General features: G+C 47.7%; 2 protein-coding genes and 1 long non-coding RNA gene across 3 annotated transcripts; 2 read left to right on the top strand and 1 right to left on the bottom strand.

The window, feature by feature from the left end:
- Nucleotides 1-322: 322 nt before the first annotated feature.
- On the top strand, nucleotides 323-36,328 carry SNTA1 (syntrophin alpha 1). The gene is made up of 8 exons (XM_033186117.1): nucleotides 323-910; nucleotides 4,850-5,035; nucleotides 25,299-25,503; nucleotides 31,637-31,844; nucleotides 31,992-32,122; nucleotides 34,083-34,279; nucleotides 35,394-35,581; nucleotides 35,683-36,328. Exons 1-8 carry the CDS (start codon nucleotides 601-603, stop codon nucleotides 35,773-35,775), a joined length of 1,518 nt encoding a protein of 505 aa, XP_033042008.1. The 5' UTR covers nucleotides 323-600; the 3' UTR covers nucleotides 35,776-36,328.
- LOC117068655 lies at nucleotides 32,820-45,705 on the bottom strand. The gene is made up of 2 exons (XR_004431199.1): nucleotides 45,614-45,705; nucleotides 32,820-34,361 (listed from the first exon to the last, which is right to left on the bottom strand). It is a non-coding gene; the product is annotated as an uncharacterized LOC117068655 (long non-coding RNA).
- Nucleotides 45,706-45,715: 10 nt separating this feature from the next.
- CDK5RAP1 (CDK5 regulatory subunit associated protein 1) lies at nucleotides 45,716-94,912 on the top strand. The gene is made up of 15 exons (XM_033186118.1): nucleotides 45,716-45,861; nucleotides 51,330-51,505; nucleotides 53,132-53,235; nucleotides 54,187-54,221; nucleotides 56,319-56,419; nucleotides 57,589-57,796; nucleotides 58,978-58,980; nucleotides 59,247-59,367; nucleotides 71,812-72,042; nucleotides 78,891-78,988; nucleotides 80,462-80,517; nucleotides 83,332-83,462; nucleotides 86,917-87,066; nucleotides 93,245-93,385; nucleotides 94,626-94,912. Exons 1-15 carry the CDS (start codon nucleotides 45,731-45,733, stop codon nucleotides 94,704-94,706), a joined length of 1,767 nt encoding a protein of 588 aa, XP_033042009.1. The 5' UTR covers nucleotides 45,716-45,730; the 3' UTR covers nucleotides 94,707-94,912.
- The last annotated feature ends 19,625 nt before the right edge of the window (nucleotides 94,913-114,537 follow it).

Genomic DNA, 114,537 nt, shown 5'->3' with positions numbered 1-114,537 from the left:
TTACAGGCGTGAGCAACCACGCCTGGCCGGTGTCTACCTCTTAAACTCAAGCCCTGGAGCCCAGACCACCATACGCAGCCCAGTCCTCCGCCATATGCAGCCCAGCCCGACGCCCAGTGCTTCGCACCAGGATACATGGTTCTGTCTCTTTTTCATGCGCTCCCACGTCCGGGAGCTACAGTCCCGGCCCTCGATGGACATTCCGAGCGCAGAGCCCACTGCGCGGTATCATTGGGTTCCGCCCACGACGCGAAGCCCCGCCCCCCGACGCCCCGCCCAGCACCGCGCCTCCCGGGCTTTTCGCCTTGCCTAGTGGCCCCGCCCCGCCTCCCTTCTGACCCACCCCCTAGGTAGTCTCACACGGCGGCCCTCGGCTCCCGGGGCCCGCCCCGGCCTCCCGCATTTGCCGGAGGCCCAGTCCCCAGCACTGGTCACACCCCCGGGTAGCCCCGCCCCTAGATTTACTCCCCCAGCGGCCGGGCTAGGGTGGCGGCTGGCCCAGCTGGGCCCCCGCTGCCCTCTGCCCTGGGAGCTTGGTCGGAGCGGGCTGGGCACAGCCGGACAGGGCAAGCGCGGCGTCCTGGGGTCTCGGAGGCGAAGATGGCGTCCGGCAGGCGCGCCCCGCGCACCGGGCTGCTGGAGCTGCGCGCCGGGGCGGGCTCGGGGACCGGCGGCGAGCGGTGGCAGCGGGTGCTGCTGAGTCTGGCGGAGGACGTGCTGACCGTGAGCCCCGCCGACGGCGACCCTGGTCCCGAGTCCGGTGCTCCGCGGGAGCCGGAGCCCGCGCAGCTCAACGGCGCCGCGGAGCCGGGCGCGGGGCCCCCGCAGCTGCCAGAGGCGCTACTGCTCCAGCGGCGCCGCGTGACGGTGCGCAAGGCCGACGCCGGTGGGCTGGGCATCAGCATCAAAGGTGGGCGCGGGACACCGAGGGCGCGGGGTCGTGGTGTCTGTCTGGGGGCCGCCGAGGGCGCAGGGGACTGGCAGCGCGCCCAGGACATGGAGCTGGAGGCCTCGTGTCCGGGGGTAAGGGAGGTCTGAGGAAACAGGTAACGGAGGGCACTGGGCCCACCAAGGTCGGAGTGGGTTTCGGTAGTTGGTGGCCTTAGGGGGCACGGAAGACACAGGTGTGGAGGAGATTGTGGGAGTACCAAGGACCTGTGGGTGGGAGTTCTGTGTGGAGGCGTGGGGGTCTGAGAGGCAACCAGCATGAACATCAAGGACAAGAGGGATCCCCCGGAAAGCAGAGGGTGGAGAAAGGGGGTTGAGGCCGGGATACCAGTGGGACAGGGAGGAGGGAGTCCCTGAGAAGCAACCAAGGTGGATACAGAGAGGAGGCCTGGAGTCTGCGAAGCACAGGGGTGGATAGGAGGCCTGGGTGCAAGCACAGACTGGGGTCACAGGCAGAAGGCCAGCAAGGACCTAGGAATCTAAGGACCCAGGAAGGCTGCGGGGAGCCCTGACAGCTGGATTTGGGTCTCCTGATCTGACCATCTCCACCTTGCACAGGATGGAGCTTTCAGTCCCCAGGACTGACTGCTAGTGGGGTGCAGTTAGGGTGCAACCAGACTGTGTTTGAATCCAGGATCAGCTGTGTGAGTTTGCACAAGTCCCGTCCCGTCTCTGAATCTCAGTTGCCTCAACTGTATAAGAGGATGATAGAGTTGTGATGTTTCTGAGAGCAGGGCTTACCACACCAGCACATTGTAGGTGCCTAGTTAATTACTGCTGTTAGCGGAGAGGAAAAATGGAGGCCAGGAGATACTCCCAAAGCAACGAAACACAGTTCTTAAAATCCTAGCACACCCCCAGCTGCTGGGTTCACTATGCTTACCCATAGGCTTCTCAGGATCCCAGCCCCCAGCAGGGTGCTCTGGGAAAGGGTGTCAGCCTTTGTTTCCACCTTGAATATGTACCGTACCCTCTGGGGTCTCCCTGGTACTGGTTCTGTTGACGAGTGCCTCCAGACTGTTTGGCTTGGCTGAAGCGGTGCAGATAGTGGTGAATGCCACCACTATGTGCCAGGTGCTGTGCCCAGGACACTAGTCTCATGATCCACTTCATCCTGGCAACAAGTGGTGAAAGGGAGGGAGTATAATCCCTATATTGCAGATGAAGAAACTGAGACTCAGAAAGGTAAAATGATTTTCCCACCATTACACAGTGAGTGTCAGCGCTGGGATTTGAACCTTAGTTATCAGCTACTGTCCCCCAGAGAGTGCTCAGGGAAGTTGATTCTTTTCCTGTAGAAGGGCAGATCCCCAGGCACCCAACCAAGAGGGGCTAAAAAGGGGAAATGGGAAAATGAGGGTGTGGGCACCAGTCTTACCCTCAATCTCCAGCATGGGATAGGGCAACAGACCAATCCAAAAATTATACACTCAGTGTGTCAGAGCAGGAAGGAACTTATTCATACAGAGTTCCATTCTGCAGATGGACGCACTGAGACTCAGAAAGGAGCAGGGACTTTCCAGGGTCACACAAAGTTACTCCCCAGCTCCATACTTCTAGGTGGAGGGGAGGGTACTTTTAGGAGACTTCAGGTATTTCCACTGGATCCAAATCTGGGCTCTTGTTGCCATGGTAACCCCTCCTATAGAGTCTAGCTTAGTCTGAGGCAGCAATGAGTGATCATAGCTTCAAACTGAACTGAAGACCCTAGTTTCAGGTGGGGGAGGGCAGATAGAAATAGAAACCCCTTCCTCTCCTAGACTTCAAGCTCTGTGCAGATAAGCAAACGGTGGGGCCTGTGTGGGTGTCAAGAGAGGTGTTCCAGTCCCAGCTCTGCCAGCAGCTTGTGTGACCTTGGAACAATGACCTCCCACTCTGGGACACTAATTCTTCATCTTCAGTATTCTGAGGATGAGCCAGGAGTGTGATATCTGAGGGCCTGACTTGCCGTCTGTGGTAAGGTTAATAGTGTTGGTTCTTGAGCCTGGAGGCCTAGGTGCAAATACTGGCTTTGCTACTTACTAGTTGAGTGACCTTGGACAAGGGGCTTCCCTCCACACTTCAGTTTCCCTAATAGGAAACTGAGCATGCCTACGTGATGGGATATTGTAAAGACGCAATGTTGGCATTTGGTACATGCAACTAAGGTGACCTGTTATTACTATTTCTTATTTTAAAAGGGCATTTAAGAGTTTGGTAATAAAGCCGTTTAGTAAAATGTATTAGCTTCTTTTGTATCCAAGATGCCATTCAGGCAGGTTTTTAGAATCTCTAGACTCTAAGACTTTGGTTTCCAACCTGGATTTTGGATTGTAAAACATTATGATTGCTAAAGCAGTCTTTTGAGGCCATAGGAATAGCTGACTTCTCTCTTGATTCCGGTTTGGGGGGTATCAGTGGGTTCCCACATTGTTGCCTTCTTTTGTGTGTGTGTGTGAGACGGTCTTGCTCTGTTGTCCAGGGTGGAGTGCAGTGGCGCAATCTTGGCTCACTGCAACCTCCACCTCCTGGATTCAAGCAGTTCTCGTGCCTCAGCCTCCTGAGTAGCTGGGATTACAGGCACACCCACCATGCCTGGCTAATTTTTGTATTTTTATTTTATTTTGAGATGGAGTCTTGTTCTGTCGCCCATGCTGGAGTGCAGTGGTGTGATCTTGGTTCACTGCAACCTCCACCTCCCAGGTTCAAGCAATTCTGCTGCCCCAGCCTTCTGAGTAGCTGCGACTACAGGCATGCGCCACCAGGCCCAGCTAATTTTTTGTGTTTTTATTTATTTATTTATTTTTTTGAGATGGAATTTCACTTTTATTGCCCAGGCTGGAGTGCAATGGTGCAATCTTGGCTCACCGCAACCTCAGCCTCCCAGTTCAAGCGATTCCTCTGCCTCAGTTTCCGGAGTAGCTGGGATTACAGGCATCCACCACCACTCCCAGCTAATGTTTTGTATTTTTGGTAGGGACAGGGTTTCACTATGTTGTCCAGGCTGGTGTCGAACTCCTGACCTCAGGTGATCCACCCGGCTGCCTTGGCCTCCCAAAGTGCTGGATTACAGGCATAAGCCACTGCACCTGGCCCTTTTTTGTGTTTTTAGTAGAGGCAGGGTTTTGCTATGTTGGCCAGGCTGGTCTCAAACTACTGGCCTCAAGTGATCTGCCTGCCTTGGCCTCCCAAAGTGCTGGGATTACAAGCATGAGCCACTTTATCTGGTTATTTTCATTTTTAATTTTTGTGGATACATAGTAGGTGTATATATTTATGGGGTACATGAGAAAATCCAAAACATTTAAGAAAAAGTGATTGAAGCACTTTGTAAGTTGCACAAACATTGGTGAACACCCAAAGCACTTAATCAAAAGATCCAGGGATCAAACTATAGCATTATTAATTTTGAAAATGATTCATTTAATTAATTAATTTGTTTATTGAGACAGGGTCTCCTTCTGCCACCCAAGCTGGAGTGCAGTGGCACAATCTCAGCTCACTGCAGCCTCGACCTCCTGGGCTCAAGTAATCCTCCTATTTCAGCCTCCCTAGTAGCTGAGACCACAGGTGCCCGCCACCACGCCTGGCTAATTTTTGTATTTTTAGTAGAGGCGGGGTTTTGCCATGTTGCCCAGGCTGATCTTGAACTCCTGAGCTCAGGTCATCTGCCAACCTCAGCCTTCTAAGGTGCTGGAATTATAGGCATGAGCGACCGAACCGGATCGAAAATGATGTATTATTAGTATTATTAGTGTCCCAAACTTCCAAGACTTTTCTCAGATTCCCTTTATTCTCCTATTCCGTTTTCTAGCACTGGGCTAGGCACCAAGGGAAGCCTTCAGAAATAATTGTGCCTTGATACGACTCCCAATTGTTGGAGTATCTGCCTCAGTCTTGTCCTCCTTCTGTGCCTGTGCAGGCGGCCGGGAGAACAAGATGCCTATTCTCATTTCCAAGATCTTCAAGGGATTGGCAGCTGACCAGACAGAGGCCCTTTATGTGGGGGATGCCATCCTGTCCGTGAATGGGGAAGACTTGTCCTCTGCTACCCATGATGAGGCGGTGCAGGCCCTCAAGAAGACAGGCAAGGAGGTGGTGCTGGAGGGTAAGCACTGACGTTCCAGGGTCCAGACGGGCTGGGTGGAGGTGTTCCACTGCTTCCCTACCTCCCCCAGGCCTCAAGAGGCCCCATCCCAGCACTGGGGGCTGGGAGATGGGCAGGATTGAAAACAGAAACAGAACTTGGGGACCTGCCTGAAGACAGCGTGGGGTGGTGGAGGGAGAGCTGGCACAGAGCTAAGCAGACCTGGTTTGCATTTTCTGTCTTCCAGTCACTAGCTGTGTGGCCCTGGACAAGTCACTTCATTTCCCTGAGCCTTAGTTTCCTCATCTGTAAAACGGGGATGTAGCTCCTGCCTTTCTGGGTTGTTGCGACTAGGGCAAAAAGGTACATGGCAGAGTGTGCCAGCCCCTGAGTGACACAGGGAGAGAGGGGTGCAGACTGGGGAAGGGGCAGCTCAGATTCTTTCCTTTGGGGCCTGGAGAGCTCTTGACTTCAGGTTCTTTTAGTGCCTGGGCCTTAAAACCCTAAGACCCATCTTCCTTTGGGAGAAGCCTCAGCTTTTATTTTACTTTATTTATTTTTGAGATGGAATCTTGCTCTGTTGTCCAGGCTGGAATACAGTGGCATGATCTTGGTTCATTGCAACCTCTGCCTTCTGGGTTCAAGTGATCCTCCTGCCTCAGCCTCTCAAGTAGCTGGGATTACAGGTGTGCGTCACCGTGCCCAGCTAATTTTTGTATTTTTGTAGAGACAGGGTTTTGCCATGTTGGCCAGGCTAGTCTTGAACTCCTGACCTAAGGTGATCCACCCGCCTCGGCCTCCCAAAGTGCTGGGATTACAGGCATGAGCTGCCACATCTGGAAGCCTTGGCTTTTATAGAGCAGGACATCAAATCCTTCCAGCGATGATTAGAGAGGAGTTTTGTGGGGGAATCTTGGTTGGATGACTTTCTCCATTCTTCCCTCACAGTGTGGTCTTAGGTGGGACACTTGCCCCCTGTGGGCCTCAGTTTCCCCATCAGTTGTTATAGGCTTCCTGCTGAGGTTGTCCCATGACCATCTTGTGCCATGTCTCTCAAGAGGTTTCTGCTTTGCTCAGCCCTTTCCTCAAACTCTGTCAGCTCTGGAAGCCAGTGGGGGCCTGAGGAATGTGTCTCTGGCTTGTGGCCCAGAACAGACACAGGGAGGTGGCGGGGGCTGATGGAGAATAACATGGCCAGAGAAGCTGCTGAGTTGAGTCCCAGGCCCAAATCCTGGTGGGTTGCCTTGGTTTCCCTAAAGGAGTGTCCAAGAGGCCACAGAAGCAAATAGGTTCTGGGTCCTTGGTTGATCTTTGGCCTTCTTGTGGCCCCAGACCTCAATTCCCATCCGTTTTTGTTTTATTTTATATTTTAGGTATATCTATTTAAATGTCACGGATACATTTTTCTTTTTCTTGTTTTTTTTTTTTTTTTTTTGAGGCAGAGTCACCTAGGCTGGAGTACTGTAGTATGATCTTGGCTCAATGCACCCTCCACCCCCGGGGCTCAAACAATCCTCCCACCTCAACCTCCCGAGTAGCTGGGACTACAGATGCATGCCACCATGTCTGGCGAATTTTTTTTTTTTTTTTTTTTTGAGATGGAGTCTTACTGTGTCACTCAGGCTGGAGTACAGTGGCATGATCTCGGCTCACTGCAACCTCTGTTTCCCGGATTCAAGCAATTCTGCATCAGCTTTCCGAGTAGCTGGGATTACAGGCGCCCATTACCATGCCCGGCTAATTTTTGTATTTTTAGTAGAGATGAAGTTTCACCATATAGGCCAGGCTGTTCTCAAACTCCTGAGCTTGTGATCCACCTGCCTTGGCTTCCCAAATGCTAGGATTACAGGCGTGAGCCATCATAATCCATGCCTGGCTTTTTTTTTTTTTTTTTTTTTTTTGAGATGGAGTCTCACACTCTGTTGCCCAGGTTGGAGTGCAGTGGCGAGATCTCGGCTCACTGCAACCTCCACCTCTCGGGTTCAAGTGATTCTTCTGCCTCAGCCTTTCGAGTAGCTGGGACTACAGGTGCATGCCACCATGCCCAGCTAATTTTTGTGTGGGTGTTTTTAGTAGAGACAGGGTTTCACCATACTGGCCAGGCTGGTCTCGAACTCCTGACCTCGTGATTTGCCTGCCTTGGCCTCCTAAAGTTCTGGGATTACAGGAGTGAGCCACTGCACCCAGCCAATTTCTTGTAGAGACAGGGTTTCACCATGTTGCCCGGGCTGGTCTCTAACTCCTGGGCTTAAGGGATCCTCCCACCTAAGTCTCCCAAAGTGCTGGGATTGCCGGCCACAGTGCCCAGTCTAGATGCATTTTTTTGATACTTAAAAAAAGCTGACTCTAGAGTGTTGGTCTTAAAAGCTTAAGTGTATCAGTCATATTTTAATGGCAAAGTTAAATAATAGAATCTCACATAAATGATATGGATATAGGAGACTTTCCCCACATGCCTCATTACTTTGATATTTATAGTCAGCAATGCGGTTTGAAACCACTGACATTCATTGAAATGTCATATTTTGGTTGACTTGAAAGCTCTTTTAGCTTCTATTGTTTGAAAGTTTAGTCTATGGTAAAATTTCTGCTATAGACACAATTCAAATCCACATCCACACGGAGGTCCCCTCACCTCCTTATCTTTATTTTTAATTTTTATTTATTTATTTATTTTTGAGACGGAGTCTCGCTCTGTCACCCAGGCAGGAGTGCAGTGGCAGGATCTCGGCTCACTGCAAGCTTCGCCTCCCAGGTTCACATCATTCTTCTGCCTCAGCCTCCCGAGTAGCTGGGACTACAGGCGCCCGCCATCATGCCTGGCTAATTTTTTGTATTTTTAGTAGAGATGGGGTTTCACTGTGTTAGCCAGGATGGTCTTGATCTCCTGACCTCGTGATCCACCCGCCTTGGCCTCCCAAAGTGCTGGGATTACAGGCGTGAGCCACCGCGCCCGGCCCACCTCCTCATCTTTAGATTAAGAATGTATCTATCTGGGTTCCCATGTATGTCGTTTTGAGAAGGTAGTATCCGTAAATGTGTGACCTTGAAGCATCTTCTGACTTTAGGAGCGAATACTCAAGCCTTCCCTCTAACTCATGTCATCCATTCCTCCTCAGTAAGCCAAGAAACTTTCATGGACACCTACTGTGTGCCTGGTGTGTACATTAGTCAGAAGCTAAACACACCCAGGGCCTCTCCTGAAGGAGCTCACCATGTGGTAGGGGAGACAAAACATAAACACTGTCTCCTCTATACAAACTGTTTTTTTCTTGAGACAGCGTCTCACTCTGTTGCCCAGGCTAGAGTGTAGTAGTGCAGTCTCAGCTTACTGCAACCTCCTTCTCCCAGGTTCAAGCGATTCTCTGCCTCAGTCCTGTAGCTGGGATTACAGGCGTGTGCCACCATGGCTCAGTTAATTTTTGTATTTTTAGTAGAGACAGGGTTTCACCATGTTGGCCAGGTTGGTCTCAAACTCCCGGCCTCCGGATCCGGCCGCCTGGGCCTCCCAAGGTGCTGGGATTATAGACATGAGCCACCATGCCTGGCCTAAAGAAACTCTTTAAAAGCCAGTGGCTAGGTGCGGTGACTCATGCCTGTAATCCCAGCACTTTGGGAGGCCGAGGCAGGCAGATCACCTGAGGCCAGGAGTTTGAGACCAGCTTGGCCAACATGTGAAACCTCGTCTCTACTAAAAATACAAAAATTAGCTGGACCATGGTGGCACACGCCTGTAATCCCAGCTACTTAGGAGGTTGAGGTAGGAAAATCACTTGAACATGGGAGGCGGAGGTTGCAGTGAACCGTGATTGTGCCACTGCATTCCAGGCTGGGCCACAACAGCAAGACTCCATCTCAAAAAAAAAAAAAAAAAGCTGGTACCTGAAATCCTGTCTGCTCTGCAATAAATCTCTGGCCTTGAGTAAGACCCTTGCCCTCTAGGGACCTCAGTTTTCCTACTGAAGTTAGGCTAGATCAGAGGTGATCAATAGCTTTTATTTAGAGTGTCAGCTTCAGGCAGGTGTGGTGGCTCACGCCTGTAATCCCAACACTTTGGGAGGCTCAGGTGGGCAGATCACTTGAGCCCAGGAGTTCCAGACCAGCTTGCGCAACACAGGGAGATTTCATCTCTGTAGGAAAAAAAAGAGTGTAAGTGTCAGCTCCACTGGTAGTTCTATAAGTTCCATATTTGGAAGGATTGGGAGGCTTTGTCTGGGCTCAGCAGAAAGGAGCTGGAATTGATTAGCAATGTCTACTACAGATGCAATAGAGAACTAACATGTGTATCACCCCAGGACTGAGGGGCCCCTGCTCTTATATTCTCTGAGATGTTTCACAGGACAAGATCATTTCTTGGTGAACCCTGCCTATGGCCTGGGTAAGAGGAAGAAGGGTGTGGCCTTCATGTTTTTCCCCACTTTTCCTTAGTTGAAGTCTTTTTCGACCTATTCTCCTGGCCCAAGTTCTCATGGAAGGAGGTCATTCCACTCAAGATAGCACAAAGAGGGGAAGAGGAGTGGTGGAAGGCACTGGAGTCAGGAATCTCTGCATGGCAAGAGTGATCAGAGAAGTCTGAAGGATAGGAGGATGCTGGGCTGTGGCTGGTCCTTGAGACTTTGGGGAGTGGAGAAGGTCTGGGCCTGGCAGTTGTACCAGTCTGGAGCAGCCAGGGTTCCTGGGACTCTCTCTGGGCCTAGGTTCCCCCAGAGCCAATCACTGGCCATATTGTTCAGCGTTTCCCTACTCACATTCCATTATTGAGGCCGCCTCCAAGGGGCCATGGAAGGATGGCCTTTGGATGTGAACTTGGCAAGGCAGCTGGATATTTTTCCAGCTCAGTGGGTAGTGAATCCCCTGAGAATGTCCTGGGAGAACAAGCATTACCAGCAAACTCCAGGTGTCAGCTAGAGAGCCTTACTTCCCTGGCCTAAGCTGGGGGCTCAGCTGAGCCTCAGCAACCCTAATCTGCCTCCTAGAACATTTCTTCTGCTAGATCAGGGGTTTGCAGGAATGTCCTGATCCTGTTCTCAGCCAGAGGGTTGTGTTTGTGACCACAGGCTGGGCCCAAGCTAGCAGCCAACATGTGTCGGTCTGCTGCTTAGAGAGGCCCATTGTGTGTGCAGACCTCAAGCCAGGGCCCACCTGGGCCCTTGGACACCAGGCCTGGGGGAAGAGGGAGGGACAGCCTCAAGGAAAACACCCTTCCCTCCTCCCATTCCAGTGTGGCTGGCAAGACTGTGACAACAGTGAGCCTGTCATGCATTAAAAATAATATTGGCTGGGCACAGTGGCTCATGCCTGTATCCTAGCACTTGGGAGGCCGAGGCAGGTGGATCACCTGAGGTCAGGAGTTCGAGACTAGCCTAGGCAACATGGTGAAACCCCGTCTCTACTAATAATATACAAAAATTAGCTGAGCATGGTGGCAGGCACCTGTAATCCCAGCTACTCGGGAGGCTGAGGTAGGAGAATTGCTTGAATCCGGGAGGCGGAGGTTGCAGTGAGCCAAGATCGAACTATTGCACTCCAGCCTGGGGTGACAAGAGCACAACTTTATCTCAAAAAAAAAAAAAAAACAAAAAACCCACAACCCCCCCTCAAAAAATACTAAGGCCAGGCCCGGTGGCTCACGCCTATAATCTCAGCACTTTGGGAGGCTGAGGCGGGTGGATCACCTGAGGTCAGGAGTTCAAGACTAGCCTGACCAACATGGTGAAACCCTATCTCTACTAAAAATATAAAAATTAGCTGAGCATGGTGGCGGGCACCTGTAATCCCAGCTACTCAGGAGGCTGAGACAGGAGAATCACTTGAACCCAGGAGGTACAGGTCACAGTGAGCCAAGATTGCACCACTGCATTCCAGCCTGGGTGACAGGGCAAGTGTCTATCTCAAAAACAAAACAAAACAAAAAAAACCTAATAAAGTGAATTTTAGTGCTTTATACAAAGTAAGGAAGGTATAGCCCTCATAGAGATCAGGCTTTTATTTATTTATTTAGGATCTCACTCTGTTGCCCAGCCTGTAGCACAGTGGTGTGATCGCAGCTCACTGCAGCCTCAACTCCTGGGCTCAAGAGATCCTCCTATCTCAGCCTCTCAAGTAGCTGGGACCACAGGCATGTGCTGCCACGCCTGCCTAATTAAAAAATATTAATAGAAACAGGGTCTCCCTGTGTTGCCCAGGCTGGTCTTGAACTCCTGGACTCCAGCAGTCCTCCCAAAGTACTGGGGTTACAGGCATGAGCCACTGTGCCTGATCCTGTTATTGTTTTCTTTCTCTTTTTTTTTTTTCTTTTTTGAGACGGAGTCTTGCTCTGTCGCCCAGGCTGGAGTGCAGTGGCCGGATCTCAGCTCACTGCAAACTCCGCCTCCCAGGTTTATGCCATTCTCCTGCCTCAGCCTCCCGAGTAGCTGGGACTACAGGCGCCCTCCACCTCACCCGGCTAGTTTTTTTTTTGTATTTTTTAGTAGAAACGAGGTTTCACCGTGTTAGCCAGGGTGGTCTTGATCTCCTGACCTCGTGATCCGCCCATCTCGGCCTCCCAAAATGCTGGGATTACAGGCTTGAGCCACCGCGCCCGGCTATTGTTTTCTTTAGTAAACTGGAAGCTGTTTGAGGGCAGGACCCATGTGTAGCTTGTCTCTGAGCCCCCAGGTCTGGCACTGAGTCCACCACACATTAGATCTTGGTGAATGTTTGGAGACTGATCAGTGAGGTCTATCTTGGACCCTTTCTGCTTTACCTTTCACCTTTTCAATTGCTGTTGACTTTCCTAAATATGTAAGATGGGACTTGAGAATCATGCTGAGCTTGACTGACTCTTGAGCTTTTCTGTTCTGAGTCCTCAGAACTCTGAGGCCAGCTCCCTACTGACTCTTCCCAGGAAGATGGCCACTGCCTTTGATTTGGCTTGATGAATCACCATTGTCAAAAGCGGGATGTCATTCATGGATGTAGCTAATTTGGGGCCACCCTGTTCAACTTAGCTGAGTCATGCTGTGTCCCAGAGATGCTGGAGGGACCCCTGTCCCAGAAAGAGGGCATGAATGGAGCTCCTGTTCAGTTCTCCCATGGCCGCAGAGACCTGTTGTTCTAACCATTGTTCTCAAGGAAAAGTTTACTTGGCTGTGCACACACATAGCTTTGGACCATGTGACTCCCCACAGACAAAACTTGGCTTAATCCAGCCCTGGCCTGTTCCCCGGACCTTGATTAAAATGCCTTATGGGCCTCTGGAGGCAAGTTCTGGCCCTGATGAGCTGTGTGACCCTGGCTGCTCCTGGTGGTGGAGGAAATAATAGTGATAATAATCAGGATGGTAGTGTCTGCTGCTTATTGAGCACCCACACTGTGCTCAACAACATGAACGCCTACTATGCTAAGTGCCTTCCCTATGTTTGTTTTTTTCTTTGAGATGGAGTCTCGCTCTGTTGCCCAGGCTAGAGTACAGTGGCACGATCTCAGCTCACTGCAACCTCCGCCTCCTGGGTTCAAGTGATTCTCGTATTTCAGCCTCCCGAGTAGCTGGGACTACAGGCGTGTGGCACCACGCCCGGTTAATTTTTTGTATTTTTAGTAGAGATGGGGTTTTACCATGTTGGCCAGGCTGGTCTCGATCTCTTGACCTCAGGTGATCCACCTGCCTTGGCCTCCCAAAGTGCTGGGATTACAGGTGTGAGCCACCGCGCCTGGCCCTTCCCTATGTTATTTCATTGAATCCTCAATGTCACCCCTGTGAATTAGGTACATTATTCATTGTATAGATGAGAACACTGAAGCTCAGGGAGGTGACATTACTTGCCCAAGGTCACACTGTGGCAGAGATGGAATATGAGCTCAGGTCTTTCAGATGCCAAAACTTATATATATATTTTTAAATTAAAAACAAAAATTTTGTAAGAGACAGGGTCTCCCTCTGTCATGCACGCTGGAATGCAGTGGCATGATCATGGCTCACTATAGTCTCGACTTCCTGGGCTCAAGCTATCCTCCTACCACAGCCTCTCCAGTAGCTGAGACTACAGGCGTGCGCCACCATACCCAGCTATTATTGTTTTGATTTTTTGTAGAGATAGGGTCTCACTATATTGTCCAGGTTGGTCTCAAACTCCTGGACTCAAGTGATTCTCCTGCCTCAGCCTCCCGAAGTGCTGGGATTACAGGTATGAGCCAGCACGCCTGGCTGAAAACCCATATTCTCTTTTTTTTTTGAGATGGAGTCTCGCTCTATTGCCCACGCTGGAATACAGTGGCACAATCTCAGCTCACTGCAAGCTCCGCCTCCCCGGTTCAAGTGATTCTTCTGCCTTAGCCTCCAAAGTAGCTAGGATTACAGGCATGTGCCACCACACCTGGCTAATTTTTGTATTTTTAGTAGAGACAAGGTCTCACCATGTTAACCAGGCTGGTCTCAAATTCCTGACCTCAGGTGATCCGCCCTCCTCGGCCTTTCAAAGTGCTGGGATTACAGGTGTGAGCCACTGCACCCAGTGAAAACTTATATTCTTAAATACTTATCTGCACTACAGGTTATGTCACCTCTCTGAGACTCAGTTTATTCACCCTTATTAAATAAAGATACTATGGCTGGGTGCAGTGGCTCACACCTGTAATCCCAGCACTTTGGGAGGCTGAGGTGGGTGGATCACCTGAGGTCAAGAGTTCAAGACCAGCCTGGTCAACATGGTGAAACCCCGTCTGTACTAAAAATACAAAATTTAGCATGTGCCTGTAGTCTCAGCTACTCAGGAGGCTGAGGCAGGAGAATCACCTGAGCCCAGGAGGTGGAGGTTGTGGTGAGCTGAGATCACTCCACAGCACTCCAGCCTGGGCGACAGAGTGAGACTCTGTCTCAAAAAAAAAAAAAAAGTAATAAAAATAAACATAAATGAGGACATTAATTCATCTCATCAAATTGGTGAAATTAGGTGAAGGTGTGTTTGAGAGAGTTGAGCTTGGCCCCAATATATAGTGGGTGCTCAATAAGTACTGCTTTCTCCCATTACTAAGATTCTGGAACCCTGAATCTAGGCTTCTGAGTTGATATGAGCATTATCTCTGAACCCTGGCTTGTATGGCTTGGTATGTGTGGTATATTTTTGAAAAATAAACTAGATTTTTTTAGAAAATTTAAAAAGTAGGCCAGTCGTGGTGGCTCACACCTGTAATCCCAGCACTTTGGGAGGCCGAGGCGGGCAGATCACGAGGTCAGGAGATCGAGACCATCTTGGCGAACACGGTGAAACCCTGTCTCTACTAAAAATACAAAAAAATTAGCCGGGCGTGGTGGCGGGCGCCCGTAGTCCCAGCTTCTAGGGAGGCTGAGGCAGGAGAATGGTGTGAACCCGGGAGGCGGAGCTTGCAGTGAGCCAAGATCGCACCACTACACTCCAGCCTGGGTGACAGAGCGAGACTCCGTCTCAAAAAAAAAAGAAAAGAAAATTTAGAAAGTAATACATACATGCTCATTCAAAAATATCCAGCTTAGCCTGAGCAACATAGTGAAACCCTGTCTCTCCAAAAAATAAGTTACAAAAATTTGCCAGGCATGGTGGCACATTCCTGCAGTTGCAGCTACTTGGGATGCTGAGGCTGAAGGATCATTTGAGCCCGGGATGTGGAGGATGGAGTGAGCTGGGATTGTGCCATTGCACTCCAAGTTGGGTGACAGAGTGAGACCCTGTCTTTTTTTTTTTTTTTTTTTTTTTGAGGCGGAGTCTCGCTCTGTCGCCCAGGCTGGAGTGCAGTGGCCGGATCTCAGCTCACTGCAAGCTCCGCCTCCCGGGTTTACGCCATTCTCCTGCCTCAGCCTCCCCAGTAGCTGGGACTACAGGCGCCCGCCATCTCGCCCGGCTAGTTTTTGTATTTTTAGTAGAGACGGGGTTTCACCGTGTTAGCCAGGATGGTCTCGATCTCCTGACCTCGTGATCCGCCCGTCTCGGCCTCCCAAAGTGCTGGGATTACAGGCTTGAGCCACCGCGCCCGGCCCGACCCTGTCTTGAAAAAAAAAAAAAAAAGTGGCTCATGCCTGTAATTACAGCACTTTGAGAGGCTGAGGTGGGAGGATCCCTTGAGACCAGGAGTTCGAGACTAGCCTAGGCAACATGGCAAGACCTCATCGCTACAATTTTGTTTTGTTTTGTTTTTTTGAGATGGAGTTTTGCTCTTGTTGGCCAGGCTGGAGTGCAATGGCGTGATCTCGGCTCACTGCAATCTCCACCTCCTGGGTTCAAACGATTCTCCTGCTTCAGCCTCCTGTGTAACTGGGATTACAGGCGCACACCAACACGTCTGGCTAATTTTTGTATAGTAGAGATGGGGTTTCACCACTCCTGACCTCAGGTGATTTACCCGCCTCGACCTCCCAACGTGCTAGGATTATAGGCATGAGCCACTGTGCCTGGCCCAATTTTTTTTTTTTTTTTAGGTGGAGTCTCACTCTGTTACCCAGGCTGGAGTGCAATGGTACTATCTCAGCTCACTGAAACCTCCACCTCCTGGGTTCAAGTGATTTTCCTGCCTCACCTTCCCAAGCAGCTGGGATCACAGGCATGTGCCACCATGCCTGGCTAATTTTTGTATATAGTATAGGTGGGGTTTCACCGTGTTGGCCAGGCTGGTCTCAAACTCCTGACCTCAGGTGATCTGCCTAAGGCCTCCCAAAGTGCTGGGATTACAGGCATAAGTCACTGTGCCCAGCCTACAAAAAATTTTTGTTTTTTTTTGAGATTGAGTCTTGCTTTGTTGTCCAGGTTGGAGTGCAGTGGCATGATCTTGGCTCATTGCAACCTTTGCCTCCCAGGTTCAAGCAATTTTCCTGCCTCAGCCTCCTAAGTAGCTGGGATTACAGGTGCCGGCCACCACACCTGGCTAATTTTTGTATTTTTAGTAGGGATGGGGTTTCATCGTCTTGATCAGGCTGGTTTCAAACTCCTGACCTCAAGCAATCCAGCTGCCTCGGCCTCCTAGAGTGCTGGGATTAAAGGCGTGAGCCACTGCGGCTGGCCAAACATTTTTTTAAAAATTAGCCGGGCATAGCGTTGTGCACCTGTAGTCCCAGCTCTCAGGAGGCTGGGTAGGAGGATTGCTTGAGCCCAGGAGTTCAAGGTTGTACCCAAACTATGATTATGCCACTGTACTGTAATCTGGGCGACAGAGCAAGGCACTGTCTTTAAAAAAAAAAATTACCAACAACAAGAGAGTGTAAAGGGATCATCTTATAGAGATAACCAGTGTTGATACTTTCACACATTTTCTTCCAGAAAGTTTCCATATTTGTTTTTATCACGTAATAAGTTGAGAACATGTAAGTCTTTTTCATTTTAAAAATCTTTTTAATATTTTTTATTTTATAATTTTTTTGAGACAGTGTCTCGTTCTGTTGCCCAGGTTGGAGTGCAGTGGCACAATCATTGCTCACTGCAGCCTCGACCTCCTGGATTCAAGTGATCCTCCCATCTCAGCCTCCTGAGTAGCTGGGACTACAGGTGGATACCACCACATCCAGCTAAATTTTTGTGCTTTTTGTGGAGACGGGATTTCACCGTGTTGCCCAGGCTGGTCTTGAACTACTGAGCTCAGTTGCTCTGCCACCATTGGTCTCCCAAAGTGCTGGGATTACATGTGTGAGCCATTGTGCCCGGCCCCTCATTCTTGTTAATGGTCATGTAATGTCCCATTACTGGGCTGGAGGACTACACATCTGTAGTCCTATTTACTCCTGAGGCTGAGGTTGGAGGATTGTTTGAGGCCAGGAATTCGAGAGTGGAGTGCACTATGATGCACCTGTGAACAGCTGCTGCACTCCAGCTTGGACAACATAGCAAGACCCCATGTCTACAAATTAAAAGAAAAAAAAATTCCTGCTGGGCACGGTGGCTAACGCCTGTAATCCCAGCACTTTGGGAGGCCGAGGTGGGCAGATCACGAGGCCGGGAGATTGAGACCATCCTGGCTAACATGGTAAAACCCTCTCTCTACTAAAAATTCAAAAAATTAGCCAGGCGTGGTGGCGGGCACCTGTGGTCCCAGCTACTTGGGAGTCTGAGGCAGAAGAATGGTGTGAACCCAGGAGGCGGAGCGTGCAGTGAGCCAAGATCGTGCCACTGCACTCCAGCCTGGGTGACAGCGAGACTCCATCTCAAAAAAAAAAAAAAAATCCCATGGATTTGTTCATTCATATAACACATATTTACTGAGCCCTTGCTCTGTGCCAGGACTGAATGCAGGCACCAGGGATATAGCCATGAACAAGACTGAGTAGTGTCTGCCAGTCGGGGAGTCCACATCTTGTTTTTAGCAGCCCCTACTCACGAATATTCAAGTTGTCCCTAGCCTCTTGCAGGATAGACAATAGTGTTAGGAGCCTTCTGTGCACCTGTGAGCACTTATCTGAAGGGTGGTTCCTGGAATGGTTGCTGTTAGGTCAAAAGGGTCACATGCTTTTGGGATCTTATATAGGTTGTAACCCCTGTAGTACTCAAGGGTGTGGTAAGGTGAGATTTTATCCCCCAAAGTGTGGCAACCCCTGGGCTCTGCTGGTCATCCCTGTTATAGGGCCTGCCAGAGTCTAGGAACTATTTATAGTTCAGCCTTGCTAGACCAGCAAGACCTTAAAGGCCATCCCTTCCGGAGCCTGCTGGAATCCCAAGTCCTCTTCACAGCATCCTGGGCGGACGGGTGGGCAGCCAGAACTTGAATCCTCCAGTTCAAGTTGAGGGCTGACATGTCAGTGCCCATTATATAGGCAAAGAAACTGAGGCCCAGAGAGACCTTGCCTCATGCAAGTGATAGTACGGGGCCTGGATTCAGATCCTCGTCTGTCTGTCACCACATTACATGCCTATCCCCTTATACTGTCACACTAGGAACAGCGGCAGAAATCATAACCACACTGCTGTTTCTGGACAGTCCTGTTCTATGCCAGGCAGGAGAAGGTGCTTTACAGGTATTGAATCTTTCACTTATTTATTTTTAAATTGGCTTTTTCTTTTTGAGACAGGGTTTCTCTCTGTCACCCAGGCTAGAGTGCAGTGGCACAATCACAGCTCACTTTAGCCTCAACCTCCTGGGCTCAAGTGATCCTCCCACCTCAGCCCCCTGAGTAGCTGGGATTACAGGTGTGCACCACTACACCTGGCTAATTTTGTGTATTTTTCGTAGAGACAGTGTTTTGCCATGTTGGCCAGGCTGCTCTTGAACTCCTGGGCTCAAGCAATCCTCCTGCCTTGGACTTCCAAAGTGCTCACAGGTGTGAGCCACTGAGCCCAGATGAATCTTTTTTTGTTTGTTTGTTTGTTTGAGATGTCTGTCACCCAGGCTGGAATGCAATGTCGTAATCCTGGCTCACTGCAAACTCTGCCTCCCGGGTTCAAGTGATTCTCCTGTCTCAGCCTCCCAAGTAGTTGGGATTACAGACGTCTGCCACCATGCCTAATTTTTGTATTTTTAGGAGAGACGAGGTTTCATCATGTTGGCCAGGCTGGTCTTGCACTCCTGGCCTCAAGTGATCCACCTGCCCCGGCCTCCCAAAATGCTGGGATTACAGGCAAGAGCCACTGCACCCAGCCTCCAGCTGGATCTTTTTTTTTTTTTTTTTTTTTTGAGATGGAGTCTTGCTCTGTCACCCAGGCTGGAGTGCAGTGGCGTGATCTTGGCTCACTGCAACCTCTGCCTCCTGAGTTCAAGAAATTCTCCTGCCTCAGCCTCCCAAGTAGCTGGGATTACAGGCGTGTGCCACCACACCTGGCTTTTTTTGTATTTTTCGTAGAGATGGGGTTTCGCCATGTTGGCCAGGCTGGTCTCAAACTTCTGACCTCAGGTGATCTGCTTGCCTTGGCCTCCCGAAGTGTTGGGAATACAGGCGTGAGCTACCGCACCCGGCCATCAGGTACTATTCTTGATGGTGAGGATACCCTAGTGAACTGGAAAACAGGGCAGCCCCTGCTATCAGGGAACTGACATTCTGGTTAGGGGAGAAAGGCTATGGGCTAGTAAACAATGGCTCTGTCATCTAATTTCAAGCAGGGGTAAGTAAATGACCACACACTGAACAGACAAGGAACAGCTTGAGCTTGGAGGACAGGCTTCCCTTCAGCCAGGACATTGAGTCACAGACATTTATTAAGCACTGGGATAAGTACTGGAGATCCTGTTGCCCAAACACGTGTTCCCTTCTCTCAGCAATGCATATGTGACCCCCAGTCCATTTATACTGGACTGAGTGAGTGATCCTCCCCTGTTTCTCTTCCGTGTATTTCCAGTGGAATCTATTCTTGGCTCTTTGGGGCCAGGGCCAGATCCTGGCTTCCCTCCTTGGCAGACCTGGAGGTCCCTGGAAATTGGGGTATCTCAGCTTCCCTGAGGAGGAAGGGCCCATGTGTCACTGCTTATCAGGTTCCCAGGCCAGAGGCTTGGCTGGGGAGGATGGGGGCACTGGCTAGGCCTATCTTTGGAGTCTCAAGAATGCTGGCCCCAGGGCTGTGGTTGTGCCCACAGCTCTCTAGGCCACAGGCTTTGGCAGCCCCACCCTGCCTTGTCGGGTGACTCAGGCAGAAATCAGAGAGGGGAGGAGGCCTCAGAGTTGGGCTATTTATGGCCACACTCTGGGGCCCCCAGGACCCCACCCCCACTCTGGGACAGGCCACTTGTTTTGTGAAATGCAAGCCCTGATTCTGGCATCAGCTGGTATGCTGTCCATTTATAGCATGTTCCTGTGGGAAAGGAGGGGGACCCAGGTCTGGGATGGCTGGGTGAGCAGAGGATCTGGCAGTTTCTCTGGCTTCAAAGTTGACAAATGTTCATTTGCTGAGCACGTAGTGTATGAGATCTCTGCTGGATTCTGGGGACACAGAGAAGAGTCAGACCAGGTCCCTGCCCTCAAAGTGCTCTCAGTCTAGTTGGGGACACAGACCCCACATAGACAATCACAGGGGAGTGAAGCGTAGGGGACTGCAGAGGTGATGGGTATGATGAATCCAGACTGGGCATCTGGGAAGGCTTCCTAGAGGAGGTGACCTGTGAGCTGGGCCTGGATCTCCTGGGCTATGGCACCTCTTACCTCTTGCTAAATTAGCCTGTCCTGCCCTGGCATTCATTTTTTCATTCACAGAACACTGACTCTGGGTTTGTTTGTTTGAAACAGGGTCTTGCTTTGTCATGCAGGCTGGAGTGCAGTGGTGTGATCAAGGCTGACTACAGCTTCAACCTGGGCTCAAGCAAGCCTCCCACCTCACCCTCCCAAGTACCTAGGACTACAGATGCACACCACCATGCCCAACAAGTTTTTTGTATTTTGGTAGAGACGGGGTTTTGCCATGTTGCCCAGGCTGCTCTCAAACTCCTAGGCTCAAGTGATCTGCCTGCCTCGGCCTCCCCAAGTGCTGGGATTACAGGCGTAAGCTACTACCTGGCCAACTCTGGGTTGGAAGAGCAAGCCCAGTTTCTTTCTTTCTTTTTTTTTTTGAGACGGAGTCTTGCTCTGTTGCCTAGGCTGGAGTGCAATGGCACGATCTCGGCTCACTGCAACCTCCACCTCCTGGGTTCAAGCGACTCTCCTGCCTCAGCCTCCTGAGTAGCTGGGACTATAGGCGCATGCCACCATGCCTGGCTAATTTTTGTATTTTTAGTAGAGATGGGGTTTCACCACTTTGGCCAAGATGGTCTCAATCTTCTGACCTCGTGATCCACCCGCCTCGGCCTTCCAAGTGCTAGGATTACAGGTGTGAGGCACTGCACCCAGCCATTTCTTTTAGGAGTTCCCAGTTTTGTGGAGGAGACAACCCCAACACACAGAATCAGAGACCTAGGAAGTGTGGACAAGGAAGGCTGATAAGTGAGAAACACCCATTTCTTGAGTCCTTAATACTTACCACATGCCTTACAACATTTTATTTAATCTTGACATCTCTCTGAGGTAGACTTTTTTTTTTTTTTGAAACAGGGTCTCGCTCTGTTGCCCAGGCTGGAGTGCAGTGGCGTAATCTTGGCTTACTGTGACCTCTGCCTCTTGGGCTCAAGCAATCCTCCCACCTCAGCTTCCTGAGTAGCTGAGACTACAGGTGCACACTACCATGCCTGGCTAATTTTTTGTATTTTTGGTAGAGACAAGGTTTTGCTATGTTGCCTAGGCTGGTCTTGAACTCCTGGGCTCGAGCAGTCTGCCTACCTCGGGCTCCCAAAGTGCTGGGATTACAGGCGTGGGCCACCATGTCTGGCTGTAGTTATTCATCTTTTATTTTTATTACTTTTTATTTTTATTATTTTTTTTTTGAGATAGAGTTTCGCTCTTATTGCCCAGGCTGGAGTGCAATGGCGCAATCTCGGCTCACTGCAGCCTCTGCCTCCTGGGTTCAAGCAATTATCTTGCCTCAGCCTCCTGAGTAGCTGGGACTACAGGTGCATGCCACCACGGCCCGGCTAATTTTTGAATTTTTAGTAGAGACAGGGTTTCGCCATGTTGGCCAGGCTGGTCTTGAACTCCCAGCCTCAGGTGATCCTCCCGCCTTGGCCTCCCAAAGTGCTGGGATTACAGGCTTGAGCCACTGTGCCCAGCCCTATTCATTTTTTATTGACTAGCAGATTGAGGCCCAGAGAGGTGAATGACCTTGTCAATGGTTACACAGCTAGACAGTGCTGGAGCTGGAATTCAAATCCAAGACCATCTGACTCCAGAAGGAATTGCATTTTCTTTCTTTTCTTTTCTTTTCTTTTCTCTCTCTCTCTCTTTTTTTTTTTTTTTTTTTTGTGAGACAGGATATCACTCTGTTACCCAGACTGAAGTGCAGTGGCATAATCATGGGTTGTTGCAGCCTCTGCCTCCTGGGCTCAAGCGATCCTCCTGCCACAGCCTCTTGAGTAGCTGGGATCACAGGTGTGTGTCACAACACCTGGCTAATTTTTTTTTTTTTTTAATTGTACTTACTTTCTTTTTTTTTCTTTTTTTTTGAGACGGAGTCTCGCTCTGTCACCCAGTCTGGAGTGCTGTGGCCGGATCTCAGCTCACTGCAAGCTCCGCCTCCCGGGTTCATGCCATTCTCCTGCCTCAGCCTCCTGAGTATCTGGGACTACAGGCGCCGCCACCTCGCCCAGCTAGTTTTTTGTAGTTTTTAGTAGAGACGGGGTTTCACCGTGTTAGCCAGGATGGTCTCGATCTCCTGACATTGTGATCCGCCCATCTTGGCCTCCCAAAGTGCTGGGATTACAGGCTTGAGCCACCGCGCCCGGCCTGTACTTTCTTTCTTTTTTTTTTTTGAGATGGGGTCTCGCTCTGTCCCTCAGGCTGGAGTGCAGTGGCGTGATCTTGGCTCACTGGAACCTCCGCCTCCTGTGTTCAAGCAATTCTCCTGCCTCAGCCTCCCAAGTAGCTGGGATTACAGGTGCCCGCCACCATGCCCAGCTAATTTTTTTCTGTATTTTTAATAAGGACGGCGTTTCCCCATGTTGGCCAGGTTCATCTCAAACTCCTGAACTCAAGCAATCCACCCACTGTGGCCTCCCAAAGTGCTGGGATTATAGACATGAGACACCGTGCAAGGCCGGGAACTGCATTCAATAGTGTGGAAGTTTGGAAGCTCATACAGCTTCTGAGTAGTTAGTATGATTGGACTAGAGGGTGAGATGAGGGATATGGCAAGAAGTGAAGCCAGGGAGGAGGACAGGACCTATGGGCAGGGCCCACATCCTAGAGGGCATTGAAGTTAGGCGAAGGGTGCACGGGAGCCAGAGCAGGGCTTTGAGCAGGGGAGGGATGTGGCCACTTGTAGCAAGGAGATGTAGCAGTTGCATCATTGGGGGCTGTATTTGTCAGGATGGTTTTGACTGCAAGTAACAGGAACCCAATTCAATGAGGTTTAAACATCGAAGAAAATGTGTTATCTTCCAGAACATCTTGAGGCAGCATGGCTCCAGGGAAGATTAATTTAGGGGCTCATGGTATCATCGAAAACTCAGGTCTCTCCATCTTTCTGCTTCACCATCTTCAATGTGTGGACCCCAACCTTTGTGGTCAAAAAGTAGGCCAGGCACAGTGGCTCACGCCTGTAATCCCAGCACTTTTGGAGGCCGAGGCTAGTGGAGCACCTGAGGTCAGGAGTTCAAGACCAGTCTGGCCAACATGGCGAAACCCCATCTCTACTAAAAATACAAAAATTAGCTGCGTGTGGTGGTACGCACCTATAAGCCCAGCTACTTGGGAGGTTGAGGCAGAATTGCTTGAACCTGGGAGGCAGAGGTTGCAGTGGGCCAATATTGCACCACTGCACTCCAGCCTGGGCGACAGAGCGAGACTCTGTCTCAAAAAAAAAAAAAAGAAAAAGAAAAAGAAAAAAAAAGAAAAAATAAGTAGCTGTTGTTGTGCTAGTAACAAGCTCCCTCCTAGCAACTTTGAAAGGTGAAAGGAGGAGAAAAGGAAGGCAGTGTTTTTTTCATCAAAACTCATTGGCCAGAACTGTATTGTTTGCCCCTTTCTAAACCAATCACAAGCAAGAAGGATGGAATGATCATGATTAGATTTGACCAATCAAGGTTCTCCCTCTAAGCTGGGGAGAAGCTGAGCCTCTAGGACTCAGGGTTCTCTTAGCAAAGGAAAAAGAGGGGAGATGGTTTTTGGCTGTCAAGTAGGCTGTGACATGTCCCACTTCCACTGCCCTTTGAGACATAATCCAATAATCAGTCGTGGGGTAAGTCGTTGCTGCAGTGATAAGTCATTTGAGTCCTAGTCCCCAAAAGTCAGATCTAGATTTGCTTCTTCCAAAAAAACCTGGCCCTGCTTTCTTTCAATGTTGCTTCTATTCCAACCCTAATAGGGTTTGTAACTCCCTCTCTTGCCCCCGTTTGCTTTGAATCCTATCTGAGCCTCAGAGGCATCTCCTGCGACAGAAATAGCTTCTTATCTGGTTCTTCCAGGAAGGTGGGCCAAGAATTCCTAACTCCTTCCTGGGCTGTCCACTCACAGGGCACGTTGACTGGGCTTTGACTGCAGACGTCAGATAGCTAGCAAGCCAGATGGCCCTGGGAGCAGGTGTGGTTGAGAGCAGAGGAAGAGAGGCTGCCCACAGGCTAGCAGGCATCAGGCACCCATAGAGGGTATATCGTTGTTGGGAGAAGAGAGACAAGGTCTTGGGAAAGTCATCTTTTTTTTTTTGGAGACAATCTCACTTCATTGTCCAGGCTGGAGTGCAGTGGTGCAATCCTGGCTTATTGCAACCTCTGCTTCCCATGTTCAAATGATTTTCATGCCTCAGCCTCTCAAGCAGCTGGGATTACAGACATGTAGCACCCCTCCCAGCTAACGTTTGTATTATTAGTAGAGACAGGGTTGCACCATGTCCTGACCTCAAGTGATCCACACTGCCTCAGCCTCCCAAAGTGCTGGAATTATAGGCGTGAGCCACCATGCCCAGCCTGGGAAAGTCTTTTTTTTTTTGAGACAGAATCTTGCTCTGTTGCCGAGGCTGGAGAACAGTGGTGCGATCTTGGCTCACTGCAACCTCCTCCTCCCGGTTTCAAGTGATTCTCCTGCCTCAGCCTCCCCAGTAGCTGGGATTACAGGTGCGAGCCACCACGCCCGGCTGATTTTTGTATTTTTAGTAGAGACGGGGTTTTACCATGTTGGTCAGGCTGGTCTCAAACTTTTGACCTCAAGTGATCTGCCTGCCTTGGCCTCCAAAAGTGCTAGGATTATAGGCGTGAGCCACCACGCCCAGCCTGGGAAAGTCTTTTAACCACCTTCTTGTATACACTGTCTAGGGGTTCAAGACCAGCAACATGGTGAGACCCCATCTCTACAACAAATCAATAGCTGGGTGTGGTGGTGCATACCTGTAGACCCAGCTACTTGGGGAGCTGAGGTGGGAGGACTGATTGATCTGGGAGACTGAGGCTGTAGTGAGCTGTGATAGCACCACGTCACTCTAGTCTGGGTGACAGAGAGAAACTGTCTCAAAAAAAAAAAAAAAAAGTCACATGGCCACACCTCACTGCAAAGGAGGCTGGGAAATAGTCTTTCTTCCAGGTGGCTGTGTGTCTATCAACCACAGGGAAAATGAGAGAAGGGATATAGGAGGGCCCTATCTCTATATAGGGATACAGAAAAGGGATATAGTATTATCTGCTCCACTGCCCCGTCAGAGACTTTAACCTAGAAGAATTTGTTAATATCACTATTGGACTCTTGCTTACTAAAGGTCTAATAGTGACACTGGACACTCTTAATTAGTGACAATTGTGATATGTGCTGGGAGCCCATGTCACAGTGGTGACTGCTGATGTCTCTCCCAACCAGTCAAGTATATGAAGGACGTCTCACCGTATTTCAAGAACTCTGCTAGTGGGACCTCGGTTGGCTGGGACTCACCTCCTGCCTCACCCCTTCAGCGGCAGCCTTCCTCCCCTGGCCCCACACCCCAGAACCTCAGCGAGGCCAAACACGTGTCCTTGAAGATGGCATATGTCTCAAAGAGGTGCACCCCCACTGACCCGGAGCCCAGGTAAGGCTGGGCTGGGGGGCAACTCAGACAGACAGATGCCCTGGTGTCAGGTGGTAGGACCAACGTAAAGACACCTCTGTTGTACGAATGACCAGCGTGATGCCAGAACATAGTAGGTGCTTAAAAGATAGATTGACTGGAAGCATGAGTGAAGCTATGGAGATGATGGTGTGCTTTGCTTTTCACTTCTTCCTCTGGGCAGCTCATATATGGGGATGAACTTGGTCTGGGGAAGAACCCTGTGTTCCAGTCCTGGTTCTCTTTGAACTAGGCCCTTTTCCTCACTGACCTTTAGATTATCCATTGTGAGATAAGGTTGTTAGACTCACTGATCCTCTCGTCTCTTCCCACTCTGCTTGAGCTCTGAGATGTCTGGTTTTATCAGGGCCATGGACGGTTACATCCTTCACATCTGAGCAGCCTTTAACAGTTCATTGATAATATTGATACCACCAAACATTTACTGAGTGTATACTGTGTGCCCAGCACTGTGCTGAGTGCTTTCCATGTGCAATATTATTTAGCTCTCACAGAGGCCCAATGGGCAAAGTCCTATTATTTCGCCTCCTTTTTATTTTATTTTATTTTATTTTATTTTTTTTTTTTTTATTTATTTTTTTTTTGAGACGGAGTCTTGCTCTGCTGCCCAGGCTGGAGTGCAGTGGCCAGATCTCAGCTCACTGCAAGCTCCGCCTCCCGGGTTTAGGCCATTCTCCTGCCTCAGCCTCCCGAGTAGCTGGGACTACAGGCGCCCGCCTCGTCGCCCGGCTAGTTTTTTTTGTATTTTTAGTAGAGACGGGGTTTCACCGTATTAGCCAGGATGGTCTCGATCTCCTGACCTCATGATCCGCCCGTCTCGGCCTCCCAAAGTGCTGGGATTACAGGCTTGAGCCACCGCGCCGGCCTTATTTTATTTTATTTTATTTTTGAGCCAGAGTTTTGCTGTGTCACCCAGGCTGGAGTGCAGTGGTGCAATGATCTTGGCTCACTGCAATCCTGCCTCCTGGGTTCAAATGATTCTCCTGCCTTAGCCTCCCAAGTAGCTGGGACTACAGGTGCCCGCCACCACACCTGGCTAACTTTTTTTTTTTTTTTTTGAGACAGAGTCTTGCTCTGTCGCCCAGGCTGGAGTGCAGTGGCCGGATCTCAGCTCACTGCAAGCTCTGCCTCCTGGATTCACGCCATTCTCCTGCCTCAGCCTCCCGAGTAGCTGGGACTACAGGCGCCCGCCACCTCGCCCAGCTAGGTTTTGTATTTTTTTAGTAGAGACGGGGGTTTCACCGTTTTGGCCAGGATGGTCTCGATCTCCTGACCTCGTGATCCGCCTGTCTCAGCCTCCCAAAGTGCTGGGATTACAGGCTTGAGCCACCGCGCCTGGCCTACTTTTTTTTTTTTTTTTTTTTACAGAGTCTCACTGTGTTGCCCAGGCTGGAGTGCAATGGTGTGATCTTGGCTCACTGCAATCTCCGCCTTCTGGGTTCAAGCAATTCTCCTCCCTCAGCCTCCCAAGTAGCTGGGATTACAGGTGCCCGCCACCATGCCTGGCTAATTTTTTGTATTTTTAGTAGAGATGGGGTTTCTCCATGTTGGTCAGGCTGGTCACGAACTCCTGACCTCAGGTGATCCGCCTGCCTCGACCTCCCGAAGTGCTGGGATTATAGGCGTGAGCCGCTGTGCCCTGCCTAACTTTTGTATTTTTTGTAGAGATGGGGTTTCACCATGTTGGCCAGGCTGGTCTCACACTCCTGACCTCAGGTGATCTGCCTGCCTCGGCCTCCCAAAGTGCTGGGATTACAGGCATGAGCCATCCTTCCCAGCTCACCTCCATTTTATAGATGAGGACAGAGAGGGGAAGTAACCTGCTTGAGATCACACAACCAGAAAGGGTGGCGCTTGCCTCATTCCTGGTAGTCCTTTCTGCTTTGGAAGCTGCAAGATGCCTGAGTGATGGTGGTGGCTGAATGGTGCATATTTGGTCAAGTGGGATATGCAGTGTTGGAGGTGATGCTTAAGTGGTATATGCATTACAAGCTTGGGCTGTGGGTCCTAGTGACAGCCAGGGTTCAATGCCAAGCAAATGCCCAACATTGGCTGGGAGGGCTGGTTAATGTCCAGTATCCAAATCTCTTGGTCTCACTTGATGCCACACCTCTTGCTTGCCCCCATGAGGCAAGCACTGGTGATTCACAGGTCCCTTGCAGATGCTCTACAGAAGAGCCTTTGTTTTTGTTTTTGTTTCTGAGATGGAGTCTCGCTCTGTTGCCCAGGCTGGAGTGCAGTGGTGCAATCTTGGCTCATTGTGGTCCCCTTCTCCTGGGTTCAAGCGATTCTCCTGCCTCAGACTTCCCAAGTAGCTGGGATTACAGGCACCTGTCAACATGCCCGGCTAATTTTTTTTTTGTATTTTAGCAGAGACAGGGGTTCATCATGTTGCCCAGGCTGGTCTTGAATTCCTGAGCTCAGGAATTCTGCCTGCCTTGGCCCCCCAAAGTGCTAGGATGACAGGCATGAGCCACCGCGCCCGGCTGTATTTTTACTAGAGATGGGGTTTCACCACATTGGCTAGGCTGGTCTCAAACTCCTGACCTCAAGATCCATTCACCTTTGGCTCCCAAAGTGCTGGGATTACAGAGGTGAGCCACCATGCCTGGCCCGGAAGGGCCTTTGGTGAGGGTGAAGGTGAGGTAGTATTAGTCCTTTCAGAGACTCATAGAACCTTAGACTCCCAGCCTGATCCCAGACATTACCTGAAACATGTGTATATGTTTCTAAGTGTGTGCACATGTAGATGACATGTAAATGCAAGTGTTTATATGTATATGTGAGAGCATTTGCATGTGAGTATAGATTTGTACGTGTGTTTATGTTATTTGTATGTGTGTATGCACATATGTGTCTGCATGTGTGTTTGAACATGTACATGCCTAAATATATATGTAATCTGAATATAACTGGGGTTCCATATGGCCCACTGTCAGTGCAGTATCCCAGTCATAGGGATACAGCCTGGCAACCAAAATGTAATGAAAACTACTTCAAACTTTTACTCAATGTTAGGATTGAACTGGGCTGCAAGTATAGAAACTCCAACAAGCAATTACTTAAATAAAGGGTTAATTTTCCCACGTTTAAAAAAAGTCCAGGGGTCCGCTATTCAGGCTGCTGTAGATGCTCAAGGATGCCAGGCTTCTAGCTTCCTGCTCTGCCATTTTAATTATGGGTGGTTTTCTTCTTTGTGGAGGCAGGATGGTGGCTGCATCCCAAGAACTGTGTTCATATTCCAGGCAGAAAGAAGACAAAAGCCAAAGAGTCTTTTCTCCTGGTATTTTGGCTATCTGTTGCTATATCACAAACCATTCCTAAAATTTAGTGGTTTAGAAAACAATAATTTATTATTTCTTTTTTTTTTTTGAGATGAGGGATCTCACTCTGTCACCCAGGCCGGAGTGCAGTGGTGCAAGCTCAGCTCACTGCAACCTCCACCTCCCGGGTTCAAGTGATTCTGGTGCCTCAGCCTCCCAAGTAGCTGGGACTACAGGTGCCCACCATGACATCTGGCTAATTTTTTTGTGTTTTTAGAAGAGATGGGGTTTGGCCCTGTTGGCTAGGCTGGTTTTGAATTCCAAGTGATCTGCCCCGCTCAGCCTCCCAAAGTGCTGGGATTATAGGTGTGAACCACCATGCCTGGCCTCAAACCTCTTTAGTTTAGTTTTGTTGTTGTTGTTTTGTTTTTGTTTTTGTTTTTAGATGGAGTTTCACGCTTGTTGCCCAGGCTGGAGTGCAATGGCACAATCTCAGCACACTACAACCTCCACCTCCCGGGTTCAAGCGATTCTCCTGCCTCAGCCTCCCTAGCACCTGGGATTACAGTCATGCGCCACCATGCCCGGCTAATTTTGTGTTTTTAGTAGAGACGGGGTTTCTCCATGTTGGTCAGGCTGGTCCTGAACTCCTGACCTCAGGTTATCTGCCTGCCTTGGCCTCCCAAAGTGGTGGGATTACAGGCGTGAGCCACTGCGCCTGGTCTGTTTTTCTTTTTTTTTTTTTTGAGATGGAGTTTCACACTTGTTGCCCAGGCTGGGGTGCAATGGTGTGATCTCGGCTCACCGCAACCTCCACCTCCCAGGTTCAAGCGATTCTCCTGCCTTAGCCTCCCTAGTAGCTGGGATCATAGGCATGCGCCACCACGCCCAGCTAATTTTGTATATTTAGTAGAGACGGGATTTCTCCATGTTGGTCAGGCTGGTCTTGAACTCCAAACTCAGGTGATCCACCCGCCTCAGCCTCCCAAAGCGCTGGGATTACAGGCATGAGCCACTGCGCCGGCCTGTTTTTTCTGTTTTTTTTTTTTTTTTTTTTTGAGACGGAGTCTCGCTCTGCCGCCCAGGCTGGAGTGCAGTGGCCGGATCTCAGCTCACTGCAAGCTCCGCCTCCCGGTTCACGCCATTCTCCTGCCTCAGCCTCCCGAGTAGCTGGGACTACAGGCGCCCGCCACGTCGCCCGGCTAGTTTTTTGTATTTTTAGTAGAGACGGGGTTTCACCATGTTAGCCAGGATGGTCTCGATCTCCTGACCTCGTGATCCGCCCGTCTCGGCCTCCCAAAGTGCTGGGATTACAGGCTTGAGCCACCGCGCCCGGCCGTTTTTCTGTTTTTTAAGATGAGGTCTTGTGCTGTCATCTAGGCTGGAGTGCAGTGGCACCCTTATAGCTCACTGCAGCCTCAAACTCCTGGGCTCAAGTGATTCTCCTGCCTCAGCCTCTAAGTAGCTGGGACTACAGGCACGTGTCACCATGCCTGGCTAACTAAAAAAAGTTTTTTTTTTGGGCTGGGCAGAGTGGTTCATGCCTGTAATCCCAGCACTTTGGGAAGCCGGGGCGGGCGGATCATGAGGTTAGGAGATCGAGACTATCCTGGCTAACACGGTGAAACCCTGTCTCTACTGAAAATGCCAAAAATTAGTCAGGCATGCTGGCAGGCGCCTGTAGTTCCAGCTACTCAGGAGGCTGAGGCAGGAGAATGGCATGAACCCGGGAGGCGGAGCTTGCAGTGAGCAGAGATCGTGCCACTGCACTCCAGCCTGGACGACAGGGCGAGACTACATCTCAAAGAAAAAAAAATTTTTTTTTTTCTTTTTTAGAGATGAGTGTCTCACTTTGTTGTCCAGGGTGGTCTTGAACTCCTGGGCTCAAGCCATCCTCCTGGCTTAGTCTCCCGAAGTTCTGGGATTACAGGCATGAGCCACCATGCCCAGCCTAGTTTTTTTTTTTTTTTTTTTTCCTGCTCTTATTAGTGAATTAGTTTGGTTCTACGCAACAAGGAGAACCTGAGAGCTGGCCCAGAAGAGGATGTTCCTTAGAAACCAGGAGAAAGGGGCAAGATTAGGAATGGTCACAAAGCAATAATTTAGGCCCCATCACACCATCGTGCATGTTTGAGTGTGTGTGTGTATTTGTGTGTATATGCATATGTGTAGGCCGGGCACGGTGGCTCATGCCTGTAATCCCAGCACTTTGCAGGGCAAGGCAGGCTGATCATTTGAGGTCAGGAGTTCGAGACCAGCCTGGCCAAGATGGTGAAACCCCATCTCTACTAAAAATAAAAAAAATAAGGCCGGGCATGGTGGCTCATGCCTGTAATCCCAGCACTTTGGGAAGCCGAGGCGGGTGGATCACGAGGTCAGGAGATCAAGACCATCCTGGCCAATATGGTGAAACCCCATCTCTATTAAAAATACAAAAATGATCTGGGTGTGGTGGCATGCACCTGTAATCCCAGCTTCTTGGGAGGCTGAGGCAGGAGAATCGCTTGAACCTGGGAGGCGGAGATTGCAGTGAGCCGAGATCGGGCCATTGCAGTGCAGCCTGGGTGACAGAGCAAGGCTCTGTTTCAAACACAACAACAAAAACCCCACAAAAGACATGAATATGTATGTGTGTCTCACACTCTCTTGTCCCTATGCCCCATAAGGCCCCAGCAACTGCGGCTGGAGCCCAGCAGTGAGGGTCGCTCCTGATTCTCAGGGATATCCCCCTGGTTTCTCCTGGTTTGGTGGTGGGTGGGGTTTCTTGAGCCAGGGTTGGGCAGCTGCAGCCTAGTGGTCAGGTCCTTGCCTCCACCCATTTGTGCCTGCAGGTATCTGGAGATCTGCTCGGCAGAAGGCCAAGACACCCTATTCCTGAGGGCCAAGGATGAGGCTAGCGCGAGGTCGTGGGCGAGTGCCATCCAAGCCCAGGTCAATGCTCTGATGCTGCGGGTCAAGGATGAGCTGCAGGCACTGCTGGCAGCCACCAGCACAGCTGCGAGCCAGGACATCAAGCAGATTGGCTGGCTGACTGAGCAGGTGCCTGCTGGGCCTGGGACCTATCCCTCCCTCTCTTCTGCTCCTTTGGAGCTGGCCCTGTTCCCAGTGCCCTGGCCACCTTGCCCCGCCCGGGTCCTCTGCCTTCTCTTCCCCTACCCATCCTCACTGCTGTTTTGTCACCTGCAGCTGCCCAGTGGGGGCACGGCCCCCACCCTGGCCCTGCTGACTGAAAAGGAACTGCTCCTCTACTCTTCTCTCCCTGAAACCCGCGAGGCCCTGAGCCGGCCAGTCCGTACTGCCCCACTCATCGCCACCAGGTACCCACGGGCAGGGGCAGTATGTCTCCCCCAGAACTTGCTGGGAGATGCTCCAGCAGGGCCCCAGAAGCTGGGAACTCCAGCCCTGTCCACCCTCAGCTATTCCCCAGGTGACCTGAAGCAAGTCTCTGCCCTGTCTGGGCCTCAGTTTCCTTATCTGTAAAATGGGTGCTTGGAACAAAAGGATATAAAGTCCCCACTAGCCACTCATTCATTGACACTTATGCCTTATGCTGCATGGGTCAGAGGGCACAGAGCTGACCCCAACAGTCGCTGCCTCCAGAGAGAACCTTGTCTGGTTGGGGAGACAGACCCAGGAACAGCCATCACAGTGCAGAGTTTGTAGGAGCCACTTAACTCTGTAGGGGTAGTTGAGGAAGGCTTCAGGGAGGAGGTGACGTCTGAGCTGGACTTTGATGGATGAGTAGAAGTTTTCTGTTTAAGAAAGGGTGAAAGAGCATCCCATGCAGAGAGAACATCATGGTCAAAGGTACAGAGGCATGAAGGGCCATAGCGTGTTCATGGAGCTATGAGTTTGTGATAACCAGAATTCATGCAGGAAATGGAGAGAAGGGAGTTGGCAGGGCCCGATCTTGCAGAGCTTCTTTTGCCTGATTAAGGAATGTTAGCTTTATCTTAAGAGTTTGGCAGTGTTGAAGGGTTTAAGCTGGGGAGCGAGGTGCTCTGGTTTCTTTAAGAGAATCCCTGTGGCTGCCACGTGGAAAATGCAGCGGAGAGTACAGGATGGAAGTGGGGAAGCGCTGCAGTCATGCAGGAGAGATGATGGTTGCTGGGGGAGGTGGAGGTGGGCGGCAGGAGCAGATGGAGAAGAAAGGCAGCATTGGCATTGGAAACCACATGGGTGTAAAATTAACAGGGCTCTGTGCTTGCCAGATGGGGCGGGTGAAGGAGGGGTCTGGAATGAACAGGAGGTTTGGAGCTGGTGTCTGGGTGAGCGTGGGACTGGGGGTGGGGGTGGAAAGGGAGGAGGCTGGAGCAAGATGCTGAGTCAAGTCCAGAGTGTGTGTGGGATGGAGAGGGAGATTGGATAGGAAGCTTGGGGACTCAAGGGTCTGCAGCTCAGGGCTGGAAAGTGGAAGGCTGGCGTCAGCAGCAGTCTGAGGGGGAACTGAGCTATAGGAGAAAGAGTGGGTGAAGGGAGGAACAAAGAGGGATATGGAGCAGAACTCTTAGGTCTGCCCCAGAGAGGGGCAGTTGGCTTACCAAGGCCACACAGCAAGTGACAAGCTGCAGGGGTCTGAAGTCCTTGTCACCCATGTCTCCTTACCTCAGGCTGGCTCTGGCCCGTGTGTCAGGAGCCTGCTGGCTACTAGGGATAATTAGGTCCTGGATTGTCTACCTAATCAAGTGATTCAAGTCAGGCCACAAATGTTTATTGAGCACCTACTGTGGTCAAGCATAGTTTTACTTACTGGGAATACAGTGGTGAATGCAAGATCAACATTTCTAACCTAGCTGACATCCTAGTGAAAAAGACAGTAAAAAACCAACAAAAACAAATAATAAAAAGTATAATTTCTGGTACCATGATGAAAAAGTAAGGCTAGTGAGTGACAAGGGTGCTATTTTGGACTGGCAGGCCAGGGAAAGCTTCTCAGAGGAAGTGACATTTAAACTAACATCTGAAGGAAGTGAGAGAGTGAGCCATGCAGATAATCAGGGAAGCGTGTATAGGCAGAGGGAACAGCATATGCAGAGGTGCTGAGGCAGGCGTGTGCTAGGTGTGTGTGAGGACGCCAGTATAGCCAGAGCCAAGGGAGCGATGGGGAGGGTGGCAGGAGATGTCTCCTGCTGAGTCAATCAGTGCCCCCTGGCAAGTCCTGTCCTGTTAGGTGGTAAAGGATTTACAGGGTTTTTCCCAGGTCACTGGCCCCTTTGCCCAGAACTATTTGCCCCCTGCCCGAGGCCTCATGCTCAGCCCTCTGCCCCTCACCCCCAGACTGGTGCACTCAGGCCCCTCCAAGGGCTCAGTGCCCTATGATGCAGAGCTCTCTTTTGCCCTGCGCACGGGCACGCGTCACGGTGTGGACACTCACCTGTTCAGCGTGGAGTCACCGCAGGAGCTGGCTGCCTGGACCCGCCAGCTGGTGGATGGCTGTCACCGGGCCGCCGAGGGTGTGCAGGAGGTGTCTACAGGTGTGCTGGGAGGATCTGGGAGTGTCCCTCTGGTAATGAGCCTCTTATCCCCAGGGGCATTCAAGCTTCCTTCTTTAGGGCACTTCAGGAGGGGACAGAAAATGGGGTTTGGAGGTCAAGGTGGGTGGATCACCTGAGGTCAGAAGTTTGAGACCAGCCTGGCCAAAATGGTGAAACCCTGTCTCTACTAAAAATACAAAAATTAGCCAGGTGTGGTGGCGGGCGCCCGTAGCCCCAGCTACTCAGGAGGCTGAGGCAGAAGAATTGCTTGAATCTGGGAGGTGGAGGTTGTAGTGGTCCCAGATTGCACCACTGCACTCCAGCCTGGGCAACAGAGCAAGACTCTGTCTCAAAAAGAAAAATAATAATACTAATAATACAAAAATTAGCTGGGCATGGTAGTAGGTGCCTGTAGTCCCAGCTATGCAGGAAGCTGAGGAACAAGAATCGCTTGAACCTGGGAGGTGGAGGTTGTGGTGAGCCGAGATAGTGCCTGCTGCACTCCAGCCTGGGTAACAGAGTAAGACTGTTTCTCCAAAAAAAAAAAAAAAAAGGAAGTTGGGTTTGGGCCCTCTGTTTTGGATGTGCAGGTGCCCTGGCAGGCAGAGACTCTTCTCCCTGGGGTTTTCTTGCTCCAGCTTTGTCAATCTGCTGGTGAGGATGTGAGAGATGGCACTTGGGGTACGGTTGCCAGAGGAAATACAGGACACCCAGCCTCATTTGAATTTCAGGTTAACAATGAATACTTTTTTCATAGAAGTATGCCCAAATTAGTCATTGTTTATCTGAAACTTAAATTTAGCTGGGCAACTCTGCAGGTCTCCAAGGGTGGTGCTTGGTCGATCTGATGATGCCTTTATCAGGAGTGAGCCTCCAGTCCATGGCAGATTTTAAGCTCCCCCTTTCCACTTGTGGACTGGAAGTGGGTGTAGGTCCTCTGAGGGCGGGGGTGATGACTCTCTGCAGGGTGGGTGTACAGGTGCCACGACAAACAGTGAGCCTCCTGTCCCTGGAGGCATTCAGGCCCCACTTTGCAAGCTGCGGTGGGGGTTGGAGGTTGGGGTGTAGTCTCTGAGGTGCCAGCTGTGCCTGTACCTATGTGCCCTCCCTGCAGCCTGCACATGGAACGGGCGTCCCTGCAGCCTGTCTGTGCACATCGACAAGGGCTTCACACTGTGGGCGGCTGAGCCAGGTGCAGCCCGAGCTGTGCTCCTGAGACAGCCCTTCGAGAAGCTGCAGATGTCTTCAGATGATGGTGCCAGTCTCCTTTTCCTGGACTTTGGAGGTGCTGAAGGCGAGATTGTGAGTGAGGGGCTGCCTTTCCACCCTGGGGAAGAGGGGGTGTGCACTCTTGGAGGCCAGGCTGGCCAGGGCCCTCACTCTTCTCTCCATCCACCCTGCAGCAGCTGGACCTGCACTCGTGTCCCAAAACCATAGTCTTCATCATCCACTCCTTCCTCTCGGCCAAAGTCACCCGCCTCGGGCTGTTGGCCTAGAAGTCGCCGGATGCACCAGCCCTGAAGAGGGGTGTCCATGACATGGCCTGAGCTGGGCCTCCACCGACTGCCTGCTCACCCCTGGGCTGAGGGAAGGGAGAGGAGAGGAACAAGGGCCTCCGAGACCCCACCCCTGAGGGAGACTGGATTGGTCTTGGGGCCCAGGGCCCAGGACCCAGACCCAGGACAGAGTGGACTCTGCCTGTGATGGGGTGGCCTTCCTGCTGCCCCCCTCCACTAGTGCCTTTTGCGGAGAGATATTTTGTGTACATAGAAGCCATTCCGAGTCTGGGACCTGCCCCTGTGCGGATCCTGACCCTAGCCAACAGCTGAGCTGCCAGGCCTCCTTGAGGCCCCTAAGCCACCCCCAGAGGTCCCATTTGAAGCTGGAGTCCCCTGGGGTCAGCGGCAAGAGAAACAAGAGGAGACTTTGTTTGTTTTTCCCCTCAGCCCTGCCACCTTGGGGAGTCTGGTTTTTCTTTTCATCCTCTCTCTCCTCCTTACTCTTGGATAAATAAACAGCCTGTGAGCACACAGGCAGCCCGGCCCAGTGTCTGTGGTCTGTGCCTTGGCCTTTGGGTCCTGGGGTGGTCCCTGCAGTCCCAAGATGGACAAGACCAAGGACTGGGGCACCTTTCCCTGGAGAAGAACAGACTTTTACCACATGGGCCAAAGAGAGTGTATTGGTTATCTATTGTTGTGTGACAAATTACCCCACATTTTTTGCAGCTTAAAATGACAAATATTCATTATCTCTTAGGTTCTGTGGGTCAGGGATTTGAGAAAGGCTAAGCTGGGTTGTTCTTGTCTCAGGGTCGCTCATGAGGTTGCAGTCAAATTGTCGGCTAGGGCTACAGTCATCTGAAGGCTTGACTGGGGCTGGAGGATCCATTCTAATACTGCTCATGCACATGGCTGTGGGTAGGAGGTCTCCGTTCCTCACCAGGTAGGGCTAACCCTAGAGCTGCTGCTTGAGTTTTCTCATGATATGGCAGTTGGCTTTCCCCAGAATGAGACAGAAGAGAGAGCAAGGAGGAAGCCACAAACAGTGCCTCTTACGACCCAGTCTTGGAAGCCATACACTGTTGCTTCTGCTTTGTTCTATTTGTTAGAAGTGAGTCACTAAGTTCAGTTCACACTCAAGGGGAGGGGAATTAGGCTCCACTTCTTGAAGAAAGGAATGTCAAATAATTTGTGGATCCATTTCAAAGCCATCTTAGAGAGCTTCAGGACCCTTTCCTGCAGAAGGGAGGTGGAGTGGAATGTGTTTGGTGCTTCGGAAACTGCAATGTGCTGACTGGATGTGACTCCCTACTAAAATCACAACGACAACAGCAGTGATGGAGAATTTTTTTTTTTTTTTTTTGAGACGGAGTCTTGCTCTGTCACCCAGGTGGGAGTGCAGTGGTGTGTTCTCAGCTCACTGCAACCTCCACCTCCTGGTTCAAGTGATTCTTCGGCCTCAGCTTCCCGAGTAGCTGGGATTACAGGTGCCCACCACTGCCCACCACTGCCCACCACCATGCCCCCCTACTGTTTTGTATTTTTAGTAGAGACGGGGTTTCACCATGTTGGCCAGGCTGGTTTTAAACTCCTGACCTCAAGTCATCCTCCTGCATCAGCTTCCCAAAGTGCTAGGACACCTCAGCTACTCAGGAGGCTGAGGCAGGAGAATCGCTTGAACCTGGGAGGTGGAGGTTGCAGTGAGCTGAGATCGCGCCACTGCACTCCAGCCTGGGTAACAGAGTGAGATTTGGTCTCAAACAAACAAACAAAACAGACGACAACAACAACAACAAATTAGCCAGGCATGGTGGTGTGCGCTTGTAATCTCAGCTACTTCAGAGGCTAAGACAGAATCATTTGAACCCTGGAGGTAGAGTTTGCAGTGAGCAGAGATTACGCTACTGCACTCAGCCTGGGCCCCAGAGCATGACTCCGTCTCAAGCCTGTCATCCCAGCACTTTGGGAGGCCGAGACGGGCGGATCACGAGGTCAGGAGATCGAGACCATCCTGGCTAACACGGCAAAACCCCGTCTCTACTAAAAACCACAAAAAACTAGCCGGGCGAGGTGGCGGGCGCTTGTAGTCCCAGCTACACGGGAGGCTGAGGCAGGAGAATGGCGTAAACCCGGGAGGCGGAGCTTGCAGTGAGCTGAGATCCGGCCACTGCACTCCAGCCTGGGCGACAGAGCGAGATTCCGTCTCAAAAAAAAAAAAAAAAAAAAAAAAAAAAAATTGAGAACAGGTAACTTGACTTTGAGGCAATTAATTACTTTTAGCTTACTTATAATGGCAGCATTGTTCTTTGTGAAAATGAAACTTTCTCAGCTTATCCACTAAATTTTCAGCAACATCCCAAACCACCAAAAACTCACTCATTTTACTTCTGGCCATCAGCAGTCTGGTGCCTTCACTTGGAACACCACCCCCCGCCCTATTTTTTGTTTTTGAGGTGGGGTCTTGCTTTGTTGCCCAGGCTGGAGTGCAGTTGCGGGATCCTGGCTCACTGCAGCTTTGGCCTCCCAGACTCAAGTGATCCTCCTACCTCAGCCTCCCAAGTTGCTAGGACTACAGGCCTGTGCCACCATGGCTGGCTAATTTTTTATTTTTTAATTTGTTGTTGAGATGGGGTCTTGCCATGTTGCCCAGGCTGGTCTCACACTCCTGAACTCAAGCAATCCTCTGGTCTTGGCCTCCCAAAATGCTAGGATTATAGGCAGGAGTCACTATTCCCAGCCTTGGACCCCTTTTAAGAATGGCGTGGCGAGCTAGGTGTGGCAGCTCACACTTGTAATCCCAGCACTTTGGGAGGCTAAGGAGGGTGGATCACTGGAGGTCAGGAGTTCAAGACCAGCCTGGCCAATATGGTGAAACCCCATCTCTACTAAGAATACAAAAATTAGCCAGGTGTGGTGGCATGTGCCTATAGTCCCAGCTACTTGGGAGGCTGAGGTTGTGGTGAGCCGTGATCACGCCATTGCACTCCAGCCTGAGCTATAGAGTGAAAGTCAGTCTCAAAAAAAAAAAAAAAAAGGCACAGTGGCCACTTCCCCTCTTGCCCCAGCCATGGCTAACATATAGAGAGTGTGATCTTCCAGACACTGTGCATACATTATCTTACTGGGTCCTCACCATATACCTATATAATGGGCACAGTTATCTCAGTTTCATAGATAAGAAAACTTGGGCTCAGAAGGGGAGAGTAAATTGCCAAATGTCACACAGCTATGAAATATCTGAGCTGGGATTCAAATCAGGTCTGTCTGACTTCAAAGCCCTTGTTCACCTTGGAGACTTTCTGGCCCTGCACTGTCCAACAGAAATATAACAAAAGCCACTTATAAAAAAAAGTTCACGGTGAAACCCTGTCTCTACTAAAAAATACAAAAAAAAAAAAAAAAACTAGCCGGGCGAGGTGGCTGGCGCCTGTAGTCCCAGCTACTTGGGAGGCTGAGGCAGGAGAATGGCGTAAACCCGGGAGGCGGAGATTGCAGTGAGCTGAGATCTGGCCACTGCACTCCAGCCCGGGCGACAGAGCGAGACTCCGTCTCAAAAAAAAAAAGTTCAGCGGGGCGTGGTGGTGCACGCCTGTAATCCCAGTACTTTGGGAGGCTGAGGTGAGAGAATCAGGAGGTGAACTCTCACTACAACCTCCATCTCCTGGGTTCAAGCGATTCTCCTGCCTCAGCCTTCTGAGTAGCTGGGATTACAGGCATGTGCCACCATGCCCTGCTAATTTTTTTTTTTTTTTGAGACAGAGTCCCACGTTGTCACCCAGGCTGGAGTGCAGTGGCCCAATTTCGGCTCACTCCAACCTCTGACTCCTAGGTTCAAGGAATTCTCTTCCTCAGCCTCCTGAGCAGCTGGGATTACAGGCGCTTGCCACCACGCCTGGCTAATTTTTTTGTATTGTTAGTAGAGACAGGGTTTCACCATGTTGGCCAGGCTGGTCTCCTGACCTCCAGTGATCTTCCCACCTTGGCCTCCCAAAGTGCTGGGATTATAGACATGAGCCACTGTGCCTGGCCACTATATGTATATTTTTATATCTAGAATGAGATTTATCATAAGGAATTGGCTCAAGTGATTATAGAGGCCAAGAAGTCCTACAATTTGTCATCTGCAAGCTGCACACCGAGGAAAGGTGGTGGTGTAAATTCCAGTTTGAGGCCGGGCGCGGTGGCTCAAGCCTGTAATCCCAGCACTTTGGCAGGCCGAGACGGGCGGATCACGAGGTCAGGAGATCGAGACCATCCTGACTAACACGGTGAAACCCCGTCTCTACTAAAAATACAAAAAACTAGCCGGCGAGGTGGCTGGCGCCTGTAGTCCCAGCTACTTGGGAGGCTGAGGCAGGAGAATGGCGTAAACCGGGAGGCGGAGATTGCAGTGAGCTGAGATCTGGCCACTGCACTCCAGCCGGGCGACAGAGCGAGACTCCGTCTCAAAAAAAAAAAGTTCAGCGGGGCGTGGTGGTGCACGCCTGTAATCCCAGTACTTTGGGAGGCTGAGGTGAGAGAATCAGGAGGTGAACTCTCACTACAACCTCCATCTCCTGGGTTCAAGCGATTCTCCTGCCTCAGCCTTCTGAGTAGCTGGGATTACAGGCATGTGCCACCATGCCCTGCTAATTTTTTTTTTTTTTTTGAGACAGAGTCCCACGTTGTCACCCAGGCTGGAGTGCAGTGGCCCAATTTCGGCTCACTCCAACCTCTGACTCCTAGGTTCAAGGAATTCTCTTCCTCAGCCTCCTGAGCAGCTGGGATTACAGGCGCTTGCCACCACGCCTGGCTAATTTTTTTGTATTGTTAGTAGAGACAGGGTTTCACCATGTTGGCCAGGCTGGTCTCCTGACCTCCAGTGATCTTCCCACCTTGGCCTCCCAAAGTGCTGGGATTATAGACATGAGCCACTGTGCCTGGCCACTATATGTATATTTTTATATCTAGAATGAGATTTATCATAAGGAATTGGCTCAAGTGATTATAGAGGCCAAGAAGTCCTACAATTTGTCATCTGCAAGCTGCACACCGAGGAAAGGTGGTGGTGTAAATTCCAGTTTGAGGCCGGGCGCGGTGGCTCAAGCCTGTAATCCCAGCACTTTGGCAGGCCGAGACGGGCGGATCACGAGGTCAGGAGATCGAGACCATCCTGACTAACACGGTGAAACCCCGTCTCTACTAAAAATACAAAAAACTAGCCGGGCGAGGTGGCGGGCGCCTGTAGTCCCAGCTACTCGGGAGGCTGAGGCAGGAGAATGGCGTAAACCTGGGAGGCGGAGCTTGCAGTGAGCTGAGATCCGGCCACTGTACTCCAGTCCGGGCGACAGAGCGAGACTCCGCCTCAAAAAAAAAAAAAAAAAAAAAAAAAATTCCATTGAATCTAAAAGACTGAGAATCAGGAGTGCCAATGGTGTTTAAGTCCCAGTCCAAGGGCAGGAGAAGACCAATGTCTCAGCTTAAGCAGACAGGCAGAGAGATAATTCAACCTTGCTCTGCCTTCCTGTCCTATTTGGGTCCCCAAGGGGTTAGATGATATCCATCCAGATTGTGGAGTGCAGTCTACTCTACTCAGTCCACCAAAGCTAATCTCTTCCTCAAGAAACACACCCAGAAATAACATTTAACCAGATACCTGGGCAACCTGTGGCCCAGTCAAGTTGACACAAATAATTAACCAGCACAGTGTTCTGTATTATTTCCCAGTGTTCTCCAGCAGGATTAAGGCCTAGATGCCTGCAAGAAAGTCGCTTGATAACAATGTTTATTGGCTGCCTCCCCTTCCCTATTTCACTCCCCTACTACCCTACCATCAACTACCTGCACTCAGATACTTGTCTTAGGAGCCAGGCACAGTAGCTCATGCCTGTAATCCCAGCACTTAGGGAGGCCAAGGTGGGTGGATCACCTGAGGTAAAGAGTTCGAGACCAGCCTGGCCAACATGGTGAAACCCCATCTCTACTAAAAATACAAACATTAGCTGGGCGTGATGGTGTGTGCCTGTAATCCCAGCTACTTGTGAGGCTGAGGCAGGAGAATCGCTTGAACCCGGGAGGCGGAGGTTGCAGTGAGTTGAGATTGGGCCACTGCACTCCAGCCTTGGTAACAGAGTGAGAGTCAGTCTAAAAAAAAAAAAAAAAAAAAAAATACTTGTCTTAGGGTCTGCTTCTGGGGAACCCAAACTAAGACAGAAAGCAGTCATTTATTCATTCAACAAATATTCATTAAGCCCTTCTATGAGTCAGACCCTGTGTAGATCATGGGGATAAAGCCTTGAACAAGACACGATGTGTCCCTCCTCTCAGGGAGCTGATAGTCCAAGGAATAGGCAGTGATAAGAAAACAAGTAATGCCAACATTTTGAATAGTGACAAATATGGTGAAGAAAATAATACGAGAAGTGATGAAGTAGTTTATATGAAGTGGTCAGAGAGGGTCTCTCTGAAGAGCTGACATTTATGCTGAGACCTAAAGGATGAGAAGGGGCCAGCCATGAAACAATTTTGGAGAAGAGCATTCCAGAAAGATCATAGTAAGAAGAGAGGCTCTATGGGCATGGTGTCACATGCCTGTAATCCCAGCTACTTGGGAGGCTGAGGCAGGATAATTGCTTGAACCCGGGAGACGGAGGTTGCAGTGATCCTCCTGCATCAGCTTCCCAAAGTGCTAGGACACCGTGCCCAGCCCAGAACTTTTTTTTAAAAAACTTTCTAAAGGTTCAGTTTCTTCAGTGTAGCCACGAGATAAAACAAAGATGATGTGCCTGGTGCAGTGGCTCATGCCTGTAATCCCAGCACTCTGGGAGGCAGAGACGGGTGGATCACCTGAGGTCAGGAGTTCAAGACCAGCCTGGCCAACATGGTGAAACCCTGTCGCTACTAAAAATACAAAAATTAGCCAGGCATGGTGGCATCTGCCTGTAACCCCAGCTACTCAGGAGGCTGAGGCAGGAGAATCGCTTGAAGCTGGGAGGTGGAGGTTGCAGTGAGCTGAGATCGCGCCACTGCACTCCAGCCTGGGTAACAGAGTGAGATTCGGTCTCAAAAAAACAAACAAAACAAATGACAACAACAACAACAAATTAGCCGGGCATGGTGGTGTGCGGAGGTTGTAGTGAGCCAAGATCATGCCATTGCACTCCAGCCTGGGTGACAGACAAAGATTCTGTCTCAAAAAAAAAAAAAAAGAGAGAGAGGGTCTGAAATAAACATTTGCTTGGGATATTTAAGGAGCAAAATAAAATTATGTAGTTGAAGTATGTCAACTAGAGAGAACACAGTAGAAGAAGTAAGTGGTAAGAAGTACGTGGGTTGGAGAAGTAAAAGTAAGCAGGGGGCCAGACATGGTGGCTCATGCCTGTAATCCCAGCACTTTGGGAGGCTGAGGTGGGAGGATCACTTGAGGCCAGGAGTTTGAGGCCAGCCTGGCCAACATGGCAAAATCCCATCTCTAGTAAAAACACAAAAATCAGCTGAGCATGGTAGTGCTTGCCTGTAACGCTAGCACTTTAGGAGGTCGAGGTGGGCAGATGACTTGAGGCTAGGAGTTTGAGACCAAGCTGGCCAATGAGGTGAAACCCTGCTCTACTAAAAATACAAATATTAGTTTGGTGTGGTGGTGCACGCCTGCAATCCCAGCTACTCAGGAGGCTGAGGCAGGAGAGTCGCTTGAACCTGGGAGGCAGATGTTGCACTGAGCTGAGATTGCGCCACTGCACTCCAGCCTGGGTGACAGAGTGAGTGAGACACCATCTCAAAAACAAACAAACAAAACAAAACAAGTAAGCGGGGCCACATCATGCAGGCCCCTAGGACACAGTAGGAAATCTGGATTTTATTGCAAGGGCAACGGAAAGCTCTTAAGCTTTTTTTTTTTTTTGAGACGGAGTCTCCCTCTGTCGCCCAGGCTGGAGTGCAGTGGCTCGATCTTGGCTTACTGTAATCTCTACTTCCTGGGTTCAAGCAGTTGTCCTGCCTCAGCCTCCCGAGCAGCTGGGACTACAGGCATGTGGCACCATGCCCAGCTATTTTTTTTTTTTTTGTATTTTTAGTAGAGACGAGGTTTTACCATATTGGTCAGGCTGGTCTTGAACTCCTGACCTCATGATCCAACCACCTCAGTTGCCCAAAGTGCTGGGATTACAGGCGTGAGCCATTGTGCCTGGCCGTTTTTGTGTTTTCCTTTTTCCAGACATGGTCTCATTCTGGTACCCAGGCTGGAGTGCAGCGTTGAGATCATGGTTCACTGAAGCCTCAACCTCCCTGGCTCAAGTAATCTTCCTGCCTCAGCCTTCTGAGTAGCTGGGACCACAGGCACCCGCCACCACACCAGGCTAATTTTTGTGTTTTCTGTAGATATGGTGTTTCATCATGTTGTTCAGGCTAGTCTAGAACTCCTGGGCTCAAGCAATCTGCCCATCTTGGCCTCCCAAAAGTGCTGGGATTACAGGCATGAGCCACCATGCCCAGCCTGCCACGGAGAGTTTTCAGGAGAGGAGTGATATAATTTGATTTAATAAAACAGACAAATTCCCGTCCGGGCGCGGTGGCTCAAGTCTGTAATCCCAGCACTTTGGGAGACCGAGACGGGCGGATCACAAGGTCAGGAGATCGAGACCATCCTGGCTAACACGGTGAAACCCCGTCTCTACTAAAAAAATACAAAAAACTAGCCGGGCAAGGTGGCGGGCGCCTGTAGTCCCAGCTACTCCGGAGGCTGAGGCAGGAGAATGACGTGAACCCGAAAGGCGGAGCTTGCAGTGAGCTGAGATCCGGCCACTGCACTCCAGTTTGGGCAACAGAGCGAGACTCCGTCGCAAAAAAAAAAAAAACAGACAAATTCCCTTAGGCTATGTGTGGGAAACTGTTCTCAGGAGACAAGGTGACTGTTAGCAGGCTACTGTGATTGTTTCTAATGAGACAATGGTGGCCTGGGTAGTTGTAGCTACCGAGTAGACAGATTTGACATTTTGTAGTTAAAGTTGACAGGGCTTGCTGACAGGTAGAATGTGGGGATCCAGGGAGGTGAAGAAAATGACCATTCAGTTCTTCCTAGTGCACCTGGAAGGATGGCTGGGCCATTTACTGAGATGGGCCAGAAAGGCAGGTACAGGTTTTTGGTGAAGGTGCGTGTGTGGAAATGAAGAGTTCTGTGTAAGTTAGAGATGGTCATCAGACACCCAAGAAGTGTCAAGTAGGCAGCTGAGCTATGGTTCTGGAACTGCAGGGAGGGTCCAGCTGGAGATGTGAATCAGGAAGTCATTAACCTACAGGGCAGCACCCTCCAATAGAAATAGAGCGTGAACCTCTTAGGTGACTTAAAATTTCATAGTAGGGACCCGGTACGGTGGCTCACACCTACAATCCCGGCACTTTGGGAGGCCAAGGTGGGAGGATGGCTTGCGCCTAGGTAGGAGTTTGAGACCTGCCTGGGCAACACGGGTAGATCCGTCTCTCCAAAAAAAAAAAAAAAAAAAAAATTAGCTGGGCGTGGTGGCGCCTGCCTGTAGTCCCAGCCACTTGGGAGGCTGAGGTGGGAGGACTGCTTTAGCATGGGAGGCGGAAGCTGCATTGAGCCATGACCACACCAATTTTCCCCCCCTGCTAGTCACATTGAAAAAGTAAAAAGAAACAACAGGTGAAGTTAATTCAAATATTTCTGTCACCATAGCTACAAATAAAAAAAATTCAACGAATGTACCCAATATGTCCTAACAATTATTGCAGCACATAATCAATATAAACATTATATATATGAACTATTTGACACCATTTGACATTTCTTCTTCCACATCCGATGTATCTGACATTTAGCGCACATTTCATTTGCACTCACCCACTTTGAGGCGCTCAATTGCCTCTTAAGTCCGTGGTTAGTGGCTGCTCTAAACTTCAGCGCCGCCACGGAGCTTTGGGTCCACCCGGACTGTAAAAAGGAAGCACTTCCGTTAGAATGACCCGGCCTGAAGTACCGGCGGAACGGAAGTCGCTTGTGTATCAGCCCAGCGGCGGACCCGTGAGTGGAGTCGATTTGCCCGCGGAACTTAGGCTGCGGGACCCCGGGCACTGTTGCTGCTGCGGGAGGTGAGCAGCGCGCCCGCCGGGGTGGGCTGCGCACCTGCTTTTGAGTGGCGCCTGGGGCAGGAGGGGCCGCGGATCCCGGGAAGCGCGCGGTGTTCAAGAGGGAGGATGGCACGGTGGTTACGGCGTGGGGCCTGGCGTCAGGCTGTCGGGGTTCGTACCCTAACCCCGCAGCCTAACCCCGTGTGACCTTGGACAGGTCACCTCCACTTCTTCCAAGGCTTCGCTTCGCCACCCATGAAGTGGGGTTGACAGTACAGCCTGCCTCACAGGGTTGCTGTGAGGGTTATAGGTAATAATTCGCGGAAAATGCTTTGCATCATGCCTAACGCATTGTAACCAGCCAATAAAGTGTTTGGGATGTTGTACACTATTGTTCCAGCCTCATTGCCGACTGTCAAAATTAATTTCGAGCCTCCAGAGAGGCTTCTACACTGTGTTATGCAAAGCATTTTGCTTGTATTATTGCATTTGATCCCACAGGAAGCTTATGGAGATAGGTGCTATTATCCCCATCTAGAGGCTACCAGAGTTTAAGACAGGTGCCTAAGGTTTAGCTGGGTTGGCAGCAGTGGGGTCAGATTCAGACTCTAGGGTCTATACTGTTGTTTTTTGTTTTTTTTGTTTTTTTTTGAGACGGAGTCTTGCTCTGTCGCCCAGGCTGGAGTGCAGTGACGCGATCTCGGCTCACTGTAGCCCCTGCCTCCCGAGTTCCAGCGATTCTCCTGTTCTCCTGCCTCAGCTTCCTGGGTAGCTGGGATTACAGGCGCATGCCACCACACCCGGCTGATTTTTGTATTTTTAGTAGAGTCCATACTCTTAACCAGGATACTCTAATACTCTCCATGAAAGGGGGTGTGGGCTGTGAATTGCAGTTAGTGAACAGTTACTGTATCTCAAGTTGGGTTTTTAATATCTTATAACACTTCTTGCGGGGAGGGGGTAAGTGCTGCTTTTATCCTTATTTTACACAAGTGGAATTGGTGACTCAGAGACAGAAATTTGTCTTGCCAAAGGTCACACAGCAATTATGGAGTAGAAATGGGCTATTTTAAAGCTCACACTTTGAGGCTATTCTTCTCTGACACTTGAAACTGGGTTGGCATTGCTCCTAAGTGCTAGTAGCAGATGTGGCAGGTGATCTCATTGGAAAGGTAATGGGCCACATCTGCTCTTTACACATGTATAGCAGGGTTCCCCTAACCCTAGGTGGCAGAATGGTACCTGTCCGTGGCCTGTGAGGAACCAGACCGCACAGCAGGAGGTGAGTAGCAAGCTGGTGTTACTGCCTGAGCTCTGCCTCCTGTCAGATCGGCCACGGCATGAGATTCTCATAGGAACAAACCCTATTGTGAACTGTGTGTGTGCAAGGGATCTAGGTTGTGCATTCCATTTCCTTTTTTTTTTTTTTTTGGAGACAGGGTTTCTCTCTGTTGCCCAGGCTGGAGTGTGGTGGCACAATCTCGGCTCACTGCAACCTCTGCATCCCCGGCTCAAGTGGTCCTCCTACCTCGGCTTCTCCAGTTGCAGGGGCTACAGGCACACACCACAATGGCTGGCTAAGTTTTTATTTTTTAATTTGTTGTAGAGATGGGGTCTTGCCATGTTGGCCAGGCTGGTCTCGAACTCCTGAGCTCAAGCAATCCTGCTGCCTCGGCCACCCAAAGTACTGGGATTATAGATGTGAGCCACCGCACTGGCTCAAGATTACATGCTTCTTATGAGAATCTAAATGCCTGAGGTGGAACAGTTTCAACACACCCCTGCTTCCCTGTCTGTGGAAAAATTGTCTTCCATGAAACCGATGCCTAGTACCAAAAAGGCTGGGAACCACTGATGTTTAGCACCTGCCATGAGGCAGCTACCACAATGGGAGATGGTGAAGGTGTAGAAATGAATGATGCTTGTTCCCTGCTTGCAGGAACCTGCCAGTTTACTAGGGCTGGCAGAAGTGTCAGTAATAATAGCAAAGTGTGATGAGTCGTGTGATGGAGAGGTAAAAGAGAGCTTTGGGAACCCAGAGAAGGACCCCACCTAGACTTCGGGGGTGATGGCCAGAGCAGTCTTCCCAGAGGAAGAAAGCTGAAAGTATCATAGGTGTCATACAGCCACTAGAGGGAAGATATGCCAGCCAGAGAACAGCATGTGTAAAATCCTATAAGCTAGTGAAGATTAATACAAAGAAGTGTGGCATGGCTGGAGTGTGGTAGGCCATAGTCAGGGGGTCCATTAAAAATATATGGAGGCCGGGCGCGGTGGCTCAAGCCTATAATCCCAGCACTTTGGGAGGCCGAGACGGGCGGATCACAAGGTCAGGAGATCGAGCCCATCCTGGCTAACACGGTGAAACCCCGTCTCTACTAAAAGATACAAAAAAAAAAACTAGCCGGGCGAGGTGGCGGGTGCCTGTAGTCCCAGCTACTCGGGAGGCTGAGGCAGGAGAATGGCGTAAACCCGGGAGGCGGAGCTTGCAGTGAGCTGAGATCCGGCCACTGCACTCCAGCCTGGGAGACAGAGCCAGACTCCGTCTCAAAAAAAAAAAAAAAAAAATATATATATATATATGGTGATACTGGCCGGGCGCGGTGGCTCAAGCCTGTAATCCCAGCACTTTGGGAGGCCGAGACGGGCGGATCACGAGGTCAGGAGATCGAGACCGTCCTGGCTAACCTGGTGAAACCCCGTCTCTACTAAAAAATACAAAAAATTAGCCGGGCGAGGTGGGGGCGCCTATAGTCCCAGCTACTCGGGAGGCTGAGGCAGGAGAATGGCATAACCCGGGAGGCGGAGCTTGCAGTGAGCTGAGATCCGGTCACTGCACTCCAGCCTGGGCGACAGAGCAAGACTCCGTCTCAAAAAAAAAAAAAAAAAAAAAAAAATATATATATATATATATATATATATATATATATATATATATGGTGATCCTAGAATTCTTCCTTAGTCAGAAAATTAAAAAAGAAAAAAAAAAAAAGTAAATAGGGCCGGGCGTGTTGGCTCACGCCTGTAATCCCAGCACTTTAGGAGGCCGAGGCGGGTGGATCACAAGGTCAGGAGATTGAGACCACAGTGAAACCCTGTCTCTACTAAAAATACAAAAAATTAGCCAGGCGAGGTGGCGGACGCCTGTAGTCCCAGCTACTGGGGAGGCTGAGGCAGGAGAATGGCGTGAACCCGGGAGGCGGAGCTTGCAGTGAGCCAAGATCGCGCCATTGCACTCCAGCCTGGGCAACAGAGCGAGACTCCGTCTCAAAAAAAAAAAAAAAAAAAAAAGTAAATAGTATGGCTTCATCTCCTGTACCTTAGTTACCTAAGTCTTCCTGGGAGGCAACTATTGTTTCTTATGCACTCTAGAGATATTGTACGTACCTGCAAATAGGTACCTCAATATTCCCACCCTCTTTCCCCACAGATTCATCAATAGTATAATGTAGGTAGGATGGAGCATTTTACTTCCTTGCCTTTGTCATGTATAGGTTCATCCTCACTTTTTTTTTTTTTTTTGAAATAGGGTCTCACTCCGTCACCCAAGCTGAAGTGCAGTGGTGCGATTATGGCTCACTGCAGCATTGACCTCCCAGGCTCAAACAATCCTTCCACTTCAGCCTCCTTAGTAGCTGGGACTACAGGTGTGCATCACTGTGCCCAGCTATTTTTTGTTATTTTTATAGAGATGAGGTCTCACTATGTTGCCCAGGCTGGTTTCAAATTCCTGGCTCAAGTGATGTTTCTGTCTCAGCTTCCCAAAATGCTGGGATTACAAGCATGAGCCACTGCACCTGGCCACCAGCCTTGGTTTCTAACAGTTGTATCTTGTTCCATTGTATGGATGTACCAGAACTTACTTAACTAGTCCTTTATTGATGACCTTTAGATCTTTCCCTTTCTTTTGCTATTAGAAACACTGTTGCATTGAATATCTTTTGTTTTTATTTTTTGAGACAATCTCACTCTGTTGTCCAGGCTAGAGTGCAGTGGCGTGATCTTGGCTCACTGCAACCTTCTCTTCCTGGGCTCAAGAGATTCTCATGCCTCAGCCTCCTGGGTAGCTCAGAATACAGGTGTGTGCCACCACATCCAGCTAATTTTTTGAATTTTTAGTAGAGATGAGGCTTCACTGTGTTGGCCAGGCTGGTCTCGAACTCCTGACCTCAAGTGATCCACCAGCCTCAGCGTCCCAAAGTGCTGGGATTACAGGCATGAGCTACCATGCCTAGACTGAACGTCTTTATACATAGGTCATTTTGTATGTGCATAGATTTATCTGCAGGATAAATATGAGTGGAAATGCTTTATCAGATGGTTTGCACACTTGTAATTTTGATGGAAAGTGGCAAATTGTTCTCTATAAAAGTTGTGTTATTTGCTAAACCAAGTGTGAGAGGGTCTGGGTGGAAAGTTTGAAGGTAGTAGTTTGAAACTTGTTTTTTTTTTGAGACAGTTTCGCTCTGTTGTCCAGACTGTAGTGTGACCTCAGTACATAGCAATTTCTGCTTCTTGGGTTCAAGCGATTCTCCTACCTCAGCCTCTTGAGTAGTTGGGACTATAGGCACGTGCCACCACATCTGGCTAACTTTTGTATTTTTAGTAGAAACGGAGTTTTGCCATGTTGGCCAGGCTGGTCTTGAACTCCTGACCTCAAGTGATCCTCCTGCCTCGGCCTCCCAAAGTCCTGGGATTAGAGGCATGAGCGGCTGCGCCCAGCCAAGACTCTTAAAGGGTAGGAGTCACTGATCAGGCATACAGTGCCCTCACATTAAATGCTTTCCTTCTGAAGGAACTCAAAGGAAGATGCCCTCAGACAGTGAGTGGTTTTCACAGTATTAAGAGGCAGTGTAGCAAGATGGGTATTGGCACGGGCTTTGCATCCATACGGATTTTTACCTGAGTTCTTGTTTGACTGCTTACTGGCTGTAGGAGCTTAGGTGAGTTCCTCAACCTATGTCTTTCGAAATAGGAACAATAATAGTGTCTGTTTCCTAGGATTGCTGTAAAGATTTAATGAGTTAATACACTTAAAGCCTTGGGAACTGGTCTTGGCACAAGGTGCTATTTTGTCATTTTGTCAGGGCTTTCCATCTCATCTCTACCACCCCTGGTTTTGAAAACACTGGATTTACATCTCATCTCTGTCATTCCTCTGTGTGGTCTTGGGCAAGTTGCCTCCGTTTTTTCAACTGTAAAACAAAGGTCATATTATTAGGAGTACCTTCATCATGGGCTTTTGTGAGGGGTAAATGGATGTGTACACTTGAAGTGCTCAGAGCAGTGTCCTGTGCATAGTGTTCAATAAATGCTGGTGATGTCTGTCATTCTTTTGCAGACCGTGGGCTGTTTAGTGCCATGCACCCTTTACAGTGTGTCCTCCAAGTGCAGAGGTCTCTAGGGTGGGGGCCATTGGCCTCTGTGTCTTGGCTGTCGCTGAGGATATGCAGGGCACACAGCAGTCTCTCTAGTACCACGTGTCCCAGTCCAGAGAGGCAGGAGGATGGAGCTCGGAAGGATTTCAGCTCCAGGCTGGCCACTGGACCGACTTTTCAACATTTTTTAAAAAGTGCCTCAGCTCCTCAGGAGAAGCTGTCTTCAGAAGTGGAAGACCCACCTCCCTATCTCATGATGGATGAACTTCTTGGAAGGGAGAGAAAAGGTTGGTTTTACTTCTCTTATCCCTTTGGGCTTCCTGCCTTGCTCCTTCCTGTCATTCCTGGCGTGATTCTTTTATTACAGACCTGGCTTGGAAAGTTAAAAGTGTGGGAAGGCTGTGGGAATCATCAGACTCCACCCAATAATATTAATATCAAGAAACTTGGCCGGGCACGGTGGCTCATGCCTGTAATCCCAGCACCTTGGGAGGCCGAGATGGGTGGATTGCTTGAGCCCAGGAGTTCAAGAACAGCCTGGGTAACATGGTGAAACACCGTCTCTACAAAAAATAAAAAATTAGCCAGGTATGGTAACCTGCACCTGTAGTCCTAGCTACTCAGGAGGCTGAGGTGGGAGAATCATTTGAGCAAAAGCTTATTATCATTCAGCTCTTAACTTTTAGTTGGAATTTATTGGAGTCTGGGAATAAGACCTGCTGGTGGGGACAGCTGCCAGAATGTGAAATTCATATTCTTACAACTGTGTGCAAAATTTGTTTTACGTCATAATATAGCCTTGCTTTCATTTAAGATGAAGTTACTGTAAGAAGAGGCCTCATTTTAATTTTGTGACTTTATGTACCCTCTGGCCACTGCTGCTACTTCCAGAGGCTGGAAAACCTCTTTATTTTGAGGAGGAGTGTAACATGTGGATTTAAACTTATTTTCCCTTCAGGCTGATAAACACTATCAGCTAGTCCTTCCTTTTCTTTTCTTTTCATTTTTTTTTTTTTTTTTTGAGACTCGCTCTGTTACCTAGGCTGGAGCGCAATGGTGCGATCTCAGCTCACTGCAACCTCTGCCTCCTGAGTTCAAGTGATTCTCTTGCCTCAGCCTCCTGAGTAGCTGGGATTACAGGTGCACACCACCACACCTGGCTAATTTTTTGTGTTTTTAGTGGAGACGTGGATTTTACCATGTTGGCCAGGCTGGTCTCGAACTCCTGACCTCAAGTGATCCGCCTGCCTTGGCCTCCCAAAGTGCTGGGATTACAGGCGTGAGCCACCATGCCCGGCCTAGTCCTTCCTTTTCTAATTGATTTTAAAACTATATTTCCTTGATTCTCAGGTACGTGTTTTCCCCATTTAAAAGATAACATGCCTTGTAATTGGTGTGGATATATAATGTAGTATATTTTTATGTTTGTTTGAGACAGGGTCTCACTCTGTTGCCCAGGCTGAGTGCAGTGGTGTGATCATGGCTCACTGCTGCCTCAGACTCCTGGGCTCAAGCAGTTGTTCCTCAGCTTCCTGAGTAGCTGGGACCACAGGCATGTATCACTTGGCTAATTTTTAAATTTTTTGTAGAGACGGGGTCTCCCTATGTCACCCCGGCTGGTCTCAAACTCCTGGGCTCAAGTAATCCTCCTGTCTCAGCCTCCCGAAGTACTGGGATTATAGGCATGAACCACTGAGCTCAGCCTAATATGGTATTTCTTTTGTGCTGAAGGTCTATCATTAATTTGGGGGTACATCTGGCAATTTATGTTATCTTAGGATTGAGGCAATAGGGGACTCAGTGGATAACAAGGTGCCTCAGATATTTCTAGAGCATTTGGGAAGGAGACCTTTTGAGACATGAGGCCCCTTCTTGTCTGTCTACCATGAATTCCCCCCAACCTCTCACTGCAGTCTACCTTGAGACCTATGGCTGCCAGATGAATGTGAATGACACAGAGATAGCCTGGTCCATCTTACAGAAGAGTGGCTACCTGCGGACCAGTAACCTCCAAGAGGTACATGCATTTCCTATTTCCTTTGTTTCCTGGACCTGGGCGAGATTCTGCATTTGTGCCCATTCTTAGGTGCAGTTTCAGGAGCAGGGTGCCCCCTGGTGAGAGAGAGTTCCCTTGGGTGAAGTGTTCACCATGGGACTGAGTTGTACTGAGTTGTTCCAGCTATTTTTGAAACTTTTATGGTGATGTGCATCTTCAGGCAAGGAGCTAAGTTAAGAATTGGCTGTGGGGAGGGAAGTTGGAGAGTTACTGTTTAATGAGTACAGAGTTTTAGTTGCAGATGATGAAAAAGTTATGGAAAATGCATAGTTATGAAATTGCAGATGTTCTTAATGCCACAGGACTGCACACTTAAAAATGGTTAAAATGTCCAGGTGTGGGTTACCATGCCTGTGATCCTAGCACTTCGGGAGGCCAAGGCAGGATTGCTTGAAGACAGGAGTTTGAGGCTGCAGTGAGCTATGGTTATGCTATTGTTCTTCAGCCTGGGCAAGTGAGTGAGACTCTCTTCTCTATTTAAAAAAAAAAAAAAAAAAAGGAAAAAAATAGTTAAAGAAAAATAATAGCCTGGGTGCAGTGGCTCACGCCTGTAATCCTAGCACTTTGGGAGGCCAAGGCAGGTGGATCACTTGAGGTCAGGAGTTCGAGACCAGCCTGGCCAACATGGTAAAACCCCATCTGTACTAAAAATACAAAAATCAGCTAGGTGTGGTAGTGGGCGCCTGTAATCCGAGGCTGAGGAAGGAGAATTGCTTGAACCGCTTGGGAGGTGGAGGTTGCTGTGAGCGGAGATTGCCCCACTGCACTCCAGCCTGGGAAACAGAGTGAGACTCTTGTCTCAAAAAAAAAAGGAAAAAAAAAAATAAAGAGCTGTAGGGCAGGAACTGTATAAGGCTAATATCCAAGATTCCAAGATTGTAATTTTTCTTGTTTTCCTATCTCTCCATTCAGGCAGATGTAATTCTCCTTGTCACGTGCTCTATCAGGTGCGAATTTGTTCTTTTCCTAGGAGTGAATGTATCTTATGTAATAATGCCATAGCTAACAGTGCCTGGCCTGGCTGTCTGTGGAGATGAGCCAGTGGCCCCGCGGCAGCAGGACTTGCAGTTTTCCCACAGTGGAGATAGTCTTTATACAACTGGCTGACATCGGCTGAGCATGTACCGTGGTGTCAGGTTCTGAGTGAGTAACATAATGCATGAACAAATTTAATGATCACGGGCCGGGCGCGGTGGCTCCCGCCTGTAATCCCAGCACTTTGGGAGGCTGAGGTGGGCGGATCACGAGATCAGGAGATCGAGACCATCCTGGCCAACGTGGTGAAACCCCGTCTCTACTAAAAATACAAAAAATTAGCTGGACGTGGTGGGGGGCACCTGTAGTCCCAGCTATTCGGGAGGCTGAGGCAGGAGAATCGCTGGAACCTGGGAGGCGGAGTTTGCAGTGAGCCGAGATCGCGCCACTGCACTCCAGCCTGGGTGACAGAGCGAGACTCCCTCTCAAAAAAAAAAAAATTTAATGATCACAACAACGCTGTGTGTTTGGTGCTGTTATAGATGAGGAAACCAAGAATGTGCTGAGCCACTCAGCTCCTCCTAAGCTTTGTTTTATAACTAATGGCATGTATTTATAATATAGCTGCGTGGGGTAGGATGCAGTCATAGGGTCAGGGAGAGAGTTTTGAATAGAGATGGGTGACATCCATCAGAGGTGAACATACCTTCTTTCTCACTTTGGTTCTGTGTTCAAGACATGCTAGTGTTAATGTTTCCATATCCGGCTATACCCTCAATTAATTCATCTGACATTTTTCTTCTGTAGACCTCTGCTGCTTGACACTGAGCTATGTGCTTTGGGTGATTCAGAAATGAACCCTTCTTCCATGGCCTGGCTTTGAGGAGCTTAGTCTGATGTGGGAACTAAGATAGATGAACAAACAGCTCCAACAACTGGCAGAAAATGCTAGTTCAAAAAAAATCAGACAATGAGGCTGGGTGCAGTGTGTCACACCTATAATCCCAGCACTCTTAGAGGTCAAGGTGGGAAGGATCACTTGAGTCCAGGAGTTCAAGGCTGCAGGGAGCTAGTCAAGACCAGCCTAGGCAACAAAGTAAGACCCTGTATCTACAAAGAAAAATAAAAGATAAATTGCTGGCCAGGTGCGGTGGATCACATTTGTAATCCCAGCACTTTGGGAGGCCAAGGTGGGCAGATCATGAGGTCAGGAGTTTGAGACCAGTCTGGCCAACATAGTGAAACCCCGTCTTTACTAAAAACACAAAAATTAGCCAGGCCTGGTGGTGCATGCCTGTCATCCCAGCTACTCAGGAGACTGAGGCAGGATAATTGCTTGAACCAGGGAGTTGGAGGTTGCAGTGAGCCGAGATTACACCATTGCATTCCAGCCTGGTGACAAAGTGAGACTCCATCTCCAAAAAAAAAAAAAGAGACATTGCTAAGTACAGGGAAAAATCTAGTTAAAGTAGAAGGGCATTAGGATCTGGAATCATAAAAAAAAAGTTGAAGGGCAGTTAAAGGAAGGACAAACTCCAACAGAGGAGAATTGGGGAAGGCCTTGTGAAGTAGATTGTTTCTGAGTTTGGCTTAAAGGCTTGTCAGGATTTGAAGATGTGTAGGAAGGGTGTCATTCTAGGAAAGGTAAATCATAGCAAGTGTTACTTCTTCAGGTGGCCCCCCTATTTACCTTCCCCAAGTGTAAATGGTAGATACGCATTTAAGGCAGGGCTGTCCAATCTTTTGGCTTCCCTGGGCCACATTGGAAGAAGAAGAATTGTCTTGGGCCACACATAAGATACACTAACACTAATAATAGCTGATGAGCTAAAAAAAAAAAAAAAAAAAAAAAACGCAAAAAAAAATCTCATCATGATTTACGAAAGCTTATGAATCTGTGTTGGACTGCATTCAAAGCCATCCTGGCTGTATGCGACCCGTGGGCTGTAGGTTGGAAAAGCTTGGTTTAAAGGGTTGAAGGTGGTTTTTATTTTCTTCCACTGTCCTACTCTCTTAGATTCCTCTGTGGTTTATTTTTGGTTCAGTTTTGCCTCCTTTGATCTCTGTAGGGAGAAGGCTGAGCAGACCATCTGGAACCGTTTACATCAGCTTAAAGCCTTGAAGACAAGGCGGCCCCGCTCCCGGGTTCCTCTGAGGATTGGGATTCTAGGTAACTGGTAATTTACGCATTTTGTCAGTTTTGAAACTTGGACTGTATGTGACTTTATTTGCTAGTGTTTCCTTTAGAGGCTGGTTTCCCAGTGTCTGAAGAAATCTTATATACTCCATGCAATTCTTGTACTTACTGACAGAGGCTACAGGATTAAATGAGATAAAGTTTATGAAAGGGCTTTCCATAGTTCCTTGAGGTAATAGGTGCTCAGAAAGTGGTATATCCTGCCTAGCGTCTAATGCGGCTCATGGTAGCACAGAGTTATGGATAGAATTGGGGTCTGAAGGGACAACATGAATTTCCTTTTTTTTCCTTTGAGGTGGAGTTTTGTTCTTGTTGCCCAGGCTGGAGTGCAATGGCGAGATCTTGGCTCACCACAACTTCTGCCTCCTGGGTTCAAGCGATTCTCCTGCCTCAGCCTCCAGAGTAGCTGGGATTACAGGCATGTGCCACCACACTCGGGTAATTTTGTATTTTTAGTAGAGACGGGGTTTCTCTATGTTGGTCAGGCTGGTCTTGAACTCTCCATTTCAGGTGATTCATCTGCCTCGGCCTCCCAAAGTGCGGGAATTATAGGTGTGAGCCACCGCACCTGGCCGGTGGTTTAATTTTTTTTTTCTGGGTGTTTAATTGAATTGCTCTGGAACCCTTTTCTGTGATTTTCTTATATAGGAAGCTGCAGGCTCCAGTGGTATTGGAGTGTTGGTTAAATTTGAAGGATGATACTCAATTCTTTTTTTTTTTTTTTTTTTTTTGAGACGGAGTCTCGCTCTATCGCCCAGGCTGGAGTGCAGTGGCTGGATCTCAGCTCACTGCAAGCTCCGCCTCCCGGGTATACACCATTCTCCTGCCTCAGCCTCCTGAGTAGCTGGGACTACAGGCGCCCGCCACCTCGCCCGGCTAGTTTTTTGTATTTTTTAGTAGAGACGGGGTTTCAGGGTGTTAGCCAGGATGGTCTCGATCTCCTGACCTCGTGATCCACCCGTCTCAGCCTCCCAAAGTGCTGGGATTACAGGCTTGAGCCACCGCGCCCAGCCTGATACTCAATTCTTAGAGAAGTTTTTTGTGCCCTGGTCTCTAATCCCAGCTAGAGATAAAGTGGAATAAGAAGCCATTGAACACCCGGTGAATTTGGGGAAAGCTGTTTGTTTCTTTTTCCCTTCCAGGCTGCATGGCTGAGAGGTTGAAGGAGGAGATCCTCAACAGGGAGAAAATGGTAGATGTTTTGGCTGGTCCTGATGCCTACCGGGACCTTCCCCGGCTGCTGGCTGTTGCTGAGTCAGGCCAGCAAGCTGCCAACGTGCTGCTCTCTCTGGACGAGACCTATGCTGATGTCATGCCAGTCCAGACAAGCCCCAGTGCCACGTCTGCCTTGTGTGAGTCACTGCCTAAGAGACGGGGAATAAGCCTCTTCTTTCTTTCACACTTTTTTTTTTTTTTTTTTGAGACACAGTCTCACTCTTGTCACCCAGGCTGGAGTGCAGTGGCATGATCAGGGCTCACTGCAGCCTTGACCTCCTGGGCTCTTGCTTTAGTCCCCTGAGTTGCTGGGACTAAAGGTGTGCACCACCACACCCGGCTAATTTTTTAAAAATTTTTACAAAGATAGGGTCTCACTATATTGCCCAGGCTGGTCTCAAACTCCTGAGCTCTGGTGATCCTCCCACCTCAGCCTTCCAAAATCCTGGGATTATAAGGGTGAACCACTGTGCCTGGCCATGGCATTAAATTTTCTTTTTCTTTTCTTTTCTTTTTTTTTTGAGACTGAGTCTCGCTGTGTTGCCCAAGCTGGAGTGCAGTGGTGCGATCTCGGCTCACTGCAACCTCTGCTTCCTGGGTTCAAGTGATTCTCCTGTCTTGCCCTCCCGAGTAGCTGGGACTACAGGCGCATGCCACCACACCTGGCTGACTTTTTTTGTATTTTTGGTAGAGACGGGGTTTCACCGTGTTAGCCAGAATGGTCTCGATCTCCTGACCTCATGATCTGCCCGCCTCACCCTCCCAAAGTGCTGGGATTACAGGCGTGAGCCACCGTGCCCGGCAAGGCATTAAATTTTCTGTTTTTTTGTTTTTTTTGGAGACGGAGTCTCGCTATGTCGCCCAGGCTGGAGTGCAGTGGCCGGATCTCAGCTGACTGCAAGCTCCGCCTCCCAGGTTTACGCCATTCTCCTGCCTCAGCCTCCCGAGTAGCTGGGACTACAGGCGCCCGCCACCTCGCCCGGCTAGTTTTTTGTATTTTTTAGTAGAGACGGGGTTTCACCGTGTTAGCCAGGATGGTCTCGATCTCCTGACCTCGTGATCCGCCCATCTCGGCCTCCCAAAGTGCTGGGATTACAGGCTTGAGCCACCACGCCTGGCCTTAAATTTTCTATAACAGAGGTCGCCAAATAGCTTACCACCTCTTTTTGTAAATAAGGTTTTATTGGAATACAAGCATGCCCATTTATTCACATATTGTCTCTGGCTGCTTTTGCCACTAAAGCAAGGTTAAATAGTTGGGACAGAGACAAAACAAAACAAAACAGAAAAACAGTAGAAAGTCCAGGTGTGGTAAGTGTGTACTCGAGCCCCTCACCACTGTGCTTCCTCAAGGCTAGCCACTGTCCCACTGGTTATAGTTTGGTTTGTATTCTGTGATTAGATACCAATTTTTAAAGATAAAAAAGTTCTACTTTAGTGCTTAGATCTCAGATTGGTCCAGTGTGAGCACTGTGGCAAGAGGATTCAGAGCCAAAGAATAATGCCATTAGAGCTGAGACCTGCTCTTTGGATCACACCAGCACACCCTGCTACTGTTACTACGTTCTGGTACTTTCTTCTCCAGGTCGATCATGCGAGGCTGTGACAACATGTGTAGCTACTGCATTGTTCCTTTCACCCGGGGAAGGGAGAGGAGTCGGCCTGTTGCCTCTATTCTAGAGGAAGTGAAGAAGCTTTCTGAGCAGGTGAAGAGTTCTCCAGGCTGTCTTGCTGTGAGCATGTTTGGGGGAGGATGAGGATAACCTTTGTAGTTTTGGAGCCTATGCCGTCTCTGACTTATTAAAGTTTAGGACCATGCTTGGCCAGAAAGAACTACTTGGGTGTACATCATTGGTTTATTGCCCACAAATTACAGAGCTCCACTGTGGAGGCAGCACGGTGGATGGAGAGGGCATGGGTTTACAGTCAGGTGATGGAGTGTGAATTCTGGCTTGGTTTCTAGGCATGTCAATTTAACTGTTGTTGTAATGCATTTATCTCATCTATGAAAAGAGAATAAAAGAATACCTTGCTTGCAGGGTTATTAGAAGGATTGGAGGAAAAGTTTTTAATTACCTGGCACATAGCTAAGTTTTTGAGGAATTAGGTATTTGTCTGTTCCAGGAAAAACTCCCAGATTTATTGTTCATTTTATCATTGAGCCAGCTTAGAATAAATGAGGGGACTAAGGCGGATCAGAAGCCACAGGGGATATCTGTTCCTTTTCCTCCCACTGGGAACTGGTCCTCAACTTCTGAGGAGGTCTTTTCCTTAGCCCCAGGCCTGAATCTGCTACCCCTGCAGAAGAGGACAATAGGTGGGAATATGGTGACTTTTCCTTCCAGTGGTGTCTCCCTGCTTCCTAACTTGTTTGGCGCAGGAATCATGGGAGAGGGCCAGGGTAGCCCCTGCTCCAGTTCTTTTCTTATTTTTTATTTTTGAGATGGGCTATCACTCTGTCACCTAAGCTGGAGTACAGTGGTGTGGTCAGAGCTCACTGCAGCATCAACTGCCTGGACTCAAGTGATTCTCCCACCTCAGCTTCCCAAGTAGGTGTGACCACAGGTAGGTGCCACCATGCCCAGCCAATTTTTAAATTATTTGTAGAGATTAGGTCTCATTATGTTGCTCAGGCTGGTCTAGAACTCCTGGGATCAAGCAATCATCCTGTCTTGGCCTCCCAAAGTGCTGGGATTACAGTCATGAGCCACTGCGCCTGGCCTCCCTGCTTCAGTTCTAAGTCACCAGTTGGCTTTCATCCTCACATTCTGGCAGTGCTGTCTTCTCTTATCCCACCCCCAGATTATCAGTTCCCTGATTTGGCCCCTAGCTGCTCCCCTGCTCTGTGAGGCATTCTCCATACCTCACCTCTCCAAGTGCTTCCTGGTCTAAAGTTGTCTCCTTCCTCTCCCCTTCCAGCTCTCCCTCGGTACCAAAACTCACTCCTTCAGGATAGAGACATTCTGTTGAAATAGACTGAGATGGTGACAAAACTAACCAGCCTTCCTAGGCCGTTTGCCTGTAAAAGAAGGAACTTAATAACATTAAAGTGAGTCTTAGTGAATTCAAGGCCATAGACTTATGGAAAATTAAGATTTTACTTGTATTTTAAAGTGTCTGTTAGTCACTTAATAATTTTGCTTGTATAGTAAGTTTTAAGATTTTTTTTCTTTCATTTAGATTTTTAGACCACAGTTGCAAAGAGTGTAGAATATTGTACCTTTACCAGAATGTCATTTATTCATTCAAACAATGGTTATCCATTGGAAGTCTTCTAAGTAAGCAGCTTTTATAAAAAGTCTTTTAAATCTTTTTATATGAAAAATACTTAAATATACAGAAAAGAGAGAATAGTACAATGACCCCTCTGCCCCAGCTAACAATCACCTAATTTTAACAATTGTTGCCTTTTGCCATATTTGTTTCATTTACTTTTATTTTCATTTTTTTTTTGAGATGGAGTCTCACTCTGTTGCCTAGGCTGGAGTGCAGTGGTGTGATCTCAGCTCACTGCAACCTCCACCTCCCGGGTTCAAGCGATTCTCCTGCCTTATCCTCCTGAGTAACTGGGATTATAGGTGCCTGGCACCACACCTGGCTAATTTTTTTTTTTTTTTTTAAGACAGAGTCTCACTATTATTACTAACCAGGCTGGAGTGCAATGGTGTGATCTTGGCTTACCACAACCTCCACCTCCCAGGTTCAAATGATTCTCCTGCCTCAGCTTCCCAAGTAGCTGGGATTACAGGCATGCGCCACCACACCTGGCTAATTTTGTATTTTTTTAGTAGAGACAGGATTTCTCCATGTTGGTCAGGCTGGTCTTGAACTCCCGCCCTCAGGTGATCCGCCCGCCTCAGCCTCCCAAAGTGCTGGGATTACAGGCGTGAGCCACTGCACCTGGCCCATTTTTATATTTTTAGTAGAGATGGGGTTTCACCATGTTGGGCAGGCTGGTCTCGAACTCCTGACCTTAGGTGATCTACCCTCCTTGGCCTCCTAAAGTGCTGGGATTACAGGTGTGAGCCACTGCGCCCAGCCAAGAATATTTTTAATACCATTAGTTCTTCCAGTGACATTAACAAAAATTGCTAAATACCATCTCATTCTAGTTCATCCTTATTCAGACTTCCCTAATTGTTCCTTAAGTCATTCTGCATTTGGTTTGTATGTCTTTTTATATATGTATGTGTATTTTACTTAGTTTTATATCCTACTTTTTAATAAATAAACTTTTTGTTTTGGAATGACTTTACATTTACAGGAAAGTTGCAAAGAGAGTTTCCTTGAGTGTTACCATCTTTCTTTGGTACATTTTTTGGTGCTGTAATCCCAGCACTTTGGGAGGCCAAGGCAGGTGGGTGCCTTGAGCGTAGGAGTTCAAGACCAGCCTGGGCAACACAGGGAGATGCTGTCTCTATTATAAAACAAACAAAACAAAAACTAAGAGATTAATATTGGTGTGTTACTATCAACTCTCTTGAGACTTGGTTTGGATTTTGCCTGTTTCTCTACTAATGTGTTACTTCGTTTCCAGGATCCAATCCAGGATTCACATTACATTTAGTATATCCTGCTTTTTAGATAAGAGAATGACTTATACAAATAAATAGCCTTTATGGAGACTGGAGTTATGACAACTAAATGCATTGCATAGTCCTTGATTGGGATTCTGATCAGGGAAAAAAATGTTATAAAGAACATTATTTGGGCCGAGTGTGATGGCTCACACCTGTAATCCTAGCATTTTGGGATGCTGAGGTGTGTGGATTACCTGAGCTCCGGAGTTTGAGACTAGCCAGGGCAACGTGATGAAACCTGTCTCTTCTAAAAAATACAAAAAATTAGCTGGGTGTGGTGACACACGCCTGTAGTCCCAGCTACTCAGGAGGCTGAAGCAGGAGAATCACTTGAACTTGGGAGATGGAGGTTGCAGTGAACCAAGATTGCGCTAGTGCACTCCAGGCTGGGTGACAGAGTGAGACTCTGTCTCAAAAAAAAAAAAGGAACATTATTTGGACTATTGGTAGCATTTGATTTATGGAAAGTAGATTAGATAATAGTATTGTATCAATATTTCTGATTTTGATGATTGTCCTGAAATTATATAGGAGAATGCCTTGTTTTTATGACATATATACTAAAGTATTTGGGAGTAAAAGAATATGATATCTGGCCGGGCACGGTGGCTCAAGCCTGTAATCCCAGCACTTTGGGAGGCCGAGACGGGCGGATCACGAGGTCAGGAGATCAAGACCATCCTGGCTAACATGGTGAAACCCCGTCTCTACTAAAAAATACAAAAAACTAGCCGGGCGAGGTGGCGGCCGCCTGTAGTCCCAGCTACTTGGGAGGCTGAGGCAGGAGAATGGCGTGAACCCGGGAGGCGGAGCTTGCAGTGAGCTGAGATCGGGCCACTGCACTCCAGCCCGGGTGACAGAGCGAGACTCCGTCTCTAAAAAAAAAAGAATATGATATCTGCGACTTTTTCTCAGAAGGCTTAAAAAAAATGTAGTCGTATGTGTGTTGAAAGACAATGTATAGGCCGGGCGCGGTGGCTCAAGCCTGTAATCCCAGCACTTTGGGAGGCCGAGACGGGCGGATCACGAGGTCAGGAGATCAAGACCATCCTGGCTAACATGGTGAAACCCCGTCTCTACTAAAAAATACAAAAAACTAGCTGGGCGAGGTGGCGGCCGCCTGTAGTCCCAGCTACTTGGGAGGCTGAGGCAGGAGAATGGCGTGAACCCGGGAGGCGGAGCTTGCAGTGAGCTGAGATCGGGCCACTGCACTCCAGCCGGGTGACAGAGCGAGACTCCGTCTCTAAAAAAAAAAAAAAAAAAAAAAAAAAAAAGAATATGATATCTGCGACTTTTTCTCAGAAGGCTTAAAAAAAATGTAGTCGTATGTGTGTTGAAAGACAATGTATAGGCCGGGCGCGGTGGCTCAAGCCTGTAATCCCAGCACTTTGGGAGGCCGAGACGGGGGATCACGAGGTCAGGAGATCGAGACCATCTGGCTACACACAGTGAACCCCGTCTCCACTAAAAATACAAAAAACTAGCCGGCGAGGTGGCGGGCGCCTGTAGTCCCAGCTACTCGGGAGGCTGAGGCAGGAGAATGGCGTAAACCCGGGAGGCGGAGCTTGCAGTGAGCTGAGATCCGGCCACTGCACTCCAGCCTGGGCGACAGAGCCAGACTCTGTCTCAAAAAAAAAAAAAAAAAAAAAAAAGAAAGACAATGTATATGAGTGTCTGAATGTGAGTGATAAACAAATGGGGAGCGTTGTTAACATTTGATGAATTTAGGCAAAGAGTATATGGGAATTCTTTTAATATTGCAGTTTGTAAATTGAAATTATGTCAAAATAAAGTTACAAAACAAGTCTTTTCTAGCAACCATTATTTATGAAACTTTGTAATATAACATTTCTATTTTTTGAGACGAAATCTCGCTCTGTTGCCCAGGCTGGAGTGTAGTGGCATGGTCTCAGCTCACTGCAACCTCTGCCTCCTGGGTTCAAGTGATTCTCCTGCCTCAGCCTTCTGAGTAGCTGGGATTACAGGCACCTGCCACCACACCCAGCTAATTTTTTGCATTTTTAGTAAAGATGGGGTTTCACCATGTTGGCCAGGCTGGTCTCGACCTCCTGACCTTGTGATCTGCCCACCTCAGCCTCCCAAAATGCTGGGATTTCAGGAGTGAGCCACTGCACCCGGCCTATAATGTAAAATTTCAAACAGACAAATTGAAAGACTAGTATGATGGAAAAACGTGATTGTTAACATTTTGTCATACACCTATCTCCATGCACCCATAAATGTATTTTTTCTGAACCATTTGAAGTAATTTGTAGACCTCAGGACACTTGCCCCTAGATACTTCAGTATGCATCTCCTATGAGTAACAATTTTTCTCTTTATAACCATGATATCATGATCATATATATGAAGATCAATAGTTATCTAAGCCAGGCACTTTGGGAGGCTGAGGTGGGAGGATTGCTTGAGTTTAGGAGTTTAAAACCAGTCTGTGCAACATGGTGAAATCCCTTCTCTACAAAAGAAAAAAAAAAGTAGTCCCAGCTACTTGGGAGGTGGAGGCAGGAGGATTGCTTAAGGCTGGGAGGTCGAGGCTGCAGTGAGTTATGATCATGACACTGCACTCCAGCCTGGGCAACAGAGGGAGACCCTGTCTCAAGAAGAAGTAGAAAAAAAAAACTAAAACAGTTCTTTTATTTTTTTGTTGTTGTTTGCTTTAAATGATGCATTAACTTTTTGAAGAGACAGACATGAGTCTCCTTTGTCTGATTTTTTTCCTCATGTTGTCATTTAATATATCTCCCTGAATTCTGGTAACTGGAAGTTAGGTATAAAAGCTTGATTCCTTTAGATTAAATATTTTTGGTGAGAATACTTTATATAGTCATGGTGTTAACATTCAATGACGATTTATCATAATTAACCATTTTTGTTGATTATTGAGTTTGTTTCCAGTTTTTCTTCTCTTTTCTTTTTTTTTTTTTTTTTTTTTTTTTTTATTATACTTTAAGTTCTAGGGTATATGTGCATGACGTTTATCATGTATAACTCCCCATGCAATCCCTCCCTCCTCCCCCTCCCCATGATAGGCCCCAGTGTGTGATGTTCCCCTTCCCGAGTCCAAGTGATCTCATTGTTCAGTTCCCATCTATGAGTGAGAACATGCGGTGTTTGGTTTCTCTTCTTGTGATAGTTTGCTAAGAATGATGGATTCCAGCTGCATCCATGTCCCTACAAAGGACGCAAACTCATCCTTTTTTATGGCTGCATAGTATTCCATGGTGTATATGTGCCACATTTTCTTAATCCAGTCTGTCACAGATGGACATTTGGGTTGATTCCAAGTCTTTGCTATTGTGAATAGTGCCGCAATAAACATACGTGTGCATGTGTCTTTGTAGTAGAGTAATTATAATCCTTTGGGTATATACCCAGTAGTGGGATGGCTGGGTCATATGGTACATCTAGTTCTAGATCCTTGAGGAATCGCCATACTGTTTTCCATAATGGTTGAACTAGTTTACAATCCCACCAACAGTGTAAAAGTGTTCCTATTTCTCCACATCCTCTCCAACACCTGTTGTTTCCTGACTTCTTAATGATTGCCATTCTAACTGGTGTGAGATGGTATCTCATTGTGGTTTTGATTTGCATTTCTCTGATGGCGAGTGATGATGAGCATTTTTTCATGTGTCTGTTGGCTGTATGGATGTCTTCTTTTGAGAAATGTCTGTTCATATCCTTTCCCCACTTTTTGATGGGGTTGTTTGTTTTTTTCTTGTATATTTGTTTGAGTTCTTTGTAGATTCTGGATATTAGCCCTTTGTCAGATGAGTAGGTTGCAAACATTTTCTCCCATTCTGTAGGTTGCCTGTTCACTCTGATGGTAGTTTCTTTTGCTGTGCAAAAGCTCTTTAGTTTAATTAGATCCCATGTGTCAATTTTGCTTTTGCTGCCGTTGCTTTTGGTGTTTTAGACATGAAGTCCTTGCCCATGCCTATGTCCTGAATGGTACTACCTAGATTTTCTTCTAGGGTTTTATGGTATTAGGTCTAACATTTAAGTCTCTGATCCATCTTGAATTAATTTTCGTATACGGGGTAAGGAAAGGATCCATTTCAGCTTCTACTTATGGCTAGCCAATTTTCCCAGCACCATTTATAAATAGGGAATCCTTTCCCCATTTCTTGTTTTTGTCAGGTTTGTCAAAGATCAGATGGCTGTAGATGTGTGGTATTATTCTGAGGACTCTGTTCTGTTCCATTGGTCTATATCTCTGTTGTGGTACCAGTACCATGCTGTTTTGGTTACTGTAGCCTTGTAGTATAGTTTGAAGTCAGGTAGCGTGACGCCTCCAGCTTTGTCCTTTTGACTTAGGATTGTCTTGGCAATGCGGGCTCTTTTTTGGTTCCATATGAACTTTAAAGCCGTTTTTTTTCCAATTCTGTGAAGAAACTCATTGGTAGCTTGATGGGGATGGCATTGAATCTATAAATAACCTTGGGCAGTATGGCCATTTTCACGATATTGATTCTTCCTATCCATGAGCATGGTATGTTCTTCCATTTGTTTGTGTCCTCTTTGATTTCACTGAGCAGTGGTTTGTAGTTCTCCTTGAAGAGGTCCTTTACATCCCTTGTAAGCTGGATTCCTAGGTATTTGATTCTCTTTGAAGCAATTGTGAATGGAAGTTCATTCCTGATTTGGCTCTCTGCTTGTCTGTTACTGGTGTATAAGAATGCTTGTGATTTTTGCACATTAATTTTGTATCCTGAGACTTTGCTGAAGTTGCTTATCAGCTTAAGGAGATTTTGGGCTGAGACGATGGGGTTTTCTAAATATACAATCATGTCATCTGCAAACAGGGACAATTTGACTTCTTCTTTTCCCAACTGGATACCCTTGATTTCTTTCTCTTGCCTGATTGCCCTAGCCAGAACTTCCAACACTATGTTGAATAGGAGTGGTGAGAGAGGGCATCCCTGTCTTGTGCCAGTTTTCAAAGGGAATTTTTCCAGTTTTTGCCCATTCAGTATGATATTAGCTGTGGGTTTGTCATAAATAGCTCTTATTATTTTGAGGTACGTTCCATCAATACCGAATTTATTGAGCGTTTTTAGCATAAGGGCTGTTGAATTTTGTCAAAAGCCTTTTCTGCATCTATTGAGATAATCATGTGGTTCTTGTCTTTGGTTCTGTTTATATGCTGGATTACGTTTATTGATTTGCGAATGTTGAACCAGCCTTGCATCCCAGGGATGAAGCCCACTTGATCATGGTGGATAAGCTTTTTGATGTGCTGCTGAATCCGGTTGCCAGTATTTTATTGAGAATTTTTGCATCGATGTTCATCAGGATATTGGTCTAAAATCTCTTTTTTGTTGTGTCTCTGCCAGGCTTTGGTATCAGGATGATGTTGGCCTTATAAAAAGAGTTGGGGAGGATTCCCTCTTTTTCTATTGATTGAAATAGTTTCAGAAGGAATGGTACCAGCTCCTCCTTGTACCTCTGGTAGAATTCAGCTGTGAATCCATCTGGTCCTGGACTTTTTTTGGTGGGTAGGCTATTAATTGTTGCCTCAATTTCAGAGCCTGCTATTGGTCTATTCAGGGATTCAACTTCTTCCTGGTTTAGTCTTGGGAGAGTGTAAGTGTCCAGGAAATTATCCATTTCTTCTAGATTTTCTAGTTGATTTGCGTAGAGGCATTTATAGTATTCTCTGATGGTTGTTTGTATTTCTGTGGGGTCGGTGGTGATATCCCCTTTATCATTTTTTATTGCGACTATTTGATTCCTCTTCTTTTCTTCTTTTTAGTCTTGCTAGCGGTCTGTCATTTTGTTGATCTTTTCAAAAAACCAACTCCTGGATTCATTGATTTTTTGGAGGGTTTTTTGTGTCTCTATCTCCTTCAGTTCTGCTCTGATCTTAGTTATTTCTTGCCTTCTGCTAGCTTTTGAATGTGTTTGCTCTTGCCTCTCTAGTTCTTTTAATTGTGATGTTAGAGTGTCCATTTTAGATCTCTCTGCTTTCTCTTGTGGGCATTTAGTGCTATAAATTTTCCTCTACACACTGCTTTAAATGTGTCCCAGAGATTCTGGTATGTTGTATCTTTGTTCTCATTGGTTTCGAAGAACATCTTTATTTCTGCTTTCATTTCGTTATGTACCCAGTAGTCATTCAGGAGCAGGTTGTTCAGTTTCCATGTAGTTGAGCGGTTTGATTGAGTTTCTTAGTCCTGAGTTCTAGTTTGATTGCACTGTGGTCTGAGAGACAGTTTGTTATAATTTCTGTTCTTGTACATTTGCTGAGGAGTGCTTTACTTCCAATTATGTGGTCAATTTTGGAATAAGTGCGATGTGGTGCTGAGAAGAATGTATTCTGTTGATTTGGGGTGGAGAGTTCTATAGATGTCTATTAGGTCCGCTTGGTGCAGAGATGTTCAATTCCTGGATGTCCTTGTTAACTTTCTGTCTCGTTGATCTGTCTAATATTGACAGTGGAGTGTTGAAGTCTCCATTATTATTGTATGGGAGTCTAAGTCTCTTTGTAGGTCTCTAAGGACTTGCTTTATGAATCTGGGTGCTCCTGTATTGGGTGCATATTATTTAGGAGAGTTAGCTCTTCCTGTTGAATTGATCCCTTTACCATTATGTAATGGCCTTCTTTGTCTCTTTTGATCTTTGATGGTTTAAAGTCTGTTTTATCAGAGACTAGGATTGCAACCCCTGCTTTTTTTTGTTCTCCATTTGCTTGGTAGATCTTCCTCCATCCCTTTATTTTGAGCCTATGTATGTCTCTGCATGTGAGATGGGTCTCCTGAATACAGCAGACTGATGGGTCTTGACTCTTATCCAGTTTGCCAGTCTGTGTCTCTAATTGGAGCATTTAGTCCATTTACATTTAAGGTTAATATTGTTATGTGTGAACTTGATCCTGTCATTATGATATTAACTGGTTATTTTGCTCATTAGTTGATGCCGTTTCTTCCTAGCCTCGATGGTCTTTACATTTTGGCATGTTTTTGCAATGGCTGGTACCGGTTGTTCCTTTCCATGTTTAGGGCTTCCTTCAGGGTCTCTTGTAAGGCAGGCCTGGTGGTGACAAAATCTCTAAGCATTTGCTTATCTGTAAAGGATTTTATTTCTCCTTCACTGATGAAGCTTAGTTTGGCTGGATATGAAATTCTGGGTTGAAAATTCTTTTCTTTAAGAACGTTGAATATTGGCCCCCACTCTCTTCTGGCTTGTAGAGTTTCTGCCGAGAGGTCTGCTGTTATTCTGATGGCTTCCCTTTGTGGGTAACCCGACCTTTCTCTCTGGCTGCCCTTAAGATTTTTTCCTTCATTTCAACTTTGGTGAATCTGGCAATTATGTGTCTTGGAGTTGCTCTTCTGGAGGAGTATCTTGTGGCGTTCTCTGTATTTCCTGAATTTGAATGTTGGCCTGCCCTACTAGTTGGGGAAGTTCTCCTGGATGATATCCTGAAGAGTGTTTTCCAACTTGGTTCCATTTTCCCCCTCATTTCAGGCACCCCAATCAGACGTAGATTTGGTCTTTTTACATAATCCCATACTTCTTGCAGGCTTTGTTCATTTCTTTTTCTTCTTTTTTCTTTTGGTTTCTCTTCTCGCTTCATTCATTCATTTGATCCTCAATCGCTGATACTCTTTCTTCCAGTTGATCGAGTCGGTTACCGAAGCTTGTGCATTTGTCACGTATTTCTCGTGTCATGGTTTTCATCTCTGTCATTTCGTTTATGATCTTCTCTGCATTAATTAGTCTAGCTGTCAATTCTTCCACTTTTTTTCAAGATTTTTAGTTTCTTTGCGCTGGGTACGTATTCCTCCTCCTTTAGCTCTGAGAGGTTTGATGGACTGAAGCCTTCTTCTCTCATCTCGTCAAAGTCATTCTCTGACCAGCTTTGATCCGTTGCTGGCGATGGGCTGCGCTCCTTTGCAGGAGGAGATGCGCTCTTATTTTTTGAATTTCCAGCTTTTCTGCCCTGCTTCTTCCCCATCTTGTGGTTTTATCTGTCTCTGGTCTTTGATGATGGTGACGTACTGATGGGGTTTTGGTATAGGTGTCCTTCCTGTTTGATAGTTTTCCTTCTGACAGTCAGAAGGACTGTCTGTTGGTCTGTTGGAGATTGCTTGAGGTCCACTCCAGACCCTGTTGCCTGGGTGTCAGCAGCAGAGGTTGCCGAAGATAGAATATTGCTGAACAGCGAGTGTACCTGTCTGATTCTTTCTTTGGAAGTTTCCTCTCAGGGGTGACGCCACCCTGTGAGGTGTGGGGTGTCAGACTGCCCCTAGTGGGGGATGTCTCCCAGCTAGGCTACTCAGGGGTCAGGGACCCACCTGAGCAGGCAGTCTGTCCTTTCTCTCAGATCTCAACCTCCGCGTTAGGAGATCCACGGCTCTCCCCAAAGCTGTCAGACAGAGTCGCTCGCGTCTGCCACGGCCCCGCTCTTTCCCCTAATGGACTGCAGCTGTGCGCTGTCCGCAGAGGTAGAGTCTACAGAAACAGGCAGGCTTCCTGAGCTGCTGTGAGCTCCACCCAGTTCGAGCTTCCCAGCGGCTTTGTTTACCTACTTAAGCCTCAGCAATGGCGGGCGCCCCTCCCCCAGCCTCGCTGCTGCCTTGCGGATAGATCGCGGCAGATGGCTGTGTTAGCAGTGAGGGAGGCTCCGTGGGCGTGGGACCCTCCCGGCCAGGTATGGGGTATATTCTCCTGGTGTGCCTGTTTCCTTAAAGCGCAGTATTGGGGTGGGAGTTACCCGATTTTCCAGGTGTTTGTGTCTCGTTCCCCTCGCTAGGAAAAGGGATTTCCTTCCCCCTTGCGCTTCCAGGTGAGGCGATGCCTCGCCCTGCTTCAGCTCACGCTGGTCAGGCTGCAGCAGCTGACCAGCACCGATTGTCCGGCACTCCCTAGAGAGATGACCCCAGTACCTCAGTTGAAAATGCAGAAATCACCGGTCTTCTGTGTCGCTCGCGCTGGGAGTTGAAGACTGGAGCTGTTCCTATTCGGCCATCTTGCTCCGCCCCCCTTCTTCTCTTCTAAATAATGTTTTGAAGATTAATTTTTACATAAGGCTTCATTATGAGTTTTAGCTCTTTAGGTAAGATGTCTAAGCTTGAAATTATCAGGTTATGGACACAGCACATTTATCAGTGACTCTTGGTAGGTTTGATTTTTCTTTTGTTTAAAACAAAAGATGTAGGCCGGGCGCGGTGGCTCAAGCCTGTAATCCCAGCACTTTGGGAGGCCGAGACGGGCGGATCACGAGGTCAGGAGATCGAGACCATCCTGGCTAACACGGTGAAACCCTGCTCTACTAAAAATAAAAAAAAACTAGCCGGTGAGGTGGCGGGCGCTTGTAGTCCCAGCTACTCCGGAGGCTGAGGCAGGAGAATGGCATAACCCGGGAGGCGGAGCTTGCAGTGAGCTGAGATCCGGCCACTGCACTCCAGCCGGGTGACAGAGCGAGACTCCGTCTCAAAAAAAAAAAAAAAAAAAAAAGATGTGTTAATTTCAGCTAATTTTTAATGAGTATTTTTTTATGAAGCTACCCAAAAGTTTTAAAATTCCAATATATTTTCCCATGTTTAGGGGCTGAAAGAAGTGACACTTCTTGGTCAGAATGTTAATAGTTTTCGGGACAATTCAGAGGTCCAGTTCAACAATGCAGTGTCTACCAATCTCAGCCGTGGCTTTACCACCAACTATAAAGCCAAGCAAGGAGGACTTCGTTTTGCTCATCTTCTGGATCAGGTCTCCAGAGTAGATCCTGAAATGAGGATCCGTTTTACCTCTCCCCACCCCAAGGATTTTCCTGATGAGGTGAGCGTCAGGTTAGCTTTGACAAACTGATACTAGTATTCTTGAGCATGCCAAAGGCTGGACCTAGTAGGGAGGCAACAGACACCTGGAGTCCTGCTCAGGGATCCTGTGGGGTATTGCTGCATCACCCTCTGGATCTGCTGGTCCTTTGAAGATTTAAAGTCCACCAGTGGCTGGGCATGGGGCTCATACCAATAACCTCAACACTTGGAGAGGTTGAGGCAGGTGGATTGCTTAGGCTCAGGAGTTGGAAACCAGCCTGGGCAACATGGCGAAACTTTGTCTCTACTGAAAATACAAAAAATTAGCTGGGTGAGGTGGCATACGACTGTTGTTCCAGCTACTTGGGAAACAGAGGTGGGAGAATCACTTCAGCCCAGGAAGTCAAGGCTGCAGTGAGCCAAGGTCGCACCACTGCACTCCAGCCTGGGTGACACAGCAAGACCGTGTCTCAAAAAAAAAGTCTGCCAAGGTGGGAGTGGAGGTAGGACTGATATTCAGCAGAGGTTAAGACCACCTGTGGGACCGTGAGGGCTATACAGAGAGGATTCGTTGCAAAGTGGGCAGCTGAGTGGTAATAATGGTGATGGGGCGGTAATGGTGGTATGGGGTGGACAGGAAGGAGGTGATGTGGTGCTCTGGGAAACAGCCCAGAGTTTTGCCTTAGACAGACCCAGGTTCAAATCTCAGCTCTTCCACTGCTTTACCAGCAAGCATGTGATGTTTTCAGCTTTTCATCTTTATCTGTAAAATGGGGTTAATAAGGGGTTAACAGTTACCTCCTGCTTTGGGTTGTTGTGAAATAGATACAAAGGCATACCTTGTTTTATTGCACTGTGCAGATATTATGGAGTTATTTTTAACAAATGGAAGGTTTGTGGCAACTCTTGAGTAAGTCTGTCAGCACCATTTTTCCAACAGCATGTGCTTACTTCACATCTCTGTGTCATATTTTGGTGATTTTCACAGTATTTCAAACTTCATTATTATGATGTCTGTTATGGTGATCTGTGATCAGTGCTATTTAATGTTACTCTTTTTTTTTTTTTTTTGAGGCGGAGTCTCGCTCTGTCGCCGGGACTGGAGTGCAGTGGCCGGATCTCAGCTCACTGCAAGCTCCGCCTCCCGGGTTTACGCCATTCTCCTGCCTCAGCCTCCCGAGTAGCTGGGACTACAGGCGCCCGCCATCTCGCCCGGCTAGTTTTTTTGGTATTTTAGTAGAGACGGGGTTTCACCGTGTTAGCCAGGATGGTCTCGATCTCCTGACCTTGTGATCTGCCCGTCTTGGCCTCCCAAAGTGCTGGGATTACAGGCTTGAGCCACCGCGCCCGGCCTATTTAATGTTACTCTTAAAATTGTTTCGTGACACCGTGAGCTACACCCACATAAGACGGTGACCTAAATTGATAAATGATGTGTGTGTTCTGACTGCTCCACTGACGGCCATTCCCCCATCTCTCTTCCTCTCCTCAGCCCTCCCTATTCCCCGAGACACAACAATATTGAAATTGGGCCATTTAATCACCCTACAGTGGCCTCTAAAGTGCTCAAGTGAAGGGAAGGGTCGCACAGCTCTCACTTGAAATCAAAAGCCAGAAATGTTTAAACTTACTGAGGAAATCATGTTGAAAGCCTAGCTAGGCTGAAAGGCCTCTTATGCCAACCAGCCAAGTTATAAATGCAAAGGAAAAGTTCATGAAGGAAATTAAAAGTACTACTCCACTGAACACATGAATGATAAGAAAACAAAACAGCCCTTTTGGCCGGGTGTGGTGGCTCACACCTTTAATCCCAGCACTTTGGGAGGCCAAGGTGGGCAGATCATCTGAGGTCAGGAGTTCTAGACTAGCCTGGCCAACATGGCAAAATGCTGTCTTTACTAAAAATAGAAAAATTGGCTGGGTTTGATGGTACACACCTGTAATCCTAGCTGCTTGGGAGTCTGAGGCCGGAGAATTGCATGAACCCGGGAGGCAGAGGTTGCAGTGAGCCGAGATTGTGCCACTGCACTCCAGCCTGGGCAATAGAGTGAGTCTCCATCTCAAAAAAAAAAACCAAAAAAACAAAAAAAACCCACCAACAAAACCCAGCCTTTTTGCTGATATGGAGAAAGCTTCAGTGATCTGAAGAGAAGATCAAAGAAGCCACAGCACTGCCTTATGCCAAAACCTAATCCAGAGTAAAGCCTTAGCTCTCTTCAGTTCTCTGAAGGCCAAGAGATGTGAGGAAGCTGAAGAAGAAAAGTTTGAAGCTAGCAGAGGTTGACTTACAAGGTTTGAGGAAAGAAGCCATCTCTCTAACATCAAAGTGCAAGGGGAAGCCACAGTGCTGATGTAGAAGCTGCGCAAGTTATCCAGAAGATCTAGCTAAGATCAATGATGAAGGTGGTTCTACTAAACAACAGATTTTCTGTGTAAATGAGCAGTCTTCTATTGGAAGAAGATGTCATCTGGGACTTTCATAGCTAGAGAAGAGAAATCAGTGCCATTCTTCAAAACTTTAAAGGACAGGCTGACTTTCTTTGGTTTTCTTTTAAAAAAAATTAGAGGTGGGGTCTTGCTGAGTTGCCCAGGCTGGTCTTGAGCACCTGACCTCAAGCAGTTCTCCCACCTAGGCCTCTCAAAGTGCTGGGATCACAGGCGTGAGCCACTGTGCCCATCCAGACTCTTGTTAGGGGCCAGGGCAGCTGGTGACTTTAAGTTGAAGCCAGTGCTCATGTGCCATTTTGAAAATCCTAGGGCCCTTAAGAATGATGTTAAATCTCTGCCTGTACTCTATAAATAGAGGAACAAAGCCTGGATGATAGCACACCTGTTTATAGCATGATTTACTGAATATTTAATTTTTAATTTTTTGTAGAGTTGGTGTCTCCCTGTGTTGCCCAGGCTGGTCTCAAACTCTTGGACTCAAGTGCTCCTTCTATCTCATTCTCCCAAAGTGCTGGGATTACAGGCATAAGCCACTGTGCTTGTCTAGTTAACTGAGTATTTTAAGCTCACTGTCGAGACCTACTGCTTAGGAAAAAAGATTCCTTTCTAAATATGACTGTTCATTGACAATGCACCTAAGTCATCCCAGATGTACAAAGATTATTAGTGTTATTTTTATGCCTGCTAACACAATATCCATTTTGCAGACCATGGATCAAGGAGTAATTTCAACTTTCAAGCCCTATTATTTTAATTTTTAGTTTATATAAGATCGATTCTTATTATTTAAGAAATATATTTCATAAAGCTATAGTTGTCGTAGATAATGGCTTCTCTGATGGATCTGGGCAGAGTAAATTGAAAACATTCTGGAAATAGTTCATCATTCTAGATGCCATTAAGAACATTAATGATTCATGGGAAGAGGTCGAAATGTCAACATTAATAGGAGTTTGGAAGACACTCGTGGATGATTTTGAGGGGCTCACGACTTCAGTGGAGGAGATAACTGTAGATGTGGTGGAGATAGCAAGAGAACTAGAATTAGAAGTGGAGCCTGAAGATGTGACTGAATTGTTGCAATCTCATGGTCAAACTTCAATGAATGAGGAGTTGCTTCTTATGAATGAGCAGAGAAAATGGTTTCTTTTTTTTTGTGTGTGTGACGGGGTCTCACTCTATCACCCAGGCTGGAGTGCTGTGTTGCAATCTTGGCTCACTGCAACCTCTGCATCCAGGTTCAAGTAATTCTCCTGCTTCAGCCTCCCAAGTAGCTGGGATTATGGACACCTGCCACCACGCCCAGCTTTTTTTTTTGTATTTTTAGTAGAGACGAGGTTATGCCATGTTGGCCTGGCTGGTCTTGAACTCCTGACCTCAAGTGATCCACCCACCTGGGCTTCCCAGAGTTCTGGGATTACAGGCGTGAGCCACCGTGCCTTGCCTGAAAATGGTTTCTTGATATAGAATCTACTCCTGGTGAAGATGCTGTGGATATTATTGAAATGACAACAAAGTGTTTAGAATATTGCATAAACTTAGTTGATAAAACTGCAGGGTTTGAGAGAACTGCAGTTTTGAAAGATGTTCTATTGGGGTAAAATATTATTATAGAATAAATATTCTATTATGGGTAAAATACTATCAAACAGCATCGCATGTTGTAGAGCAATCTTTCATGAAAGAGTCATTTGATATGGCCTACTTCATCGTTGTCTTGTTTTAACAAATTGTCACAGCCACCCCAACCTTCTGCAGCCACCACCCTGATCAATCAGCAGCCAGCACCATTGCTCACTTGAAGGCTCAGATGATCGTTAGCATTTTTTTTAGCAATAAAGTATTCTAAGGGTGGGTGTGGTGACTCATCCCTGTAATCCCAGCACTTTGGGAGGTTGAGGCAGGAGAATCACTTGAGCCTAGGAGTTGGATACCAGCCCAGGCAACATAACAACTTTATAATTTTTATTTTTATTTTTTTTCGAGACTGAGTCTTGCCCTGTCGCCCAGGCTGGAGTGCAGTGGCATGATCTTGGCTCACTGCAACCTCTGCCTCCCGGGTTCAAGTAATTCTCCTGCCTCGCCTCCCAAGAAGCTGGGACTACAGGCGCATGCCACCGCGCCTGGCTAATTTTTGTGTTCTTAGTAGAGATGGGGTTTTACCATGTTGGCCAGGCTGGTCTTGAACTCTTGACCTTGTGATCCACCTGCCTCAGCCTCCCAAAGTGCTGGGATTACAGGTGTGAGCCACTGTGCCTGACCCTATAATTTTTAAATAAAAAAATTAGCTGGGCATCGTAGCACATGCCTGTAGTCATAGTTACTTGGGAGGCTGCAGCAGGAGGATTGCTTGGTCTAGGAGTTCAAGGCTGGGGTGAGCTATGGTTTCACTGCACTCTAGTGAGGGCGATAGACTGAGAAATTTAAGTATAATGAAATTAAGGTATGTACATTGTTTTCACTTAATGGACTGCAGTATAGAGTAAGTATAACTTTTATTTGCACTGGGGAACCAAAACATTTATGTCACTCACTTTATTGTAATATTCTTGTCATTGTGGTGATCTGGAACCAAACCTGTGATATCTCTGAGGTATGCCTGTATTGTGTCAAAGGTACTTAGCACAGGGCCTGGCATGGAGTAGGTAGCCTGTATCTGAAACCTTCTATTGGAGGTTTTTGGTTTCAATGAAATGTCTTTCTTTTGGCCCCCACTTTCATCTTTTTTCCTCTGGATTGTTTTCTTATTGAGTTGTAAAAGTTCTTTATATATCCTTTAATTTTTTGACCACTGCAAAATGGCCTTTCTTATAATGGAGGAGAGAGACTGGGCTCCATTCTCTTTATGTTTTCTTTTCTTTTCTTTTCTTTTTGTTTTTCTTTCTTTCTTTCCTTCTTTCTTTTTTTTTGAGATGGAGTCTCGCTCTGTCACCCAGGTTAGAGTGCAGTGGCGTGATCTGGCCTCACTGCAACCTCTGCCTCCAGGGTTCAAGTGATTCTCCTGACTTAGCCTCCTGAGTAGCTAGGATTACAGGTGCACACCACCATGCCCAGCTAATTTCTGTATTTTTAGTAGAGACGGGGTTTTACCATGTTGACCAGGCTGGTCTCGAACTGCTGACCTCAAATGATCTGCCCACCTCAGCCTCCCAAAGTGCTGGGATTACAAGGGTGAGCCACCATGCCCGGCCTCTATGTATTCTTGATTCAAATCCTTTGTCAATATGTTTTCAAATATTTTCCCCTAGTATCAGTTTTTTGATGGCATCTTTTTTTTTTTTTTTTCTGCCTTTTTTCTTCTTTTAAAAATTAAAAAAAAATAGACCCAAGGCCTTGCTGTGTTGTCCAGGCTGGTCTTGAACTCTTGGCCTCAAGCAATCCTCCTGCCTTGGCCTCCCAAAGTGCTGGGATTACAGAGGTGAGCCATGACACCTGGCCTGATGGTATGTTTAAAAGTGACTAGTTTGGGCTGGGCATGGTGGCTTACGCCTGTAATCCCAGCACTTTGCGACGCTGAGGCAGGCAGATGACTTGAGGTCAGTATTTCTAGATCAGCCTGGGCAGCATCGTCTCTGCTAAAAATACAAAAATTAGCCAGGCGTGGTGGTTCGCACCTGTAATCCTTGCTACTAGGGAGGCTGAGGCAGTAGAATCTCTTGAACCCAAGAGACAGAGGTTGCAGTGAGCTGAGATGGCACCACTGTACTCCAACCTGAGTGAAGGAGTAAAACTCTCTCAAAAAAAAAAAAGAAAGTGACTAGTTTGTTATAAGCTAGATGAAAGAAGTACCATTTTTGCCTTCTTTGCTTGCTGACCCTAGTGTCAGCACTACCTGTATTCAGCTCCGTGGCTTTAATCTGACCTCTGCTTGCTTGCTTCTCTCTACTCTTTGAATTTTTTTTTTTTTTTGAGACAGAGTCTCACTCTGTCACCCAGACTGGAGTGCGGTGGCGCGATCTCGGCTCACTGCAAGCTCCGCCTCCTGGGTTCACGCCGTTCTCCTGCCTCAGCTTCCCAAGTAGCTGGGACTACAGGTGCCCGCCACTACGCCCGGCTGATTTTTTTTGTATTTTTAGTAGAGATGGGGTTTCACCGTGTTAGCCAGGATGGTCTCGATCTCTTGACCTTGTGATCCGCCCGTCTCGGCCTCCCAAAGTGCTGGGATTACAGGCGTGAGCCACCGCGCCCGGCCTCTTCTCTCTACTCTTTGAAAGCAGAGATGCCATTAGGTGAAATGTCTGGGACAACAGAAGGGGGCTTGAACAAAAGTTAGGGAATAGGTGATTTGTGTGTTTGGTTTAATTAGCCTCTTAGTTATGTGAAAATTAACCTTGGAGGATACATAGTAAGAGTGGTGTTGCTTTCTGTAAGGTTCTTTGGTGAGATTTTGATTACCTATAATGTGTTCTGTTTCATCAGGTTCTGCAGCTGATTCATGAGAGAGATAACATCTGTAAACAGATCCACCTACCAGCCCAGAGTGGAAGCAGCCGTGTGTTGGAGGCCATGCGGAGGGGGTCAGACTTGCTTGGAGAGGGGGCATCCCCCACTTTTCCACGTTTCCTTAATGACCAAATAGTGTCTTTGTTGCTAAGAACCTAGCGTAGTGTGTGGCACACAGTAGCTGCTCAGTAAATCTTTATTGTATGACTAAGCCACTGGGCACTGGATTTTGCTTCTGCTCACTCCATAAGCAAAGGCTAAGGACTGGTCACCCATTTTCACTGTTTGGTTTAAAAAACGTACTTACTGAGCAGCTACTGTGTGCCAGTGAGTATTTATTGTATGACTAAGCTATGGAGCATTGGAGCTTGCTTCTGCTAATTCCATAAGCATAGGCTAAGGACTGGTCACCCATTTTCACTGTTTAGTATATTTTTTTTAAATTAAGCATCTATGGTGTGGCACACTCTGAGATTTTAATTCTTTAATGTTAACATTAAGGTTTTGTTACATCTTAGAATTTAAATGTCACTCTATGTGTTCACTTTCTTTGAGAATAATAAGTATTACACAGATGAGACTGAAGGGAGAATGTGTCTCAAGGCAAGCTGTATGGAATTAGTGCTTTGTCTTTTCCACAGGGCATAGTGTTCTAGAGGTCCTCTAAAATGTTTAATCTGGAGGCCGAGGTGGGCAGATTGCCTGAGCTCAGTAGTTTGAGAATAGACCAGCCTGGACAACATGGGGAAACCCAGTCTTTACACACACACACACACACACACACACACACACACACCCCTGCGCAACATGGCAAAATCCAGTCTCTACACACACACACAAAACCCCCTGGGCAACATGGCGAAACTCAGTCCCTATACACACACACACACACAACACACACACACACACACACCTGGGCAACATGGCGAAACCCAGTCTCTACACACACACACACACACACACACAACACACACACACACACACACACACCCCTGCGCAACATGGCAAAATCCAGTCTCTACACACACACACACAAAACCCCCTGGGCAACATGGCGAAACTCAGTCTCTATACACACACACACACACACACACACACACACACCTGGGCAACATGGCGAAACCCAGTCTCTACACACACACACACACACACACACAACACACACACACTAGCTGGGTGTAGGTGGTGCACATCTGTGGTCCCAGCTACTTGAGAGGCTGAGGTGGAAGAATCACTTGAGCCCGGAAGTTTGAGGTTGCAGTGAGCTGAGATTGTGCCACTGCACTCCAGCTTGGGAGACAGAGTAAGACTCTGTCTCAAAAAAAAAAAAGTTTATGTCCTTGAAATAAAAATTCATAGGCTCTAGATTAGATTAGAAGATACAGCTTGGATCAAAAGGGCTCTTTTGGATACTTTAATCTACTCGTGTGCCCTGCCATGTAGATGAGAAGTGATTACACGTGGGAATTCATAGTGTTATCTTTTTGTAGCATTCATTTAAAAAGATTGGATTTATGTAGGCCTTTTCCTTTTGTTCTTTATTGCAGATATTCAAGAGAAGCTTATGTGGAGTTAGTTCACCATATCAAAGAATCTATTCCAGGTACATTTAAGAAACCCATTCTGCTGTGCATGTTACTCTACCAGTGACCAGCCTTGTTAGATACAGGCAGCCGTCATCACCTTTGGCATTTCCTTGTGACACAATTTCATACTTCTTGTGCTCCTCTTCTTTCTCTTTCTCTCTCTGTGTATTCTTTCTTTTATGTCTTTCTGACTTTTTGTTGTCTTAGTCCTGCTGGAAATACTCAGGTATGGATGATCTTGTGGTCTCAAGGCTATAGAAACTCCTTTTCATCAACCCAAATGTCCATCTGTGACAGACTGGATTAAGAAAATGTGGCACATATACACCATGGAATACTATGCAGCCATAAAAAAGGATGAGTTTGCATCCTTTGTAGGGACATGGATGCAGCTGGAAACCATCATTCTTAGCAAACTATCACAAGAAGAGAAAACCAAACACTGCATGTTCTCACTCATAGATGGGAACTGAACAATGAGATCACTTGGACTCGGGAAGGGGAACATCACACACTGGGGCCTATCATGGGGAGGGGGGAGGAGGGAGGGATTGCATTGGGGAGTTATACATGATATAAACGTCATGCACATGTACCCTAGAACTTAAAGTATAATAAAAAAAAAAATAAATAAAATAAAAAATAATAAAAAAAAAAAAAAAAAAAAAAAAAAAAAAAAAAAAGAAACTCCTTTTCTATGGTCTTTGTATTTCTGGACATAGAGGAAAGACCTTATCTCATCTTGTAAGGTGACAAAGTTATGTCTAAATTAGTTCTGATTTGAGAGCAATTGATATCTTTTAAAATGTGTACTTTTTCTAACTAGCTTTATGGCAACTTATTATTGTAAATTTTAAAGATAATTCCTTTCATATTATCTTATTCTATATTCTCCTCTGTCCTCTTCCTCCTAATAAAATAGTCTGTAGTCTTTTTTTTTTTTTTTTTTTTTTTTTTTTTTTTTTTGAGGCGGAGTCTCGCTCTGTCGCCCGGACTGGAGTGCAGTGGCCAGATCTCAGCTCACTGCAAGCTCCGCCTCCCGGGTTTCCGCCATTCTCCTGCCTCAGCCTCCCAAGTAGCTGGACTACAGGCGCCCGCCACCTCGCCCGGCTAGTTTTTGTATTTTAGTAGAGACGGGGTTTCACCGTATTAGCCAGGATGGTCTCGATCTCCTGACCTCGTGATCCGCCCGTCTCGGCCTCCCAAAGTGCTGGGATTACAGGCTTGAGCCACCGCGCCCGGCCAATAGTCTGTAGTCTTTTAGTTTAGATTTGGTTGTGGGTGTATATGTTTTTCCCAAAACTTCTAATTATAACTGTTTTTTTTTTGTTTTTTTTTTTTGTTTGTTTGTTTCTTGTTTTTTTGAGATAGAATCTTGCTCTATTGCCCAGGCTGGAGTGTGGTGGTGCAATCTCGACTCACTGCAGCCTCTGCCTGCCAGGTTCAAGCGATTTTTGTACCTTAGCCTCCCAAGTAGCCAAGACTATAGGCTACCACGCCCAGCTAATTTTTGTATTTTTTTTGGTAGAGATGGGTTTTACCATGTTGCCCAGGCTGGTCCTGAACTCCTGACCTCAAGTGATCTGCCTGCCTCAGCCTGCCAAAGTATTGGGATTATAGGCATGAGCCGCTGCACCCGGCCTAATTATTGTAACTTTTTTTTTTTTTTTTTTGAGACGGAGTCTCGCTCTGTCGCCCAGGCTGGAGTGCAGTGGCCGGACCTCAGCTCACTGCAAGCTCCGCCTCCTGGGTTTACACCATTCTCCTGCCTCAGCCTCCCGAGTGGCTGGGACTACAGGCGCCTGCCACCTCGCCCGGCTAGTTTTTTGTATTTTTTTTAGTAGAGACGGGGTTTCACCATGTTAGCCAGGATGGTCTCGATCTCCTGACCTCGTGATCTGCCCGTCTTGGCCTCCCAAAGTGCTGGGATTACAGGCTTGAGCCACCGCGCCCGGCCATTATTGTAACTTTTATGCACAAAGACTTTCATTTTGATGGGGCAGGGTAATGCGGAGTCTAGGTATGTGACTATGGGTGAAGCTCCACTGTTAACAGGCTGTGTGGTAGCAGATAAGTGACTTCATTTCTTTGGGCTGCAGCTTTCTCATGTGTAAAATGGAGTTAATAGTACTCACCTCATTGGGTCATTGGAATAATTTTTTTGGGGGGGATAGGCTCTCATTCTGTCGCCCAGGCTGGAGTGCAGTGGCACGAACACAGTTCACCACAGCCTTGACCTCCCTGGGCTCAGGTGATCCTCACACCTCAGCCTCCTGAGTAGCTGGGAGTACAGTTGAACACCACCATGCCTGGCTAATTTTTGTAATTTTTTGTAGAGATGGGGTTTTGCCAGGCTGGTCTCGATCTCCTGACCTCAAGTGATCCGCCCACCTCAGTCTCTCAAAGTGCTGGGATCACAGGGGTGAGCCACTGCACCCAGCCACTACTACTGTCTTAAATGACCATTGTATGAAACCAAATTCAGAAATATATTTTTGTATGAAACACCACAAGCTTTTCACTGGTAAGAGGACTGATATGAAAATGTGGACTCCTATTGTGTCCCTAAATGCAGCACTGGAAGTGAAAATACCTTTTCTAGTGCTTAGGGGAAATGTAGGCCAAGAAGCTGGTCTCTGTCATGGAATGCTGTGGATGAAGAGGCCCATCCCACCTTACTCTGTACTGACTATTTGTTTTACTTATGCATGGGCTGAATAGTCCTAGGGAGGGCCTTACAGTTGCTATCCCTCCCTTGTAATCCACATATGCCAAAGGCTTCCCTTGAAGGTAAACAGCAGTGACCTGTTGTCCTTTGCTGTGTGTCACAGGTGTGAGCCTCAGCAGCGACTTCATTGCTGGCTTTTGTGGTGAGATGGAGGAAGATCACGTCCAGACAGTCTCTTTGCTCCGGGAAGTTCAGTACAACATGGGCTTCCTCTTTGCCTACAGCATGAGACAGGTGAGCCATGGGGTTGGGGAGGACTGACATCGTTCCTGACCAGTTTGGGGGTGATTGTAGAGAACTGGGCAGAAAAGAGAGTGGTGGCAAGGCAGTCCTTGAGAAAGCACAGGCTCTTAGGATTCGCTTCCTTTCACTTTTCTAGTCCACTGTGTCTACTCTTTGAAACAGTTCAGCAGTTTGGTGATACATGATTACTGTGCCAGTATTCCTCTTCATTAAAATATTTTAAAATTATGTTTAGATTGTTTACAATTTGAATATGGAAGGAGAAAACCTTTTCTTTATAAGAAATCTAAGATTGTTTCTTAACATGCAGAACTCCTTTTTGGTCTGCAGGTGTGATTTATTTTACCGGGGCCTCTGGTCATCTTCGCAGCCATCCTCAGTGGTTCCTCATATCTGTTTTCCTAGGCAAGTGAACTCACTTGGAAGCTTCCCAAGAAACAAAGCAGATTCCCAGGAAAACAAAGCAGAAGGAGATTAGGAAAGAAGGAGAGATTAGTGCACTTTTCCTGCAGAGAAGGAGAGTCCTGGTTGACTGTCATTTTCTTGATTGTAGGCATGGATTTGCATGGTTCACTCCTCATTCCCTCAGTCACCTTTGTGGCAGTGTGCTTGTGTTTGGGCAGGAGACTGAAGGCCTCTGTGGCCAGGGGGCTCAGAAAAGCTGGCTGACGAATGACTGAACCCATGACTTTATTGTCATTGTTACTGAGCTGCCATCAACCAAACTATTTTTTGTGTTTTTTTAAGAAGCAGTGTCTTGCTCAGGCAGTCCTTCCCCCTCGGTCTCCCAAAGTGCTGAGATGAAAGGTGTCAGTCATGACGCCTCGACTTTATTCATTTGTTTTAAAGCCACTGCATAGTGTTCTGTGGGCAGCGTAACTGTGCCGATGTATGTATCTATTCATGCCTCTTTTATTGTTGTGGAGAGGTGAAGCTTCAGAGGAGCTGTTAGTTTCTATTTTGCTTTTTTTCCATGGACATCACAAATATGCAAGAGAAATTCTTTTTTTTTTTGAGACAAAGTCTCGCTCTGTTGCCAGGCTGGAGGGCAGAGGTGTGATCTTGACTCACTGCAACCTCCACTTCCTGGGTTCAAGCGATCCTCCTGCCTCAACCTCCTGAGTAGCTGGAATTACTGGTGCACGCCACCATACCCGGCTAATTTTTGTATTTTTTAGTAGAGACAGGGTTTCACCATGTTGGCCAGGATGGTCTTGATCTCTTGACCTCGTGATCCACCCACCTCAGCCTCCCAAGATAAATTCTTTTTTTTTATTTTTTGAGACAGTCTCGCTCTTGTTGCCCAGGCTGAAGTGCAATGGCATAACAGCTCACTGCAGCCTCCGCCTCCTGGGTTCAAGCTATTCTCCTGCCTCAGTCTCCTGAGTAACTGAGATTACAGGCATGTGCCACCACGCGCGGCTAATTTTGTATTTTTAGTAGAGACAGGGTTTTTCCATATTGGTCAGGCTGGTCTCCAACTCCCAACCTCAGGTGATCTGCCCACCTTTGTTTCCCAAAGTGCTGAGATTACAGACATGAGCCACTGTGCCTGGCCTGAGAAATTCTTTTTAATACTAGGATTGGTAGAGGTGGGAGGATCACTTAAGCCCAGGAATTTCAGACCAATCTGGGTAACAGGGAGACCCTGTCTCTACAAAAAAAAAAAAAAAAAAAAGCCAAGCGTGGTGGCACATGCTTGTGTTCCCAGCTATTTGGGAGGCTGAAGTGGGAGGATCACTTGAGCCTGGGAGGTTGAAGCTGTGGTGAGCCAAGATTGTGTCACTGTACTCCAGTTTGGCAACAGAGTGAGACCCTATCTCAAAAAAGGAAAAAAAAAAAAGTCCTAGGGATGAGAAATGGGTTTTCAGCATGTGGGAGAAGCATCCTGTGGTCACTGAATATGAATGTTCACTTTGGGACCGAATTTCTAAGTTAGGGTTAAGGTTACAGGAACTTAATCAAGAACCTAGTGAATGAGAGCAAGCACTCAAATTGTGCCTCTGCCACTTAATAACTATGTGACATTGGCCGGGCGTGGTGGCTAATGCCTGTAATCCCAGCACTTTGAGAGGCCGAGGTGGGCAGATCACGAGGTCAGGAGATCGGGACCATCCTGGCTAACATGGTGAAACCCCGTCTCTACTGAAAATACAAAAAATTAGCCGGGTGTGGTGGTGGCACCTGTAGTCCCAGCTACTGGGGAGGCTGAGGCAGGAGAATGGCGTGAACCCGGGAGGTGGAGCTTGCAGTGAGCCGAGATCGTGCCACTGCATTGCAGCCTGGGCTACAGAGCGAGACTGTGTCTCAAAAACAAAAACAAAAAACAAACAAAAACTATGTGACATTGGGCAAATGTCTTGGTTTCCTCATCTGTGAAATGGGGATAACATTAGTACCAACCTCATAGGGTTGTTCTGGGGATTAAGTAAGATAATATGTTTAAAGCAGTTATAATTGTGTTTCATGCATAATAAATGCACAACAGAGGTAAGTTATTGTTGTTAATAGACAGAACGGAGTAAACTCTGCAGTATTTTTAGGATTCTCCATTTTCCTCTGTGGATCTTCTCTTAAAGGCAGATTGGTTTGAATGTCCAGACTTTGGTATATAGATACTCCTTTTATTCCATACTTTTGTCTAGTTCAGTGGTTCTCCAGCTGTACTGAGCCATAAAGATATATATACACACTGTGGTTTTGACTGATTTAAAGGCGTTTTAAGGATAAATTCCCTTTTTTCTTTTGGACTAGGTAATACATGCTTGTGGTATAAAATTCAAAAGTTTAAGTGGTGTACATGAGTAGTTCTTCCTTCTTCCTAGGTTGCCTAATGTTTTAGTTCCTTCCCTTAAGGCAACTACTCTTAGCAATTTCTTTTATAACTTTCTGAGGATATTTCATGTTTTCATAAGCATGCCTGTATGTATTCTGTCTACACCAAAGTTATACGTGTTGATCTGTACTTTGCTTATTTCAAGTAACAGTAGATTTTGGAGAACAATCCACATTAGTACATATAGAACTATCATTCTGTTTAATAGCTGCACAATATTCCATTGTATAGATAAGCCATAATTTCTGTGACTACTTGCCTAATGAAACATTTAGGCTGCATTGCATCTTATGTCTTTATAAATAGTGCTGCTGAGTAACCTAATGTATATGAGTCATTTGGTATATGTGTAAGTGTAATGTTAGGATAAATATGAAGAGTAATTTTGAGTCTGTGATTTTCATGTGCTAAATTTAGAATTTAACCCTTGCAAAAATGTGACTCCACTACATTTCTATCTTGGAATGCTCCCAGAGCTCTTAGCTCTGGCTTGGGTTTCTGTACATGTGTCTGTAACTTGTAGGTAGAATGAACATGGTGCCCCTCTGTGCATTAAGAATAGATTCTACAAGTCCTGGGTGACCTCTGTTTCCTTTTTTTTTTAAATAGAAGACACGGGCATATCATAGGCTGAAGGATGATGTCCCGGAAGAGGTAAAATTAAGGCGTTTGGAGGAACTTATCACTGTCTTCCGAGAAGAAGCAACAAAAGCCAATCAGATGTCTGTGGGCTGTACCCAGTTGGTGCTAGTGGAAGGGGTGAGGCCATATGTGTTTGTGTTATTATGTTGTTTTTTATGTTTCAGAACATTAGATCTTTGATTTTATTTTTTTTTTCCTTACCATGTTGCCTAGGCTGGACTCAAACTGCTGGGCTCAAGTGATCCTCCTGCCTCAGCCTCCCAAGTAGCTGGGACTACAGGCTGATGTTTTAAATCAAAGTTTTTGTAGTTTTCAGTGTACAGATTTTGTCCATGTTTTGTTAGATTTACACAAAAAAAATTTCTTTTTTTTTTTTTTTTTTGAGGCGGAGTCTCGCTCTGTCGCCCAGGCTGGAGTGCAGTGACACAATCTCGGCTCACTGCAAGCTCCGCCTCCCGGGTTCACGCCATTCTCCTGCCTCAGCCTCCCGAGTAGCTGGGACTACAGGCGCCCACCACCACGCCCGGCTAATTTTTTGTATTTTTAATAGAGACGGGGTTTCACCATAGTCTCGATCTCCTGACCTTGTGATTCGCCTGCCTCGGCCTCCCAAAGTGCTGGGATTATAGGCGTGAGCCACCGCGCCCGGCCAAAAAAACTATTTCTTTTTTTTTTTTTTTGAGACAGAGTCTCACTCTGTCACCCAGGCTGGAGTGCAGTGGCAAGATCTTGGCTCACTGCAAGTTCCACCTCCTGAGTTCACGCCATTCTCCTGCCTCAGCCTCCCGAGTAGCTGGGACTACAGGCACCCACCACCACGCCTGGCTAATTTTTTGTATTTTTAGTAGAGGTGGGTTTTCACCCTGTTAGCCAGGATGGTCTCGATCTCCTGACCTCGTGATCCACCCACCTCGGCCTCCCAAAGTGCTGGGATTACAGGTGTGAGCCACCAGGCCCGGCCTTTTTTTCTTTTCTTTCTTTTTTTTTTTTTTTTTGAGGTGGAGTCTCGCTCTTTTGCCCAGGCTGGAGTACAGTGGCACAGTCTCAACCTCCGCAACCTCTGCTTCCCAGGTTAAAGCGATTCTCTTGCCTCTGCCTCCTGAGTAGCTGGGATTACAGGTGTGTGTCACCATGCCTGGCTAATTTTTGTATTTTTTTAGTAGAGACAGGGTTTCATCATGTTGGCTGGGGTGGTCTCGAAGTTATCCACCCACCTCAGCCTTGCAAAGTGCTGGGATTACAGGCACGAGCCACCATGCCTGGCCTTTTTTTGTTTTTGTTTTTGTTTTTGAGACGGAGTCTTACTCTTTCACTTAGGCTGGAGTGCAGTGGCACGATCTTGGCTTACTGCAACCTCTGCCTCCCAGGCTCAAGCAATTCTCCTGTCTCAGCCTCCAGAGTAGCTGGGATCGCAGGCACCCACTACCATGCCCAGCTAATTTTTGTATTTTTAGTAGAGACAGGATTTCACCATATTGGCCAGGCTGCTCTCAAACTCCTGACCTCAGGTGCTCCACCCACCTCGGCCTCCCAAAGAGTTGTGATTACTGGTGTGAGCCACTGCTCTCAACCACAAAGCTCTTTCTTAAACATCCAATATAGCCATTACTTACTTGGGACTAGAGAATAAATGGATTTTTCAAGGCTAGCAGTTGGAGTCATTGCTTTCTCTTAGAGGAGACTTTCTTTCCTCCAGACATGGCCAGTTTAAAACACCAAGTTGCTATGTCCAGAGTGGCAGAAAAGATGATAATGGCTCACATCACTCAACATTTACTGTCTGCCAGGAACTGTGCACTTTATGGCCATCAGCACAGAATGTCACCTCTGTCCTTGGAGAAAGGTGCTGTTATTAGCTCCCTTTTGTGCATGAGGGTACTGACCTCAGAGACAGAGCATAACTTTCCTAAGGTTACACAGCTAGTGTGTGACAGAGTCAGTATTTGATATAGCTGTATCTCCAGCATCTATAATCACGCTGCCTTTTTTTTTTTTTTTACATTATGGAGAATTTTAAACATAAGTAGACATAGAGGCTGGATGTAGTGGCTTGCGCCTGTAATCCCAGCACTTTCAGGGGCTGAGGTGGGTGGATCAGTTGAGGTCAGGAGTTTGATACCATCCTGTCCAACATGGTGAAACCCCGTCTCTACTGAAAAAACAAAAATTAGCCAGGTATGGTGGTGCACACCTGTAGTCCTAGCTACTCAGGAGGCTGAGGTGGGAGAATTGCTTGAACCTGGGAGGTGGAGGTTGCAGTGAGCCAAGATCACACCATTGCACTCCAGCCTGGGTGACATTGCAAGACTCCATCTCAAAATAAAAAAAGATATTTCTTCAGTAAATACTTCAGTATATATGCCTTTAAGATAAAGACTTTAAAAAAATTATAAACAAAATGCTATTATATCTGACAATAATTGACCATAGTTTCTTTTTTTTTTTTTTTTTTGAGGCAGAGTCTCGCTCTGTCGCCCGGACTGGAGTGCAGTGGCCAGATCTTAGCTCACTGCAAGCTCCGCCTCCCGGGTTTATGCCATTCTCCTGCCTCAGCCTCCCGAGTAGCTGGGACTACAGGCACCTGCCACCTCGCCCGGCTAGTTTTTGTATTTTTAGTAGAGACGGGGTTTCACCGTGTTAGCCAGGATGGTCTCGATCTCCTGACCTCGTGATCCGCCCGTCTCGGCCTCCCAAAGTGCTAGGATTACAGGCTTGAGCCACCGCGCCCGGCCGACCATAGTTTCTTAATATTCTTTTTAGATTTCCAAAGCACTTCCAACTTTCTTAATATTATCAAATATTTGCTCAGTGTTCTAATTTCCCTGTTTGTCTCATGAAAGTTCTTTTACACTTGGTTTTTTTCAAATCATAGAACCTGAACTCTCAATTTAATTGATTTTATTACTTATTTTTTATATTTTTTGAGAGAAAGTCTCTCGCTATGTCGCCCTGGCTGGAGTGTGGTGGTATAACGATAGCTCACTATAACCTTGAACTCCCTGGGCTCACATGACCCTCCTGCTTCAGCCTCCTGAGTAGCTGGTACTATAATGTGTACAACCACTCCTGGCTAATTTTCCAAATTTTTTGTAGAGATGGGGTTTTGCTGTGTTGCCCAGGTTGGTCTCAAATTCCTTGCCTCATGCAATCCTCCTACCTCAGCCTCCCAAAGTTTTGGGATTACAGGCATGAGCCACTGCACTGGCCTGAACTCTCTTTTTTAAAAAAATTATTGTAAAACAACTGCAAACCCATAGAGAAGTTGCAGTATATTATGAAGAACTTTTTCCCCTTGAATCATTTCAGAGTAAGTTGCTGCCCTGATGTCCCTAAACCCCCAAATACTGTAATGTGTATCTTGTACAAACAGGGACATTCTCCTAGATAACTGTAGTACAACTATGAAAATCAGGAAATTAACCTTGTTAGATTACTACCATCCAATCCTGAGACCCCATGTAAGTTTCTCCAGTTGTCTTTGAACTGTCCTTTATAGGAAAAGGATTTGGTTTAGTATCACATGTTGCATCTGCCATGTCTCTCTAGTCTCCTTTAATCTAGGATGGTTCCTCATTATTTCTTTGACTTCCATGACCTTGACACTTAAAGATTATAGGCCAGTTATTTTGTAGAATGTCCCTAATTTGATGTATTTTCATGATAAAATTCAGGTTATATCTTCTTTGGCAGGAATACCAGAGAGAGGACGTTGTATTCTAATCATATCCTGTGAGGTGGCATACAATTTTGGTTTGTCTCATTACTGATGATGTTAACTTTGAAAACATGGAAGATGCTATCTCTCAGCCTTCTTGACTGTAAAGTTACTCTTTTTCCTTTTGTAACTAGTACGTATTTTGTAAGAAATAGTAGAGACTCTAAATCTCAGCTGAAGGTTGTTTCCCTAAAGCGATAATTCATTTAAAGACTGAACTCCTTCCTGCGTCTTTGATTACTTAAGATATAGCATGCAGTCAGAACTTGATTTTCTAATGGCAGATTATGTGCCCTTTGGATTCTTTTTGGCTCATTATTTTAACCCCAGACTGGGTATCACTTGGTGTGTTTAATGTAAGATTCTTATAATGATATACTTCTGTCCCTTCCTCCTTCTTTTGTGCTATTGTTACAGAGTTTTACTTTTGTATCCCTAAATCATTGTTATTTTTGCTTTAAACAATTATCTTTTTAAGGAACTTTAATAAATGAGAGAAAAAAGTCTGTATTTACCCACTCATTTACTATTTCTGGCATTCTTCATCCCTTGTGTATGTTCACATTTCCACTGGGCATCGTTTTGTTTGTGCTTGAAAGGCTTCTTTTAACATCGCTTGTAATGCAGGTCTTTTGGCAGTGATGCCTCTCAGGTTTTGTTTGTCTGAAAATATCTTTATTTCACCTTCCTTTTAAAAATATGTTTTCACCGAGTGTTGACTTTTAGGTTGACATTTTGAAGATATCATTCTGTTGACTTCTGACATACATGTTTCTGACAGGTTTGTGGTCATTCCTCTTTATGCCGTTTTCTTTGGCTGCTTTTAATATTTTGCTTTATCACTGTTTTTAGGAATTTGATGTGGCTGGGGGTGGTTTTCTTTGTGTTTACCCCTTTGTGTTTTCTTTGGGATTTTTTTGAGGCTTCTTAGTTTCTGGGGTTATAGTTTTCATCAAATCTGGAAAAATTTCACCTGTTACTCTTCAGATTTTTTTGCTCTGCTTTATCTTCTACCCCCCTCCACCACTTTAGTACTTCAATTACACATATGTCCAAGCACTTGATATTGTCCCAGAGATCACAGAGATTGTTCCTTCCCTCCCTCCCTCCCTTCCTTTTTTTTTGAGACGGAGGCTCACTCTGTTGCCCACACTGGAGTGCAGTGGCGTGATCTCGGCTCACTGCAACCTCTGCCTCCCAGGTTCAAGCGATTCTCCTGCCTCAGCCTCCCGAGTAGCTGAGACTACAGATGTGCACCACCGTGCGTGGATAATTTTTGTATTTTCAGTATCGACGGGGTTTCACCATGTTGTCCAGGCTGATCTCAAACTCCTGACCTCAGGTGATTCACTCGCCTCAGCTTCCCAAAGTGCTGGAATTACAGGCGTGAGCCACTGCGCCCAGCCAAAAAAACTTTTTTATTCTCTGGATAGTTTAGCCTCACTACTAAGATGTGGCCTTCTGTCAGGAGTTGCTAATAAATATATCCCAAGGAACTGATAAGCACAATTTCTACCCTCCAAGAACTTACGACTGTGACAAATCCATAAACTCTTCTATTTGGTGGTGGATTCCAAGCCACATATGAGTTCTGGGAACTGTTCAGTGGACAGTTCCCAGGTTACTCTCTTCGCCTGACTTCATGGAGTTTTATGCTATATGTGCGAGTGTTAGTGTTCAACGAAGACTCATAAGGAAGGATCCCCTGTGTATTTCTGAAATTCTTTTTCTGCTTCGCTCCCTCCTTTCTAGAATTTGCTTCACAGTTTCTAACTATTTCGGCTCCCTGGACCCTGATCCCTCTCTCTTCAGCGCAGGGAGGACCACTGTGCTGTGCTTGAGCTCTCCCCTCCTGCTTCACAGGCTCCCGTCTGGCATGTACCTCTGGCAGAAAGCAGGGGTGTTTGGGGGGCTCACTTTGTTTTCCTTCTCTCACAGTTCACAGTCTTGTGTGATCTTTTGTCCAGTATCCTAAAACAGTTGTTTCATATATTTTGCCCAATTTGCTGGTTATTGTTTATAAGGCTGAAGGGTAAACTTGTTTCTCTCTTTATCATGGCTGGAAGAGAAGGGTTTCTGTAGACTCTAGAAGTTAATCCCATCATAGTGATGTTAGTGTTTTCCTGGCTCTGTCTTCTGGGTGTCGTGATGGAGATTCTGCCTTTCAGTCTGTCTATTCAGTAACGGCAAGTCATTCAGGCCAAACAATCCCAGAACATTCATGAGTGATTAGTATGAGACTGGGTAAAGTGACAGTTGGTTTTCCAAATGCATCACTCATATGTCTCTGGCTTTAGGCCTCTTGGAGGTCCATTCTTGCAGAAGGCAGTTCTCTACAGACTCACTGATTAATTGATTCATTATAATATAGTTAGCAAAACTTTAGTGTTTCTATTGTGGGCCATACACTGCCCTTGCTGGTGAAGCAGCAGCAAACACTGAGTCTTCAATGATTCCTTGGTTAAGGATTGCTCTGTGGGTCAGACTCTTGGGGATCCAAGACAGAGAAGGCACAAGTTCTACCCTTCAAGAACTTACAACTGTGACAAATCCATAAACTCTTCTGTCTTCTTTCTGCAGCTCAGTAAACGCTCTGCCACTGACCTGTGCGGCAGGAATGATGGAAACCTTAAGGTGATCTTCCCTGATGCAGAGATGGAGGATGTCAGTAACCCTGGGCTCAGAGTTAGAGCCCAGCCTGGGGACTATGTGCTGGTGAAGGTGAGGAGTCCTTTTGGGCCGTCGGCTTGTACTGTGAAATGAGTGCTGGTTTGGATAATTTGTGGTAATAAAGTTTTTCCTAGAGACACATTTTAGTAAAATAAAAATCTCCTCTCAACCAGTACAATGTAAGGGCATTTTGGATTGTATTTTAGACTGCTCCTTACTAATGCCTTCTTATTCTTCTTACCTTTTCTCCTGCCCTGCCCTGGAGGGGTTCTTTGTGGGAATTCGGTGAGTTTGGAGTAAGCAGTGGCATGTGGTTTCTTGCTGCAGAGAGGCCAGGAGGTGTAAGTGATTTCGAGTGGGTACAGAGTGTTCCCTGTCGGAGATCAACGTGTTCTTTGTGATCTCTGACGGCTCAGGCCTCTCTAACTTACATGTGCTCAAGTTTCTTGGGTCTCTTCCCTGGACTTGCAGATCAGCTATATGGCTGTGGGATTTTCCCTCTCTTTCTTTCTCCCTTTCACTGGCGATATGCTTCTTTTATTCTCTCCTTCCATTTCTTCCTTTCTTCTGCCTTCTCTTCTCACACTGCCCAGTTCTGCTACTGCCACCTTCCCTGTCTTGTTCTCATGTCCACTTCGCCTCAGAACCAGAAGCTGGCAGGACACGGGCTAATGGGTTAGGCAGGACACAGACTGATGCCCTAGAGCGTTCACAGAAGTTCCTTTAAGGGTGGGGAAAATGCCTGTTTTGTTTCTGTTTGTTTATCTTTATCTTCTAGCACCTAGGGCAATTCCGGGTACAAAATATGTACTTAGTAAGTATTTACTAATGGACTGACTTGTTCTTATGGTAAGAAATGTGACCGCAGATAACTTTGGGTCACATTCTTTCAGCTCTCAGTTGGAGGAGAGAGAACATTTCTCACCAATTGTTGGCTGTAAATATCCTAAGGAAGGATTTGACTGGCTCAGCCTTGGAGTTAGGAGGACAGGGTCTGTGATGGGCAGTTTCACCTGAATTTTATGGTTAGAGTTGAGGAGGAGCCATTTTCCAAGAGAAAAGGGAGACATGTCTGGGTCTGACCTGCTTTGACTTCTTAAATTATATACATTGCCATTCCATGAGGCCTCTCTTCCTGCCAGGATTGGGGGCACACAGGAGCCATGTGGTCTCTGCCAACCAGTCGCCTCCATCAGATTCCTTTTAGGGGCTTCTCCTCTAGAGGCTCCATGTGAAGTCCCAGTGGTACAGTCCTAGTTACCTTGCCTTCTTCTGCCTGGTTTTCTTTCAGATCACCTCGGCTAGCTCTCAGACACTTAGGGGACATGTTCTCTGCAGGACCACTCTGAAGGACTCCTCTGCAAATTGCTGACCTGAGAAGATGGCCTCAGAGCTGACTTGGGCAGTCCTCCCCAACAGGAAGGAGAGACATTGCCAGCCGCTGAGGAAAGAGGTCATGAAGCTGTGGAGATAAGCTGCAAGGGGTGAAGCAACTTTATGTCAGTGGAAAACATGTCTCTTTAAAGCTGCTATGTGAACAGCTTTTACAGTCATTAAATTTACCTAAACTAAAGTTAACCCTTTGTCTCTCAATTTTACTTCATTTTTACCTTGGTTAGTGTTTCTGGAGTTTTCCCTGCAGTCTGTGTTAAGTGTTTTCCAACCCAGTTTCTCCTGTGGATACCGCTACCTCTCTGGCTTTCTCCCCTGGGCCTAGGAGGTAGAGACTGAAGGAGAGAAAGGTGGGGAGAACCATTTGCTTGGGAAAACTGCTCTCAACCCTCCTGACATTTGCATTGGATGCCACTAACTTAGCTGCCTATTGCTGCACTTTATTTTACGTGTTTTACCTGAGGATTTCCCTCATGGTCCTCTTTTTTTCTGACACCAAAGTTGACTTTTAAATTGTTCTAAAGCCACTGAAGCAAAAAACTTGATAAAACACTCTGCTTTCCTTTACAACCCCCACAACAAAAAAATTATTTGTTGGAAAAAAATGGTTTTTTTACATGAGATGAAACCATATCGTCTGGGCATGGTGGCTCACACCTATAATCCCAGCACTTTGGGAGGCTGGGATGGGCGGATCACTTGAGCTCAGGAGTTCAAGACCAGCCTGGCCAACGTGGTGAAACCCTGACTCTGCTAAGAAAAACTCCAAAAGTTAGCTGGGCATGGTGACAGGCACCTGTAGTCCTAGCTACTCAGGAGGGTAAGGCAGGAGAACCACTGAACCTGGGAGGTGGAGACTGCAGTGAGCCGAGATCATGCCACTGTCCTCCAGCCGAGTCCTTTCAAATGGATGAGGAAAAGACAAGGATAGAAGAAGCTTTTCAAACTTCATCTTCTTTCCTGTAGCTGTGGCCTCTTCTTCCTCCTCTGCCTCCTTGGAAGCCTCGTTGCCCTCCAAAGCCTCCCTGGCCTTTGCCACCAGCCTTTTTTAGCCTGTGAGGTCTGACAGCACTTGGAGTTTTAGAAAATGTCATTACCAGGTGGGGCACAGTGTCTCACGCCTATAATCCCAGCACTTTGGGAGGCTGAGGCAGGTGGATCACCTGAGGTCAGGAGTTCGAGACCAGCCTTGCCAACATGGCGAAACCCTGTCTCTACTAAAAATAACAAAAAAATTAGCTGGGCCTGGTGGCAGGTGCCTGTAATCCCAGCAATTAGGGAGGCTGAGGCAGGAGAATCGTTTGTACCCAGGAGGTGGCAGTGAGCTGAGATGGCACCATTGCACTCCAGCCTGGGCGACAAAAGCGAAACTCAAAAAAAAAAAAAAAAAAAAAATGTCATTACTTATTAGGCTTTAAAAAAATTATGTATCTTTTCCCTTGGACCTATTAGTAGATTTCGAGTAGTGGTTCTCAGCTCCTTCACCACCAAGGTTATTTCATTCTGTGGGTATCATGAGAAAAAATCCGAGAGATGGTAGCATGGAATTTTTGGAGTTAGAGGACTTTGATTCACATCCCCACTTCATTGCTTGAGAGTTGTCTGAAATTAAGTAGTTAATTTATTCTTCTCTGTCTTGGTTTTTTTTTGAGGTGGAGCCTCACTCTGTCACCGAGGTTGGAGTGTAGTGGCACGATCTTGGTTCACTGTGACCTCTGCCTCCAGGGTTCAAGCAATTCTGCCTCAGCCTCCCGAGTAGCTGGGATTACAGGTGCCTGCCACCACGCCCGGCTAATTTTTTGCTTTATTTTTAGTAGAGAAAGAGTTTCACCATGTTGGCCAGGCTGGTCTTAAACTCCTTCCTGACTTCAAGTGATCCGCCTGCCTTGGCCTCCCAAAGTGCTGGGATTACAGGTGTGAGCCACTGTGCCCGCCTGGCTTGGTTTTTTAATGTGAAACATGAAGATAGTAACATGCATATCTCACGTGGAATTCAGTGACACAATCATCCTTCTAGAGAGTTTAGCACAGTCCGTGGAACATTATAAGCTCTTATCAAATGGGAGAGATCATCAAAAGATTTTGCTTCTCAAGCAGATTGTGTGTATTAGGATATGCTGGGGCTTTTACTGTGTGTCTGGCCATGATGTCCTTTAGACCTTCTCCATTTACCTGCACAACAGGAACCTCTTCCTCAGGTGCTGGTTTGGCCCTCAAGGATTGGTTTCTACTCTTAGGGTCCATCTTCTACTGAGAACATTTGTGATGGTTCTTTACCCTAGTCCTTTCTTCAAAAGGCCCTTAAAGCAGGTTTTGAAATTATTTCAGTTTTTTTTTTTTTTTTTTGAGACGGAGTCTCGCTCTGTCACCCGGGCTGGAGTGCAGTGGCCGGATCTCAGCTCACTGCAAGCTCCGCCTCCCGGGTTTACGCCATTCTCCTGCCTCAGGCTCCGGAGTAGCTGGGACTACAGGCGCCCACCACCTCGCCCGGCTAGTTTTTTGTATTTTTAGTAGAGACGGGGTTTCACAGTATTAGCCAGGATGGTCTCGATCTCCTGACCTCGTGATCTGCCCGTCTCGGCCTCCCAAAGTGCTGGGATTACAGGCTTGAGCCACCGCGCCCGGCCTTCAGTTTTTATAAAAAGGTAAAACAGGCCGGTGTGGTGGCTCATACCTATAATCCCAGCACTTTGGGAGGTCAGGGTGGGTGGATCACTTGAGGTCAGGAGTTCGAGACCAGCCTGCCCAACACGGCGAAGCCCCGTCTGTACTAAAAATACAAAAATTAGCCGGACGTGGTGGTGCATGCCTGTAATCCCAGCTGTTCGGGAGGCTGAGGCAGGAGAATCACTTGAACCCAGAAGGTGGAGGCTGCAATGAGCCGAGATTGCATCACTGCACTCCAGTCTGGGTGACAGAGTGAGACCCTGTCTCAAAAACAACAAACAAACAAAAGGTAAAACATACATATGGTAAATAATCCAAACAATACAGTAGGTATCTGTAATCAATCAGTTTCACTCCTACTAATCCCCTAGTTCTCTTTTACAAAATCCAGCACATTCATCATTTTCTAATGTATCTGTTCAGAGATAATCTCTGTGTATAAAATAATTTATATTTGTGATTGTTTTACACAAATTGTTGTATACCATACACACTATTAATAGCTTTATTGAGGTATGTGTAATTTACATACAATTGATGTGTACATTTTTTCTTTTCTTTTTTTTTTGAGTTGGAGTTCTGCTTTTGTTGCCCAGGCTGGAGTGCAAAGGTGCAATCGATCTTGGCTCACTGCATCCTCTGCCTCCTGGGTTTAAGCGATTCTCCTGCGTCAGCCTCCCGAGTAGTTTGTATTACAGGCATGTGCCACCACATCCAGCTAATTTTGTATTTTTAGTAGAGATGGGATTTCTCCATGTTGGTCAGGCTGGTCTCGAACTCCCGACCTCAGGTGATCTGCCCACCTCAGCCTCCCAAAGTGCTGGGATTACAGGCATAAGCCTCCATGCCCAGCTGATGTGTACATTTTTAAAGTGAACAATTTGGTAAGTTTGTTGTTTTTTTTTTGAGACAAAGTCTTGCTCTGTCTCCCAGGCTTGAGTGTGGTGGTGTGATCACCACCACACTGCAAGCTGGAACTCCTGGGCTCAAGGGATCCTCCCACCTTGGCCTCCCAAAGTGTTGTGATTACAGGCGTGGGCCACAGTGTCTGGCCTGATGAGTTTTGACACAGGTGGTTTGACAGATAAGTTTTCCACATACACCTGTAGAACCATCACCAAATCAAAAATTTCTTTGATTTCTTCTTTGACCAGTGGGTTATTTAGAACTAGGTTTTAAAATTTCCAAATATTTGGGGATTTTCCTGAGATCCTTATGTTAATGATTTCTAATTTAATTCCATTGTAGTCATAGAACATACTTTGTATAACTTTAATCATTTAAATATATTGACACTTGTTTAATGTCTCAGATTACGATCTGTCTAGGTAAGTAGTCTATGCATATTTGAGAAGAGTATGTATTCTGTTGCTGGGGAGAGAGTTCTATAAATGAGTCAATTCGGGTTGTTTAAGTCTGTAATATCCTTGCCTATTATCTGTCAATTGTTCTATTGACTATTGAGAGGGGGATATTGACATTTCTGAAAGTAATCGTGTATTTGTCTCTTTCCTCCTTGCAGTTCTTTTTTTTTTTTTTTTTTTTTTTTTGAGGCGGAGTCTTGCTCTGTCGCCCGGACTGGAGTGCAGTGGCCGGATCTCAGCTCACTGCAAGCTCCGTCTCCCAGGTTTACGCCATTCTCCTGCCTCAGCCTCCCGAGTAGCTGGGACTACAGGCGCCCGCCACCTCGCCCGGCTAGTTTTTGTATTTTTAGTAGAGACGGGGTTTCACCGTGTTAGCCAGGATGGTCTCGATCTCCTGACCTCGTGATCCGCCCGTCTCGGCCTCCCAAAGTGCTGGGATTACAGGCTTGAGCCACCGCGCCCGGCCTTCCTCCTTGCAGTTCTAACATGTTTTGTGACGTTCTCTTCACATCGTAATAAGGGTACATATTATTATTATGACTTATCACTGTTCATGTTAACGTCGATCACCTGTCTTAAGGTAGTGTTTGTCAGATTTGTTCATTTGCAAAGTTGTGGGTTTTTTTGTTCTTCTCCCTTTTCACACTACAGTCTTTGGAGGAAAGTCACTAGTACAGTGGAAACTTAAGGAGTAGAAAGTTATGCTCTACTCTTTTTTTTTTTTTTGAGACTGAGTCTCACTCTGAGTCTGCACCCCAGGCTAGAGTGCAGTGGCGCCATCTTGGCTTACTGCAGGTCTTCCAGGTTCAAGCGACTCTCCTGCCTCAGCCTCCTGAGTAGCTGGGTTTACAGGCACCTGCCACCATGCCCAGCTAGATTTTGTATTTTTAGTAGAGATGGGGTTTCACCATGTTGGCCAGGCTGGTCTTGAACTCCTGACCTCAGGTGATCTGCCTGTCTCGGCCTCCCAAAGTGCTAGGATTACAGGCGTGAGCCATTGTACTGGGTCACTTTACTCTTACAGAAATCATTTGATATTCTTCACTGAGATTTGTCTGTTCTTCCCCATTTATTTATTAAATCATTTACATCAGTAGGGACTGCGGGATATTTATTTTATACTTTGGTTATAATCCAACACTACTTAGTTATGTTGGTCAAATTGTTCCCGCTTTGGCCTTTGGAAGCTCTTTCAGTTGGCCCTGCATCCCTTTGGCATATCTCCATCAACTCTGGTTTTATTTCCTTATTAGAAGCACTTATTTTATTTTCAGGAACTATAAGATGCTCTAGGATTATCTTTTATATTTCCTCTCTAGTCCTAGAATGAGGCATTTCTCCAAGGAGCCCTGATTGATTGCTTTGATAAAAAATGGTATTAGAAACCAACATCTGGGTGCTAGGTGTACATGGAGCTACTGCTTAGGGATGTGAAAGTGAAGCAGGATAGTTCCCTGACCCCTTTGTGGGACTCGTGACAGGGATGCCCCGTTTACCCAGCCTGCTACTTTCAACTCCTTGTGGGACAAGTGAAAGAGGTGGGAACTGGAGTACATGAGTGCTGGAACCAGCTGGCAGCTCTGGCGCCAGCAGGGGCAAACTCCACTCACTTGCAGAAGGGAGCGCACGGGTGAGTCGGTGCAGGAGGTGGGGTGGGTGCTTTTTAGTGCAGGCAGGAGCAAACTCTGTGTGGGGCCCAGCTTTGTGTGCTCATCTGGGGTGGAATGGGGGGTGCCTGTGACTCCTGAAGCCCCGGTGGGCATGTTACAGTGCTCTTTTAGCTCTGCCATCTGCAGATGGCTTGAGTGTTAACAGCTCAGTGGGCCCTTTTGTATCTGCACTTGCTCCCAAGCTCTTGTTTGGCATCCAGGAAAAATGACGTTGCACAAATGAATTGAAGGATGGTAAATGCAGAGGATTTTATTGCCAGTGAAAGTGACTCTCAGCAGGAAGGGGAGCTGAAAAGGGGACAGGAAGTGGGGAGCAGGTAACCTCTTGAAGTCCAGATGTCTCCAGCAGGATTCTTCTCTGAAGAATCCATGGAGAGGACAGACGACACTGTCAAGCTGTCTCTTTGAAGTCAAGCCGTTTCTCTCTGATGTCCAGCTGCTTCCTCTCTGCTGGCTGAGTCTAGGGTCTTTATTGGCACAGGGTGGGGTAGGAAAAGGCAACATTTGAGCTAGAAAACAGGGATATAAGTTCTTTGGGCCGTGGTCTCAGGCTTTTTTTGGCTTGGGGATGGGGCTTCACCAGGGATCCCACACTTTTCTGCCTAGAATTTCTCTGCCTCTTGACCCTATCAAAAGGAAGATAAATCTCGGGGCCCCCGAATCACTAAGCTAAAGGGAAAAGTCAAGCTGGGAACTGCTTAGGGCAAACCTGCCTCCCATTCTATTCAAAGTCATCCCTCTGCTTTCTGGGATAAATGCATATCTGATTGCCTCCCTTGGAAAGGCTAATCAGAAACTCGAAAGAATGCAACCATTTGTCTGTCACCTACCTGTGACCTGGAAGCCCCCTCCCTGCTTGAGTTGTTCCACCTTTCTGGATGGAACCAATGTACATCTTACATATATTGATTGATGTTTCATGTCTCCCTGAAATGCATAAAGTCAAACTGTGCCCCGAACACCTTGGACACATGTCAGGACCTCCTGAGGCTAGCATGTCACATGTGTATGTCCTCAACCTTGGCAAAATAAACTTTGTAAATTGACTGAGACCCATCTCAGGTATTCAGGGTTCACATTTTGGTAACTACAAAGGGATTCTGAGTGGAGATGCCCCTGACCTTTGACAAATCTCCTACTGATGTGTTATTGCAAACTAAATATGGCCTGAGAAGGACTCCATACTTCTACATTTGAGTCCTTGTGGACAAACTGTAACCTAGCTTAATAGGCAGATGAGATTGCAAAGCTAGCTCAGGAGTATGCGTCTGTAACACTCACAGACTGCTAAGTGTTCAAACTGTGTTCAAATAAGGCAAATGCCAACCTGTAACCAATCCAGCTATTTCTGTACCTCACTGCCAATTTCTGCACATCACTTCCCTTTTCTGGTTTATAAGTTTGCTCTGACCATGAGGTATCCCTGGAGTCCCTCTGAATCTGCTGTGATTCTGGGGGCTGCCCAATTCATAAATCACTCATTGCTCAATTAAACTCCTTTAAATTTAATACGGCTGACGTTTTTCTTTCTTTCTTGAGATGGAGTCTCGCTCTGTCGCCCAGGCTGGAGTGCAGTAGCTGTGATTTTGGCTCACTGCAAGCTCTGCCTCCCGGGTTTACACCATTCTCCTGCCTCAGCCTCACGAGTAGCTGGGACTACAGGCGCCCGCCACCATGCCCAGCTAATTTTTTGTATTTTTAGTGGAGACGGGGTTTCACCATGTTAGCCAGGATGGTCTCGATCTCCTGACCTCCTGATCTGCCCACCTCGGCCTCCCAAAGTGCTGGGATTACAGGCGTGAGCCACCACACCCGGCCAAAGTTTTTCTTTTAACAAGTGCTTGGTACCAGCTTGAGCTATCTTTATAGCCCAAACCAATAGGATAATTAGCTGAGGCCTGGAAGCACCCTCTCCAGAGAATCCTTGATCTCCAAACATTTGGTTGGGATCTAAAATTTATTTTGCTGCACAGCTCCTTTTCTGGGGGCATTTTACTTGCTTCCAACACAAGGAAGGCAAGTTTTTCCTGCTTCCATGACAGTGAAAGGCAGGTAACTCCTTTATGGAGTTTAAGCTCACTTCCAACAGGGAAGACAAATTTGAGTTTTTTCCTGCCTCTAGTATGGTAGAGAGCAGTTTTCAGCCTGAGATTCACCCCTAGGTAAGTAACTGAATTGGGCTTTGTCTTGGCTAAAGTTAAGATTAACAACCAGGTGGTCTTAATTCCTCCTTACCGTTAGAGTGCTCAGTAATTGTGTAAGTTGTGACATCGTTTGTTCTGCTTAACTGTTTTTGTTTGTTTGTTTCTGTTTTTGTTGTTGTTTTGGTCTTTTCCCCATTGGGTTTGATCAACTTTCTGATGATCAAATCTGAAGGAAAATTCCAAATTATGGAGGTGGCTAAATTCTCACACACACACACACACACACACACACAATGTTGTGTGGTAGGGGGAGAAAAAACGGTCAGCAAAAGAAAAAAAAAAAAAATAGAGAAAAGCCTGGCATCCAGCCCTGCCCAGTGGAAGCTCTGGAGCAGGCGTGTACTCACTGCTACAGAGTCTCAGTGCTCAGGTGTCCAGGTGGGCTGTGGTACTCCTCACTCCTCGAAAGCAACGTTGGTGTTATTCCCTGTCTGTTCCAGCCATACTCCAATGTGAATGTTCTTGATGACTTTGAGCTGCAGGATGCTGTAGGGGCAGTGTATTTGGGCAGATGAAAGTGCAGAGCCCAAAGTTGAGGCCAGAGGTCACAAGCTGATAGCCTGTGTCGCCTGAAGGGCTCAAATTAAACACTAGAAGGATTCATTAAAAATATGGAAAACCTGGAAGATCTGACAACACTGGATCCCCTGGTCTCACAGAGTGGCAGACATCTGGGCTGAGGGTGACCTTGAGATGGGCCACATGCTCTCTAGCTTGCCGTGGTCCCCACCAGGCCAGTGGTCAGGTTCCATTTTTACTGCACTGTCCCTACAAGGGGAATGATATGTTTATCATTTAGCAGATATAATATTTCTCTGTGTTCATGTGTCTATCAAATAAATATTTCTTTGTACTCATATCTCTATTAAAAGGGGGAAGCTTGGCCGGGCGTGGTGGCTCATGCCTGTAATCCCATCACTTTGGAAGGCTGAGGCGGGTGGATCACTTGAGGCCAGGAGTTCAAAACCAGCCTGGCCAACATGATGAAACCCTGTCTCTACTAAAAATACAGAAATTAGCCGGGTGTGGTGGTGCATGCCTGTAATCCCAGCTACTTGGGAGCCTGAGACATGAGAATTGCTTGAATCTGGGAGGCAGTGGTTGTGGCGAGCCCAGATTGCACCACTGCACTCCAGCCTGGGCAACAGAGCAAGATTCTGTCTGAAAAAAATAAAAAATAAGAAAAATTATACCCATTTTATAGATGAGGAAGCTGAAGCCCAGAGAATGGACACCCCTTGCCCAAGTTACCCAGCCCAGGAGTGCCAGACTCCAAGGTGTGCTTGAACCATAGCCTCCTCGGGTCATCCTGTTAATACACTGTCCTGCCCATTTGCTCAGGTAGGCTCATGTCCCCTGGCATGAAAGTCGGAAGGTTTTATCCAACCTGCACCATTGACTTACTGTGTGTTCCTGGGCAGGTTCCTCTCCCACTCTGTGCTTCAGTTTCCTTACCAGTAAAAATGGCTTTGAAACATGCCCAAGTGGAAAAGATCGTGTGGTGACATGAAGCACATGACTTTTGCTAGCCCTGCATGGCTGCCTCTTGATTCATGGCAGTGAGGGGTTGGTCTGGCTGGCACCCAAATGGGTGATGCAGAAGTGCCCATGTGTACTTATTCCTTGAGCGAGAGGTACAGTTTGCAGCGCAACGTGACCTGCAACAGGCTATTGCTTAGGATTTGCAGGGTGATGTCAGGTCTTTTGGTGTCTTCTATGACCAACCTGTGAGAGGCATGGAGGATGTTGGTGTGGCCTGGCCAGACCTCTGTGACTCTGTGGGGTGTGGGTATCTGGATCTGCTGGAATAGGGGCAGAGCCCAGGAGGGGTGGGAGCAGCTTTGGGACAACCCCTTCCGTTGCCCCCAGCCCAGCTGTAGAACACTGAGCTCTAGTTCCAGTCTCCAAGGCTTGACGACCCAGACAAGTCCCTTCCCTTCTCTGGGCCTCAGTGTCAGCCTCTCTAAAATGGGGGAGGGAACAATAGAGGAGTGTAAGCATCTGCGAAAGAGAAGCAGGCCAGCGAGAGTCAGGGAAGGCAAGGTGGCAGGTGAGCCCTCTGCCATCTGCTCAGGACCCATCTGCTGTGCTCCCTTCTGCACCCTCAGCTACCAGCACCTCCCTGAGCTGAGAGGAGCCAAGTTTTAGGTATTTTTTGAACATTAGGTACAAGCTGGTGACTCATCTGGTGCCCACTGGAAGAGGCAGCAACAAATTCAAATGCCGGAGGAAAGCTTGGCTGGGTCAGGGTCTCTGCTGTGTATCTGCCTTTAGCATGGATTTTTTTTTTTTTTTTTGAGATGGTGTCTCGCTATGTTGTCCAGGCTGGAATGCAGTGGCTATTCATAGGTGCAATCACATTACAGCCTCAAATTCCTGGGCTCAAGCGATCCTCTTCCTCAGCCTCCTGAGAAGCTGGGACTACAGGTTTGTGTCACTGTGCCAGCTCCAGTGGGCTTTGTTTGTTTACTTTTGACATGGAGTCTCACTCTGTTGCCCAGATTGGAGTACAGTGGTGAGATCTTGGCTTACTGCAACCTCTGCCTCCCAGGTTCAGGTGACTCTCCTGCCTCAGCCTCCCAATCAGCTGGAATTACAGGTGTGTGCCACCACGCCTGGCTAATTTTTGAATTTTTATTAGAGATGAGGTTTTACCATGTTGACCAGGCTGTTCTCGAACTCCTGATCTCAAGTCATCCACCCGCCCTGACTTCCCAAAGTGCTGGGATTACAGGTGTGAGCCCTCTCGCCTGACCTGGAGGTTTTTTTTGAGACAGAGTCTCACCCTGTTGCCCAGGCTGGAGTCGTAGTGGCACAATCATGGATTGCTGCAGCCTTGAACTCCTGGGCTCAGGTGATCCTCATACCTCAGATTCCAGGGTTGCTGGGACTACAAGCATGCGTCACCATGCCTGGCTAATTTTTGTAGTTTTTGTGGAGATGAGGTTTCGTCATGTTGCCCAGGCTGGTTCTGAACTCCTAGGCTCAAATGATCTGCCCATCTTGGCCTCCCAAAGTGTTGGGACTACAGGTTTCAGTCACTGTGGCTGGTGACAATATGTTTTTGTTGTCCAGGCTGCTCAGTTTGTATTAATAGTACTTTGTTATGGCAGTCTTCACAATCTAATACAATTGGAAAATCCAGATATTGATTAAAACCTTCCAGATTTTTATATGTTGGCAATTCATTAAAAATACTTTTCGGCCGGGCGCGGTGGCTCAAGCCTGTAATCCCAGCACCTTGGGAGGCCGAGACGGGCGGATCACGAGGTCAGGAGATCGAGACCATCCTAGCTAACACAGTGAAACCCCGTCTCTACTAAAAACTACAAAAAACTAGCCGGGCGACGTGGCGGCGCCTGTAGTCCCAGCTACCCGGGAGGCTGAGACAGGAGAATGGCGTGAACCTGGGAGGCGGAGCTTGCAGTGAGCTGAGATCCGGCCACAGCACTCCAGCCTGGGTGACAGAGCGAGACTCCATCTCAAAAAAAAAAAAAAAAAGCATTAAAAAAAAAACAACTTTTCAAAAACCTATGCAGATTTGCAAAAAACCCAGTTGTAGGCTGAATGTAGAGGGCAGGAGGGCTGCCGGGCTGAGGTCCCAGATTGAGACCCTACTTTCTTCCTAGGAAGATTGCCTAGGAATTGGAGAGACATAAGGTCAAGAAAAGTAGACTCGCTTAGCACTTTCCAGGTTATAGAGAACCTCCAAAGACACCGTGCTGAGAACACAGCCACTCAGGGCACCAGGAAAGGCCAGAGGCAGTCCTGGCCCTCCACTTACCCACCTGCCCGGAGAAGCTCCCACAGCAGGGGAAGGCTCTTCCCTGAAAGCAGGTCCCCGACCGACCTGCGACAGGTCCAGCCCACTGCTCTTCTTGGAAAGGCATTTGCTTACAAAGGGCAGGTGGTCCAGGACAGGGACACCTTTGCTCCTGGCCCCTGTCACAGGCAGGCTGAGCATGCAGCCCAGGATGCAGTGCTCTGAGAACAGGTCTGAACTGTCTGAGGACACAAGCCCCGCCTCAGTGTGGGGCTGTACCGTTCATTCAACCCTTCACCAAATTCACCCAGTCATTCGGCAGCCAGCACTTACTGAACTCTTACTCTCCTGGGCTCAGGAGACAGGAGCAGTGTGGCTCCTGCCCTCACGGAGTTTACTTCCTGCTAGAGAGAGAGACAAAAGCTGAGCACTCAGATCAGCAAGCAAGGCAATATTCCAGAGTGATCTGTGCTGCAAAAAGAAAAAAAACAGCAGAGTCGGAGCATGACCGGGGTGAAGATCTGTTTCTGATGGGGTGATAAGGGAGGGCCTCTCTGAGGAGGAGGCCTCTGAGCTGAGGCCTGAGTGAGGTGGAGGAATCCATCACTCAGGCTGATCTCGGGGAGAGCCATGGCGGCAGAGGGAACAGAGCGTGCAAAGGCCCTGAGGTGCTGGTGAGCCTGGCGCAGTAGGAAACAGAAAGTTAAGTGAGGCTGGAGTGTGGTGAGCGGGGATGGGGCTGGATGGATGACAAGCAGCTTAATCAGGAGTTAGGGACAGAGGCAACCAGCCCAACAGGCAGACGGGACAGCAGGCACAGCACACTTGAATAAGGATAAGGCCACAGAGGAGGCTTTACCAAAGGGCTGTGGGAACTCAGAGGAAGGGGAGATTCCTTCTGCCTGGGGAAATCGAGAGGAATTCCCAGAGGAGGTGGTTAGACCTTTGCCTTAAAGGATGGGCCCAGATGCACCAGGTTGAGCAGGAGGGAAAGACATTTCAGGCCAGAGGAACAGCCTAGCACAGGAGGGAGCTGTGAAATCTGTGGGAGTGGTCAGGGAAGGAGGCAGTGGAAGAGGCTGGAGATACAAGGCCTTGAATGCCAGCATAAGGGGCTCAGAGATTCTCCCGAGGGCACTGAGGAGCTATGGCAAGTGTTAGAGCAAGGGAGAGACAGGATCAGCTCTGGGCGAAGGAAGGTGAATTCTGTGGCAAGGGGGAGGCCTGTAGAGGAGAATCATAGAGCAGGGAGGTGGTACCGTCTCCCACCCCTGGCCTTTCTTGAGTTCCTGCCCCTGACACTCACCCCTTAACATTTACCTTTTCCTGCTGATTCTTGTGGCTCCGCAGGCGGAGTAGGTGCTGGGAGCGGCAACATCCAGCAAGCAATGACATCCAGAGCAGCAGCATCCTCTTGGCTTGGACCTGCAGACTCAGAGGTGGGAATCTTGACGTCCTCACTGGGGACCTGTCACCTTGTGTCTCCCAACTCTGCCTCTCCTAGGACCATCTCTCCAGCTTTCCCTTGCCTCTGCCCCCGGCTCCAGATCCGCTAGTCCTCGAACACAGCCTGCACTTCCTGCACTTCCTGCCACTGTACATTTGTGCTTGCGGATCCCTCGGCCTGCAGTGCCCTTCTCCAGAGTGTGGGCACTGCCACTTCCTGAGGGTGGGACCTGAGCAAGTCACAGGACCTCTCCATGCCTCAGTTTTCTCATCTGTAAAATGGGGACAATTCTAGGTCGTTGTGAGGAATATGTTCCATAATATGTGCAAAGCACTTAGCAAGCAGTGAGTGTCCAACAGCTGTTCATATGACTGGATAACATTGTGAGAGGTTAAAGGATGTATCACTTCCCCCTTTTTTTTGAGACAGGGTCTCGCCTTGTCAGCCAGGCTGAAGTGTAGTGGCACAATCTTGGCTCACTGCAGCCTTGACTTCCCAGACTCAAGGAATCCTCCTGCCTCAACCTCCCAAGTAGCTGAGACTACAGGAGTGTGCCACTATACACAGCTAATTTTTTTATTTTTAGCAGAGGCGACATTTCGCCATGTTGCCCAGTTTGGTCTCGAACTCTTAGACTCAAGAGATCCTCCTGCCTTGGCCTCCCAAAGCGCCACGATTACAGGTTTGAGTCACTCCTCATAGCCTAGCACTCCTTTTTAACACTGGAGGCTTCTGGATCTTGAGGATGCTATGGGATAGGGGTCCTGGGGGAGGTGTCAGAGGGATGGTAGGGGTAGGCATCTGGGGGGCTTAAAGCTACAGATCTTTACCAGCTAGCAGGGAAATATTCCAGACACTGCATTTGTACCAGTTCTTACCAGCAGAACCTCAGCTCTGCCAAGTGTCCAAAAGGGCATAGCTGGGACCCCAGAATCGCAGGCAGGGGCTGTCTGGGTGGCTCTCTGTGTGGGCAGGAGCATTCCACTAGGAAACGAAGCCTTTGGAACTGCAAGGCAGGGACCTGCCGAGATGCAGACATCTCTAGGGCAGATGTCAGGGCCCGCAGAGGAACTACCATTGCCCCCCATGCCACGCCCATGAAGAAGCCTCCCAGAGGGTAGATGCTGCCCTTGAGCAAGGCGAGGAGACCCCCAAAGTGGCTAAGCCTACTCTGGAGTGCCTTAGAATATCCTGGCATTGCCTTCAATATCCAGTTTTTTGCTACTTGGTGGCACAGGAGTTCAAAACAGTGACCAAATCGGATAACAGAAAGAGAATGGTTTTGCGTTTGTTTGCATATACAAACTGTGCTTTGTATTGGCCTGTGAAATTTGTGCTTGTGGCATTAGCTCTTCCATCCTCCAGGCTGATGTCAAATGCATCCACTGTTCATCCAACCAGCACTTAGTCAGTCTCCATGGCAGACACTTTTCTCTATCAGTTCACTCAAGTCAGGTCTCTCTCCCCTGTTACTCTCAGCCCAGCACACTCATCTTTCCACCCTCTCCACCTCCTGGGTTGAGCCAGTCGTACCAGCCCTGACTTCTTCTGGAGTCCATACTATGTGCCACGCACCATGCTGAGAGCTGTACAAACCTCATCGCATCATTGAGTCCTCGCCCCAAAAGTCTGAGATCATTGATATGAGGCCTAAGATACAGATGATGAAACTGAGGCTCAGAATGGAGAAGTAACTTACCCAAGGTGACACAGGTAGTGAGCGGCAGAGCCAGCATTCCGGCCCAGGTTCGCCTGGTGCTAAACACCTATGTGCCACCTCACAAGATTATTATAGGTGCTCAAGAAATATTTGAGAAATGCCCCATTGACCTCCTTGGACTTACTCTCCAAGAATGGGACTATCTGGAGTCTCTCCCTGGCCTCTGTCTCCAGCTTCCCAGAAAGACAATTCTTTTAACCTGAGCTCAGAAGCCCAGGGAGGAAGTCCAGCCCCCTGGCCCGGCTTGCACCTCAGAGGAGCTCTTCAGTGGAGGGAGAGGTCTTCTTGGCACTGAGTGGCAAGGGGCTTCTGGCCAAAATTGAGGCTTGAGGGGCAGGCCCTGAGCCCTGGACCAACAGGCTTTAGGGAGGAAGTGGGTGGGGCCCTGTGGCTTTGAGAATGGGTCATTTCCCTTTGGAACGTCATTGGAGCTGTGGAGCCCTGGCAAGGTCCCCAGGTCTCAGGAGGGGCCCTGAGGGGGCTCCTAGTATAGGATATGGCAGTCATAGAGCCCAAGGGAGTGATTGTGTGGGAGTGCGGCAGAGGGAGGAGAGCAGGTAGGTGGCAGGGGCCAGGCAAGGAGGCTCTGGGGTCTACCTTCTGGTGGCCATTCTCTATAGTCTTTTAAATTTTTTTTAAATTTTAAAATTACTTTCAAGCTCTGCCAAGTCTCAGGACCTATGCCTTTTCTATGTTGTCCATGCCGTCGGTTTTTGCTATAATGTGGTCACCGATGGCATGGCCTCTGCAGCCAGACAGGCCTAGGTTCAAACCGCCACCTTCAATCAGGAGCTGTGTGACTGTAGGCAAGTGGCTTTCTCTTCTTTTTTTTTTTTTTTTCTTTTTTTTTGAGACGGAGTCTCGCTCTGTCACCCAGGCTGGAGTGCAGTGGCCGGATCTCAGCTCACTGCAAGCTCCGCCTCCCGGGTTTATGCCATTCTCCTGCCTCAGCCTCCTGAGTAGCTGGGACTACAGGCGCCCGCCACCTCGCCCGGCTAGTTTTTTGTGTTTTTTAGTAGAGACGGAGTTTCACCATGTTAGCCAGGATGGTCTCGATCTCCCGACCTCGTGATCCGCCCGTCTCGGCCTCCCAAAGTTTCTCCCAGGATTACAGGCTTGAGCCACCGCGCTCGGCCTGGCTTTCTCTTCTGAGCCTCACTTCTCATGTCTGTAACATAGGAATGATAGATCCATTTTTGTCTTTTGGGTATGGTGAAGGTTTGTTGAGGCAACTCATGTAGATGTCAGTACAGGGCCTAGCATATAGGAAGTGTTCAAAAAGTTACTTCTTTTAACTTGCATTTTATAGATGAGAAAACTGAGATTCAGAGAAGTTAAGTACCTTGCTCTGGGTCACACAGCATGTCCATGATAAAGACGGGATTTGAAATCAGGGCCCAGAGAGGGGTCTGACCACTCAGTGACAGAGAAATTTGGTGTGACTATGCCATGCAGCTCCAAGACTCGGAGACCTCACTCCCAACCAAACTGCTGTGCCAGGGTCTTTTGATGCGGGAATCCTGGCGTCCCCACTCTGAGTGTGCACAGCTGGCCGTGTCAGCATTGACAGCTTCATTCACTGCTGTCTAGTGTGGTCACCCCAATGGCAGGTGTGACTCATTTCTAGGTTGCTTTTAGATTTTTCATAGGGTTTCCTCCCGGGGTTAATGTCTTTCCCTTTCACAACTCAGAGGCATGGACAGAGCAGGTGTTAAACTCTGTTCTTTGGCTGGAGACCTGGGGCAGAGAGGCTGACAGTGGAAGGGTGAGTTCTTTTTTCTTTTTTCTTTTTTTTGAGATGGAGTCTTGCTCTGTTGCCCAGGCTGGAGTGTCGTGGCACGATCTCGGCTCACTGTAACCTCTGTCTCCCGGGTTCAAGTGATTCTCCTGCCTCAGCCTCCCGAGTAGCTGGGACTACAGGCGCATACTGCCATGTTCGGCTAAGTTTTGTATTTTTAATAGAGATGGGGTTTCAATATGTTGGCCAGGCTGGTCTCAATCTCTTGACTTCATGATCTGCCTGCCTCAGCCTCCCAAAGTCCTGGGATTACAGGCATGAGCTACCGCTCCCAGCCTGAAGGGCAGGTTCTAGAACGACAGCAGCTATGCAGAAAGCACAAAGTCAATGGCAGCTCTGAAGTTCTCATTTTGGCTAACGTCAAAAGCAAATGACTAGTGTTAGTATTAGGTTGCTGCATCAACCTAATATGATTTGGCAGCATAGATTAGATGGGATATTCTCATTTGAGAATCTCAGATTTTTTGGGTTACAAGATGCTGTAAGAGTTGACAGGTCCCCTTCATTTCTGCAAACTTGGTCTCAACATTATTGTGAAGGGCTGTCTTCCTTCTGCTGAGGGCAGAGAAAGGCTCTGGGGTTAATTGCTCACCTAAGTCACCAGGAAGGAGGAGGATGTTAGTGGAGGCACTGAGATCTTCTTTCCTTCCCAAATCCGGTCTCTAAATGTAAAAGACTGGAGCCCCATGGCCTCCATATGCTTACCTCATTGACTAATTTCTGCAGAGATGTGAGATTTCGTGGGGGTGTCTTCCACAAAAGGGAAGCCCTAGGCAGGACATGGAGATGGGCAAGACATTGTTACTGCCTCTTTCTGAGCCTCAGTTTATTGATCTATAAAAGGGGAATGTTCACCCCACAGGAAGTGGATAACACTGTGCTGGGAGCAGAGGCTGCTACTTGTTACCGTTATTTTGAGGAATAAGAAAACTGGGGACAGGTGCGGTGGCTCACGCCTGTAATCCCAGCACTTTGGGAGGCCGAGGCGGGCAGATCACTTGAGGTCAGGAGTTTGGGACCAGTTGGGCCCACATTGTAAAACTTCATCTCTACTAATAACACAAAAATCAGCTGGGCATGGTGGCACATGCCTGTAATCCCAGCTACTCGGGAGGCTGAAGCAGGAGAATGGCGTGAACCCGGGAGGTGGAGCTTGCAGTGAGCCGAGATCGCACCACTGCACTCCAGTCTGGGTGACAGAGAGAGACTCCGTCTCAAAAAAAAAAAAAAAGAAAGAAAGAAAGAAAGAGAAAGAGAGAAAGAAAGCAAGAAAGCAAGAAAACAAACTGGATCTAAACGTGCTGTGGATTCAGGTGGGAGGCTCAGGGCAAAGTGGGTGAGGCCTGGGTTCTCGCCCCAGCCCCATCACGTCACCAGCTGTTTGCTACTTCATCTCCCATCTGTAAGACAAACACAGTACTAATTCCTGCAAGGCACGATGATTGAATGAGATCTCTTGGTGTTTTTTCTTTGCTGCCGCTGGTAAGACAGCAGGAAATGGAGGGAGTTTTCCTCCCACAGCCCAGCAAGGCACTGGAGTCGTGGAGCTGCCAGACTGGGGGAGCCTCAGCAGTTCATGGAGGGTGGTGGTGTGAGCAGAGGTCTGGAAGATCCTTCGAATAGTGTCTGCATGGAGCAAATGGCTGTCTTGGTTCAGGTTCACCAGAAGCAGACCCTAAGAACAGGATTGGAGTGCAGGGAGTTGATTTGGGAGATGACCCCAGGGAACACTGGTACGGGAGTGGGGAAGTGAGGCGGAGTGGCGAGACGACCTACAAAGAGCACATCGGGCTGGGCATGGTGGTGCACGCCTATAATTCAAGCTACTTGGAAGGTTGAGGTGGGAGGATAACTTGAATCCAGGAGTTTGAGGCTGCAGTAAATTGAGATTGTGTCACTGCACTCCAGCCTGGGCAACAGAGCAAGATCTTGTCTCAAAAACAAAAACAAAAAACAAACAAACAAAAAATACTGTGTCAGCAAGCTGGTTACCAGCATGAGCAATTGGGGCCCAGTCCCGCTGGGGAGCTGGGAGCCCATCTATAGCAGGTGCCCTAGAGTTGTTCCCTGCCCCGAAGGGTGAGGAAACCAGGGTTATTTACCCACCGACCCTAGGAAGCCCTAGAGGATGTGGGTGGTGGGACCTGGAGGACACACGTCTAGGGCTCTTTTGGAGAAGGATGCCTCTGCCCCGCTTGGCTGGGGTGGAGGAGTTGCTTGCCTCTGACAGGGTCATGTGAGCTGGGACAGGGATCCCTTCATCGGGACCAGGTGGAACCCAGCCGAGAGGGGCTGCCCCACTCTCCAGGCTCCCTGGAAGCCTCCAGTAGATCCTTCTATGACCCCAGGGAGCCAGAAGAGACCGACCCTGGGTAAGATGGAGATAGACTTTCTCACCTTCTTTGCGAGTGGGAGTTCAAATGTAGATTTAATATGATTTAGAAAAATAATGGAATGTGATGTGTGGGGAACAAAATCCTGCCCAAAGTGTGGCTGGGAGCTGGGATGGGTGGGGAGCTTCCACATAGCCCTGGCACTGGGCAGCTGTTCGGCTGGAGCTGGGATGGGTAGGGAGCTTCCACACAGCCCTGGCACTCGGCAGCTGTTAGGTCAGTAGTCACTGACAATGGCGTAAGCACCTTGTGCAAGATCGTGGCCTGGCCCTTCTGTGTCCCTCTTGGCCTGTCCGATTTCCCTGGCTGCCCTTCTGGGCTGCAAACTGTTCTTATGCCTGTTTGTGCTCTCATGATGAGCAATGCATTTTCCTGGAATGCCTACCCCATCCCTTCCTACAAGGCCCCTCGTGTAACTGAAGGGCTCTGGGTACTGGGCAGGCCTGAGGTCTGGAGAACACGGGCCCTATTGTCTATCCCAAGCATCCTGACATCAGGGAGGCCAGAAAGACAGGGCGATCACCCGCTGTCTGAGCAGGACGGCACTTTGGTGATAAGGCTGAACACTCCAGAGGCCAGGCAACAGCGGTGATGACTTCACCCACAGACATTATCTGAGTACCTACCATGTACCTGGAACTGTTCTCTCAAAATTTACTCCTCACCAAAGCCCTCCAAGGTGGGGACAATGACTATTCCCATTTTACGGAGGAGGAAACTGAGGCCCACAGAGGGGAAACTACATCCCAGAGTCAAAGAAGCATTAAGAGGCCAGGCCAGAGCTC

The sequence above is a fragment of the Trachypithecus francoisi genome, unplaced genomic scaffold, assembly GCF_009764315.1.
Source record: "Trachypithecus francoisi isolate TF-2019V2 unplaced genomic scaffold, Tfra_2.0 Lachesis_group21, whole genome shotgun sequence".
NCBI classification, from domain to species: domain Eukaryota; kingdom Metazoa; phylum Chordata; class Mammalia; order Primates; family Cercopithecidae; genus Trachypithecus; species Trachypithecus francoisi.
The sequence above is the reverse complement of the archived record's forward strand: the minus strand, read 5'-3'. Positions and strand labels throughout refer to the sequence as shown.

Coding starts and splice junctions, on each gene's coding strand:
- SNTA1 (XM_033186117.1), top strand. CDS start 601: ATGGCGTCCGGCAGGCGCGCCCCGCGCACCGGGCTGCTGGAGCTGCGC. Junction 25,504..31,636: donor CCCACTGACCCGGAGCCCAG/GTAAGGCTGGGC, acceptor TTGTGCCTGCAG/GTATCTGGAGATCTGCTCGG. Junction 34,280..35,393: donor TGTGCAGGAGGTGTCTACAG/GTGTGCTGGGAG, acceptor CCCTCCCTGCAG/CCTGCACATGGAACGGGCGT.
- CDK5RAP1 (XM_033186118.1), top strand. CDS start 45,731: ATGACCCGGCCTGAAGTACCGGCGGAACGGAAGTCGCTTGTGTATCAG. Junction 45,862..51,329: donor CACTGTTGCTGCTGCGGGAG/GTGAGCAGCGCG, acceptor CACGTGTCCCAG/TCCAGAGAGGCAGGAGGATG. Junction 56,420..57,588: donor TCTGAGGATTGGGATTCTAG/GTAACTGGTAAT, acceptor TTTCCCTTCCAG/GCTGCATGGCTGAGAGGTTG.